The sequence below is a fragment of the Pseudophryne corroboree genome, chromosome 12 (genome assembly GCF_028390025.1).
Source record: "Pseudophryne corroboree isolate aPseCor3 chromosome 12, aPseCor3.hap2, whole genome shotgun sequence".
Classification (NCBI taxonomy): domain Eukaryota; kingdom Metazoa; phylum Chordata; class Amphibia; order Anura; family Myobatrachidae; genus Pseudophryne; species Pseudophryne corroboree.
In genome coordinates this window covers 150,012,008-150,156,186 of record NC_086455.1, presented here as the reverse complement: position 1 = coordinate 150,156,186, position 144,179 = coordinate 150,012,008, and the positions used below count along the sequence as shown (strand labels likewise).

At 41.8% G+C, this 144,179-nt stretch overlaps 3 protein-coding genes across 6 annotated transcripts; 1 reads left to right on the top strand and 2 right to left on the bottom strand.

Annotated features, from left to right (window-relative positions):
• Positions 1-22,468: 22,468 nt before the first annotated feature.
• LOC134981044 (embryonic protein UVS.2-like) lies at positions 22,469-35,310 on the bottom strand. The gene is made up of 11 exons (XM_063948173.1): positions 35,230-35,310; positions 34,023-34,082; positions 31,384-31,518; positions 31,174-31,291; positions 30,333-30,511; positions 30,146-30,227; positions 29,905-30,032; positions 27,760-27,875; positions 26,062-26,287; positions 23,344-23,462; positions 22,469-22,687 (listed from the first exon to the last, which is right to left on the bottom strand). The coding sequence occupies exons 3-11, from the start codon at positions 31,481-31,483 to the stop codon at positions 22,469-22,471; spliced, it is 1,287 nt and encodes a 428-aa protein (XP_063804243.1). The 5' UTR covers positions 31,484-31,518; positions 34,023-34,082; positions 35,230-35,310.
• Positions 35,311-70,490: 35,180 nt separating this feature from the next.
• LOC134981043 (embryonic protein UVS.2-like) lies at positions 70,491-82,799 on the bottom strand. 2 transcript variants are annotated; one of them, XM_063948172.1, is made up of 12 exons: positions 82,785-82,799; positions 82,317-82,364; positions 80,836-80,895; positions 77,952-78,086; positions 77,742-77,859; positions 77,325-77,503; positions 77,138-77,219; positions 76,897-77,024; positions 75,626-75,741; positions 73,616-73,841; positions 71,870-71,988; positions 71,435-71,653 (listed from the first exon to the last, which is right to left on the bottom strand). In XM_063948172.1, the coding sequence occupies exons 4-12, from the start codon at positions 78,049-78,051 to the stop codon at positions 71,435-71,437; spliced, it is 1,287 nt and encodes a 428-aa protein (XP_063804242.1). In that variant the 5' UTR covers positions 78,052-78,086; positions 80,836-80,895; positions 82,317-82,364; positions 82,785-82,799. The 2 variants fall into 2 exon arrangements, with proteins under 2 accessions (XP_063804241.1, XP_063804242.1); XM_063948171.1 differs by lacking the exons at positions 82,317-82,364; positions 82,785-82,799 and adding an exon at positions 70,491-70,820 and having other exon boundaries at positions 71,443-71,653; positions 80,836-80,889.
• LOC134981041 (embryonic protein UVS.2-like) lies at positions 75,988-132,135 on the top strand. 3 transcript variants are annotated; one of them, XM_063948169.1, is made up of 15 exons: positions 75,989-76,396; positions 114,504-114,531; positions 114,835-114,882; positions 120,948-120,995; positions 121,673-121,735; positions 125,424-125,558; positions 125,651-125,768; positions 126,005-126,183; positions 126,290-126,371; positions 126,485-126,612; positions 127,712-127,827; positions 129,261-129,486; positions 131,085-131,203; positions 131,423-131,633; positions 131,812-132,135. In XM_063948169.1, the coding sequence occupies exons 1-15, from the start codon at positions 76,367-76,369 to the stop codon at positions 131,814-131,816; spliced, it is 1,536 nt and encodes a 511-aa protein (XP_063804239.1). In that variant the 5' UTR covers positions 75,989-76,366; the 3' UTR covers positions 131,817-132,135. The 3 variants fall into 3 exon arrangements, with proteins under 3 accessions (XP_063804238.1, XP_063804239.1, XP_063804240.1); XM_063948168.1 differs by lacking the exon at positions 131,812-132,135 and having other exon boundaries at positions 75,988-76,396; positions 131,423-131,641; XM_063948170.1 differs by lacking the exons at positions 114,504-114,531; positions 114,835-114,882; positions 131,812-132,135 and having other exon boundaries at positions 75,990-76,396; positions 131,423-131,641.
• The last annotated feature ends 12,044 nt before the right edge of the window (positions 132,136-144,179 follow it).

Below are 144,179 nucleotides of genomic sequence, written 5' to 3'. Positions count from 1 at the left end.
TCATTTTAAAAGCCTACTGGTTTATACTGTAATAGTGGTTGTCAAAAACATTTACATTTTGTTTAAAAATTAATTTAAACAAAAACCACTGGATATATTCTGACCTGCAGTCCTAAACACCCCCCTCCCTGTAGAGTAGCAGAGTATAGCTGAATTATCCTTCATGGCTTCCACATACACATACACCCATACAGTACATACTGTCCTTGAGAGATTTGCAGTATCCACATCACACAATTATTTTTCACTTAGCGAATATTTGCATAGGCAAAGGTAAGCAAAGCACAATACTACTTTTCATGAATACCATCTTTTAACCTCCTGTGATGTGCGGACAATGGGTGTCTCCATTTTGGCCGTATCTGTAATCTCTTGCCAGATGCCCTCCTTCATCGCTGCACCCATGTTCTTGGGTCCATGGTGGACTTTGTCCATTGCTTGATGGACCAGAATGTCAAGCTCCCTCCTGCCAAATGGTGATTGTCTTTTCTTTTTCCCTTCTCCTGCATTGCCTGAGAATGGGATTCTTGAGACTTGGTACTGGGCCCTTATACCTTAGTTACCTGAGAATGGGATTCTTGATACTGGGTATTGGTACCTGATACCTCTCCATCTGCACGGCCAGGTGCTTGTTGGTGTTGTGCACTTTCTGCCTATTTCTCTGCGACTCTTCTCCTTTCTGCGTCTGCACGTATCCACACAGTCACTTTGGTTAGATTTCTTGCAATCAGATGCATGGTAAAAATGCATGCTGCAGACAGAACTGGGGAAATGATATATCAGAAAGCACCAATAATGCACAGGTGGTGTTTGCATAATTTAGTAACTACAACTAATTGGGTGCCTTATTTAAGGAGGTAGTTTGCATCTGTGTGTTGTGGGTTATCTTGATCAGGAAACCACAGGATGTGCCTTGGTTGTACTGCTTCAGTAAGTGTACTTCTTTGTTTTATTTGTGTGTTGATTCAGATTTATCAGCCATATGCATGTGGACTAATGTTTGAAATATTCTTTTACCTATAGGTTGGTTGTGACCTTTTGTAGACATTTGGTGGCCCCTATAAACTTCCTTTTCTTTTCTTTCTTTTTGGATTTGGCTTTATTTCTTTTGGAGTTTACTGTCCTTTTTGTCTTCGACGGTAAGTATGTGTTTGTTTGCAGTGGTGTGTTGTGATCACATTGTGAAAGGGTATTACTGTTGTAATACTGTTATTTTTGAAGGGTGCATTCTCTTTTCTTTCTTGCCGGATTTGTCTTTATTTCTTTTGGAGTTTACTGTCCTTTTTGTCTTCGCCGGTGATATAGACAAGTGAATACACAAAATGGAAGCTGGATGTCAGTTTGTCTATTGTTCAGAAAATAAACTGTTGCTTTAAAAGTGATTTTTATATGTTTGCAGAAACTGATTTTTAGTCAAAATAAAAAAGTCAAAGCCAGCTGCACAGTATGTCATGAAACTGTGATTAGCTAGTGTTCTGCAGAATAGGGAATTGTATCTTTGCAGAATAAAGAGAATGAAAATTAGGTGAGAGGTAAAATATATTTGGATATTAAACAGTCATAGGGGGTAATTCCAAGTTGATCGCAGCAGGATTTTTGTTAGCAATTGGGCAAAACCATGGGGGTCATTCCGAGTTGTTCGCTCGCAAGCGGATTTTAGCAGATTTGCTCATGCTAAGCCGCCGCCTACTGGGAGTGAATCTTAGCATCTTAAAATTGCGAACGATGTATTCGCAATATTGCGATTACACACCTCGTAGCAGTTTCTGAGTAGCTCCAGACTTACTCGGCATCTGCGATCATTTCACTGCTTGTCGTTCCTGGTTTGACGTCACAAACACACCCAGCGTTCGCCCAGACACTCCTCCATTTCTCCGGCCACTCCTGCGTTTTTTCCGGAAACGGTAGCGTTTTTTCCCACACGCCCATAAAACGGCCTGTTTCCGCCCAGTAACACCCATTTCCTGTCAATCACATTACGATCGCCAGAACGATGAAAAAGCCGTGAGTAAAATTCCTAACTGCATAGCAAATTTACTTGGCGCAGTCGCAGTGCGGACATTGCGCATGCGCATTAAGCGGAAAATCGCTGCGATGCGAAGATTTTTACAGAGCGAACAACTCGGAATGACCCCCCATGTGCACTGCAGGTGAGGCAGATATAACATGTACAGAGAGAGTTAGATTTGGGTGGGGTGTGTTCAATCTGCAATCTAATTTGCAGTGTAAAAATAAAGCAGCCAGTATTTACCCTGCACAGAAATAAAATAACCCACCCAAATCTAACTCTCTCTGCACACGGTATATCTGCCTCCCCTGCAGTGCACATGGTTTTGCTCAATTGCTATCAAAAATCCTGCTGCGATCAACTTGGAATTATCCCCATAATCACAAGGTATTGAGGTAATTAATAGGAAATCCCCCATAAGGGGAGTATATGAATTAAAGATATATTCTGATAAATTAATTATGATTGGTTTATGTATATGATTGGCCTGTTAATTTGATTGGACTATGCAATGCTGTAATGAAAGTATATAAGATGAAATCAATGTGTCAAAGTCCAGTTCATAATATTCTTTTATCGTGAGCCCATGTGTACTTCACCTGCAATAAATCTACCAAAGAGACTTCATTGTTCTTCAATTACTTTACACGGCACTATCAATTTGGAGGTTCCACTGTGATCAAACCAACATTGACACCCGAAGATGGAAGGTGGTCTGGAGCCAGGATACTTGGATCAACAGTGGCCACAGGTAAAAGCTGTTATATTACTTCTGCTCCATGTGTCCTTGCCTTGGTCTACTGCCTTTGTGTGGTATTGTTGGCTTGTATCTTCTTGTAGTCTTTTTGGAGATTGTGAGTATGGAACCAAATGGAATTTAACTGCATTTTGTTACCAGTTACAGTGTTTTGTTTAGAGTGTTAAGATTGTAATTGCTGTAATTATCATAGTTAAAGATTTGTGGGATCTTTTGTCTGCCATATCTTGCTAAATTGAGAGTGAAGTCTGTGAGTGATTGTGAGTGTGATTGGTTGAGGCTTCACGCTGGCAGAGTCTGGACAGGGCCCAGGTAGGAGAAAGGCTCTGGTTAAACTCTCCTATGCTGGATAGTATCAGGGATACTCACCCACTGTGAAAAGCACCTTGTACACTATAAGGCCAAGCTTAGCAGAGTGTGGAACACGTGTGTTTTTCCACAGCTGTGGCACATGACGAGGTGGTGAGGTTTCCCACAAGTGGAGTAATATATCTTTAAATAAGGGGAGCGTTCCTATTTATAATTGTATTGGACATTGAGGCTGGACTTAAAATAAAGATTAGCCATTACAATGGGTCAAAAGATGTCCACACCGAAGGGCTCTTCTATGATAGAGATCCCGCACGGCAGTCCAGCAAGTGTGATGCATCAGAGACATGAGAGTGTGGCTGTGAAATTTCTCAGGAGATGACATGCAAAATACCCTGAAATACCAGTGATAGGAACCGTTGATATGCAGAAGTGGAAAGACTTAAGGGGTAAAACAAGGAACAGGGGAGAGTGGAAAGCTTACACATTGTGGCTGGAGGCATCTAATGTTACCCCACCACCATCCTATGTTGCACGAATGTCCTGTCAGGTAGATGATGGAGGAACATTGCAATTACAACCCAAGCATGTTCCCCCACTGGTAACACAAACAGTGCCAGTTAAGACACTACAACAGGAAAGCCAGACCCATTAGAACACATACTCCCAGCAATAATGGTGCTGACCAGAGCCCCAAGTGCTCCTCCATCAGAACAGCAGAGATGGTAAAAGTTGCAAAAAGAGGGTACTAGTAAACCCCAAAACAAAGAAATATGGCACTTATCTTGTAGGAGATGATGGGATCTGGGTAGCACAGATGAGTGCGTACAGTGTGGATCTTGATTTTGATGGGATGTATGTTTGACACCTGCACTGACACATATAACACTCAGCATGTTAATGAAGATGGGGAAACTGTCACACACATATTTTGCAAAAGCAAACAAGGGAACTTAGTTCCCTATGTAGACAAGACACCGGTAATGAGAGTACATTCCACAGACATACACCCATTGAACATTGTTGCTTCTGGCACTCGTACCACAACCACCCAGGGCAAACCAGTTGAGACAATGTCATTGAGAGTGGTAACTAAAGATCAGGGTGCACAGTGGTTCATACATGTTCCTGGGTCAAAAGCTGAATTAAACCAAACTTGCACAGAGCTAGCAGATTATAAAAGGAAACCAGCAGAAATCAAACCGAAACTTCAACGTCTGAACAAAACACACCATACAACGCATAATGACATGGCACAATTATTTACTGCTTTTCTCACAACTGAAGAATACAAGAAACTCACAACATCAGCAGGGTGGGATGCAGAAATGTTTAAGCCAGTATTATACACTAATAGAGATGGATTGGATAAAGAATGGAAAGATTTAATGACAGCCTTCTCAGAGCAGTTTCCCTGCCAGCCTGACTGGGGAAAAATAATGCTGATTAAACAAGGTCACACTGAACCAGTTAGGAAATATTGGGGCAGATTCAAAATTGAGATTCAAAATTATGGAGGAATTGAAGATATTGTCTGGTGCCTTTGTGGAAGGTCTTAAACCCCAGGTGAAAACTCGCTTGACTATCAGTGATTCCTTATGGCGTAAGAAAGCCCCAGAGGATCAAGTTGCCCTAGCCATACATCATGAAGACTATTTGGTGGTCAAGAATCTGAATACAGAAACCAAGCTTATGAACCTACAGGTCAAAGCTGTCCAAGCCACCTGTGACCTAGCTAGCAGACCAAGTGACCACAACACTGGTGCCAGGCGACCATTTGACAAATCACAAATTACTTGTTACAATTTCTAGAGAAAATGCCACTTTGTAAGGGTCTGCAGGCACCCAAAGAAACCCAGACAGTCACAGGTAAAGAAGGGTTCACAGAAAATGATGAGGATTTACAATGACAGGATACTGCAGCTCCTGTGAAGGCAATGACTGTAATATGTTGTAATTCCCAAGAGCCAACCATTGATTTAAAAATTGGAGACTCTAAACACTCCTTTCTGATCGACATGGGTGCTGCACAATCCCTGATAGCTGACAAAGTCAATTTACCTACCACAAACAAGGTTGTACATGCAGTAGGTGTGGCAAACAAAGTAATACCCTTAAGGGAGACTTAACATGTAAAAGTAACAGTTGGACCCTTAACAAGTGACCGCTCCTTTTTATTGGCAGCCAATGCCACCACAAATTTATTGGGGAGGGATTTGTTGTGCAAATTGGGATGTACTGTGTTTTGCACTCCAGATGGGGTATACCTACAGGTACCAGATTCCAACAAGGACTTGGTCACTGATGCTCTGCTTCGTAACCCTCCTTATCCAGAAAAGGTGGAACTGAACCCCTTGAGTATACTCTCTCCTGAAGTGTCTGAAATGTTATCAGCAATTCCTGACCAGCTGTGAACCATGTGGTCCAATGATGTGGCGAAAATCCTAAATGCTCCACCAATAAGAGTTAAACTCAAAGCAGGAGCCTGAAGCCTGAAGCTGAAAATGGGGTGTTCCCAGTAATCCAAAAACTGCTACAGCAAGGGGTGTTGGTTAAAACCCAGAGCCTAGCGAACACAATCATCTTTCCCATGATGAACAGTAATGGGTGTGTTTATCACTTAATTCAAGACCTGAGGGCAATCAATGCATTTGTTAAACCCTTGCACCATGTGGCACCAAACCCTGCCACCATATTAATGCAGATCCCCACTGACAGCACTCACTTTTCAGTAGTTAACCTGCGTTTAGCATTTTTCTCCATACCAATAAAACCAGTCAGTACCTTTTTGCATTCACCTATATTGGTACCCAGTACACCTGGACAAGGATGGCTCAGGGGTATCTTAATAGTCTGATGATTTTTAACCAGTTCCTTGCTAAAAACCTGCAAGGACTCATCTCCAGGTGGATCTACATTGATTCAATATGTAGCTGATCTGTTACTTTGTTCTCCTGATTTTGAAACATCACTTAAAGACACAGCAGAGCTTTTAAAGTTCCTTGCTAAGAATGGACACAAAGTACCCAAAGACAAATGATAACTTTGCCAAACAAAGGTGTCCTATATAGGCCATTGCTTATCTGAAGGCCTCAGACACCTGTCCCAGATAGGATTGTAGCCATCCAAAACATAAGGTTGCCCATTAACAAAAGAAAGTTAAGGGGTTTCCTTGGAATGGTGGGTTACTGTAGCAACTGGATATGTAATTACTCACAGCTAACTGCACCCTTGTATGAGTTGACGAAACCCTCTGTACCACAGCCCCTCATACATACAGATCAAACAACATTGTCATTTCAACAACTGAAAGATGACCTGACAGCAGTCCCCGCTTTGGGACTACCTAACTAGAAACAGGTGTTTCCTCTGTTTTAAAATGAATACTTTGGCCATGCCACAGTTGTTCTCACTCAGTTACATGGAGAAAAGCAAAGACATATTGCCTACTACAATGCCCAATTGGACCCAGTGGTAAGAGGCCTACCTGTTTACCAGTGAGCCATAGCAGCAGTTGCATTACTGGAAGACAAGTCAGCAGATACAGAAATGTGTTGGGCTGTGATCTTAAAGTTTATGTTACCCATGGTGTAGCAGCCTTACTTACCTGCCAAAAGACAAGACAGGTCACTGCTGCATGCCTGTCAAAGTGGGAATTGGCCCTTATTATGCCAACAAACATCACCCTCATCAAGAGTAATGTTTTGAACCCTGCAACACTTCTACCAGTAAATGAAACTGATGAATTTCAGAGAGAGGAATGGGGAGTAGAACAAAACACCTCACATGATTGCTTAAAGCAGGTTGATGAGCAATTCACCACTAGGGTGGACCTGGAAGAAATACCACTCCAGAATCCTGATCTAGTTTACTACCCCTCAAGCTCACTGCCTAGGTGTCACCCTTGACTCTGAACTGTCCTTTGTTCCACACATTCAATCTATCTCTAAATCATGTTATATGCACCTTAAAAACATATCCAAAATACGCACACAAGACACTGCAAAAACTCTAATCCATGCACTCATCATCTCCCGCATTGATTATTGTAATAGCCTCCTTACTGGTCTTCCCAAACATAGGCTCTCACCACTTCAATCCATTTTAAATGCAGTTGCGAGGCTAATCTTCCTCGCCAGACCTTCTTCATCTGCTGATCCGCTCTGTCAGTCCCTCCATTGGTTACCGGTATTCTACCGTGTCAAATATAAAATACTTTTACTTACATACAAGGCTATTAACCAAACTGCACCATCATACATGTCCTCACTCATCTCAAAATATCTCCCTACCAGACCTGCACAAGATCTGCGTCTCTCATCCACATGTATTACCTGTTCCCACTCAAAATTACAGGACTTTACCCGGGCTTCACCCACTCTGTGGAATGCCCTCCCACGCACAATAAGACTCTCCTCTAGCCTCCAAACCTTTAAACATTCCCTGAAAACTCATCTCTTCAGACAAGCCTACCAAATTCCAGACCCACACACATAACCTTTAATGCTTCCCTATCCAGTTACATCCCCTCTGTACAGTTCACATAACCTCACATTTTGTCTTCCAACATTGCTGGGTGATCATATCATACAACCCATTAAGAACCTAGCAATCTGGGGAACCATTATATAACAGGTAGCATCTATCCTTGTGTATCAATGCCTATTTCCCTATAGATTGTAAGCTTGCGAGCAGGGCCTTCCTACCTCTATGTCTGTCTGTCATTGCCCAGTTTTGTTCTATAACTGTTGTTCTAATTGTAAAGCGCAACGGAATATGCTGCACTATATAAAAAACAGCTAATAAATAAATAAATAAATAAATATGTTGATGGTAGTTGTCATAGACAAACAGAAACTGGAGCTACCCAATCAGGATATGCTGCGGTAGATGATACACAAACTGTTTTTTTCTTCCCCACTACCATCACCACACTCAGCACAATTGGCAGAACTCAAAGCTTTAACCAAAGCATGTCAACTAGCTGAAGGGAAAACTGTAAATATATACACAGACAGCAAGTACATGTTTGGCATTACACACGATTTTTGTGATCTGTGGAAACACAGAGACTTCCTCACAGTAACAGGCAATCCAATTGAACATATAGAGGCAGTAAAAGACTTACTAGATGCTATACAACTGCCTTCACAAATATCAGTCATTAAATGTCAGGCTCACATGACTGGCCATGATGTTTGCAGTGGCCAGAAGCTTTGTCATTTGTGTTACATTCAATGACACCAAGTGGAGAGTTGAACATTTCCCCCTATGAAATACTGTTTGGAAAATTGGCCAATGTTGCTATTGTACCCACATATGAACTCAAATAAATTACTTAACTGTGAACTATCTTATTTCAGTTAGCATTCAGCTAAAGATGATTCAAGCTACTGTGACCAGCACACAACCAACTCCTGTGAAAGGTGCTTGTCATGATCTACAACCTGGTGATGAGGTAATGGTCAGAAATTTCCTGAGATCAGGCTCGCTGACAGACCAGTGGGAAGGACCTTTTCAAATATTGCAAGAGATAAGGTCTATCGCACCGTGTCACCCTATTTGGTTTGTCTGATGATGAGGTGGTGCGCTGCTATAGCCTTCCACCTCATGTCATCCTGGATACTCTCTCAATAATAGAGAATGATCTAGAAAGACAAACAAGCAATCCCACAGCAATTCCTCCACTGACACAGTTCTTACCTGTGTTACACTTTTGCGCTTCAGGATCCTTTCAACACGTTGTTGGGGTCTTGGGAGGCATCTCCCAGGACTCATTTAGTAGAATCCAGAAACACGTAATATCTGCTTTTCTTAAAAGGACAAAGCAGTTCATTTTAATGCCATTGGATGTGGAGTCCCTAGCTGTGGCCAAGCAGCAATTCTGTGCAATTTCTGGCTTCCCACATGTTATAGGGATGGTGGATGGCACACACATTCCATTTGTGGTTCCATCATATAATGAAATTATATTTAGGAATAGAAAAATGTTCCATTCTTTGAATGTGATGGTGGTTTGTGGCCCATCCCTCCAGATCCTTTCCCTGAATGCCCGGTACCCAGGAAGTGCCTATGATTCTTACATGGGCCCTCATTCCGAGTTGTTCGCTCGGTAAAAATCTTCGCATCGCAGCGATTTTCCGCTTAATGCGCATGCGCAATGTCCGCACTGCGACTGCGCCAAGTAAATTTGCTATGCACTTAGTAATTTTACTCACGGCTTTTTCCTCGTTCTGGCGATCGTAATGTGATTGACAGGAAATGGGTGTTACTGGGCGGAAACTGGCCGTTTTATGGGCGTGTGGGAAAAAACGCTACCGTTTCCGTAAAAAACGCAGGAGTGGCCGGAGAAACGGAGGAGTGTCTGGGCGAACGCTGGGAGTGTTTGTGACGTCAAACCAGGAACGACAAGCACTGAACTGATCGCAGATGCCGAGTAAGTCTGAAGCTACTCAGAAACTGCTACGAGGTGTGTAATCGCAATATTGCGATTACTTCGTTCGCAATTTTAAGATGCTAAGATTCACTCCCAGTAGGCGGCGGCTTAGCGTGAGCAACTCTGCTAAAATCGCCTTGCGAGCGAACAACTCGGAATGACCTCCATGATTCGGCAGTCAGAGATATGGCACAAATTAACAATGATGGAAGGTCGTGACGCATGGTTTTTCGGTGAGTGTTTCTGACATCATTTGTAAAAGATACTGTGTACATGTACATATTGAGCTGTCTTGAATACTTATTTTGTTTTCTAATTTATTTTTCTTACAGGAGATAGTGGATATCCTTGCACTACCCTTGCTCATTATAGCACACCTACACCAGGGCCATAATCAGATTATAACACCATGCTTTCCTCCATCAGACAGGTGGTGAAGCGCACCTTTGGCCTTTTAAATGGCTATTTTAGGGTGCTCCACAGCAGTCGTGGCAATCTCATGTATTCGCCAGAAATGGTTTGTCAGATAGCGGTCCTGTATGCAATACTGCACAATGGGGGTAATTCTGAGTTGATCGCAGCAGGATCTTTGTTAGCAGTTGGGCAAAACCATGTGCACTGCAGGGGAGGCAGATATAACATGTGCAGAGAGAGTTAGATTTGGCTGGGTTATTTTGTTTCTGTGCAGGGTAAATACTGGCTGCTTTATTTTGACACTGCAAATTAGATTGCAGATTGAACACACCACACCCAAATCTAACTCTCTCTGCACATGTTATATCTGCCTCCCCTGCAGTGCACATGGTTTTGCCCAACTGCTAACAAAATTCCTGCTGCGATCAACTCAGAATTACCCCCAATATTGCTATAAGGAGTCATGTTGCTTTGCCGTAAGGCTAAATTTTGCTGCCAGAGGATGAGGAGCCAGGGTTGGCCGTTTTCAGGGGCAAGAAAACAAGTGGGGACACCAAACTGGAGACAGGTTAGTAAGGCAATTTTTCAGGTATGTTTAAGAAAACCTTATAATATAGTTTTTTAAAGCATTATTTTTTTTGACAACTAACACATAATGTAAACTAAAATGGTTGTTGTGATTTATGCTGTTTATTGTATCCAATATTACATAATTTGTTTTAATTTGTTGCTTTTATTCTACATATACTGCATACTATGATATTAATAGTACCATTTCGATAATGGAGGCTTATAATAGTGTGCCCTTATGCACAAACTTATTTTGGTTCTAGAACCGCAAACACCAGTAATTGTGCCTTATTGTGCATTTTTAAATGTTCCTTGCATTTATTAAGGAACAACAATACTAGTGATTGTGAAGTGATGTGCAAACGCCATTGATGTTTTTAAAACATTGCTGTATTATTTAAGTAAAGTGTTATTTTGCCATTGATGTGGGATGAGATGGTTTGTGTACATGATTGGCACATTATTTGTACTTTTATAAAAATTCAGTTTTGGACACTGAATGTGGCAGGACACAGTTCATTGGTGCAGTTACTAAACTTTGACAGACAGGCTCAGATTGTATCATTGGCCACTTAGATTGTATCATTGGCCACTTAGTACCCTAAAATGGGTGACCATTGTGTATTTCAAACATCCATGGTAATCCACTGCATACTATTCTGACACTGGTGTTCACTTGCTAAAGAACCATTGAATCTGAAATCAACATCGATGTAGACCAGAAATATTGAGTCCATCTCTTGAATGTTGTCCATTTTTATGAGCTATTTCATCTAATTTGTTCAACAATGGTAACTGTGATGATGCCATGTGACATAAGCAGAACCACAATGGCTATAACCTTGTCAAAATATAATTTGCACTTTATTTACTAATACTTTCTATGTTTTCAATCCATAATGAACACCTGGAATGAAATGTACAGTTGAAAATAAGAGATGACGACATTAATCTTGGTGAGTAATTGCAAGTTTACGGATCATAGTTGCAAAAGTTTGCATTTGTGTTTTCATCCGCGTTCTCTTTCAGTATGTGAATTCCCAAGTGCATCAATAAAGTTTATTTTAATTTATTAGTATCACAGCTATTGACCGATCAATGGGGGTCATTCCGACCCATTCGCTCGCTGCGTTTTCATGCACCAGAGCGAACAGGTCCCTGCTGAGCATGCGCCGGCACCTTTGTGTGCCTGCGCATGTGGGACGGCCGACGGCCATGGCAGGACAGCGATCGCCTCTGCCTGATTGACAGGCAGAGGCGATCAATGGATGGGAGGGGGCGAAACGGCGGCATTTGGCCGCTGTTTCGTAGGTGCGGTCCGGCCAACACGGGCGTGGCCGGACCGAACGGGGATGGGCCACAGCGCCTGCGTGATGTCATACGCAGCCGCTGCGGGCCAGGGAGCGAGGAGAATCTCCTGGCCAGCTCGCTAAAGCTGCGCTGGCTGGGAGTTACTCCTGAAGTGCAAAGGCATCGCCGCTGTGTGATGCCTTTGCACTTCTGCGAGTGGGGCCGGACTGACATGTGGGGTGGACAAGCCCCGTGCTGGGCATCCTCCCGCATGAAAGGAAAGTTGATCGTAGCTGTGCAAAATTTTGCACAGCTACGATCAACTCAGAATGACCCCCAATAGCAGGCAGACTGTATAAATATTTGCAATTATGATTAATACACCATTGGCACCATGAAAGCTGCCACGTTTACCATGAGAGAGCTAATACTCCTCACTTATGTAATGGACCGCTGCGTGGGCAACACGGGCCCTTATGTGCCTAATGCTTGAAAGCATGCGGCTTACGCGGAGGTCCACAGAAAAATTGGACAGAGAATAGGTACAAGGCGGACCATTGTTCAATTAGAACGGTGGTGGTCTGACCTCCAACGCAAGAAGACGCAACTACTTGCGAGTCTCCATGAGCAAATCCGCACCCATAAGTAGATATATGCACATGTTTTGCATAATTTAGCATTACCATGTGTACGTGCTCATCCATGAGTGTGTTTATTTGGCATGTTGTATGGAAAGTAAAAGTGGCAGGTATTAGTGTGTGACTGTTTTGATGTGTCCAGAATATGTTACAGTTCATGGCTCCTAAATAACATTGTAATACTATGAGTTATCTGCTCTCTTCACATTTTTTTCTTAATAATATTACTGTATTTGCATTATTCTTTCTATTAATAATATTATTAATAGTATTAATAATAGTAGTATTATTAATAGTAGTATTATTTGTAGTAAATTTAAAACTTTCATTTAACTACACCAAGCATGTTTGGTCACTATTTTGATTGTTACCGTTTAGAGTGAGTGATCTTGTAAAAATGTAAAAACTCTAATTTGTAATACAGTTATAGTTAATTACATTTTTTTAGCTTAGGTAATGATAAAAAACATGTTTATGTAAAAAATGATTGTTACTGGATTATTAAAACCATGTTCCTCTCTCCTTAAGCACAACACAACGGAATCAAGAAGGCTAAGCTGCTGAACTACCACAACAACCCTCGCCTCCCACATCCCTACTCCAAAACCCCTCCCCTGCTCAATCTCAACTCCCATCCCCCCTCCAAAACCACTCTCCTCTCAATCTCAACCTCCATCTTCCCTCTATACCCCCTCCCAATCTCAATCTCAACCTACACCCCCTCTCCAATGCCCCTCCCTCTATCCATCTCAACTTCCATCCCCCTTTCAAAATCCCTCCCTCTCTCCATCTCAACCTCCATTCCCCTTTCAAAATCCCTACCCCATCCAACCTCCATCCCCCTTTCAAATCCCTTTTTCCATCCAACCTCCATCTATCTTTCAAAACCCTTCTCCGTCCAACCTCCACCAGGGTTTGAAGAGGAGGATAAGTTGGCAGCTATTGCTGAAAGTAAGCACAATAGTGTGTATTTGGATACATTTTTTCATCCTTTTACTGTTTCTGATATAGCGCAACATCTTCCATTGCGCTTTACATTTGGAAACAAACTGGGTAATAACAGACATACTGTAGAGGTAAGAAGGGCCTGCTCTCAAAATTAAAATCTATACGGTATTAGAAAGGATAAACAATGATAGGAACTATTTATAGCACTATCATAGTGGGCCCACCACATTGCAAAGACAGTTCTGGTGTAATGTAATGAGATATGAATACTTTTGAAGGTCATGTGGGTGGGTTAGGAATTTGATAGGTGTGCCTGAAGAGGTGACTTTTCCAGGAATGCTGGAAAATGTAAAGGCTAGAGGAGATTCTTATCATGTGTGGGAGGGCATTACATAGGGTGGAGGTGGCCAAAGAAAGTCCTACAATTGTGTTTGGGAATGAGTGAGCCATGCAGATGACAGATGCAGAGCGGAAAGGTTGACTTGGTGATGTTTTAAGATAAGCAAAGAGATATATGTTGATATATGATATATGATTTTTTATATTAAATTTTATATGTAAGTAGATGTTTTATAAAATGAATACAGTAGCACATGTGAAAACAATGGAGGGACTGACAGAGTGGATACGCAGACAATGAAGTCTTGTTTGGAGAATTTGCTTTGCAGTTGCATTCATAATGGATTGTAATGGTGAGAGTCTTTTCTTGGGAAGACCAATAAGGAGACTATTGCAATAATCAATGCAACAAATTATGCATGCATGGATTTTAGTGTTTGTCGTGTTTTCTGCAATTGCGATCGTATTTGGAATGTATTTTAGATGCATGTACAGATGTGTTGATTACATAAGTGGCTGAAATAACAGTTCAGAGTCAAGGATGACACATACCTGTATACAGTGAGCTTGTAACGTGTGTTTTTTACACTCCTTCAATATTGCATTGTGATTGTCATTTTTTTTTTTTTTTTTACCACCATTCATTACAGACACTGAAGTTGGAGATTGCAATAAAGCACAGGTTCTCAAACTCGGTCCTCAGGACCCCACACAGTGCATGTTTTCCAAGTCTCCTCACAGAATCGCAAGTGAAATAATTAGCTCCACCTGTGGACCTTTTAAAATGTGTCTGTGAGTAATTAATACACCTGTGCACCTGCTGGGTTACCTGCAAAACATGTACTGTGTGGAGTAATGAGGACCGAGATTGAGAACCTATCCAATAAAGTGATCCGACAGGAGTCTGGGGAGAATGGAGGCCCACACACGGGCCCTACTGGAGGACTTTATTTTATTAAAAAATATATTTAGATTTTTTTCCCATTTGTTAAATTTTATTTGAACAAAAATAACAAAGTAAACATTTCAATTTACCTACTGTGTGCGGTGTTTTTAAAAAAAACAAAACACTATAATATGTCGTTTTATCTGTATCTTTTTATTTTCTATGTCATCTATCCTCTTTGTTTTTTCTATAACCGTCTATTTTTTATTTTCTCAACTTCACTTAGGTGTATTTCTAAAAAAAAAAGACAACTCCAAAAACCTGCCTTTTTGCGATTGTTCGCTAACTTGCGATCGCTTCTCACATCAGCGACAGGATGCATAATCGCATCACTTCTGTGCAATGCAGGATAGTCACCTTCTCTTTTGTGCAATGTCACTTTTTGTGCAACCATGCATTCTAGGAATGTTTTTGTGTATGTTCGCACATGTGCGTGCATACTGATTGCACCGCATTTCAGATGGGCATGCGAACGCATACTGTTGCGATCAGGTCTGAATTAGGCACTTACTCAGCTTAGGATGCATTACTCCACAGGAGAGGCTGTCTACTAGTGAGTAAGCAAGGTGGCATTGTATACCTGTGAGATAATCACCTTACCACTATAATGTCCATGTGTGGTGTACTGATTACACTCATATATTGAACCACAGCGACACATTCTCATATTGAATTCTAGGATAACCTAAATTCAGTTCCTTTAGGATTTACACAATTATGTTTGGATTTAGACTTATATAAGAATATTACATACTGTACTGTATATGTATATCTAAGTTATTATAGCAGTGGCCAGAGGGCTAGTGCAACTGACATATGAATAATAAACTGAACCATTGTAGGCTCCATAATTGAATGAATGTTATGTGGTTTGGTTCTAATTATAAAAATTTTCAAGAATAAATATCTATGATATTTATGTTTCTCTATCGTCCTAGTGGATGCTGGGGTTCCTGAAAGGACCATGGGGGATAGCGGCTCCGCAGGAGACAGGGCACAAAAGTAAAGCTTTCCGATCAGGTGGTGTGCACTGGCTCCTCCCCCTATGACCCTCCTCCAAGCCAGTTAGATTTTTGTGCCCGGCCGAGAAGGGTGCAATCTAGGTGGCTCTCCTAAAGAGCTGCTTAGAAAAGTTTAGCTTAGGTTTTTTATTTTACAGTGAGTCCTGCTGGCAACAGGATCACTGCAACGAGGGACTTAGGGGAGAAGAAGTGAACTCACCTACGTGCAGGATGGATTGGCTTCTTGGCTACTGGACATCAGCTCCAGAGGGACGATCACAGGTACAGCCTGGATGGTCACCGGAGCCTTGCCGCCGGCCCCCTTGCAGATGCTGAAGTAAGAAGAGGTCCAGAATCGGCGGCAGAAGACTCCTCGGTCTTCTAAAGGTAGCGCACAGCACTGCAGCTGTGCGCCATTTTCCTCTCAGCACACTTCACACGGCAGTCACTGAGGGTGCAGGGCGCTGGGAGGGGGGCGCCCTGGGAGGCAAATGAAAACCTATTTTGGCTAAAAATACCTCACATATAGCCTCCGGAGGCTATATGGAGATATTTAACCCCTGCCAGAATCCGTTAAGAGCGGGAGACGAGGCCGCCGAAAAAGGGGCGGGGCCTATCTCCTCAGCACACAGCGCCATTTTCCCTCACAGAAAGGCTGGAGGGAAGGCTCCCAGGCTCTCCCCTGCACTGCACTACAGAAACAGGGTTAAAACAGAGAGGGGGGGCACTAAATTGGCGTTAGAAATATATAAAAAAGATGCTATAAGGGAAAACACTTATATAAGGTTGTCCCTATATAATTATAGCGTTTTTGGTGTGTGCTGGTAAACTCTCCCTCTGTCTCTCCAAAGGGCTAGTGGGTCCTGTCCTCTATCAGAGCATTCCCTGTGTGTGTGCTGTGTGTCGGTACGTGTGTGTCGACATGTATGAGGACGATGTTGGTGAGGAGGCGGAGCAATTGCCTGTAATGGTGATGTCACTCTCTAGGGAGTCGACACCGGAATGGATGGCTTATTTAGGAAATTACGTGATAATGTCAACACGCTGCAAGGTCGGTTGACGACATGAGACGGCCGACAAACAATTAGTACCGGTCCAGACGTCTCAAAAACACCGTCAGGGGTTTTAAAACGCCCGTTTACTTTAGTCGGTCGACACAGACACAGACAGGGACACTGAATCCAGTGTCGACGGTGAATAAACAAACGTATTCCTTATTAGGGCCACACGTTAAAGGCAATGAAGGAGGTGTTACATATTTCTGATACTACAAGTACCACAAAAGAGGGTATTATGTGGGATGTGAAAAAACTACCGTAGTTTTTCCTGAATCAGATAAATTAAATAAAGTGTGTGATGATGCGTGGGTTCCCCCCGATAGAAAATTATGGGCGGTATACCCTTTCCCGCCAGAAGTTAGGGCGCGTTGGGAAACACCCCTTAGGGTGGATAAGGCGCTCACACGCTTATCAAAACAAGTGGCGGTACCGTCTATAGATAGGGCCGTCCTCAAGGACCAGCTGACAGGAGGCTGGAAAATATCATAAAAAGTATATACACACATACTGGTGTTATACTGCGACCAGCGATCGCCTCAGCCTGGATGTGCAGAGCTGGGGTGGCTTGGTCGGATTCCCTGACTAAAAATATTGATACCCTTGACAGGGACAGTATTTTATTGACTATAGAGCATTTAAAGGATGCATTTCTATATATGCGAGATGCACAGAGGGATATTTGCACTCTGGCATCAAGAGTAAATGCGATGTCCATATCTGCCAGAAGATGTTATGGACACGACAGTGGTCAGGTGATGCAGATTCCAAACGGCACAAAGGTGTATTGCCGTATAAAGGAAGAGGAGTTATTTGGGGTCGGTCCATCGGACCTGGTGGCCACGGCAACTGCTGGAAAATCCGCCGTTTTTACCCTAAGTCACATCTCTGCAGAAAAAGACACCGTCTTTTCAGCCTCAGTCCTTTCGTCCCTATAAGATCATATCTGCCCAGGGATAGAGGAAAGGGAAGAAGACTGCAGCAGGCAGCCCATTCCCAGGAACAGAAGCGTTCCACCGCTTCTGACAAGTTCTCAGCATGGCGCTGAGACCGTACAGGACCCCTGGATCCTACAAGTAGTATCCCAGGGGTACAGATTGGAATGTCGAGACGTTTCCCCTTCGCAGGCTCCTGAAGTCTGCTTTACCAAGGTCTCCCTCCGACAAGGAGGCAGTATGGGAAAAAATTCACAAGCTGTATTCCCAGCAGGTGATAATTAAATTACCCCTCCTACTACAAGAAAAGGGGTATTATTCCACACTATATTGTGGTACTGAAGCCAGAAGGCTAGGTGAGACTTATTCTAAAAAAAAAAAAAAAAAAAAAAAAATTTTTGAACACTTACAAAGGTTCAAATCAAGATGGAGTCACTCAGAGCAGTGATAACGAACCAGGAAGAAGGGGACTATATAGTGTCCCGGGACATCAGGGATGCTTACCTCTATGTCCCAAATTTGCCCTTCTCACTAAGGGTACCTCAGGTTCGTGGTGCAGAACTGTCACTATCAGTTTCAGACGCTGCCGTTTGGATTGTCCACGGCACCCCGGGTCTTTACCAAGGTAATGGCCGAAATGATGATTCTTCTTCGAAGAAAAGGCGTCTTAATTATCCCTTACTTGGACGATCTCCTGATAAGGGCATAGTCCAGGGAACAGTTGGAGGTCGGAGTAGCACTATCTCGGATACTGCTACAACGGCACGGGTGGATTCTAAATATTCCAAAATCGCAGCTGATCCCGACGACACGTCTGCTGTGCCTAGGGATGATTCTGGATACAGTCCAGAAAAAGGTGTTTCTCCCGGAAGAGAAAGCCAGGGAGTTATCCGAGCTAGTCAGGAACCTCCTAAAAACAGTGCATCATTGCACAAGGGTCCTGGTAAAAATGGTGGCTTCCTACGAAGCAATTCCATTCGGCAGATTTCACGCAAGAACTTTTCAGTGGGATCTGCTGGACAAATGGTCCGGATCTCATCTTCAGATGCATCAGCGGATAACCCTATATCCAAGGACAAGGGTGTCTCTCCTGTGGTGGTTATAGAGTGCTCATCTTCTAGAGGGCCGCAGATTCGGCATTCAGGATTGGATGCTGGTGACCACGGAGCCCAGCCCGAGAGGCTGGGGAGCAGTCACACAAGGAAAAAATTTCCAGGGAGTGTGATCAAGTCTGGAGACTTTTCTCCACATAAATATACTGGAGCTAAGGGTAAATTTATAATGCTCTAAGCTTAGCAAGACCTCTGCTTCAAGGTCAGCCGGTATTGATCCAGTGGGAAAAACATCACGGCAGTCGCCCACGTAAACAGACAGGGCGACACAAGAAGCAGGAGGGCAATGGCAAAAACTGCAAGGACTTTTCGCTGGGCGGAAAATCATGTGATAGCACTGTCAGCAGTGTTTCATCCCGGGAATGGAAACTGGGAAGCAGACTTCCTCAGCAGGCACGACCTCCACCCGGGAGAGTGGAAACTTCATCGGGAAGTTTTTTCCACATGATTGTAAACCGTTGGGAAATACCAAAGGTGGACATGATGGCGTCCTGTCTGAACAAAAAACGGGACAGGTATTGCGCCAGGTCAAGAGACCCTCAGGCAATAGCTGTGGACGTTCTGGTAACACCGTGGGTGTACCAGTCGGTGTATGTGTTCCCTCCTCTGCTTCTCATACCTAAGGTGCTGAGAATTATAAGACGTAGAGGAGTAAGAACTATACTCATGGCTCCGGATTGGCCAAGAAGGACTTGGTACCCGGAACTTCAAGAGATGCTTACAGAGGTCTTATGGCCTCTGCCGCTAAGAAGGGACTTGCTTCAGCAAGTACCATGTCTGTTCCAAGACTTACCGCAGCTGCGTTTGTCGGCATGGCGGTGGAAAGCCGGATCCTAAGGGAAAAAGGCATTCCGGAAGAGGTCATTCCTACCCTGGTCAAAGCCAGAAAGGAGGTGACCGCACAACATTATCACCACATGTGGCGAAAATATGTTGCGTGGTGTGAGGCCAGGAAGGCCCCACAAAGAAATTTCAACTCGGTCGTTTCCTGCATTTCCTGCAAACAGGAGTGTCTATGGGCCTCAAATTGGGGTCCATTAAGGTTCAAATTTCGGCCCTGTCGATTTTCTTCCAGAAAGAATTGGCTTCAGTTCCTGAAGTCCAGAAGTTTGTCAAGGGAGTATTGCATATACAACCCCCTTTTGTGCCTCCAGTGGCACTGTGGGATCTCAACGTAGTTCTGGGATTCCTCAAATCACATTGGTTTAAAACCAGTCAAATCTGTGGATTTGAAGCATCTCACATGAAAAGTGACCATGCTCTTGGCCCTGGCCTGGACCAGGCGAGTGTCAAATTGGTGGTTTTTTTCTCAAAAAAGCCCATATCTGTTTGTCCATTCGGACAGGGCAGAGCTGCGGACTCGTCCCCAGTTCTCTCCCTAAGGTGGTGTCAGTGTTTCACCTGAACCAGCTTATTGTGGTGCCTTGCACCTACTAGGGACTTGGAGGACTCCAAGTTGCTAGATGTTGTCAGGGCCCTGAAAATATGTTCCAGGACGGCTGGAGTCAGGAAAACTGACTTGCTGTTATCCTGTATGCACCCAACAAACTGGGTGCTCTTGCTTCTAAGCAGACTATTGCTAGTTGGATGTGTAATACAATTCAGCTTGCACATTCTGTGGCAGGCCTGCCACAGCCAAAATATGTAAATGCCCATTCCACAAGGAAGGTGGGCTCATCTTGGGCGGCTGCCCGAGGGGTCTCGGCTTTACAACTTTGCCGAGCAGCTACTTGGTCAGGGGCAAACACGTTTGCTAAATTCTACAAATTTGATACCCTGGCTAAGGAGGACCTGGAGTTCTCTCATTCGGTGCTGCAGAGTCATCCGCACTCTCCCGCCCGTTTGGGAGCTTTGGTATAATCCCCATGGTCCTTTCAGGAACCCCAGCATCCACTAGGACGATAGAGAAAATAAGAATTTACTTACCGATAATTCTATTTCTCGGAGTCCGTAGTGGATGCTGGGCGCCCATCCCAAGTGCGGATTATCTGCAATACTTGTACATAGTTACAAAAATCGGGTTATTATTGTTGTGAGCCATCTTTTCAGAGGCTCCGCTGTTATCATACTGTTAACTGGGTTTAGATCACAAGTTGTACGGTGTGATTGGTGTGGCTGGTATGAGTCTTACCCGGGATTCAAAATTCCTCCCTTATTGTGTACGCTCGTCCGGGCACAGTACCTAACTGGCTTGGAGGAGGGTCATAGGGGGAGGAGCCAGTGCACACCACCTGATCGGAAAGCTTTACTTTTGTGCCCTGTCTCCTGCGGAGCCGCTATCCCCCATGGTCCTTTCAGGAACCCCAGCATCCACTACGGACTCCGAGAAATAGAATTATCGGTAAGTAAATTCTTATTTTTTTATTAGTTAATAAAATATATGTGTTGAATGTCTGTAACCTAGTGATGTCAGAGGGTGATAAACCTAATAATATATTGATGTGAGTTACATGGGCACAGGCATTAGAATCTACTACATATGTGTTATGAGACATAATGTAAAAAGTTTATGGGGTGCGGGATCACTATAATGTGTTGGGGAATAGCCAATTTAGTGGGCTCTTATGGAAACTTTAAAAGATAAATAAAATTCTGAGGATTCATGTGTGGAACTGCCTGACCTTCTCCTGGCAGCACTGTACCAGAACCCACCCTGGAGACCCACTCAGCCTCTTACTGAAGGCTGCAGATCCTGGAGTAAGGCATTCGGCGCAGTACCAACTGGTAGGGCTGTAACTGCAGAAGAGGTCCATGTGACTACTGCAGAGTCACCGGTCAGACCCACCCCAGACTTTAATAGAGCAGAATTTACATCTCAGGAACATAAGTATCTCCACATGGGACTTATCACTAACAAGTACTCAAACAAATGGGTACATAAACCACTGGAACTTTTACCTGGACACAGTCTTCAACTCCACCAGCCCATCCATGCACATCCCTCCTTCCCCCTGCCGTGTATGTTACATTTGTATTATTTATTGTGTATATGCTTTTGCTACATTATCATAATACTGATTATTTTTTTTAAATAAACATTTATTAGACAAACATCCTAGTTTCACGTTTTGTCACCACCACTGTAAAGAAATAAGCTCTACTTGATAATCAGTTATCCCATTCAATAATTTATATTTTCTCAAGTTCACTTACTAACAAGAGCCGCTGAATACCAAGCACAAGGTTATAAATAATGTCTCACACAGCTGTGCACTTCATAGATTTTATTAATTCTACATTCTACTGTCATTACTCTTCCTGTTACTCATAAATACAATGCAATCAAATTCATTGTAAGACAGAAATTCTAATAAAATGTACTATTTAATTACTAAACTCTATTTTGTATAGAAATTATAGTGTTGTTATTTATGGTACTCATTTGACATCGTTTTTCAAGAATGAGGCAGATTTGCTGAACCCCATATAGAAAGGTGATTATATTGTGGATGTTGTTCCTGTGATGTCAGACGATTTACACATTTAGGGATTCTTCTTGCTACAATATATAACCCCGGTGTGTAATATGTCTCAGTTATACTGTAAGGAAAGAGAAATAAATACATTATTATATGCAACAGTTAGTGAGTACGTGGTGTTAGCAAATAACATGATTTACTGATTTATAAGGTCACATATTCCAATGCTAAGACCTAAATGTAGCACAGTAGGCATATAGTATTGCTTGATAATGAATAAATAGGATTGTATTACTCACTGAAAGTGAATGTAGCCAGGAATCCTTTCATCTGATTGATCCTATCACTATGGAATACCACTGCCAGGGTATTCCCAGAGGAGGTTATGTGAGGAATAATGTCATCACCACAAAATGGACTGTACATAACAGATTGATCCAGGACCATCATATAGTCACATATGCAGTGCAGGGAATACTCAAGCAAAAAATCACTTACACTCAGTGATATCTGTAATACATATATGTATCAATTATCATTAGGTAAAAGACATACAGAAAATAAAGAAGACAAAAGATGGAAAATCAGCAACAACTGAACAGTACAAACTGTGAAACAGGATCTCTCTTTACTGTATGTATATGTGGTACATGGGAGGTGGTCGTTAGGTCGACAAGCATTAGGTCGACATACAATGGGTTAACCACTGAAGGTCGACACGCATTAGATTGACATGGTCACTAGGTCGACATGGCCATTAGGTCACCATGTACTAGGTCGACATGCAAAAAGGTCGACATGGGTTTTCATTTTTTTTCCATTTGTTCACCTTTTTCATACTTAACGATCCACCTGGACTACAATTGGGAACGATAACCTGCACTGAGCGCAGCAGCAGCGGAGCGAGGCACCTTGCCCGAAGCATGGCGAGTGAAGCGAGCCATACGAGTGGACACGGTGCACTAATTGAGGTTCCCCATCACTTTACGAAAAAAAAAAAAGATACCAAAAACAGTCAAAAAACTCATGTTGACCTTTTTCCATGTCACCCTTGTACATGTCGACCTAATGAACCACACCCATGGTACATTCCCCAAATAATAAAGCTTCCAGAACATTACTAACACCCCTGCACAAATTATCTTAGGCTGCAAAACCCTTCTTACCCGACGTCCAACAGGAGCTGTGATGTTGAAGGTACAATCCAAATTTGCACTATATGCAGTCGGGTATCCAGGAGATGTGAAGTTTCCTTCATGGCCAAAGAAATTTCCTCCACATTGTACTTTAGGAAGATATGGTATAAAGAAGAGAACAAACAGCATTTTAATCTAAAATCCAGTAATGGACCAGGCTGTGTAATGCTCTAACATATAAAGAATAAATGGCAAAGTTTCCATAAGAGTTTTATTTTAGTTCTATAAAAGCTTAGTGTTTATACTGCAGATTCAGTCCTGATTAGAGACAAGCCATTCATTAGCAATTCTGTTTGTACATACAGTATGTCTACTACTACATGCCTATGGTTTACTGATCATCATCATCATCATCATCATCATGTATTCATCACACCGCACAATTGTGGTCATTCCGAGTTGATCGCTAGCTTAATTTGTTCGTAGTGCTGCGATCAGGCTAAAAATCGGCAGTTCTGCGCATGCGTATGCAGCACAATGAACTATGTAGTTTTGCACAGGGTAGAGCAATGCATTTCAGTCGCACTGCTTGCCGCAGAGTGATTGACATGAAGTGGGCGTTTCTGGGTGGCAACTGACCATTTTCTGGGAGTGTGTGATAAAACGCAGGCGTGCCAGAGAATAATGCAGGCGTGGCTGGAGAAACACAGGCGTGGCTGGCCGAACGCTGGGCGGGTTTGTGACATCAAATCCGAAACTGAATAGTCTGAAGCGATCGCAAGTGCTGAGTAGGTTTTGAGCTACTCTGAAACGACACAATGTTTTTTGGAGCCACTCTGCAATACCACCATTTGCACTTCTGCTAAGCTAAAATACACTCCCAGTGGGCGGTGGCATAGCGTTTGCACGGCTGCTAAAAACTGCTAGCGAGCGATCAACTCGGAATGACCGAGTGCTTCCAGTGCCATAAAGCCATGGAAGCAAACAATGTAAATAAAATACAGAGGAATAATAGAAGTCTCACATTTACTGATGGAGTTTATACCTTGAGGTATGTTGAACTTGTTAGAAAATATTTAGTATGAGCTATGACTCGTTGCATGATGTGCATTCAGCTTATAGCTGTGGATGATGTTTATGGCCTCAGATATGACTAAATGTTATGTGCACCCTGACTGAGGCTTTTTTATTTACTGTTCCTTTTCTCCATGTGGTTTGGTTGCCTTTGTTTTCGTCGTTGCCCTGAAGTTGCATTTATGGAAATGGGGGAGCAGATCAGCATATTACTGGTGCACACATGTAGGACATATGGGATTTGCTGAATTCCCATACCTATGGGCATTTTCCAGCAAGAATGGTCATGCTATTCAGGCATTGTGTAAAACATATGATTTTACTGTTAGAGAGAGCACAAAAAATGGACAATGTTTTAATGGGTGGAAGCCAGGGAAAGATTTGACATATAAGGGAGAAAGGACCTTGCTCTAGAAGGGGGTGACAGAGGGAGACAGGAGGAGTTGGTAGGGCAAGAGTAGATAAGATTAGTGGTATTAGATGTTGCTGGTGGCAGGGACCAAGGCACCTGTGAAGAGATGGGTTTTGAGGGACCACTTGAGGATGTGAAGGTTGGGCAAGAGCATGGTCAAGTGGAATAGGGATATACACATGTGGTAAGTGTTGCAGGAGAAGTCCCCAATGCAGGACAGATATGTTCATTTGGTTACCAGGGGGAGGAAAGGTGTAGTTCTCAGGAATATTTGAGTGGGCAAGTGGGGGTATATTTTGTCTCAAAGTCAGATATATATGTACAGTAGGGGGAGAGCAGGTGGGAGCTTTGGGGGTGTATAAAGTCTGATTTGTTTTTGTTTCCTAGAAAACATCTACATGATTTATAGTTTAAGGATAGTTTTCCTTCTGTTTCTACTGCTTTAAAATAAAGTTAAAGCATAAAGTACAGTGGCAATCTCATCTATCTGATACTGAAGACATTTTAAAAAAGTTGATAGAGTAACTAGAGTAACACTGCAGACAAGCAGGTGTAGTATTGTGTCTGTAATGCTGGCCATGTGATTATTTAGATATTTTATCTTGGGACATATAGTAAATATATATATATATATATATATATATACACACACACACACACACACACATATATATATATATATATATATATATATATATATGTGTACATATATAAATATATACAGGTTGAGTATCCCTTATCCAAAATGATTGGGACCAGAGGTATTTTGGATATCGGATTTTTCCGTATTTTGGAATTATTGCATACCATAATGAGATATCATGGTGATGGGACCCTAAGTCTAAGCACACAATTCATTTATGTTTCATATACATCTTATACACACAGCCTGAAGGTCATTTAATACAATATTTTTTTAATAACTTTGTGTATTAAATAAAGTTTGTAAACATTGAGCCATCAGAAAACAAAGGTTTTACTATCTCACTCAAAAAATTCCGTATTTCGGAATATTCCGTATTTTGGAATATTTGAATATGGGATACTCAACCTGTATATATAAATTTAAAATAATATATATATATATATATATATATATATATCAAATTTATATGTAAAATACATTGTCTGGTTTGTTGATAAAAACAACGGTGCCATGGAAAACCAACCACAGCAAGAAACGTGGCTGCATTTGGATAATATTACAGTAAGTAGAATTAGATAACCAGAACATTGACATATGTTTAAACTGAGTACAGTACCTGAGCTATATGAAGCTTTGAAGCCAACCCCGGTAACACTGCTGTCACTGGTAAACTCTACCAGCATCTGGTTAGTGGAAGCAACGATTAGAGGGATCAGGCCAGTCCCACACGTTTTGTCCAGCAACACGGGAGATGTCGTACTGGGACCATCATAAATCCTGATGTAGTCAGATGTACAATCAGGTGAGGACTGGACATCAAAGCCACTAAAACTCAGGGTAGCCTGAATATAAGACATACAGTCTGTCAGCAATAACATATTTATTTAACTTAGAAAAAAAGATAATATGTGGTTTCAATTCTACATTGTTATGCCAGACTACAGAATGTAATCCCCTGGGGAATGTGATCCCCTGGAGCAAGGGATCATCTGGAGGACATAGACTCCTGGAGGATGTGATCCCTTGGAGGCTATAATCTCCTGAAGAATGCGATCTTCATCTCCAAGATTAATCCTTTGAGTATTGTCATAATCTAAAACTGAGCATTATTATACAATCCAATCCTACTGTATGTCATCATTTATATGATGCCCCCAATCCTTCTTTTCTCATGGATATGATACAATTCTCAGGGGGATAAACTGGAAGGAGGTCAGTCCCTTAGTTAAGTCATTGCATGTGGTGACAGAGCATCTTGGTAAGTGTCCCCATTATCAAACATCATATACTGCCTGGTATGTGTGTCCTCCCTATTTAAATAAACATGGTGGTAGGTCAACATACACATGTGCACCAACATGGATTATATCAGGGGTAAAAAAAATCTACCTTTGGTATACTGTTATGTATTCTTTTTTTTGCACACATTAGGTCTGAGCTGTGCAGGTACTGTACATCAATGTGAAACATAATGTTTATCAGCACTTGGTTTTATTATATAATATACAATTGTAAACTTAAACCATGCAGCAGGTGTAAGCAACTTCTGACTCTCCAGCTGCTGTCAAACTACATATCCCAGCATGCCCAGCTACCACATCCCAGCATGCCCAGCCACAGTTTTAGCTTGTCCTAACAGCAGGGAATACCGGGATGTCATTTACCACAGAAGCTGGTGTGCCACAGGAGGCCTGCTCCTGCCGCACAGGTTTCTCCCAGGTTTCTTATCACTTCTTACCATCTGTATCTTTTTTTTCTACATTTAGTACTTGTTGTATAGTGCTCACATATTACACACTGCTTTACAAAGATGATTTAATCATTCTCAACAGTCCCTGCTCCAGTGACTTTTACAAATGATATCCATACCACATACACAACATACACAAGGATTAATTTTGCTATAGGCTGGCAGGCTCCCAATGCTTCTGTGGGGGCCAAGAGAAAAAAGACTCAAACTCAAGGAGAACATACAGTATAAACTCCACACATATATACAGTAGTTCTTCATGACTGCTGAATTCTACACTAGAGATGGATGACATAAGTACATAAAAGGCACTTTTCATGTGGGGTTGTGTCGTGTCCCACAACACAAAAAATATATACATGTTTGTGTGTGTATCTTTTTCTCTAAATATATTGATATATATTATTTGGTTATGGAATCTTATGCAGCCCTTTCCTAAGGTGAGTACTACGTTGTTTTTTTTAGCATCAATGTGTATCATATGTAATGCTACAGTGTTATAGCATTCCTGTGTGTTACACCTTCCTTCTGCTTGTCACCTGTTACTCCCATTCATTACTGTACCTGTCCAGAGGGGGACCTGATCAACCAGACACAGTCTGCATTACTGGGATAGGCTGAGGGATAGTTGGCTGAGGTCAAGGTTCCATTCTGAGCATTAAGCAAATAAGCACAGACATCTAGGAGGTAGAAAGTGATATAATTAAATGTGTGTAGATGTGATAAGGTGTGATAAGTCATTATATCATTATGGTGACCTACACAATTGTGTCCTCCTCCTGTGTTGCTGCAGCATGTAGCGCTCCTCAGTGTACCCACAATGCCCATGCAACACTGCATACCGCGCTTGATCGCAGCAGCTGGTCTCCCGGATTAAGTGTCTGGATAGCGTGTGCATGTGTAGGCGCTCTCCTGTTATCCCGTGACTCACATGCATCACAGCCACAAATGAGGAGGACACATCTGTGACAGATTACTTCACTCAGTGTATAGTTCTCACTTTGTGTTAGGAAGAAATCTCCCTAAAAGCAGCGAGACTACACCTGGGCAAACCCTGCTGTGACACACAGATGCATAGCCTGTCCAGGAGACAAAATGCATTGACGTCACTTCCGCCACCCTGAGCAGCGTCCTGACTCCGGGGGTAATTCAGAACTGATTGCTGTTGTGCGTTTTCGCTCAGCGGGCGATCTGATCTGAACTGCGCATGCGTATGGGGCATGGGTCATTAAGCCGACAGCACTTTGGTCGACAGCCATTAGGTTGACCACTATTGGTCGACATGTACTAGGCCGACATGAAAAAAGCCCGACATGCATTTTTTGACTGTTTTTGGTGTTGATTTCTTCGTAAAGTGACGAGGAACCCCAATTAGTGCCCCATGTCCCCTCACATGGCTCACTTCTCTCGCCATGCTTCGGGCTCCACTCCCGCTGCGCTCGGCACAGGTTACCATTCCCAATTGTAGTCCACGTGGATCGTAAAGTAGGAAAAAGGTAAAAAAGTGAAAAACTCATGTTGACCTTTTTCCATGTCGATCTAGCACATGTCGACCTATTGACCATGTCGACCTATTGACCTAACGCATGTCGACCAATAGTGCTGTCGGCCTGATGGCCGTATCCCTGCGTATGCACCGCAATGCGCAGGTGCGACAGACGCCTGCAACGGAGATTGCCCGTCAGCGATGGAATTGTGTGAAGGATCCAGTCGCACGGGCGTTTGCATGGAGATTGACAGGAAGAGGCCATTTGTGGGTGGCAACTGACCATTTTCAGGAAGTGTCCAGAAAAACGCAGGCGGGATCAAGCATATTCAAGGAGGATATCTGACGTCAAATCCATTCCCGAACAGCCTGATGTGATTGCAGCGGCTGAGTAAGACCTGCGCTGCGCAGAGACTGTACAAAATCAGTTTGTGCAGCTCTGCTACACATGCGATCGCACACTTGCACTGGTAAAATACACTCCCCCTGTAGGCGGCGACTATCTGAACGCAGGACAGCAAAAATCGCTGCCTAGTGATCAGATCTGAATGACCCTCTCTGTCTCCAGTGATCAGTTATGTATTACAGGAAACCCTCTCCACCCATTTGTGCAGCTCACCCGGGACACCGTTACTCATATCCACACAGCCTCCGTAAGGTGGCTGCACATATAGACTGTCTGGTTCCAGGTCTGAGCGAGGGTCTTACATGGCAATTAACCCTTTGCATGCTTGCATCTGCTAACAGGATTCTCCAGGTACAGTTTTATGCATATATTTTCACTTTTACATAATTGCGTCTGATATTTGCTTTTTTTATTTACTATATTTAATTGATTTATTTTCTGCTTATAAAATATTTTTATTAATTACTTAAAGCCTTTTGTCATCACTTAATAAGAAGCAGTTACATTATTACCTTTTGATATTGACTATTGCTTATTGGGAACCATCCTAGTACAGTGACATATTGAGTATTAGATATAAATGCAAAGCACACAAATAAGTGGCAGCCAAATATTTATATTATGTTTTACAGTTGAAATAGGAAGCGTGGCACCACCCTGCCCTACCTGCTACTACGTGCAGTGTAATATGACTTAGCTAAGGTGGGAAATTGCACATATATTACCTGGATTTTCTACTAACTATAACTACAGTACTTTGTGTACTGAGAGGGAGAGAGAGAAAGAGAGAGAGAGAGAGAGAGAGAGATTTACTTACTGCACTGGTAGAGACGGTTGATTTTAGAAATGTCCAAGATACTCAGTCCAGCTCTCTGGCCAATGCGCACAGTTGGATCAGGCTTGGGTACAAGGGTTGGTTGGTTTGAAGTATTAGAGAAGTCGTAGCTGTCACATAGAGATATGGCAATATCAGTAGGGACTATTATAACATCAATGTGCACAAATCACATTCATCCACCATCAGCTATCATGTAATAACTCTGTGTACAGTAACTTACTTGCCATAATGCATCACTGAGCCATAATCATACTCCAGACCCAGGTTATTAGTGTTTGCCTTTTGAAAATTTCCTGCATCACCTGTAACAAGAAACCTCCAATTACTACAACTCACAGTCACATGGAAACAACACAAAACCTTAAATTATAAAGCAATAATTTATGAAATTGCCATGTATGTACTACCTGGTGAGATATACTGGAAATTGACGTTGATATAGTTATCGCGGTCACTTCTCATATGCTCATGATAAAATCCCAGGGCATGATCTAGCTCATGTTCAATAATCCCTCTAAACATGCAACCATCAGTAGATACTCCAACCATCTGACCTCCACCTAGTCGTCCGATAAATGATGCACAGCTGGAAGCAAAGATAAAGGTATTAGAGTATGTTCAATGGTTACTTATACTTGTTCACAAAAGGAAAGAAACAGTCATCGCTGGGCAAACAATTTAAAACTATTCCAGAATGATTTTTTTATGGAGAATTAGCATTGATTGTAAAGATCAAGTGTAAGAGAATCCTGCTTCTGTGACCAGAAACCACTTATACCCCTTTTACACCGGCAGCATATAACACGGGTTATTGCACATGAAGGTGCATAACCCGTGTTGCTGCTTGGTGTAAAAGGGCAGAGCTGGAATAATCCGGGTCGAGTGACCCAGTATTCCATCTCGGGTAGTTTGCGGGGTTGAACACGTGTTCAACCCGGCAAACTGTTCAGTGTAAATGGGAGCAAGATCGCGCGACCCGGCTTCCCGTTTACACTCTATGTGCAGGCGCGCCGGGTGGCGCTTGGAGATCATGTGATCTCCAAGTGCCGCCCCCATCACGTCACCGGCAACGTCACCAACCCGGCAATATGTCGGGCTGGTGACACCGGTCTAAAAGGGGGCTGACGCGGGTCGCAGTCGGGTAGCACCCATGTCAGGGCTCCCGGCTGCGACCCGCTATGTTGGTCTAAAAGCGGTATAAGTTACATTAGTTTTACTCTTTAACAAAGACAGAATGGAAGAACCTACCCACTTCCTGAGATAATGTTGATATAATCCTTCTCTGTTGTCCGAGGTACAAACCTCACACATGTCAGTGTCTCAATCTCCTCCATAGCATTTTTAAATAAGTTGACTTGATTGGCATCTGTAGGAAAAGGAAGATGAGCATATATTAATATATTAGTACAATAGTCGTCCATGACTACTTCAGGATACCATAAGGAAGAGTTATCTCACTATAAACAGAAGATAAGTTGTACGGAACAGGGACAGTCCCATCTGCAGATTTAGGCCACAGGCAATTTGTACAGTTGACGGCGCTGCGTCCAGTTTTCATAAGTATATCTCCGTCATGTACTGTTAAGTTGTAACCTACATTAACCAGCAAAATGGACATGAAGCATGTATAAGTTAGTACATTTTGCCCATCTATCTTTCCTTTCAATATGTGTTTCTTGGTACAATAACACAGCTCTCCTTACTTCGTAAAATAACTGTATATAAACCACACATAGGGGGAGATTCAAATGTTTGAAAAGTCAGTTGGGAGTCTGTTTTTCCTATCTAATAGACAGGAAAAAACAGGCACTCAACCGACTTTTCAAACATTTGAATTCCACCCATTATGTACATTACACAGTACTTAACCAACTGAAAATACTACTAAACATTACAATTTTTTTTACTAACTGACAGTTTAGTCAAACTGCTGATTTTAGGCACTTTGATTAGCAGTTTTATACAGTAACTATGAGATTTGAAACATGGGAAGTAAATAAACTGCTACATGGAGATAAGCATGCCAAATTGCACTGCAAACTACTGTTTAAAAGTAAAAAGAATCCAAAGTCGTGCTTTAGGAATACATCATCCCGTGATGTATGATTTATTTACTCTCCACTGATGTAACTTAAATTATTTGAAATAAAAACAAACCCTCTATTCCATTTTATTAAAGCACAGCTTACATACATTTTGTCCTGGTCATCAAGGGACTACCTAGCACAGTCACTAAATATAGATGTAATGCTCCTAACTCCACAAGTACTGACTGCTAATAATAATATTGACTGCAGGAATAGCAGTTTGATAACAAAAAATTATATTATCAGACAGCGCTCCATCAGTATTGTGGAAAAGGAAAAGAACAGATTAACTCTGTGATTATCCCTATTTTAATGAAAAGGCCATAACTAGGGTGGTGCAGCATATGTCACCATGCAGGGAATTACCAGGCAGCGGGTGCTGTTATGCAGCACCTGTTAATTTTCTATTTTAATCAATCTCATTTGTAACTTTCTCCTCTTTAATCATCAGCATCACCTGACCACCCTCATGTCCACCTCATGTCTCTGAGCACCTTCAGTCACACACTCCTTTATTTAAGGCATACATTTCAAAATACTCTCATACATCCCACACCGGAGAAAATAGCTCCATGAGTAAGGTGTCTGACTGCAATATGAAGGTCATGGGTGTGAATCCTGTCTACAAGACTATTTTGAAATGTGTGCTTTAAATAAAGGAGGATGTGATGTTGGAAGAGGCCTCATAGCAAGTTCTTTCAATGGGCACCAGGGCTTGCCTATTGTCTATGTTTATCTATGTTTGGAAAAAATAGGGGGGGTACTAATGTTTTTTGTGGCCCAGGCACCAAAATGTCTAGTTACTGCTTTGATTAATGCAGTTTTCTATTATTAGGTTGCCCTGTATTACAATTGGTAGTTTAGTTGTATACGTATGTATCAACATACCGTCTACTTTATGGAAGCAACAAAGCAGGGAATCCAGGCAGACAAGCCTACCTGTGACTGACTGAGCGCTACTTTGGAACACGCCCACTATCCATCAGTTGTTTTTTTTTTTTATTATTTCCCATTTGGATGATCATTTTTCAAAGTGGAACATAACATATTGCCACTTTAATAGAGAATATCTTTTTAGTTTAAAGTGGCAATAATATAATATTATCTAAAAGGGAGTGCTGATATTTATTTTATACAATTATGGAGGCATTAACATTTATTTGATTGTGGAATTAGTACCTTTTACATTAAATATTTCTTGAAGCACTGCTAATTTGTCACTTTATGCAAAACGTGTAATGTGTGCTGTTGAAGCAAAGCTAGTGTGCCCTGGAGCAATATATAGTATGAATGCTAAACATTATTATCCACCTGCTACAGGTACTAGGTGGGGCTCAGTGATACTCTGCATTGGGCTAGCAATCACCAGGGTGGGATCCCAGTTCACGGCCACAAGTCTAGTGGACTGGGAATGATTCTGACCTCATAGAAAACGGTATGGATAAACCATATGGGATGTAGGGTTTGTAAACTACAACACACCGAATGCTATTTTAGTTTTCTATCACAAAAAACTGCATCTGATTTGTAGTGATACTAAAGCACCCCTTAGTAAAGTTCACCTTTGGAACTCTTAGCCTAACTCCTTTATATTGTAGCATTTGCCCACAGCTTCATACACGTGGATGTCTGTTATTCATCAGTAGCACTAACATTACCTAGACAGTAGTGGCATCTAATATTGTGATGTCAATTTTATATTGTAGACACTGATCACAACATGTCTTTGCAGCTTTCCTTCAGGCATTAACACAAAAAGATGCTTGGGGTTACTAACTGGTGAGCAAGCCATGTAAAGTTGCCCATGGGAGAAGCAGCTAGTCCTGAGCACTGCGCCATATTATCCCTGTTGTCCATTGAGATAATACATACCACAGTTTCTTCCTAGGTGACTAAACTATACAGTAGTGAGAACGTAATCCAAATTTATCCTGTAGTTTTTGTGTACAGACACAACCAATACAACGTTATTATAAGTATAGGTTTTAGCATTTAGTAGTATATTTATACCTTTGTTGACTTCAATGATGTTGCTCAAGGTACTTTTCTGGTCTCTGGCATCTGTATTTACTGTAAAATAGAAATGTACATACAGTATAATAACCAGGAATATTACATTTATCTGGATAGTGTCCTGAGCATATAGTATGTTGTGGTTGAAGTTGTTGGAGTGCATTAAACAGCATCATACTAACTGCATTCCTGAAAGTTGTTTTTTTCAGTGATCCTTTAGATGTAACACATGGCCTTTCTTAAGACCGGATAAATGTGTTCTATGAATAGGTTCTCTTCACACCGTATTACCTGCTAAAACCTACAATTCCACGTGGCTAACAGTAAGTGCTAAGAATAGGTTACTTGCATTGCGTTATATTGAAATTCAGTAATAAGTATCATGGAGTTTGATCAGACTATGAATAAGACAACAGACTGGACAAATTCAGTTACAATCTTAAAACTTCCAAATGTTTTTTTAGCAAACTTTAAAAGTATCACCTAAAATATATTTACAAAGCAATTACTGTTATACTCTTGCTACATATTCTAAATTACGTTTTTGTTTTAAACAGTAGCATAAGATGTGTAACTAATATTGTAAGTAATTCTAGTGGGTTGGGAATGGAATCCTGGCGGCTGGGATCCCAGGTCAGTATACCGACACCGAGATCCCAGGCGTGAGAATGCCGGCAGTGGGGTGAGTGCTAGAAAGCCCCTTGCGGGCTCACTGCTCTAGCCATGCCATGGGCATGATGGCTCACTGCGCTAAACACAGGTTCTATTCCCGCTCTATGGGTGTTGTGGACACCTATAAGTGGGAGTATCCCTGGTGCAGCTGTCGACGTTTTTGGCGTTCGGATTCCCATCGTCGGTATTCTGACCATCGGGAGTCTGACCGCCAGGATAGTAACTACATCCCGTTCTAGTAACCAACCACAGAAAGTGCTGTCATCATGGCAGTGTCACTACAGTAACACATATAGAAAGTGTTGATAACTGCATCGCTTGTTACTACTGTGCGTTGTACTATAGTAAATTTCTCAACTATAGCTATATAATGTTTTAATAAGTCAAATTTATATAAAATATCCCGATGATAGTGGTGTGAAGGTGTAAATAGTCACTGCTCATTACGTAAGGGAAACATACTGTATATGTTGTCTTGATTTTGTATTTTTAAACTAATTAAATAATTTGTGCTTAATATTAAAAGTCTCACCTGAATGTGATTTTGATGTCTCGTTGACCGTGTTCAGTGTTTTTGGATCTGTTATAGACAAGGACAAAAATATTGGTGGTACAAAAATTAGACAGTAGAAGAAAGAGGAAGATTGCAAGAGTGTAAAAAAAAGAGAAAAAGAGAGTGTGAGAGAGAGAGAGAGAGAGAGAGAGAGAGAGAGAATAGTAAATGACCTATTGTGCTGAATATTGAGAGACCAGCCTTACAATTAGTGACTTAGTGATACTCTGATAGGATATTACATACAGATGTCACTTTATATCTCTGAGTCCCCTGATTTCTATAACAGATCACTTACTTACTATACCCAATGTATAGTGGTTTGCACCAGCCCTTACTACGTTTCAGCTTTACAACTCTCAGCCTCTTTTTGTTATATTTTTGCCTTTTATAGCATGCTAATACCTGTTTTGGCTTCATGAATCCTGCTCAAGTTACCTTCCCGTTCTCCGCCATCTGTATCTGCTGTAAATACAAAGTACATACAATGTGATAACAATATAACAATAATTACTACAATGATCTGCCTATTCTCCTGAGCAGGGTTGAATCATCATCTGACTCCACATTGCAGGGGCATCTACTTAGAAGGTAGCACATGGAGCCTGTGTAGCAGAGGCTCTTGCTTTGCTATTTTGAAATTAGTGTGTAAGCCTCTGTGGGGGGAAAGCTAGAAATGTTTGATCACCCTAATTTCGTTTTTTTTTAGTAACTGCACAACTTGTAGCTCCAACACAGCTCCTGAGGTCAGTCATGGTGGAGTAATAAACAGCATCATGATAAATGCATCCCTGAAAGTTACTTTATCATCTTTTAGTTGCAGCACGTCTGTACTTATCACCATACCAATATAATATATGAAGAAGCTCTCATGACAGATTTTTCAGATAAAAACCTATAGCTGCATGTGGATCAAAATAATGTCATAGGAATAGATTGCTATCACTGTTTTTTATCTTGAAGTTTACTAGTATTAGGGAGATGTCTCAGACTGCTGATAATACAACATTGTCTGCAAAACACACCTGCCTGACCTATCGGAAGATGCACCAAACCTAATGAGTGTAGGTAGAGAAATTGCCCATAGCAACCAATCAGTTTCCAGTTATCATTTTATAGACTGTAGTAGATACATGATAGCCAGAAGCTTATTGGTTTTTATAATTAATCTCTTCATTTGTCTACTTTAGAACGCTTGCTATATCTGCCCATTTGAATATTGAAAATGCCAAATTTTCTTTTGAATATATAAAATGTCACCTAATATATCATTGCAATGTAATCACTATCAAACCATCGCTACATATTTCTCTATTACTTTTTCTTTATCCAGTAGTATAAGATGTGTAACCAATACTGTAAGTTGTCATAGTAACCAAAGCACAGACGGTGCCCTCACCATGACCATGTCAGTACACACAGCCAGTGGTAATAACCGTATAACGTGACACCATATTGCAGTTACATTGTATCATAGTAGGTCTCTAAACCTTATTTACATCAGATAATATATTAATTATAAAATGCTTATAACATTTCCCAGTGATGGTCATGAAGGTGAAAATTACATTTTGCAGATTAATATAAATATATATTTTTTATTTCTCAGTATTGTATATTCAAACTATTGTAATATGGATTATTGTACCTATTCTTAATACTGTATATTTCTTACCTTTATGGAATTGTCCTATTGTTTTGATCACGGCCACTGTATTTGGATCTATCAAAGACAAGAAAAAAATTAGATGGTAGGCATAAGAGGAAAGAAAAATAAAAAAAGAGAGAAAAAGAGAGAAAGTGGAAGGAGATAGGGTGGTAGAGAGAGAGGGAGAGAGAGAGAATGATAGAAAGAGAGAGAGAGAGAGAAAGAGAGAGAGAGAGAGAGAGAGAGAGAGAGAGAGAGAGAGAGAGAGGGGGAATGCAGAAAAGGAGAATATCAAATGTCAATTATATAATTAAAATAAAGTCATGAGAAAGAAACAGGTAAATAGAATAAAAGAGAAGAAAGTGACTAGAAGTGGAAAAGTAAAGATGTGTAAATAAAAATGAAATAAAGCAACTTACCAAAACCATTCAATTCATGCTGGGAAATCTGAAAGGCAAATGCATTTTGGTTTAAGCTCACGTTGCCATTTGTGTTACTCACTGGTCTCACCTGGTGGTGTTTATTTTTTAAAAAACTTTACCCCAAGAGGCATAATTCTATATGCAGAAGATATGAAGTTCCCAGATCATGGCCACTGGACTCTTTATCATCCACTACCACTATGCAATCAGTCACTGCACTCCCAACCAGAAGTTATAATCGGAAGTGCACTGAGACATACAGTATGTCACTGAGAGCTTCCTGCTGCAGTCACTGGTTGCTGAACATTGTGACTGATAATTGTAAGGAAGAAAAGCAAAAGAGGAATGGTACATGATCTTTGTCTTCTATATCTCCTCTAATCCCACTGCCACTCTGCACACTTCTTGCATAGTGAATGTTTGAAGAAGTGACCACAAACACTAAATATTAGTACCATACATTCACCTATAATCCCACATGAGGTAACGTTTGTTATATATATATATATATATATATATATCTATCTATCCATACATTCACCTATAATTCCACATAAGGTAACATTTGTCTTATAAATATATTCACTCAGCATCTCACCTGTCTTGATGGGACCAAAGGTAGACTGGTCACTGAGTTCATAACACAGAGTAGAAGAAACAAGGAGAAGATTTCATCCATCTTCTTCATCTGTTGATCTCCTTGTTGTTCTGTTTGTCTCTGTATTGTATTATATAGAACCTCTCCAGCTGTATGGTAACTTCCTTCTCTGGAGCATCTTATATACTGGTCCAGGAGAACATCTATCCAATCACAAGGCAGAATGATGGATTTCAGAATGACGTGAATAGATGCCTGGGGTCAGTACATGGCTGTTATAGATATGTAATTATATTTACATGTGACTACATGGGAATTATCATGATGAGTTTCTGCTGATTATTTATAGTCACAGTCAAGTATAAATTCTCCACATTATAATATTATTAAGATATTGTACTGTACTTTCTGACTGAAATCTTAATGTGAAATCAGCATGGTGTAGGACTTTGCGTGTCTCTGTTTTTATCAATTCCTTCTAGAATTGTTCAACCCTATTCACCCTATACAATGGATGGGAGATTGACAACGATACAGTATGTCAGAGTATTTCAGGAAAAGATGTACCTTTCATAGGACAGCACCATCATCCAACTTCTGTATAATATAACAGGAGAATATAGCCACTTTCCTCCATAGATGAAAAGAGATATGTATATAAAATGCTTCATAGTGTATATGAATTCAGCTACATAGGCACCTAGTAAAATACTGATTTAGCCTAAATTTTCTATTCAATTTTCAATAACTCAGCAGCTGTAGCCACAGCATATAATGTGTAGATTATTTGACAGGATTCATTTTTACTGGCATCCCGTTTCACCAGATCTGTGGTATTTTCTAATCGTTAATTGTATGTTTCATCTGTGCTGTGAAGTGTTCTACTGTATTGATTTAAAATGTTCTTAACGAAAGGGGAGTTTTCCGCACTGACCTGTTAATTTCTATTCTAGTGAATATCATTTACCAACATTTTTGCCAAAATAGCGAATAACTCAGTTGGTGGTGCACCCAAGAGTCATGTGTTATAACATGGGTAAAAGGAATGAAAAGAAGACTCTTTTTGTTGGAGCACTCTTTTAAATCATAATTTTATTAAAACATTAAAGTTTATCGATATACATTAAAAACAGATATAACTTCCATACATAAGAGCAATGGTACTTGGTATAGGCATTTTTTGAAAATCCCAATGAATATATATATGGTGAGTGATAAGTAGAATAAAGCACAATAACATCAGTATATTAGTGCATAAGATTACATTGCAATTTCACAGTAGTAGAATAAGACACAGTTACAATGGGGATGATATAATAAATGTGAAAATATGGAGTGTGTATCAGCCAATGCTGTGGGTAATTTTCAATAGTGGGTTTGATTGGATTACACAGGAAAGGTATCCAAAATAACAAAATGATCTCTAAATGAGTAGATCTGGTTTTCCTTATGTGTGTGCACACTAAGCATTGTCCAGTTAGGTGGGCCTCATTACATTAGTGGGGCTCCCAAATAACTAAGTCAGTAAAATAGACTCAGTTGGCCCTTACTCTGCCTCTACTGCCCACTCATGAGTTGCTGAGAACAGTGAACAGGTAGGTGAGATTACAGAGAGTCGGGTCAGATATGAGTGAAATCAGGTGCAATATAGGAGATCTGCTTTTGCACATATGACCAGTCTTCCCCCCTTGTGATATTCCAACACAGGGGTTGTATCCAGGCCCACGTATAATGAAAGTCCCCCAGAAAATAAAGTACTGTATGTATGAGAGACTTAGATATCTCACTGTAAGATCATCTGATTTATTTCTAATATGAGGGATATATTACAGCAACTAGGGTATTTGAAGATGCTAACTTAATGGTGCTGAGTGGTTGTCACTGTAACAAAGCAGAGACAGACCGTAGTCAGTGGCAACACTAGCAGCTGCAATGTAATTAAGAGTGTGTTACACTCGGTGGCAGCTCCAGAGATGGGGCTGCAGTGCAGTGCAAAATTCAAATAGGGGAGACACACCAACTGCCAGTGAGTCAGTGACTGTGTAACCCAATCACTAATTGTATATCAATATCAATTACCACTTCCTTAATAATTATTGGATTTAAGCAATCAGAGCTTGTTTGTGCTGATTTGGATACCACATACTGCATGGTTTGTTTAGTATTATTGAGTAGAGTAATACTTTTTCAGATATCCTCAACAAGCCTCTTAATATTTATCTCCCTTATATGATGTACAGTATGCAGAGCCAGCCCTAACCAATATGATGCCCTAAGCAAGATTTTTGCCGGTGCCCCCTTGATCCGCAGCTAGTTCCACCTCTGACCCTGCACCCCTTTCCCAGCACCATCACCTCTCACCCATAGCAGTCTTCATTTTAGTGCTCCTTCCACCTATATTTGAAATAGGAACAGTGCGCACATTCGGTGCACAGCCCAAAAAGGGGTGTGTTCTTGCTGAGAAGAGACATGGCCACACAATAGTACCCCCAATTAAAATTACGCCACACAGTAGTGCAACTTTATTCACATTATATCATGTGATACTGTCCCTTATTCACATTACATCATACTGTAGTACCACTTTGCCTTATATATGTTACTCCTCACAGTAGTTCCCCTTATTCACATTACCTCACACTGAATTGCTCCTTATTCACATTACACCATACCACACCATATTGCTCTCCATTCACATTAGACAACACAGTAGTGCCCTTTCTATATGTTACGCACACAGTAAAGCACCTTATACACATAATGCCACACATTAGTAATGCCTTTATACACATAATACCACACAGTAATGCCCCTTACACATATGCTGCAGATTATTAATGCCCTTATACACATAATGACAAACATAATGCACCTTATACATACGCCACACATTATTAATGCCCTTATACACATAACGACACACATAGTGCCCTTACACATATGCCACACATTATTAATTCCCTTATACACATAATGATAGACATAGTGCCCTTACACATATGCCATACATTATTAATGCATTTATACACATGACACACATATTGCCCCCTGACACACAGTTGCACAACCAGCACACAGCACTCACATGGCCACTAACACTGTGACCTCTGCCTCTGCTTGGATACAGATGTGTCCTCATACATCTTGCCTCAATAAGCCATGTAGCAGGAGATGCCTGGTGTGAGTCAGCTGGCAGCTCTGCTAACTTCGGGCACCTTTCTTGATGAAAATGCTTCTTATTTGCATTGCTATGTGGCTAGGATGCATGATCATGATAAAATGATATATAGCAAGCTTATATTCTGTGTGTAATTGCGGCTATATCTGCATATGAAATGCTACGTTACAGTGATTTCCAGGAATACACTGTAACACAGCATTTCATATGCAGATACAGCCACAGTTACACACAGAATATAGGCATGCCGCATATCATTTTAATCAGCAGATGCTGCTTATGTCCCTAGGCATTTGCCTAGGTTGCCTATGCCTAGGGCTGGCTCTGACAGTGTGTCAATTTGTCTGCTTCACTAAATGTTTATTGCACATGACCACTAAATACAGCCATGCAAAGAGAGTGATTAACACCCACTATTGAAAATTACCCACAGCATTGGCTGATACACACTCTATATTTTTCACATTTGTTATATCATCACCACAAGACACATAACTGTGTCTTATGCTATTACTGTGAAATTACAATGTAATCTTATATATCTGGTGTTATTGTGCATCATTCTGCTTATCACTCACAACATAATGTGTATTCATTGGGATTTTTCTAAAAATGCCTATACCAAGTACCATTGTTCTGATTTATGGAAGCTATATCTGTTTATGATGAATATCGATAAACTTAAATGTTTTAATAAAATTATGATTTAAAAGAGTTCCCCAACAAAAAATACACTTGATTTAAAATGTTACAAGGTTGTTACTTAATATATCTGCTAAAAATAACTGCCATCACTTGTGGTCTCTTTTGCACTCAGGAATTTTCTTTTTACACTCCTTGGTAAAAACTTTGCACGGCTTCCTTCCTGACCATTTATGCTGATCAGCCCAGCAATCATTTCTAATATCTAACTGGAAAATGTATCCAGGGCTAAAGCATTTAACATATTGACATGAAATATCTGGGAGTGGTAAGAATCATAGTTGTCAATTGGTACTAAACCATTACTTCAGCAGGCGCATTATAATATGAACAGTTTAACACAAAATACAAGTTGAACCTGATGGGCATTTTGCCTCTTTCAACTTCACTAACTATGTAAGTATATAAGAATCCTAGTCAGACATTCTATCAGTGGTCATGTCATTTTATTTATGCAAGTTGGGTAAATGGCGCTCGTGTGTACGGATATTTCGTATGGGCAGCAACTTGTTAATGAAGTACCTCCAGATGACTTCGCATAAACAATACTAGTAATGGGTTTTACAAGTGCGCCTGAAAGAATTGCGTATTTGTCTCTTCCTAATTGTTTGTACACTAAATGTGATGACACTGCTAATCGATATTAGCTGTAATATAATCACTGACAATAAACAATAATGCTGAAATAGAATTGTGTTTTTATTTTGTGTTAGTACACTGAAACCTCTGCTAACTGCAGGGTAGGGGGGGTAGATGGGGGAGTCCTCCCTGATGAAAGCCAACACTGGCCGATACGCGTTGGAGAACACAAGCACAAACGAGCATATCCACAATAGACTTTAAACATTGAATATCAGAGCGATCTATTTAAGAACCAGAGGAGGAAGGACGAGAGAGGAAAGAGACGGCACCCATTGAGATTTCAACTCGGTCACGTGATCGGACCAACCCGGAAGTGCGGGAGGACGCCGGCCGCAGCAGCGACAACGGAGCAGACCGCTGGCGGAGGGACAGGAGACGGAGCAGAAGCTAGAAGGTAAGGGACTCTGTAGGAGAGGAGAAGGCACAGCGGACAGCCCGAGCAGGGCTAGAAGCAGTCCCCGTCTCCCTCTCCAAGACAAGTGATCGATCCCCTTTGTCCGGGATACCGCGCTGCGCCCATCAGAGCGACATCGGGGTAGTTCAGGACATAGAGGGATACGGTCTGTCCGGACTCCTCACTACTAAGAGCACGAGCCCTGCACTGACCCCACACCGCCAGCAGCTACTCAGGGGTACCCCATGCTCTTTTCCCGGATCCCACCTATGTAAAAGACATTTCACAGATTACCTATTAGCTCTGGACACTATCCATTCAAGACATTATCCACTGCAGAGGTGGGATGCCACCTTTCTGAAGTGGAATATCAGCATACTTATTCCAATTGTGCTCATTTATGAACATTACTACTGCTTCATCCATAGCAGTGGAACCTTCCCCCGTTTTTTCCCCATCTACCCCCCCTACCCTGCAGTTAGCAGAGGTTTCAGTGTACTAACACTAAATAAAAACACAATTCTATTTCAGCATTATTGTTTATTGTCAGTGATTATATTACATCTAATATCGATTAGCAGTGTCATCACATTTAGTGTACAAACAATTAGGAAGAGACAAATACGCAATTCTTTCAGGCGCACTTGTAAAACCCATTACTAGTATTGTTTATGCAAAGTCTTCTGGAGGTACTTCATTAACAAGTTGCTGCCCATACGAAATATCCGTACACACGAGCGCCATTTACCCAACTTGCATAAATAAAATGACATGACCACTGATAGAATGTCAGACTAGGATTCTCACATACTTACATAGTTAGTGAAGTTGAAAAGAGGCAAAATGCCCATCAGGTTCAAATACGCAATTCTTTCAGGCGCACTTGTAAAACCCATTACTAGTAATGTCATTTTATTTACTTAAAGGGAAAGCAGCAAAAATAGATGAGCTCTTTGATGCTCTGAAGATGCTGAATACTTTGGGCTGGATTCAGAGTCAGCAGAATCTATGCCAGTGATGGGGAACCATTGGCCCGCCAGCTGTTTTTGAACTACACATACCAGCATGCCTTGCTACAGTTTTGCTATTTGGATATTCTAAAGCTGTTGCAGGGCATGCTGGGAAATGTAGTTAACAACTGCTGGATGGCCAAAGGGCCCCCATCGCTGATCTATGCGATGTCACTGCAAAAATCCATATGCTGGTGGAGTGAGGCAATCACGAGACCGGCAGTCGGGAACCCGGCAGTCCCAATCAGTGGCACAGATAGAGGGGACCTGGGTCAGATGGAGGGGACCAGTAGGGCCCAGGTCACCTCCTCTGCCCTTAAACTTGGTGGAAGCAACTGAAGCTCTTCTCCCCAGCCCAGCAAACGCTGCTGCATGCTGGGCTGCAGTGTGGCCAGGGAGGCGCTTAAAATACATTTGGTTTCTGTTTTTTTTTTCTACAGGTGCATGGCGATGCCTCCTGTGATGATGCCACACACCTGAAAAGTACCTGGGCCAGCCAGGCTCTCTACTGCCCTTGTCACAATACCGATCCCAGAATCCCAACAGGTCGTGAATACCGGCGCCACACCGGCTTTTCTCCTTTTTGGGCACCCACGACACCAATAGAGGGAGAATATAACCAGCGTGGTGAGTGCAGCAAGCCCACAAGGGTCTTTCTAGCATTCGCCCCACTCCCTACAGTTGGCCAAGATCCCAGCTGCTGGTAACATGTATTTATTTCCTAGAGGAGGGGGTTTAGTATGATTTACAGGTGGCCAGATTGCCATCCGTCAATACACTGACCACAGCATACCAGCCACCAGTATGCCGGCTGCGGGCGAGCGCAAAGAGGCCCCTTGCATGATCGCTGTGCTCGCCATGCTATGTGCTCAGTGGCTCACTGCACTCCCCATGGGTTCTATTCCCGCTCTATGGGTGTTGTGGATACCAACGAGTGTCCACAACACCCATAGTCCTGGTGTACTGATATTCCAGCTGCTGGCATTGCCAGCTGTGGGATTCCAGCATCGGTATACTGTACAGTTGGCAAAATAATACCGGTGGAGGAAGCCATGTTTACACCTGCCCTGTACTTGGTACAAGAGATCCAATTGAAGTTGGATGGAGCACTGCATGAGCTCACCTATGAACAGCATAAAATTGTGTCAAATCACCAAGACATGCCTCGGGCAGACTCATCCTGCGTGCTCTATGTACAAAAATTCCCAGGAAATAACCTCCCTAAACTGATTTCACAAGTTGACATTTTGCAGCTATTACTGAGTCATGGTCTAACGGTAACCATGACTGGAACATCATTGTACCTGCTTAAACACTGCTTACCAAAGACAGAGAGGCAAATAGGGAGGAGGGATATACAGAGCGCTCTGGACCTCATGCTGGGCAACGGTTCATCTTTCAGCAGGACAACGACCCTAAGCACACATTCAAGATAGCAAAGGAGTGGCTTCAGGATAACTCTGTGAATGTCCTTGAGTTGCCCAGCCAGAGCCCAGACTTGAATCCGATGGAACATCTTAGTAGAGATCTGAAAATGGCTTTGCACCAATGCTTCTCATCCAACCTGATGGAGCTTGAGAGGTGCTGCAAAGAGGAATTTATTAGTGAACCAACCAGCATAGAGATCTAAGCTTATGTTTAGTTCTCACACACAGAGACCAGGGCCTAATTTGGAAGCACAGTAACACGAGTATATACATGTTACACACAAGAATCATATAACATTTTTGCTTGTCATCATCATAATTAGCGCATACGGGTTGGGTTTGTGTGAAGGTCACCATACCGATGCTGGGATCCCGGTAGTTAGGTGGCTGGCAGGGGCGTGGGGCGAGCGCAACAAATCCCCTTGCTGTCTCTCTGCGCTTGCTACACAGTGGGCTCGGTGGCTCACTGCGTTCGCCACAGGTTCTATTCCCACTCTATGGGTGTTGTAGACACCCATGAGTGGGAATAGTCCCTGTTAGTCGGCATGCCGACTGGCGGGATAATGAGGTAATGAGGGTTCGGAATCGCAGTGTCAGTCACAATACCGATGCCGGGATTCCAAACCATCATTATCCTGCCGTCGGCATGCCAGCAATATCGCACGAGCCAGCATGCCGGTCGCCCAAAGGTACCTTCATCATCACCCCCCTGTACAGCACACACAGCCACTTCATGCCCGCATTGGCCACACAGCCTTCCAGTACCAGTTCCCTGGAGAACTATCAGCGCCTTTGGACAGAAGTCTGATATGAGTGACCCGCACCATGCCTTGCACACTGCAAAATAATGCTTAATCTGTGATTTAATACCTATTCATTTGCAATAAAAAACTAATCATAAGTACCTTGCACACTGTAAGTGAATTTGTATGTGCCTATTATGTGACTAAGCTGCAAAGGTAAGGAAAAAGTATGAATGTACTGGAATTGCTACCCAAGGCAGAGCATATAGGTGGCCCCAGCTGTTTTGGACCGTATAGTGCAGGAGATAGGTATATCAGCAAACATCTGTACTTTGGACTTATTAGCATAATTTGCAGTCCTTTTGATCACATGCTGGGGGCTGCCCATCCAAGGGCAAGGCCGCCCAACATGCTACCCGCTCCCTCCTCCCTGCGACCACACTGAACTTGCAATTGCACTGCAATTTCAGTGTGATCGCAGAATTTGTTGATGCCTCCTGCCGGCGTATCATGTCTGCGACCTCAGAAGTCCCACTGCCATCCTTGTGATCACAGTGGCTGTGTGTGACGTCCCACAGCCACCCCAATCAAGCCCATGTTCATCTTCTACCGCCTCAGTTTCACAGATGACGCCCCCTCAATGCTCCATCTCCGCCTAGGAAATGGAGCGCTGCCGTCCAACTCCCACATGCGCCCGCATTGTCTTTGTCATTTTTGTGGTTGGATCGCGTTTTGTGATCCAACCTGAATGACGGCCTTTCGGTGGTATATTTGCTAAATGGTGGATTTACAGAATTGGTGGGATTTTTTAGTGTTACCGCTGGGATTGAATCCCACAGATTTACTAAACCAATACTTCTGGAATATGACGCAACTGAGAAGTCATACTTTAGAAAACATTAGAAAATAGAAGCATCATAAATGTTTTTACAATTACAAGTATAGAACCCCATATTTATTAAGTGGCATCATTTGAAATAGTTGTAAACCTACATAAGAAACATCTCAATTAAATAACTAACTTCTGTCATTCAAATACATTCAAATGGTCAAGGCTTCATCATATTGCCTAAAAAAAGAGACATAAGTACAAATGTAGCCACACTCATCGTGGCTACATCTGCAGTAAATGTGGACTCTCGGTACTGATAGGCGCGCCTGTGCCTAGCCAATCTGAGCTGCAGCATTTGCAGCTCCCATTCATGTGAATGGGGCACGTGTGCCTCTACGACACACACGAACCCTAGAGATGCACGCAGTCATGCCTAACAAGGCGTAATCGCGCTGAGATGTAGCCATGATGAACGTGGCTACATCTGTATGTGCAATACTGCGGCTCTAGGCAATATACTCACCTCCTACATTTCCTTTGATGTGCATTACTCCATCACCTGACTAGGAGGAGCTAGGAGACAGAACACGAAGAACACCAACAGCTGCAGAAGGTTATGTGAGATTTTTTAGTTTGTGACTGTACCTCAATGCAGTGCTTACTGGCAAGGTCATACAGATGTTCATGCTTAATTGTATCATCTTCATGACTCAATGGGGTCATTCCGAGTTGATCGCTAGCTGCATTTGTTCGCAGCCCAGCGATCAGGCTAAAAAATGGCAGTTCTGTGCATGCGTATGTATGCAGCGCGACGTACAGGCACAATGAATGGTGCAGTTTTGCACAGGGTCTAGCGATGCATTTCAGTCACACTGGTTGCCACAGAGATTGACATGAAGTGGGCGTTTCTGTGTGGCAACTGACCATTTTCAGGGAGTGTGCGGAAAAATGCAGGCGTGGCTGGGTGAACGCTGGGCGGGTTTGTGACGTCAAATCTGAAACTGAATAGTCTGAAGTGATCGCAAGCGCTGAGTAGGTTTTGAGCTACTCTGAAACTACACAAAAAATGTTTGTAGCCGCTCTGCGATACAACCGTTCGCACTTCTGCTAAGCTAAAATACACTCCTAGTGGGAGGTGGCATAGCGTTTGCACAGCTGCTAAAAACTGCTAGCGAGCGATCAACTCGGAATGACCCCCAATATGATATTGCCAAAGAACATCCTGAACAATGGCATATCTAGAGAGGAGGGGACCCGTGTGCAGTCTCTGTGTGTGGACCCCCTCTTCTCCCGCAGCTCCGCTGTTAGTGCTCTGAGCACTAGAGACTCTGGCACAGTGCCAGAGTCTGCAGGGCATGCGCAGGTCTCTGGAAATGGTGTGGCGGATATTTTTTTGGAGACCTGGGCATGTGCTGTATTCTCTGGCACTGTGCCAGGGTCTCTAGTGCTCAGAGCGGTAACAGCGGTGCTGCTGGCTGCGGGAGAGGTGTACCGCACACAGACACCAGACAGAAAAGTATAGAAGAAATGGGTGCAGTGTGTGCGGTGTGGGCCCCCTCTGGACCCAGGGGCCCATGTGAACCGCACACACTGCACCAATTATAGATAGTTATGCCACTGATCCTGAGCCAGACACAGCAAGATTCATGTCAGTGCTAGGCCTGCACAAGATGCTTCGTGTTCTTGTGTTTGTTTTGACACTGATTCTGTCTAGATATGTGTGCTGGACCAATTTTGCTGGCTTTGGTTTTAGTTCTAATTCGTCATCTGGTTTTGGTTATGGATTCGGTTTTGGATTTTGTCCGTGACTGGTTTTGGGTTTGTATTTTATCTAAAAATATACAAAAAAAGCTAAAGTTACATCATTTGGGACTTTTTTGTTACTAGAGTATTATTAACCTCAATAACATTAATTTCTTCTCATTTACAATAAATATTTACAATAAATATTGTTTTCATCCACTTTAGGCCAAAGGCTGCAGCAAGATGTCTGGTTTCTAATAGAGATGAGCAAGTTTGTTTTGTAGAAAACCGATCTCACTTGAACTTAACAAGAACGAGCAGATACGAGCTAGTACTCGGAGCCCTGCACCACTTCTGGATTCCAAAATGAGGCAAAACGTCCTCCTCCCAGCATCAGATTGTCAGTTTTGGCACTGTGACCAGGAAGGCCAGGTTCGCAATCTCTGTTCCAGTTCATCCCAAAGATGCTTGATGGAGTTGAGGTCTGGGGTGTGTGCTGGGCCAGTCATGTTCTTCCACACCAAACTCAAATCATGTCTTTATAGTCCTCGCTTTGTGCACTGGGACAACATCATGTTGAAATAGAAAGGGCCTTACTCAAACTGTTCCACAAATTTGGAAGCATAGCATTTTCCAACATGTCTTAGTTGAAAGCAGAGCATTTTCCAACATGTCTTGCTATGCTGAAGCATTAAGATTGCCCTTCACTGGAGATAAGGGGCCTAGTCCAAACCCTGAAAAACAGCCCCATTCTATTATCCCTCCTCCACCAAACTTCACAGCTGGCATAATGCAGTCAGGCAGGTAGCATTCAACCAGCATCCGTCACACCCAACACTCACCCACTGCTCCACAGTCCAGTGTCAGTTTGCTTAACACCATTCCATCCGATGCTTGGCATTGTACTTAGAGTTGTGAGGCTTGCGTGCGGCTGCTCAGCCATGGAAACTTCCCGATAATGAGCAGACCCGAGCCAGGCCTTGGATCTCCGTGCCTTTTTTGGATTCCAAAACATCATCCTCTGGCATTGGATACTCACGGGTTTAGGCAGTAATGGTCGGGACTAGGTGCCTTTTCAGTCTCCCGCATGCTGCTGTATGCTGGTCTGTACTCTGCTGTAGATTAGTTGTGATGAGAGTCCAGAATACAGTTCTCCTCTGCAGGGGCTGCTCCAGAGGTAGGGATGCAGCTCAGCTCAAAATTCAAATAGAGGAGGCACAACAACTGCAGGTGAGTCAGTGTGACATGGCAGTTGGTGACAGATGATGTGGCTCCCCTATTTTAAGTTAAAACTGACATCCAGCCCAACCACTTTGAGTCCTCTGTGTCAATGATGTATATAGGGGCACACTGCTGTAAGCTGCACTGTACTCTGTTGTAAATTGGCTGTGCTGAGACTCCAGACTCCAGTGCTCTGCATAGTCAGTGATGTATAGGGGTACGCTGCTATATGTTTTGCTGTACTATGTTGTAAATTGTCTGTGCTGAGACTTAAAACTCCAGTGCTCTCTATAGTCAGTGATGTATAGTTGCATGCTGCTGTCTGCTGTGCTATACTCTGCTGGGTAAATTGGCTGTGGTGTGTACATCTAAAGTGACCAGGTCCACAATCAGCACTACAGTGTGTACTGTATTTTCATTGTGAAAAAAATACAAAAAATATAAAAAAGTTAAAAAGTTAAAAAATATTTAATTTGCACTGTTTGATGTGCTTTTCCCTATTGCACTTTGTTCAAAGCCCTGTCACTCCGTACAGTTTGAAGTATCCTTCAGTGCTAGACCTACTACTACTGCTGCTGCTGAAGGTGTAATTTCATCCCAGAGGGGGACCAAGATAACTACTAGTAGTTTCAAACAACAACTTGCTGTAAAACAATCCTTTTTGAGAGGATGTACGTATGACAGCTGTCCCCAGTCGCACAGTGGATCACTAACGCTATGATGGTTATGATCAGTGGCGGAACTACCGCCAGTGCAAGCAGTGCCTTGCACTGGGGCCTGCCACTGTCCAGGGGCCCAAAGCATGTAATGAGTCAAACTGACTCATTGCATGCCGCTGTGTGCTGCGGGAAACCGCTGCCCGCAGCACAAAGCCGCCCGCCGACGAGAGGAGCGCAGTGGCCACGGGAAGCGCATCCCAGTATTCACAGTGGCGGAGAACAGCCTATGGTGAAGGACAGGGACAGCAGCAGCAGCGCCTCCACCAATTACAGCGCGCTGCTGCGGCTCCCTCCTCCACCTCCCTCCTCCTCCTTCTCCCCTGCCCGGGATCTCTGCTAGAAGCTGCACCGAGAAGCCTGAGCCAGCGGAGACAATAAGTATAATTCTTTCTTTCTTTCTTTCTTTCTTTCTTTCTTTCTTTCTTTCTTTCTTTCTTTCTTTCTTTCTTTCTTTCTTTCTTTCTTTCTTTCTTTCTTTCTTGTCTGCCTTAATGTGTAAAAAGGGGGACGCTGTCTACCGTAATGTGAAAAAGGGGGACGCTGTCTGCCATAATGTGTAAAAAAAAAAGGGCACGCTGTCTGCCGTAATGTGTAAAAAGGAGATGCTGTCTGCCTTAATGTATAAAAAGGGGGACACTGTCTGCCGTAATGTGTAAAAAGGGGGACGCTGTCTGCTGTAATGTGTAAAAAGGGGACGCTGTCTACCGTTATGTGTAAAAAGGGTACGCTGTCTGCCGTAATGTGTAAAAAGGGGAATCTGTCCACCATAATGGGTAAAAGGGGCTCTACATAGTGTAGTGGTGCTACTGTGCGGTGTAATTTGAATAATGGAGACTACTGTGCAAAGTTATATGAATTGGTATTATTTTGTGGCCACATCCCTTCCCCACGAAGCCACGCCCCTATAATTCTGTGCTGCCCCTGTTTTGCATGGAGGGGTGGGGCTCCTATGCCGTTTCTTGCACACAGTGTTAAAATGTCTAGTTACGGCACTGTTGCTAGGTATCCATTTCTCTGGCCCTGAGCAGGTCCCCCTCACCAGATCCTCTCCAGGGGGGTGGACTTGGATGGGATGAGGGGGGGGAGGGCCAAACATTTTGTCGCACCTGGGCCCAATGCTCGCTAGTTCCGCCACTGGTTGTGATGATATTAGTTCTGCGTCCAATATCCAAATTTACCAGGATGTTAAAAAAAACCCTCATTATTGGCATACAAAATGCCATTGTATATGTGGACAAGCATTACTGGGCAAATAAAGATTATATGACTGTGACAGTCCATTGGGTGAGGGAATTACCTTTGGCAGCAGAGACAGCAGCAGCATCTAACAAATAACTCTCTTTGTCACTGGCTTCACTAAGAGGAATACCACTGACAACCTGTTAGAAAAACTAAGGGATGTCATCTTGGACTTTCTTCAGGATTTCTGATTTCGGATAATGCCACAAACATTGTGAAATAATTACAGCTGGGTGAATTCCAACATGTCCCATGTTTTGCTCACACTATTAACTTTGTGATACAGAGTTTTTTTTAAGAAATGACAGGGGCATGCATGAGATGCTGTCTGTGGGCCAAATGCTGGTGGAGGAAGTCATGATCATCATTGTCATGTTTTTGCACCTGCCCTTTACTTGGGAGGTGCAAAAACATTCAACTGAAGTTGGATGGAGCAAGGCATGAGCTCACCTCTGAGCAGCATAAAATGCTATTAACCACTTGCCTGGCATGGTCGCATCAGATGTGACCATGCCTGCAAGTGCTCTATCTGACCTGGTCGCACGGGATGCGACCAGTCAGATAGAGAGTGTTAGCAGCGTCAGGGAAGAGAAACTTCCCTCCGCTGCTCTTGTCAGAGGGACCGGAAGGTCCCTCTGCCTCCCTGCACTCTCCCCGTGTCTGCCGTGCTGCTGATCACTGCTGATCGGTCAGCACGGCAGGATCTGTCCCCTCCAGCGGCTGCAGACAATGGCTGCCGCTGGGGAGTGTAAATAAACCCTCCCTAGCTGCCCCAGACCCCCCCTGCATACCTCGAGGCTGTCTCGGCTTTCAAAATGAAAGCCGCGATGTTCCCGATGTTCCGATGGTCGCAATGTTCCTGATAGATGTTTCGATGTTTGGGGGAAAATATTTTTTTTAAAAATGCAAAAAAAAATATTTTTTTTCCTTTTTTTTAACTAAAATCATTTCGGATAGGGTTAAATTCATGTTCTTCACCTAATTCACTCATAAAAAAAAAAAGACAATTTCGGAGCGTTTTTTTGCGAAATAAATCGTCAGTTAAGTGGTTAAAAACACCATGACATGCCTCGGGCAGAATCATCCTACTTGCTCTATGTACAAACATTCCTAGGAAATAACCTCCCTGAATTGATCTCACAAGTTGTCATTTTACAGCTATTACTGAGTCATGGTCTAACGGTAACCATGACTGGAACATAATTGCACCTGCTTAAACACTGCTGACCAGAGACAGAGAAGCAAATAGTGAGGAGGGGTATATGTAATAAATGGGATATATAAACTTTAATATGGAGCACCACAGATAGCACTGATAGTAATTGTTTCAATATATTCTCGAGATTAAGATATGTTTTCTTATAAGAACAATCTATAGATCACCAAAACAAGATTAAAGATTTAATTTTTATTACTATAGGATATTACTAAAATTCAGTAGTTGAAAGGTAAATAAATGATTATGGGAGATTTCAATATGACTAATTTATACTGGTACCTGAAAATTGGTAAATAAGTCATTAGTAGGGAGATTCTGGATTGCTTCTGGGGGGGGGGGGGGGGCATCAATCAAGCACTATTAGTAAGCCAACAAGGTTTAATTCTCACATACAGAGACATAGGAGCTAAGGGCCTAATTCAGATCTGTTCGCTCACTAGTGTTTTTCGCTGCGCAGCGATCAGGTAACTACTGCGCATGCGTATGCACCACAATGCGCAGGCGCGCCGTACGGCTACAAAGCGGATCGTTGTTGTGCACTGGTTCTAGCGAAGAAACCATTCGCACAGCGGTTAGCAAGGAGATTGACAGGAAAAGGGCGTTTGTGGGTGTCAACTGACCGTTTTCTGGGATTGGTTGGAAAAATGCAGGCGTGTCCAGGCGTTTGCAGGGCGGGTGTCTGACATCACTTCCGGGCTCGAATAGGCAGAAATGAGTAAGGTCAGAGCTACTCAGAAACTGCACAAGCTGTTTTTGTACAGGGCGGCTGCACAAGCGTTCGCACACTTGCAAAGCTAAAATACACTCCCCTATAGGCGGCGTCTATCTGTTCGCAGCGCTGCAAAAAATAGCTAGCGAGCGAACAGATCTGAATTAGGCCCTAAGTTAGAAAGTACAGTACCACGGGCATATATTACATACAAGAAGCATTTAAAAAACAATAGGCCTGCACATTTGCAGGGATTGGTCTCGAGATTGATAACATATGCAGCTGGTCTTCTGCTAGCCATCATCATGGTTAGTGCTTACTAGATTCAAAATGTATGCCCCTTAAAAATAATAATGAAAAATTATATATATATATATATATATATAAAAAAACAAATATAGGTATAGGCACCAAAGGTGGATTTAGACCTCATGGGGCCCTAAGCGAAATACCGATTTGGGGACCCCTACCTCAAACAATCCATAGCACTATATTTTTGTTCTGACTTATGCCCCCTTACATTACAGATGGAGTTCCGTCTGTGCCTGGGCCTATCAACGCGTCTGGGGCGCGCACGTGTCCGTGACACACACGCACCCCATTCACTGGAATGAGAGCGTCTGTGTGCACTCCCGGCGGGGCTAAGCGGCGACCAATCAGACAGAGAGTGCCCCATAGAGGTACTGTGCCCCACGGCGCGCCCGCGCCCCAAAAAATGGGTGTGGCCAATTAAATGGGACGTGAAACACAGACATATGCCCCCAATAGTGCAGTGCCAGATCCAAATTGCCCCCACAGTGCCAGATCCACAATTGACCCCACAGTGCCAGTAATACAAATGCCCCCACAGTGCCAGATCCACAAATGCCCCCACAGTGCCAGGTATACAAATGCCCCCACAGTGCCAGATCCACAAATGCCCCCACAGTGCCAGATCCACAAATGCCCCCACAGTGCCAGGTATACAAATGCCCCCACAGTGCCAGATCCACAAATGCCCCCACAGTGCCAGATCCACAAATGCCCCCACAGTGCCAGGTATACAAATGCACCCACAGTGCCAGATCCACAATTGCCCCCACAGTGTCAGATCCACAATTGCCCCCACAGTGTCAGGTAATACCTGACACTGTGGGGGCAATTGTGGATCTGACACTGTGGGGGCAATTGTATACCTGACAGGTATACAAATGCCCCCACAGTGCCTGGTAAACAATTGGCCCCACAGTGCCAGGTATACAAATGCCCCACAGTGCCAGCCAATTGCCCCCACAGTGCCAGGTATACAATTGCCCCCACAGCAGCCAGTGCTGCAGCTGCTTACCGCTGCTGCACTGCAGCTGCTCCTTCGGGCTCCGGCTGTGAGGGACGGGTGAGTCAGGAGAGGAGAGCGCCCGCCAGCGCGGCTGTGTCTGGCGCGGCGGCGTATAGCGGACTTCGTTCAAACCAGCCGCCGGTTCGTGAGCCAATCAGAGCTCGCGGAACGGCGGCTTCTGATTGGCTGCCGGTCCGAGAGCTCTGATTGGCTCACGAACCGGCGGCTGGTTTCAAGTCCGCTATACGCCGCCGCGCCAGACACAGCCGCGCTGGCGCGCGCTCTCCTCTCCTGACAGCTGAGACATGCTGCCGCTGCCGCTTGCCCTAGGCAACCATTTAGGTTGCCTAGCGGCAAATCCGCCACTGATAGGCACTCACCACAATGTCGACATTAAAGTTTTACTGTAACTCACAGCTATTTCATCATATAGGTAACATCTCGTGGAGTTGTCAACGTTTTGGTCCTTGTTGGACCTTTGTCAAGACCAACAATAAACATTTAGACCGTCATCCTGGAGCCCACAATACAGGTCTGCACCAAGCTGCCTATTATACCTGCTCAGCCCAAATATACACACCCACAGGAAGTTCTAGCCGACTGATAATAAATCCAATCAAAAGTAGCAATTTTACAACAATATATACCAACAACCTTCTCTAATAGATACCTACACCTTAAGGAACACCAGGACCTAATGCACTAAACATGTTATATAATTTAACAGATATATAAGTGCCCGGCCATGCCGGACCGGAGTAACATGCGTTCCACAACCCTTGGAACGCACGCCGGGTGTCAATGATGGAAGTGACATAATTCGTTAGTTACCAAAGCGACTATACACTAGACAGCTCTCTGGAACGCAGGAAGTAGAATACCCTGCATTCCACTGCTGCACTAGCTGTAAATATAAATTACACAACACGTGGGTATAGTATATCAGGCGCTGGGGGTAGTCATGGGCAAAGTGATTCACTGAACTGAGTTGAGACAAATGACTCAGTTCAGTGAAGTAACTCGGGTCAGTGTCTCGGCACATGAGTCATGACTCATTTGTAGTGGAATGTGTTGCAGAGACTGCAGATGAATCAGTGAGTTGCCAGTGCTGGCAGATCAGTGCTGGACTCATGGAGGGAGTTATTCAGCTGCAGTGATTGTGCAGTGCATCTGGGGGAGGCAGCTGCTTATGCACTGATTGTTAATAATATATTAACATAGATTCACTGTTATGTTGATATATTATTAATAACCACTTATTGCATACTAGTTACAGAATATGCACATTACTTCTGGTTGAGAGAAAGCTTAACAGCCATGAAACACATCATTCAGTCTGTAACTAAACCAAAAAAAAACTTTTTTTTTTTTACTTTGCATACTTTCCTACTTGGATGATTTTAGGTGGGCTTTTTTTTAGGTGGGCTTGGATTTATTATATTATCCACTATCTAGCCTCCAGGGAGTTTGCCACCCACAATCACATTGAGCAGGAACAGTGAGTTGAGAACACTGTACCACAGGGGCTCCACCTCCTGCAGGCTTATGCTGCATGAATCAGATCCATTCACTGAGTCACTGAGTCTACACAGTGTACAACTGTCTCAACTCACTGGCAGACTCAGGATGAATCATGATTCATGACATGGATCAGGCACAGCAGCACAGCACTCACTGACTGGTAAGTCATGACTGCTCCCTCCCCCCTCCCACTGGGTGTCACCTGGTATAGCTTCTGGCCAATCACAGCTAAAGACACTCAGCAGAAGACACTGACTGAAGGACACACTGAGTCTCCTCCCTCTGGCTGAGAGAGGCTGCTGCTGCTGCAGCTGTCTCGACTCATTAAACAGTGAGTGTCTCGAATCATTCATACTTCCTGATGATTCGAGTCACTGTGTTGAGACAGTGAGTCAGTAGCCATCTCTAGCTGGGGGAGCTAACAACTACCAGCTAATAATATTAGCCTCATACTTTTGAATCATGGATCGCAGGATATAATTCTTACAGTGTCCAAGGTAATCTATAATAGGCGATCCATGTGGGCAGAGCAAGTACACCGGAAGCAAAGGACAGTAAACACCAACATAAACACACAAGACAAACACACATATCCTATAAAAAATTGTACCAAAAAACTTATATCAAAAGATATCAAAACTTATAAAAAATTATTAACTCTGTCAAGCACCCTTCGCAGCCCTAACGCAAAAAAATGCTATATGGATTGAATTCGTTGAGACCGCATGGTACAATCTTATCCAGTTCATAAATCCATTTAACCTCATGTTGTCTCAACAGCTTCTCACGGTACCTTCCTCATAATGGTTTAGGCACATGGTCTATTATCATACACCTCAGACTTGATATAGCATGCCCCTTTGTGGCAAAGTGTTTCACCACAGGTTTGTCTGAAGTTTTTGTGGACAATGCCACTCTTATCGATGTTCGATGATTCGCCATGTGGTCTCGGAAGTTGCAAGTCGTCATACCGACATAATAATATCTGCATGGACAGATAATGAAGTAAATGACATGGTCCATTCTACAATGTAACCTATGTCTAATTTTAATCTTCACTCCACTGTGTGGATGTGTGAAACTATCACCAGCCATCATCGACCTACAGGTGGTACAGTCAGGACACCTATAACAACCTGTCCTCATCTTAGGCATCCAGGATTCGGTGGAATTACAGGCCTGTAGAGTAGGTCTTATAAGTAGTTGTCAGATATTTTTGCCTCAGTGATAGGCACACATAGGAGGGCCCTGACCCAATCCTTTGAAGGCTGGGTCTGTTGCAATGATAGGCCAATTGTTATGTATGATTTGCTGGGAACGTATGGAGGAAACATTGTAAGCTGCAGTAAATATCATGCGATTCATGTTGGTCTTAGTCTTTTGTTGACTATTATTGTGAGAGTGCCTATACCGTGCTTTGATGAGACATCTATCAATTGTACGTGTCGAATACCCACGCTCCAAAAACTGCACCTTCATCTGTTGAATCTGATCTTCCGCTGTCTCCACCAAGGTATTATTATGTGACATAAATTGCGATATCGGGAGGCTTTCTTTAAGGTGAGATGGATGGTGGCTAAATGCATGCAACAATGTGTTACGATCAGTCTCCTTTTTATACAGCATGGTGGCTAGGGACCCATTATGACGAAAGACCGTACCGTCCAAAAATTCACTTGATCTTTGTTAATGTGATAAGTGAAGTGGATAGGGCTGTTCAAGGTGTTGAGAAAACCCACCATCTTGTGGAACTCTGCATCTGTGCTCGTCCAAACAACAAAAATATCATCGATATATCTACCTAAATAGATCATTTTAGATCCAAACATGGGTAATATAGATTCACATTCATATTTGTGCATGAACAGATTGGCATATGAGGGCACAAAATTTGAACCCATTGTGGTTTCTTTCCGCTGTATATAATACTCAGAGCCGTGACAGAAATGATTCTTCTGCAACACAACCTCTGCCAATTCCAAAAGAAATTCTATCGGGGGTCCCTCATATGCTCTACTGCTCAATGCATCTCTCATGGCCAAAAGGCCCAAATTGTGTGGTATCACAGTATACAATGATTGAATGTACATAGTAGCTAATAGCGCTAAATCAGGAATTACTCCTAATGATCTGATTTTATCCGAAAAAATCTGCGGTGTCCCTGATATAGCTAGACATGGTCTTCACAAAAGGTTGTAGAAAAGTATCAATGAAAATAGCCAATGGCTGTAACACTGAACCCATAGCTGATCTGATTGGTCGTCCCAGAGGGTCGACCAATGTCTTGTGGATCTTTGGCAAAGTGTAGATGATTGGACAAATGGGGTGCTCGACCTTAAGAATGCCAACAACCCGTTAATCCAACCATCCACTTGACATAGCAAAGTCAATTAACCCATCAACCTGTCTCTTGATGTTAAATATGGGATTGCTGGTAAGTCTAACATAAGTATCGGTATCAGAAAGTTGTCTGTGTATCTCTGAATCATACATCGACCAATCCTGCACAATCACGGCCCCACCCTTGTCTGCCTGGCATATGACAATCTGGTCATTACCAACCAGGGATTTAAGGGTAGACCTTTGTACAGAGGAAAGATTATCATATCTTGGTTTATCTTTATGGGACTCAAATTGTGACTGTGTTATCCTAAGAAAAGTTTTTATACTAGGATTGGAGGATGATGGATCAAAACTGCTAGGTCTAGATAATACAGAACTAACCTCCAGCTCATCTTTATGACTGGAAAAATATTCTCTTAGCTGCAGTTTCCTGCCAAATTTGTGTTGATTCACCGTCCATCCAAACCTATTATCTCTAACCGTAGGCACAAATGAAAGTCCTGGGCTGAGCAGGTATATAAGGCAGCTTGGTGCAGACCTGTACTGTGGACTCCAGGATGACTGTCTAAATGTTTATTGTTGGTCTTGACAAAGGTCCAACAAGGACCGAAACGTTGACAACTCCACGAGATGTTACCTATATGATGAAGTACCTGTGAGTTACAATAAAACTTTAATGTCGACATTGTGGTGAGTGCCTATACCTATATTTGTTTATTGATTGGCTTTGTTAGCCTTTATGGAGCACCGCCGTATATGACTAGGAAACAGTGAGTGTGGACTTTACAACATATCTCCTATATATTTGCCTTAATCTGTGACTCTGTGCTCGTAACGCTGGGCGGAGTCACAGAGCTGGGCGGAGTCAACTGCATCTGCTGCAGGGAGCTACCCCATACCCAGCGCCAGCAGCAGTCAGGTGCAAGACCCTACCTTACAGTATAGGAGGTGAGGATGGCCACTAGCTGCCGGCTGCTGTGCCTGTCCTCCCCCCCCAATCACCTGTGACAGCGGGCTGTGTGCTGTGCAGAGCGGGTCCCGAAAGGGGGGCGGGGCTACGGCGACGCGAGGGGCGGAGCTACACGGGATAGAGGGGCGGAGCTACACGGGACCAGACAGCTGAACAGTGGTGGAATCAGCATTGCAGTGACGGCCAGCCAGACTTGGTAAGTGGAGGGTGAGAGAGAAATGTGTGTGTGTGTGTGTATATAGTGTGTGTGTGTGTGTGTGTCTATAGTGGGTGTGTGTGTGTATATATATAGTGTGTGTGTGTATATAGTGTGAGTGTGTGTGTGTATATAGTGGGTGTGTGTGTGTGTATATAGTGTGTGTGTGTGTGTGTGTGTGTATATATGGTGGGGTGTGTGTGTTTGTATATATGTGTGAATTGTGTGTGTGTGAGGTATGTCTGTGTGTGCGCACTTTATGGACGCCACTGCTGGGGGGGCCATTACATGCAAGGACGCTACTAATATAGGGGGGGCATTACGTATAAGGACGCTACTACTATAGTGGGGCATTACGTATAAGGACGCTACTACTATAGGGGGGGCATTACGTATAAGGACGCTACTACTATGGGGGGGCATTACGTATAAGGACGCTACTACTATGGGGGGGCATTACGTGTAAGGACGCTACTACTATAGGGGGGCATTACGTATAAGGACGCTACTACTATGGGGGGGCATTACGTATAAGGACGCTACTACTATAGGGGAGGGCATTACGTATAAGGACGCTACTACTATGGGGGGGCATTACGTATAAGGACGCTACTACTATAGGGGGACATTACGTATAAGGAGGCTACTAATACTGGGGGGCATTACATATAAGGACGCTACTACTGGGGGGGGCATTATGTATAAGGACTCTATTACTTCTGGGGGGCATTATGTATAAGGACGGTGCTACTACTACTGGGAGGGCATTACATGTAAGGATGCTACTACTACTGGGGGGGCATTATGTATAAGGACGGTACTACTACTGGGGGCACATTATGTATAAGGATGCTACTACTACAGGGGTGGCATTACATATAAGGACGCTACTATTACTGTTGGGGGGCATTACATATAACTGCTACTACTACTGGGGGGGCATTACGTATAAGGATGCTACTATTATTGTTGTGGAGCATTACATATAACTGCTACTACTACTGGGGGGGCATTATGTATAAGGACACTACTACTATTGGGGGGGCATTATGTATTAGGACGCTACTACTACTGGGGGGGCATTATGTATAAGGATGCTACTACTACTGGGGGGGCATTATGTATAAGGATGCTACTACTACTGGGGGGGCATTATGTATAAGGACGCTACTATTACTGTTGGGGAGCATTACATATAACTGCTACTACTACTGGGGGGGCATTATGTATAAGGACACTACTACTATTGGGGGGGCATTACGTATATGGACGCTACTACTACGGGTGGGGCATTACGTATAAGGACGCTACTACTACGGGTGGGGCATTACGTATAAGATGAATAAGATTGTGCTACATTGTGGCGTAATTTTAAATGGGGGTACTATTGTGTGGCCATGCCCCTTAGTTGTGAGACCACACCCCTTTTCCCGATGCACAACAAAGGAATATGGGAGGGCGCAAAATTCATAGTTTGCAGGGGGGCGCCGAACACCCTAGCACCGGCCCTGGCCACCAGTAGCAAAAGTACACCACGGCCACTGACACTATCTGCAGGGAGGGGAACAGCGCTGATATGGAGGGTACTTGCAGGCAGCGAGTCGCCGCCCGCAGCTCCTCTCCCACCTACACACCATACCTGCCGCCTGACACCCACACCCCAGGGAGAGGGCGCTAGCTCAGGCACCGCTAGATCAGCATCTGCAGCATACAGACAAGGGCTGCCATGCTCAGCGGCAAGCGGTGCGGAGCATGTGCAGCGGGACAGCGCCAGGACGGGACACGCACTAATCAACATTGCTGCTGGGCCGGAGCTCCCTCCGTCTGCAGCCTAAGGACGCGCGCCGCACCTCTCCAGGGAAACACCATGCCTGCCCGCCCACAGGGCTCCGGACGCTTACCTATGCTCCGCGATCACAGCAGCTGACGCTGCCATGCAGGATGGAGGAATGACGCCCGTCAGACGGGGCGGACAGTGTGCGGCGGAACGGGGCCAGGAAGGAATGCTGACCACGACCCATTGTTGCTGGGTCTGAGCTCCCTCCCTCTGCAGTCACCATCTCACAGCAGCAGCCTGGAGGTTAGTGGCCACCACGACCCGCACATCCTTACCTCACACATACCTCACACATACCTCACATATACCTCACATACCTCACACATGAGAGCAAAGGTACACACAGTGTGATATCACACCTGTAGCCCACCCCTATATCTGCTAAGTACTCCCCGTCACTATGCCCTGTCACCCTCATCCTGCTCTCTAACTGCCTGTCTGTGTACTGGCCTTCACCCCTCTCACACCATCACCAACCCTCACTAACTACCACAGAGACTATGTGCACTGATATCTGCCCCTCCACCACCTGCAGCGCCCCTGGACCCCTCCCCATCCCCCGCAAACCCCCGCACCTGCCCCTCCACCACCCGTGGCACCCCCACCCACTGCGCCTTCGGACCCCCTACCCCACCCGCAGTGTCTTCCAAACCCCTCCCCCATCTGCAGCAGCCCCTCCCCCATCCGCCACACCCCGCATCTGGCTCTCCCCCGCCCGCTGCACCTTTGGATCCCCTACCCCACCCACGCAGCAGGCCCTTCCCAATCTGCATCGCCTACACCATTCGCAACAGCACCGCACCCGCCACTCCCCCACCCACGTTACCCCCGCATCCACCCCTCCCCCACCCACCGCGCCCCCTGGACACCTCCCCCATCCACTGCACACCCGTACCCACCCCTTCCCCATCTGCAGCGCCTTCTGAACCCCTCCTCCATCCGCAACAGCCCTGCAGCTGCCATCCCCCACCTGCGACACCCCTGCTCCTACCCCACCCACAGCGCCTTCATACCCCCTCCCCCATCCGCGGTCCCCACTCCCCAAACCCCCTCCTGTTGCAAGGGACTACGCCCCCTTCACCATCGGACGCCCTATCATTGTGCAATATTCAAACACTAACAAAACTAGGAATGCAGGTAATACTCCATATATTGAACCCCAGAAATGCGTGCAGGGGTTAAGGGGGCGTAGCCCCTTCCGACGGTGTGAAGAGCGCCCGTAGGGCGCGATGAAGCACCTAGTATATATATATATATATATATATATATATACATACACTAACACACACACTATATGAACAAAAGTATACGAATGCCTGACCATTGCACCAACAGGGACTGTAATGACATTGTTTTCAAATACATATACTTTAAAATAGAGTTGGTCCCTTTTTTGCTGCTAAACAATTCCACTACTCTTTCTGGAAGGCTTTCCATAATATTTTGAAGTGTTTTTGTTGGAATTTGTTCCCATTCTATCTGTAAAGCATTTATGAGGTCAGACGAGATGGCCTGGCTCACAATCTCCTTTTCAGTTCATCAAAGTTGGGCCAGTCAAGTTCTTCTACAACGAAATCATCAAACCATGTCTTTATAGTACTTGCACTGGGGCACAGTCATGTTGGAATAGAAAAGAGCCTTTCCCAAACTGTTGCCACAAAGGTAGAAGCATAGCATTGTCCAAAATGTCTTGGTATGCTGAAGCATTAAGATTGCTCTTCACTGGAGATAAGGAGCCTAACCCAAACCCTGAAAAACAGCCCCATACCAATATCCCTCCTCCACCAAAGTTCACAGTTGGCATAATGCAGTTTGGAAGGTAACATTCTACTGGCATCTGCCAAACCCAGACTCTCCCATTTATCTATCAAAAAGAGAAGCATGATTTGTGACTCCACAGAACACGTTTCCACTGCTCCACAGTCCAGTGTCATGCTTTACACCATTCCATCCGACGCTTGGCTTTGGTCCTAGTGATGGGAGGCTTGCATGCAGCTGCTCGGCCATGGAAACCCATCCCATTAAGCTCTTGCTGCACAGTTTTTGTGCTTACTTTAATGCCAGTGCAAGTTCGGAACTCTTCAGCTATGGAACCAGCAGAGCCGTGGTGAATTTTACACACCATGCACCTTAGCAGTCATTGGCTCCGCTCTATGATGTTACGTGGTCTTCCACTTAATGACTGAGTTGTTAATAAATTCTTCCACTTTCTAATAATATAATTTACAGTTGACCATGGAATATCCATCAGGGATGAAATTTCACAAACTGTCTTATTGCAAAGGAGGCATCATAACACAGTACCACACTTGAAGTAACTGAGCTCTTCTGCATGACCCATTTTGTTTCACAAAATAAACAAAATAAGATTTCTCATGAAGAGAGCAATATTCAATAAGAGCGTATTAAATCAGTGAGAGATAAATATCCCATTGACACACCAGTCTATAGATGCTGCAGTGAGCAGCAATATGACGTGACAACCAGTATAATATAAATTGGATAGCCTCTGTTAAAGATTCCTACTCAGTAGTCATCATTTCAGTATTAACAAGATATTAAGATATCAATAATAAGTCGAATACCATTGACTTCACACACACCATGTACTATATTTATCAGTATGTAGTATCTGTTTTACTCTATCTCCAATGAAATATTGAGGAGTATCAAATGGAGCAAAACATATTAAACCAACTCATTAATTATATCTAGATAAACAGCAATATGCTCATATAACAATAACTGAGAGAAGTATGGAAGTTGGTTATTGGCACAAATTCAGCTTGAGTTGTAGTTTTGCAAAAAGATCACAAAAATATAACTATAACTTGCTTCTCTAACTTGCGGGGGGCCGCCCAGCACAGGGCAAGGCCGCACCGCATGCCGGGTCCTGCCAGCCCCCTGGTAACATGCGAGCAAATCAATATACATCGATGCACTCACATGACTAGGGTAGCCCCCTAGCTATGCAGCCTAGCTAGATAGGCAGTCGGAGGGCCGCCATCTTTTGGGTCACATAGGCTGTGACATCATGCAGCCGCCGTAGCCCACCCCAGAAACGGTCTGGACATGCATGCATTGTCTGGACTGCATCCCTTAAATGGAGCATTGATGCCCCAAAAAAACACGGCATCGACACCCTGTTCCCACCCCCTCCAGGTCTTATACTGTGATCGCCTGTTATCACAATTTAGATCATGCACATGTGCGCAATGGTGTGCGCACATGCATAGAAGTGCTTAAATCGCCAAATAGTGATTTCAGCACTTTTGCAGGCCATACTGAATAAGGCCCATTGTTGTGTCACGATCAGTTGCAAAAGCACATACATGATACAGTAGGAGTAAAGATCAGCTTTTAGTCATCTGCTAGTGGCATCGAATGGGTTAGTGAGAGTCTCTAGATCCAGTGTATGTGTTTAAAAGATTGTTCTGCATCTGCTGTCAGCCCAAAGAATTCAGGCTGATGAGTGTGATAAACAGCAAAATATTTGTGTGTTTTATTCAACATAAGTAAAATAGGAATAATAAACTCTTTTTATTTGTTTTGACTCATTTGTTGGGTGAATATTTTTTACATCATATAGTACATCGGCTGTGTGGCAAATGTCTCATAAACATAGACAGCAAACCAAATCAAATCAGAACATCTCCCATTATGGCACTGAAAGCTCCATATGTAATTGTGAGCTTTAGAAGAGTTGCCAAACTGGAATAGATTGTTGAAGAGAGAAACTGGGACAGGCTCTAATTCCTATTTGACACTGCAGCTGTTCCTGCGCATTTGTCTACAGACAGTGAATCCTAACAGCGGTGTGAAATACTGAGAGGCAAAAGGGGTATGGGGGATTGATTTCCTAGGTGAGTTTAACCCTCACTACCTAGGATGGTGTATTTTGGAAATTAAAAGTGTCAGTATTACTTTATTCCAGAAGTATGAGAGAACATAGGTGTTGTCTGTAAGTGGGGACCTTGTGTGCGCACAGCCAGTGTCCCACAAAATTTACACGCGTTTCACCCTTAGTGCTTGGTCACTATCCATTGTTATTTATTATAACTCCATGTTATTTGTAAAGTTTATTATATCTGTATTGACTGTAAGTGTTATTAATACTTCAGTCACATAAGAGTAAGATTTTGAAAGATATCACTCAGAATGGCCAATCTGAGCGAGATATTTCACAATCTTGTCCAGTGTATATACTCAATGCCGTTAACGATGCACGCTCCCGCGCATCATTAACGACCCTCTCCCTCATCTGAACATGTACAGACAAGGGAGGACCTCGTTAACAAATGCAGCATGACCATCATTCCCCCCACTGCCCACCTTCCCCACCATCGCTGCCTGTCCCGGCCTCTTCAGCAAGTGTGAATGCACTTGCCAATGCCGCCACCCCCCTGAGATCGATGTTTACCATGGTACAAACTGGTTCCAAACTTGTGCAATGAACTGGTATCCACTGTGACACTCTATTGGCTGGAACCTCATGCAGTCTGTAAATATGTCAAACAAACAGAGAAGTCACAACTCTTTGGCTATGATGTGTCCTGGCAAATTAACAACATATGCCATATTCCAAATTCTATCTGCAATTATCCACATGTTATTTAGTTTCATAAATGGTGGGGGCAATGCAATTCTACAGTGAAATCCATTGAGATGTGAGACCAAAGCTTAATAGGAATAGACAACAATCAGACACCCAAATAACTGACCTCTTCAACTATTCCTGTGTGTATGCTTTGATTAATTGTTTTAACACCCAATCAAAGGTATAACCACCAGACAGTATAGAAAATAATCTTAACAAGGCCTACTAATTGCTTGGTGACCTGAAGCTTTGCACTTACTGTATGTGCTTCCATTAAAATAGGAAAGAAATAGATACCCACTGGTGTCTGTGTAACACATACATTTCTAGTGGGGCCTTACATAGATATATACTGTACATCTATAATGATGGAATTATGGATGTACAATTAGTTGGATCAGAATGTTGATTATTAATGACCTGCACTACCCTCATCGCACAAGAAAATAATAGACTGGAAAAACCTAGCTCAACTGCATCCACACAAATATGAAATAAAGCCCAACAGGAGGATACTTGAGGCAAGTCCCTCATCCCAGCAATAATAACATACATTTTATCCCATAAATCAGAGCATGTCTTCCCCTGACCTCCCCCCTTTGGTCTTCTGCTGTGTCTTCTACTGCATTTCAGCGGTGTCCTCTTTTATGACTCAATACTTTCTCATCTTTCCCACTGCCAGGGTATTATTTTTCCCATCTTCTTTATTCATAGACTATCTCTCGCCATTGTCTGCAACTTCACTGCCTAGGTGTCAGACTCGATACTGCTCCCTCTTCCTCCTCCCACATTCAGACCAATTTATATTCCTGCCTTTTCTACCTCCACATTTCTGGGATCAGGCCCTTCCTTACACTAGAGACCATAAAACCCCCATCATACTCCCTCTCATTATATATTGCCTGGATTACGGCAATCTATCACTGCAATGTATTTCAATCTCTTGTCCAGCTCTCCTAACTCTCCCTTCTTCAGTGTACAGCAACTTCAGTGCTGCTGTCCACATCATTTTCTTCTCTCTCATTAACTCTTCTGCCCCCTCTGCTATTCACCCCAATGGCAGTTAATCTGCCTCAAAATAAAATTTAAACTTCTCTTACTCACCTATGAAGCTCATAACCTCTACTTCTCCATAAAATACATCTACAGAATCATGTCTACTCATACTGTACTACCTCCCACTCACTTTGCTCTGGAGGTGCTGAATAACCACCTCCAATTAACCTATCTGATCACCTTTCTCACTCTCACCTTTATCATTTCTCTCACATCTTCTGGAATGTCCTCCAATGTCCAATTAAACTTACCTCCAACCTCTCATCCTATAATTGTTCCCTGAAAGTCTCGCTACCTTGTTAAAGCCTACCACTTCTCTTCATATGTGTCCAGCCCTTGCATTCCACCATCTTTTATACCCTCTACTTACTTGTGTCTAAGCATTTCCCAGAGTAAGGTATAGCACTCAGGTCCCTCTCTCCTCTGTGTTCTCCTTAATAAGTACTGTAAGTAATTTCAGTATAGTAATTTTATAATTAAGTATATGTAAAGTCAACTATTGTATATTCCCCTATGTACTATTCTGTACTGTTCAAATTGTTATTTGCAACCCCTATGTACAGTGTTGTGGAACATTTGTGGCACCATATACTGTAAATAAAAGATAATAATAATAATAATAATAATAATAATAATAATAATAATGATACTACTACTACTACTACTACTACTAATAATAATAATAATAATAATAATATTTCTAGTGATATTTGTATAATGTAGAGTGATATTAAAAATAACTAATTAAATAGCTGAGGAGGGTCTCTTTTGATTGGATAAGATCAGTTTAAATATTGCCAATGATGATAAGTAACTTACTCTGATGAAACCTCTGCATCATAATATGCAGAGAAACGCACCACACTCACTGAGCTCACTGCAGCCCACCACTGTTGTAATGGAGAGGGTGTGGTTCATCAAATTGACAGTATCTAGGTCGACAACATTTAGGTCAACCACTATAGGTTGACAGTCACTAGGTCGACATGGATGGAAGGTCGACAGGGGTTCTAGGTCAACATGTGCTAGGTCGACAGGCCTAAAGGTTGACATGGGGATTATTTTTTTGGTGTCGTTTTCTTTGTAGAGTGACCGGGATCCCAAATTAGTGCACCGCATCCCCTCACATGGCTCGCTTCGCTCGCCATGCTTCGGGCATGGTGCCTTTGCTCCGCTACCGCTTCGCTCGGCACAGATTACTGTTCCAATCGTAGTCCACGTGGATCGTTAAAAAAATTCAAAAAAAAGAAAAAAAATGTGAAAAACTCATGTCGACCTTTAGACCTGTCGACCTAGGACATGTTCACCTAGAAACCCCGTTGACCTTCCATCCATGTCGACCTAGTGGCTGTCAACCTATAGTGGTCGACCTAAACATTGTCGACCTAGACAGTGTCGATCTTCAGACCGGATCCCAATGGAGATTCTAGTTATTGCCCTAGAAAGACCAGCATTCATCAGGTAGAAGTTAAAGACTGGCAATCTGCGATATTGTTACCCCAGATGAGGCATTTACTCAGTTTAGGATACATTACTCCACATTAGAGGTTGTCTGCTAGAAAGTACTGTAAGTAAAGTGACTTTGGATACCTGTGAGATAATGACCTTGCCGCTATAATGTCCTTATGTGGTGTGCTAATTACACTCATATATTGAACCACAGCGACACATTCTCACATTGAATTCTATGATAACCTAAATTCAACTGCATTTGGATTTGGACACAATTTTGTAGGAATTTGGATTTATACATGTATAGTAATATTACATACTGTACTGTATATGTTTAGCTAAGTTATTGTAGCAGTGGCCAGAGGGCTAGTGCAACTGACATATGGAATAAACTGATCCATTGTAGGCTTCATAAGTGAATGAATGTTATGTATTTTGGGCCTAATTAGAAAATGTTTCAATATTTTGGTTATATCTTTGATATTTATCCTTTTTATTAGTTAATATTTATATGTTTTTTATTAGTTAATATTTGTGTTGAATGCCTGCAGAGTTATCATCACTTTTTGTGTGTTGTATTTTGTAGTGTTTTTTTTTTAGGGTACTAGTGACCCAGTTGAAAAAAGCATCCAAAGTACAGTTACAACACATTAATACATATTATTAGTAATACATACATACTGGTGATGTCAGAGGATGACAAACCTAATAATATATTGATGTGAGGTACATGGGCACAGGCATTAGAATCTACTACATATGTGTATTATGAGACATAATATAAAAGGTTTTGGGGCATGGGATTACTATGATGTGCTGAGGAATAGCCAATTTAGTGGGCTCACCCTCCCCACTGGAAACTATAAAAGGTAAATAGAATTTTGCTGATTCCCGCGTGTACCTGTCGGACCTTCCCCCAGCAGCACTGTGCCAGAACCCACCCTGGAGACCCACTCAGCCTCTTACTGAAGGCTGCAGATCCTGGAGTAAGGCATTCGGCACAGCACCAACTGGTAGGGCTGTAACTGCAGAAGAGGTCCATGTGACTACTGCAGAGTCACCGGTCAGACCCACCCCAGACTTTAATAGAGCAGAATTGACATCTCAGGAACTAAAGTATCTCCACATGGGACTTATCACGAACAAGTACTCAAACAAATGGGTACATAACCCACTGGAAGTTTTACCTGGACACCGGACCATAAGACTTCAACTCCACCAGCCCATCCGTGCACATCCCTCCTTCCCCCTGCCGTGTATGTTACATTTGTATTATTTATTGTGTATATGCTTTTGCTATATTATCATAATACTGATTATTATTTTATACTAAACATTTATTAGACAAACACCCTAGTTTCACGTTTTATCACCACCGCTGTAAAGAAATAAGCTCTACTTGATAATCAGTTATCCCATTCAATAATTTATATTTTATCAAGTTCATTTACTAACAAGAGCCGCTGAATACCAAGCACAAGGTTATAAATAATGTCTCACACAGCTGTGCACTTCATAGATTTTATTAATTGTACATTCTACTGTCATTACTCTTCCTGTTACTCATAAATACAATGCAATCAAATTCATTGTAAGACAGAAATTCTAATAAAATTTACTATTTAATGACTAAACTCTATTTTGTATAGAAATTATATTGTTGTTATTTATGGTTCTCATTTGACATCGTTTTTCAAGAATGAGGCAGATTTGCTGAATCCCATACAGAAGGTGATTATACTGTGGATGTTGTTCCTGTGATGTCATATGATTTACACATTTAGGGATTCTTCTTGCTACAATATATAACCCCGGTGTGTAATATGTCTCAGTTATACTGTAAGGAAAGAGAAATAAATACATTATTATATGCAACAGTTACTGAGTACGTGGTGTTAGCACATAACATGATTTACAGGTTGAGTATCCCATATCCAAATATTCCGAAATACGGAATATTCCGAAATACAGACTTTTTTGAGTGAGAGTGAGATAGTGAAACCTTTGTTTTTTGATGGCTCAATGTACACAAACTTTGTTTAATACACAAAGTTATTAAAAATATTGTATTAAATGACCTTCAGGCTGTGTGTATAAGGTGTATATGAAACATAAATGAATTGTGTGAATGTAGACACACTTTGTTTAATGCACAAAGTTATAAAAAATATTGGCTAAAATTACCTTCCGGCTGTGTGTATAAGGTGTATATGTAACATAAATACATTCTGTGCTTAGATTTAGGTCCCATCACCATGATATCTCATTATGGTATGCAATTATTCCAAAATACGGAAAAATCCCATATCCAAAATACCTCTGGTCCCAAGCATTTTGGATAAGGGAGACTCAACCTGTACTGATTTATAAGGTCACATATTCCAATGCTAAGACCTAAATGTAGCACAGTAGGCATATAGTATTGCTCTATAATGAATAAATAGGATTGTATTACTCACTGAAAGTGAATGTAGCCAGGAATCCTTTCATCTGATTGATCCTATCACTATGGAATACCACTGCCAGGGTATTCCCAGAGGAGGTTATGTAAGGAATCATTTTAGTACCACAGAATGGACTGTACATAACAGATTGATCCAGGACCATCATATAGTCACATATGCAGTGCAGGGAATACTCAAGCGAAAAATCACTTACAATCAGTGATATCTGTAAAACACGAGTATCAGTTATCATTAGTTAAAAGACATGCAGAAAGTAGAGACGGCAAAAGACGGAAAGTTAGCAACAACTTAACAGTACAGAGTATGAAACATGATCTCTCTTAACTGTATGTATATGTAGTGCATTCCCCAAATAATAAAGCTTCCAGAACATTACTAACACCCCTGTACAAATTATCTTAGGCTGCAAAACCCTTCTTACCCGACGTCCAACAGGAGCTGTGATGTTGAAGGTACAATCCAAATTTGCACTATATGCAGTCGGGTATCCAGGAGATGTGAAGTTTCCTTCATGGCCAAAGAAATTTCCTCCACATTGTACTTTAGGAAGATATGGTATAAAGAAGAGAACAAACAGCATTTTAATCTAAAATCCAGTAATGGACCAGGCTGTGTAATGCTCTAACATATAAAGAATAAATGGCAAAGTTTCCATAAGAGTTTTATTTTAGTTCTATAAAAGCTTAGTGTTTATACTGCAGATTCAGTACTGATTAGAGACAAGCCATTCATTAGCAGTTCTGTTTGTAAATACAGTATGTCTACTACTACATACCTATGGTTTACTGATCATCATCATCATCATCATCATCATCATCATCATCATCATTATAATAATGTATTCATAACAATATCCAAAGTGCCAGATAGGCATGGACGCAAACAATGTAAATCAAATACAGAGGAATAATAGAAGTCTCACTTTTACTGATGGAGTTTATACCTTGAGGTTTATTGAACTTGTTAGAAAATATTTAGTATGAGCTATGACTTGTTGCATGGTGTGCATTCAGCTTATAGCTGTGGGAGATGTTTAGGGCCTCAGAAATTAATAAATGTTATGTGCACCCTGACTGAGGCTTTTTTACTTAATTTTCCCTTTCTCCATGTGGTTTGGTTGCCTTAGTTTTGGTCGTTGCCCTGAATTTGCATTTATGGGAATTGGGGAGCAGATCAGCATATTACTGGTGCACACATAAAGGACATATGGGATTTGCTGAATTCCCGTACCTATGGGCATTTTCCAGCAGGAATGGTCATGCTATTCAGGCATTGTGTATAACATATAATGATTTTACTGTTAGAGAGAGCACAAAGAATGGACAATGTGTTAATGGGTGGAAGCCAGGAAAAGATTTGACACATAGGGGAGAAAGGGCCTTGCTCTAGAGGGGGGTGACAGAGGGAGACAGAAGACAATGGTAGGGCAGGAGTAGATAAGATTAGTGGTATGAGATATTGCTGGTGGCAGGGACCAAGACTTCTGTGAAGAGATGGGGTTTTGGGGACCACTTGAGGATGTGAAGGTTGGACAAGAGCATGGTCAAGTGGAATAGGGATTTCCACATGTGATAAGTGCTGTGGAAGAAGTCTGCTATGCAGGAAAGAGATGTTCATTTGGTTACCAGGGGGAGGAAAGGTGTAGGTCTCAGGAAAATTTGAGTGGGCAAGTGGGGGTATATTTTGTGACAAGGTTATATATACAGTATATGTACAGTAAAGGGAGAGCAGGTGGGAGCTTTGGGGGTGTATAAAGTCTGATTTGATTTTGTTTCCTAGAAAACATCTATAAGATTTAAGGATAGTTTTCCTTCTGTTTCTACTGCTTTGAAAAAAGTTACAGCATACAGTACAGTGGCAGTCTCATCTATCTGATACTGAAGAAATCTTACAAAAGTTGATAGAGTAACTAGAGTAACACTGCAGACAAGCAGGTGTAGTATTGTGTCTGTAATGCTGGCCGTGTGATTATCTAGATATTTTATTTTATCTTGGGACATATAGTTAATAAATTTATCTGTAAAATACATTTTCTGGTTTATTGTTAAAAACAACGGTGCCATGGAAAACAAACCACAGCAAGAAACGTGGCTGCATTTGGATAATATTACAGTAAGTAGAATTAGATAACCAGAACATTGACATATGTTTAAACTGAGTACAGTACCTGAGCTATATGAAGCTTTGAAGCCAACCCCGGTAACACTGCTGTCACTGGTAAACTCTACCAGCATCTGATTAGTGGAAGCAACAATTAGAGGGATCAGGCCAGTCCCACAAGTTTTGTCCAGCAACACGGGAGATGCCGTACTGGGACCATCATAAATCCTGATGTAGTCAGATGCACAATCAGGTGAGGACTGGACATCAAAGCCACTAAAACTCAGGGTAGCCTGAATATAAGACATACAGTCTGTCAGCAATAACATATTTATTTAGTCATTTAAATTAGTAAAAAAGATATTATGTGTTTTAAATTACATATTTTTATGCCAGACTGGAGAATGTGATCCCCTGGAGAATTGATCCCCTGGATGATGAGATCATCTGGAGGACATAGCCTCCTGGAGGATGTGATCCCTTGTGGGGTGTAATCTCATGAAGAATGCAATCTTCTTCTCTAAGATTAATCATTTGAGTATTGTCATAATCTAAAACTGATCATTATCATACAATCCAATCCTACTGTATGTCACCATTTATATGATGCCCCCAATCCTTCTTTTCTCTTGGATATGATACAATACTCAGGAGATTAAACTGTAAGGAGGTCAGTCCCTTAGTTAAGTAATTGCATGTGGTGACAGATTTCGTACAATGAGACGAAAAGGTTTCATCACAGTAAGGACAATACGTGCTTGGAACTCCCTGCCTGAGAGAGTAGTAATGGTGGACTCTGTTAACACTTTTAAGATTGGGATAGATAAATTCTTAATGGATAAGGATATACATGGTTATGGTGGGTGGATCGCGCACTATATTTAAAATAAATAATAAAATAACGTCCGTCTTCTTCATCATTTTCAATATATAAAATTAGTGCTAACAAAATAATACAGTATAGGAGACCACAAATAGGTTGAACTCGATTGACAAATTGTCTTTTTTCAACCTCAGAAACTATGTTACTATGTAGAGCTTCTCGGTAAGTGTCCCCATTATCAAACATCATGTGCTACCTGGTATGTGTGTCCTCCCTATTTAAATAAATATGGTGGTAGGTCAACATGCACATGTGCACCAACATAGATTGTATCAGGGGTAAAATAAAAAATGTACTTTTGGTATACTGTTTGGTTATTAATTCTTGTTGTGCACACATTAGGTCTGATCTGTGCAGGTGCTGTACATCAATGTGAAACATAATGTTTATCAGCACTTGGTTTTGTTATATGAAATCTATATAATTGTAAACTTAAACCATACAGCAGGTGTAAGCAACCTGCGACACTCCAGCTGCTGTCATACTACACATCCCAGCATGCCCAGCCACAGTGTTATCATGTCCTAATAGCAGGGAATGCCAGGATGTCATTTACCACAGAAGCTGGTGTCCCTCCTCCTGCCGTACAGCTTTCTCCCAGGTTTCTTATCACTTGTTACGATCTGTATCTTTTTTCTACATTTAGTACTTGTTGTATAGTGCTCACATATTACACACTGCTTTACAAAGATGATTTAATCATTCTCAACAGTCCCTGCTCCAGTGACTTTTACAAATGATATCCATACCACATACACAACATACACAAGGATTCATTTTGCTACAGGCTGTGCAGCCTCCCAATGTTTCTATGGGGGCCAAGAGAAAAAAGACTCAAACTCAAGGAGAACATACAGTATAAACTCCACACATATATACAGTAGTTCTACATGACTGCTGAATTCTACACTAGAGATGGATGCACATGAGTACATAAAAGGCACTTTTCATTTGGGGTTGTGTCGAGTACCACAACACACAAAATATATACATGTTTGTGTGTGTATCTTGTTCTCTAAATATAGTGATATCTATTATCTGGTTATTGAATCTTATGCAGCCCTTTCCTAAGGTGAGTACTACGTTGTTTTTTATCATCAATGTGTATCATATGTAATGCTACAGTGTTATAGCATTCCTGTGTGTTACACCTTCCTTCTGCTTGTCACCTGTTACTCCCATTCATTACTGTACCTGTCCAGATGGGGACCTGATCAACCAGACACAGTCGGCATTACTGGGATAGGCTGAGGGATAGTTGGCTGAGGTCAAGGTTCCATTCTGAGCATTAAGCAAATAAGCACAGACATCTAGGAGGTAGAAAGTGATATAATTAAATGTGTGTAGATGTGATAAGGTGTGATAAGTCATTATATCATTAAGGTGACCTACACAATTGTGTCCTCCTCCTGTGTTGCTGCAGCATGTAGCGCTCCTCAGTGTACCCACGATGCACACACAACACTGCATACCGCGCTAGATCGCAGCAGCTGGTCTCCCGGATAAAGTGTCTGGATAGGGTGTGCACGTGTAGGCGCTCTCCTGTTATCCCGTGACTCACATGCATCACAGCCACAAATGAGGAGGACACATCTGTGACAGATTACTTCACCCAGTGTATAGTTCTCACTTTGTGTTAGGAAGAAATCTCCCTAAAAGCAGCGAGACTACACCTGGGCAAACCCTGCTGTGACACACAGATGCATAGCCTGTCCAGGAGACAAAATGCATTGACGTCACTTCCGCCACCCTGAGCAGCGTCCTGACTCTGTCTCCAGCGATCAGTTATGTATTACAGGGAACCCTCTCCACTCATTTGGCAGCACTGCCGGGACATCGTTACTCATATCCACGCAGCCTCCTAAGGTGACTGCACATATAGACTGTCTGGTTCCAGGTCTGAGCGAGGGTCTTACATGGAAATTAACCCTTTGCATGCTTACATCTGCTAACAGGATTCACCAGGTACAGTTTTATGCATATAATATTTTCACTTTTATGTAATTGCGTCTGATATTTACTTTTTTATTTATTATATTTAAATTATTTATTTTCTGCTTATAAAATATTTTTATTAATTACTTAAAGCCTTGTGTCATCACTTAATAAGAAGCAGTTACATTATTACCTTTTGATATTGACTATTGCTTATTGGGAACCATCCTAGTACAGTGACATATTGAATATTAGATTTAAATGCAAAGCACACAAATAAGTGGCAGCCATATATTTATATTGAGTTTTAGAGTTGAATTAGGAAGCGCGGCACCGCCCTGCCCTACCTGCTACTTCCTGCAGTGTAACATGGCTTAGCTAAGGTGGGAAATTGAACATATATTACCCGGATTTACTACTAACTAAAACTTCAGTACTTTGTGTACTGAGAGAGAGAGAGAGAGATAGAGATAGAGAGAGAGAGAGAGAGAGAGAGAGAGAGAGAGAGAGAGAGCGAGCGCTTTACTTACTGCACTGGTAGAGACGGTTTATTTTAGAAATGTCCAAGATACTCAGTCCAGCTTTCTGGCCAATGTGCACAGTTGGATCAGGCTTGGGTACAAGGGTCGGTTGGTTTGTAGTATTAGAGAAGTCGTAGCTGTCACATAGAGATATGGCAATATCAGTAGGGACTACTATAACATCAATGTGCACAAATCACATTCACCCATCATCATCTATCATGTAATAACTCTGCGTACAGTAACTTACCTGCCATAATGCATCACTGAGCCATAATCATACTCCAGACCCAGGTTATTAGTTTTTGCCTTTTGAAAATTTCCTGCATCACCTGTAACAAGAAACCTCCAATTACTGCAACTCACAGTCACACGGAAAAAACACAAAACCTTAAATAACAAAGCAATAGTTTATGAAATTGCGATGTATGTACTACCTGGTGAGATATACTGGAAATTGACGTTGATATAGTTATCGCGGTCACTTCTCATATGCTCATGGTAAAATCCCAGGGCATGATCTAGCTCATGTTCAATAATCCCTCTAAACATGCAACCATCAGTAGATACTCCAACCATCTGACCTCCACCTAGTCGTCCGATAAATGATGTACAGCTGGAAGCAAAGATGAAAGTATTAGAGTATGTTCAATGGTTACTTATACTTGTTCACAAAAGGAAAGAAACAGTCATCGCTGGACAAACAATTTAAAACTATTTGAGAATTACTTTTTTTTATGGAGAATTAGCATTGATTGTAAAGATCAAGTGTAAGAGAATTCTGCTTCTATGACCAGAAACCATTAAGTTACATTAGTTTTCCTCTTTAACAAAGACAGAATGGAAGAACCTACCCACTTCCTGAGATAATGTTGATATAATCCTTCTCTGTTGTCCGAGGTACAAACCTCACACATGTCAGTGTCTCAATCTCAGCCATAGCATTTTTAAATAAGTTGACTTGATTGGCATCTGTAGGAAAAGGAAGATGAGCATATATTAATATATTAGTACAATAGTCGTCCATGACTACTTCAGGATACCATAAGGAAGAGTTATCTCACTATAAACAGAAGATAAGTTGTACGGAATAGGGACAGTCCCATCTGCAGATTTAGGCCACAGGCAATTTGTACAGTTGATGGCGCTGCGTCCAGTTTTCATAAGTATATCTCCGTCATGTACTGTTAAGTTGTGACCTACATTAACCAGTAAAATGGACATGAAGCATGTATAAGTTAGTACATTTTGCCCATCTATCTTTCCTTTCAATATGTGTTTCTTGGTACAATAACACAGTTCTCCTTACTTCGTAAAATAACTGTATAGAATTAGAAACCACATATAATGTACATTACACAGTACTTATCCAACTGAAAATACTACTAAACATTAAAACAATTTTTACTAACTGACAGTTTAGTCAAACTGCTGATTTTATGCACTTTGATGAGCACTTTTATACAGTAACTGTGATATTTAAAACATGGGAAGTAAACAACCTGCTACATAGAGATTAATATGCCAAATTGCAATGCAAACTACTGTTTAAAAGTAAAAAGAATCCAAAGCCGTGCTATAGGAATACACCATCACGTGCTGTATGATTTATTACTCTCCACTGTAAATTAAATTATTTAAAAGAAAAACAAACCCTCTATTCCATTTCATTAAAGCTCAGCTTACTTACCTATTGGTCTGGTCATCAAGGGACTACCTAGCACAGTCACTAAATATAGATGTAATGCTCCTACTCTACAAGTACTGACGGCTAATAATATTGACTGAAGTATAGCAGTTGGGTAACAAACAATTGTATTATCATACAGCGCTCCGTCGGTAATGGGGAAAAAGAAAAGAGCAGATTAAATCTATTATTATTCCTATTTTTAATGCAAGGGCCATAACTAGCATGGTGAAACATGTGCCACCACACAGGGCATTACCAAGCAGAGGGTGCTGTTCCGCAGCACCTGCCAATTTTCTATTTTAATCAATCTCACTTGCAACTTTTTCCCTTTTTAATCCTCAGCATCACCTGACCACCCTCATGTCCACCTCATGTCTCTGAGCACCTTCAGTCATACACTCCTTTATTTAAGGCATACATTTTAAAATACTCCCATACTTCCCACACAGGAGAAAATAGCTCCATGAGTAAGGTGTCTGACTGCAATATGGAAGATCATGGGTGCGAATCCTGGCTACGAGACTATTTTGTAATGTATGCTTTAAATAAAGGATGATGTAATGTGGGAAGAGGAATCATAGCAAGTGCTTTCAATGGGGACCAGGACTTTCCTTTTGTCTATGTTTGGGAAAAAATAGGGGGGTACCAATAGTTTTGTGGCCCGGGGCACCAAAATGTCTAGTTACTGCTTTTCTTAATGCAGTTTACTATTATTAGGTTGCTTTGTGTTACAATAGGTAGTTCAGTTGCATACACATGTACCAACATACTGTATACTTTATGGATGCAACAAAGCCGGGAATCCAGACAGACAAGCCTACCTGTGACTGACTGAGCGCTACTTTGGAACACCCTCCCTATCCATAAGTTTTTTTTTTTTACTATTTCCCATATGGAGGATCATTTTTCAAAGGGGAATATAACATTATATTGCCACTTTAATAGAGAATATTTTTTTAATTTAAAGTGGCAATAATATATTATCTAAAAGGGAGTGTTAATATTTATTCTGTGCAATTGTGGAGGCATTAACAGTTATTTGATTGTGGAATTACTACCTTTTACTTAATATTTCTTGAAGCACTACTAATTTGTCACTTTATGCAAAGCTTATAATGTATGCTGTTGAAGCAATGCTAGTGTGCCCTGGAGGCTGGAGCACATACAGTATGAATGCTAAACATTATTATCCACCTGCTACAGGTACTAGGTGGGGCTCAGTTATACTCTGCATTGGGCTAGCAATCTCCAGGGTGGGATTCCAATTCACGGCCACAAGTCTAGAGGACTGGGAATGATTCTGACCTCATAGAAAATGGTATGGATAAACCATATGGGATGTAGGGTTTGTAAACATCGGATGCTGTTTTAGGTTTCTATCACCAAACCAAAGATTAATACATTTTGCTATTTGAAACTGAAAAAATGTATCTGATTTGTAGTGATACAATACCACCCCTTAGTAAATTTCACTTTTGTAACTTCTAGCCTAACATAATCTAGCACTTGCCCACAGCTTTGTACATGTGGATGTCTGTTATTGATCAGCAGGACTAATATTACATAGACAGTAGTGGCATCTAATATTGTGATGTCCATTTTATATTGTAGACACTGATCACAACATGTCTTTGTAAACCATATTTGCCGTTTAAAAGATGCTTGGGGCTATTAACTGGTGAGCAAGACATGTAAAGTTGCCCATGGGAGAAGCAGCTGGTCCTGAGCACTGCGCCTGCAGCCTTGAGTGTTTATCCCTGCGACAGTATACTGATGAGCAATAATCCTAAATTTTCTATTTTTTCATGTAAACCACAAAATCCAATTCAAGGGGCCATTAATCTTACTGTCTAGTCTTAGTTCACTTTAGGCAAACAAATATTATCTTGTAGATCCCAAATCTATTGCTATTTAATCTACAGTAACACTGATAGGTTGCAAGTAAAATGGCCAGTGACACTATGATAAGTAATATTTGTCTTGGTGCCTCATCTAATGGATTGACATATATACTGCAACTTCAGGAGTAAAGATAAGCTGCCTGATTAGTGATTAATATGTAGTTGTATTTTCCTGCATAATAGATCTTGAGATATATTGCATGCATACATATAAAACTGTTTGTAATATATATACTGTACTAAACTATACAATAGTGAGAACGCAATCCAAATTCATCCTGTAGTTTTTGTGTACAGACACAACCAATACAACGTTATTATAAGTATAGATTTTAGCATTTAGTAGTATATTGATACCTTTGTTGACTTCAATGATGTTGCCCAAGGTACTTTTCTGGTCTCTGGCATCTGTATCTCCTGTAAAATAGGAATGTACATACAATATAATAACCAGGAATATTACATTTATCTAGATAGTGTACTGAGCATACATTATGTTGTGGTTGAAGTTGTTGGAGTGCAGTAAACAGCATCATACTAACTGCTTTCCTGAAAGTTGTTGTTTTCAGTGATCCTTTAGATGTAACACATGGCCTTTCTTCAGACCAGATAAATGTGTTCTATGAATAGGTTCTCTTCACACCGTATTACCTGCTAAAACCTATAATTCCATGTGACTAATAGTAAGTGTTAAGAATAGGTTACTTGCACTGCGTTATATTGAAATTCAGTAATAAGTATCATGGAGTTTGATCAGACTATAAATAAGACAACAGACTGGACAAATTCAGTTACAATCTTAAAACTTCCAAATTATTTTTAAGCAAATTTAAAAATTATCACCTAAAGTATATTTACAAAGCAATTTCTGTTATACTCTTGCTACATACTCTAAATTACTTTTTAGTTTTAGCCAGTAGCATAAGATGTGTAACTAATATTGTAAGTTGTTCTAGTGGGTGTAGTATGGTATGCCGGCGGCCGGGCTCCCGGCGACCAGCATACCAGTGCCGGGAGCCCGACTGCCGGCATACCGACAGCGCGGCGAGTGCAAATGAGCCCATTGCGGGCTCGCTGCACTTGCCACGCTGCGGGCACGGTGGCGCGCTATGCGCACCACGTTATTTATTCTCCCTCCAGAGGGGGCGTGGACCCCCACGAGGGAGAATATGAGTCGGTATGCCAGGTGACGGGATTCCGGCGCCGGTATACTGAGCGTGGGATCCCGACATTCGGCAACCAGAAGACCACCCGTTCTAGTGGGTTGGGGATGGAATCCCGGTGGCTGGGTTCCCAGAAGGTCAGTATACCGACAAAGAAATCCCAGGCGTGAGAATGCCGGCAGTGGGGTGAGCACTAGAAGGCCTCTTGCGGGGTCACTGTGCTCGCCATGCCGCTGGCTTAATGGATCACTGCACTCGCCACAGGTTCTATTCCCACTCTATGGTGCAGTTGTCAGCATTCTCGGCGCTCGGGATCCCGGCGTTGGTATTCTGACTGTCGGGAGCCCAACCGCTGGGATATCAACTACATTCCGCTCTAGTAACCAACCACAGAAAGTGCTGTCATCATGGCAGTGTCACTACAGTAACACATATATAGCAAGTGTTAATAACTGCATCACTTGTTACTATTGTGCGTTGTACTAAAGTAAATTTCTAAACTACAGCTACATCAAATAATGGTTTAGTTTGTCAAATTTATATAAAATATCCCGGTGATAGTGGTGTGAAGGTGGAAATAGGCACTGCTCATTATTTGAGGGAAACATATATGTTGTCTTGATTTTGTATTTTTAAACTAATTAAATAATTTGTGCTTAATATCAAAAGTCTCACCTGAATGGGATTTTGCTGTCTCATCGACCGTGTTCAGTGTTTTTGGATCTGTTATAGACAAGGACAAAAATATTGGTGGTACAAAAATTAGACAGTAGAAGAAAGAGGAAGATTGTATGAGTGTAAAAAAAGAGAAAAAGAGAGTTTGTGTGTGTGTGTGAGAGAGAGAGAGAGAGAGAGAGAGAGAGAGAGAGAGAGAGAGAATAGTAAATGACCTATTGTGCTGAAAAAGAGACCAGCCTTACAATTAGTGACTTAGTGATACACTGATAGAATATTACTTACAGATGTCACTTTATATCTCTGAGTCCCCTGATTACTATAACAGATCACTTACTTACTACACCCAATGTATAATGGTTTGCACCAGCCCTTACTACGTTTCACCTTTACATCTCTTAGCCTCTTTTTATTATATTTTAGCCATGTTGTTATGTGTTTTAGCTTCATGAATCCTGATGTAGTTACCTTCCCGTACTCCGCCATCTGTATCTGCTGTAAATACAAAGTACATACAATGTGATAACAATAATTACTACAATGATCTGCCTCTTCTCCTGAGCAGGGTTGAAACGTCATCTGACTCCACATTGCAGAGGTATCTACTTAGAAGGTAGCACATGGAGCCTGTGTAGAAGAGGCTTTTGCTTTGCTGTTTTGAAATTAGTATGGAAGCCTCTGTGGGGGGATAGCCAGAAATGTTTGATCACCCTAATTTCGAGGTTTTTAGTAACTGCACAACTTGTAGCTCCAACACAGCTCCTGAGGTCAGTCATGGTGGAGTAATAAACAGCATCATGATAAATGCATCCCTGAAAGTTACTTTATCATCCTTAGGTTGCAGCACGTCTGTACTTATCACCATACCAATATAATATATGAAGAAGCTCTCATGACAGATTTTTCAGATGAAAACCTATAGCTGCATGTGGATCAAAATAATGTCATAGGAATAGATTGCTATCAATGTTTTTATCTTGAAATTTACTAGTATGAGGGAGATGTCTCAGACTGCTGATAATGATAATACAACATTATCTGCAAAACACACCTGCCTGACCTATGGGAAGATGCACCAAACCTTGTGTAGGTAGAGAAATTGCTCATAGCAACCAATCAGTTTCCAGTTATCATTTTATAGACTGTAATAGATACATGATAGCCAGAAGCTTATTGGTTTTTATAATTAATATCTTCACTTGTCTTATTTAGAACATTTCATGCATCTCCCCATTTGAATATTAAAAATGCCAAATTTTTTTTTGAATATATAAAAAATGTCACCTAATATATAATTGCAATGTAAACAATGTCATACCATCGCTACATATTTCTCAATTACTTTTTCTTTATCCAGTAGTATCAGATGTGTAACCAATACTGTAAGTTGTCATAGTAACCAAAGCACAGAAGGTGCCCTCACCATGACCATGTCAGTACACACAGCCAGTGGCAATAACCATATAACATGCCACCATATTGCAGTTACATTGAATCATAGTAGGTCTCTAAACTGTATTTACATCAGATAATATTTTAATTTTAAAATGCTTATAACATTTCCCAGTGAAGGTCAGTATGAAGGTGTAAGTTACGTTTTGCAGATTAATATAAATATATATTTTTGTTTTCTCAGTATTGTATATTTAAACTATTGTAAAATGGATTTTTGTGCCTATTCTTAATATTCTTACCTTTATGGAACTTTCCTATTGTCTTGATCATGGCCAGTGAATTTGGATCTGTAAAATACAATAAAAAAATTAGATGGTAGGTATAAGAGGAGGATTCTTACAGGAAAGAAAAATAAGAAAAAGAGAGAGAAAGAGAGAAAGTGGAAGGAGATAGGGAGGTAGAGAGAGGGAGAGAGAGAGAATGCAGCAAAGGAGAATGTGAGATGTAAATAATATAATTACAATAAAGTCATGAGTAAGAAATAGGCGAAAAGAATAAAAGAGAAGAAAGTGACTAGAAATGGAAAAGTAAATATATGTAAATGAAAATGAAATAAAGAAACTTACCAAAATCATTTATTTCATCCCAGGAAATCTAAAAGGAAATACATTTTGGTTTAAGCTCACGTTGCCATTTGTGTTACTCACTGGTCTCACCTGGTGGTGTTAAATTTTTAAAAAACTTCATCCCAAGTGGCATAATTCTATAGTCAAAAGATATGAAGTTCCCAGATCATGGCCACTGGACTCTTTATCTTTCACTCTCACTATGCAATCAGTCACTGCACTCCCCAAGGAGACGTTAGAATTGGAAGTGCACTGAGATATACAGTATATCACTGTGATCTTCCTCCTGCAGTCACTGGTTGCTGAACATTGTGACTGATAGTTGTAAGGGAGAAAAACAAAAGAGGAATGTTGTATGATCTTTGTCTTCTATATCTCCTCTAGTCCCACCGCCACTCTGCACACTTCTTACAAAGTGAATGTATGAAGAAGTGACCACAAACAATGAATATTAGTACCATACATTCACCTATAATCCCACATAAGGTAACGTTTGTTTTATAAATATATATATCCATACATTCACCTATAATCCCACATAAGGTAACGTTTGTTTTATAAATATATATATCCATACATTCACCTATAATCCCACATAAGGTACCATTGTATTATATATATTCACTCAGTATCTCACCTGTCTTGATAGGTCCAAAGGTAGACTGGTCACTGAGTTCATGATACAGAGTAAAAGAAACAAGGAGAAGATTTTATCCATCTTGTTCATCTGTTGATCTCCTTGTTGTTCTGTTTGTCTCTGTATTGTATTATATAGAACCTCTCTGGCTGTATGGTAACCTCCTTCTCTGGAGCATCTTATATATTGGTCCAGGAGAACATCTAACCAACCATGAGGCAGAATGATGGATTACAGAATGACGTGAAGAGATGCCTGGGGTCAGTACATGGCTGTTCTAGATATGTAATTATCTTTACATGTGACTACATGGGAATTATCATAATGAGTTTCTGCTGATTATTTATAGTCACAGTCAAGTATAAATTCTCCACATTAAAATGTTAATAAAATATTGTACTGTATTTTCTGACTGAAATCATAATCTGCATTCAGCAGGCTTTAAGACTTGGTGTGTCTCTGTTTCCTTCTAGAATTGTTCAGCCCTATTCACCCTATACAATGGATGGGAAATTGACAACAATAGAGTATTTCAGAATATTTCAGGAAATGATGTACCTTCCATAAGACAGCACCATTATCCAACTTCTGTATAATATAAAAGAAGAACCGAAACCTACCGGACTTCACTACCCAAGCCCGGATCGGAGCCCGGCTCTGGCTTTCCCGCCTGACTCAGAAACCAGAACGAGGCAAAATGTCATCATCCCGCTGTCGGATTCTCACAAGTTTTGGATTCCATATAAAGAGCCACGCGTCGCCGCCATTTTCACTCCGGCATTGGAGAGTGTAGCGAGAGGACGTGTCTCCGTCCTCAGTGTCTGTGTGGGAGGGAAAGTGGGGGGGGCAATTCCAGTGCTGTCTTGTGCTGCTCAGTCCAGTGTAGTGTCTTATGCTGCATCAATCCATGCACAGTGGTGGTATCCTCTGCTGCCATATGTCCAGTGTAGCTGTATAAGTCCAGTCCAGTGGTGATGTGTTGCCCATCATCAGTACAGTGGTAGTGTCTTGTGCTGCATCAGTCCGGTCACAGTGGTGGTGTCCTCTGCTGCCATATCTCCAGTGCTGCTGTATAAATCCAGTCCAGTGGTGCTGTGTTGTGCTGCATCAGTCCAGTGGTGGTGTCTTGTGCTGCATCAGTCCAGTCACAGTGGTGGTGTCCTCTGCTGCCATATTTCCAGTGCTGCTGTATAAGTCCAGTCCAGTGCTGTGGTGTCCCTGTGCTGCTGTATAAGTCCAGTGGTCCTGCAATATATGTCCAGGGATACTGCCGTACATGTCCAGTGATAATGCCGTATACAGTATGTCCAGCGGTACTGCTGTATAAATCCAGTGATACTGCCGTATATGTCCATTGGTACTGCCATATAATACCAGTGATACTGAATTATGGCCCTCATTCCGAGTTGTTCGCTCGCAAGCTGCTTTTAGCAGCATTGCACACGCTAAGCCGCCGCCTACTGGGAGTGAATCTTAGCTTAGCAAAATTGGGAACGAAAGATTCTCAAAATTGCGAATAGACAGTTCTTAGCAGTTTCTGAGTAGCTCGAGACTTACTCTGCCACTGCGATCAGTTCAGTCAGTTTAGTTCCTGGTTTGACGTCACAAACACACCCAGCGTTCGCCCAGACACTCCCCCGTTTCTTCAGCCACTCCCGCGTTTTTCCCAGAAACTGCAGCGTTTTTTCGCACACACCCATAAAACGGGCAGTTTCCGCTCAGAAACACCCACTTCCTGTCAATCACACTACGATCACCAGAACGAAGAAAAAACCTTGTAATGTCGTGAGTAAAATACCTAACTTAATAGCAAATTTACTTGGCGCAGTCGCACTGCGGACATTGCGCATGCGCATTTAGCGACTAATCGCTCCGTTGCGAAAAAAAAATAAAAATAACGAGCAATCAACTCGGAATGACCACCTATATGTCCAGTGGAACTGCCGTATAAATCCAGTGGTACTGCCGTATAAATCTAGTCCAGTGATACTGCCATATATGTCCAGTGGTAATGCCGTATGATTCCAGTGGTACTGCCGTATAATTCCAGTAATACTGCCGTATAATTCCAGTGATACTGCCGTATAAATCCAGTGGTACTGGAGTATATGTCCAGTGATAATGCTGTATAAATACAGTCCAGTAGTACTGCCATATAATTCCAATGATACTGCCGTATTTGTCCAGTTGTAATGTTGTATAAATGCCGTATAAATCCAGTGGTACTGGCGTATAAATCCAGTCCAGTGAACCTGCCATATAAGTACAGTGGTATTGCCATGTAAATCCAGTGATCTTGCCACATATGTCCAGTGATACTGACGTATATGTCCAGCGGTACTACCGTATAAATTCAGTGATACTGCTGTATGTGTCCAGTGGTACTGCCATATTATTCCTGCGATACTGCCATATACGTCCAGTGGTACTACTGTATAAGTCCAGTGGTACTGCCGTATGATTCCAGTGGTACTGCCGTATAATTCCAGTGATAATGCTGTATAAGTCCAGTGGTACTGCTGTATAACTCTAGTGATACTGCCGTATAATTCCAGTGATACTGCCGTATATGTCCAGTGGTTCTGCCGTATAAATCCAGTGGAATTGGCATATAAATCCAGTCCAGTGATACTGTCGTATAAGTCCAGTGGTGGTGTCTTGTGCTGCATCAGTCCAGTCACAGTGGTGGTGTCCTCTGCTGCCATAAGTCCAGTGCTGCTGTATAAATCCAGTCCATTGCAGTGGTTCTGTGTTGTCCTGCATCAGTCCAGTGGTGGTGTCCATGTGCTGCTGTATAAGTACAGTGGTACTGCCGTATATGTCCAGTGATACTACCACATATGTCCAGTAGTACTGCCGTACATATGTCCAGCGGTACTGCCGTATAAATCCAGTGATACTGCTGTATATGTTAAGTGGTACTGCCATATAATTCCAGTTATACTGCCATATATATCCAGTGGTACTGCTGAATAAATCCAGTGGTACTGGTGTTTAAATCCAGTCCAGTGATACTGCCGTATATGTCCAGTGGTACTGCCGTATAAGTCCAGTGGTACTGACATATAATTCCAGTGGTACTGCCATATAATTCCAGTGATACTGCCAAAAAATGCCAGTGGTACTGGGGTATAAATCCAGTGGTACTGCTGTATAAGTCCAGTGGTACTGCCATATAAATCCAGTGGTACTAGCGTATAAATCCAGTCCAGTGATACTGCCATATAAGTCCAGTGGTACTGCCGTGTAAGTCCAGTGATACTGCCGTATATGTCCAGTGATAATGATGTACATGTCCAGCGGTACTACCATATATATCCAGTGATACTGCTGTACATGTCCAGTGGTACTGCCATATTATTTCTGTGATACTGCCATATATGTCCAGTGATTCTGCTGTATAAATCCAGTGGCACTGCCGTATAATTCCAGTGATACTGCCGTATATGTCCAGTGATACCGCCATACAAATACAGTCCAGTGGTACTTCCATAGAAGTCCAGTTTTTCTTCCATATAATTCCAGCGGTACTGCCATATAAATCCAGTGATACTGCCGTATATATCCGGTGGTACTGCCATATTATTCCTGTGACACTGCCATATACGTCCAGTGGTACTGCCATATAATTCCAGTAATACTGCCGCATAATTCCAGTGATACTGACATATAAGTCCAGTGGTACTGGAGTATATGTCCAGTGATAATGCTGTATAAATACAGTCCAGTGGTACTGCCATATAATTCCAATGATACTGCCGTGTTTGTCAAGTTGTACTGTTGTATAAGTCCAGTGGTACTGGCGTATAAATCCAGTGGTACTGGCGTATAAATCCAGTACAGTGATACTGCCATATAAGTACAGTGGTATTGCCATGTAAATCCAGTGATACTGCCACATATGTCCAGTGATACTAACGTATATGTCCAGCGGTGCTACCATATAAATTCAGTGATACAGCTGTATATGTCCAGTGGTACTGCCATATTATTCCTGTGATACTGCTATATACGTCCAGTGGTACTACTGTATAAGTCCAGTGGTACTGCCGTATGATTCCAGTGGTACTGCCATATAATTCCAGTGATACTGCTGTATAAGTCCAGTGGAACTGCCGTATAATTCCAGTGGTACTGCCGTGTAACTCTAGTGATACTGCCATATAATTCCAGTGATACTGCTGTATATGTCCAGTGGTACTGCTGTATAAATCCAGTGGAATTGGCGTATAAATCCAGTCCAATGATACTGTCGTATAAGTCCAGTGGTGGTGTCTTGTGCTGCATCAGTCCAGTCACAGTGGTGGTGTCCTCTGCTGCCATAAGTCCAGTGCTGCTGTATAAATTCAGTCCATTGCAGTGGTGCTGTGTTGTCCTGCATCAGTCCAGTGGTGGTGTCCATGTGCTGCTGTATAAGTGCAGTGGTAAAGCTGTATATGTCCAGTGATACTATCACATATGTCCAGTATTACTGCTGTACATTTGTCCAGCGGTACTGCTGTATAAATCCAGTGATACTGCCGTATATGTCGAGTGGTACTGCCATATAATTCCAGTTATACTGCCATATATATCCAGTGGTACTGCTGAATAAATCCAGTGGTACTGGTGTTTAAATCCAGTCCAGTGATACTGCCGTATATGTCCAGTGGTACTGCCGTATAAATCCAGTGGTACTGACATATAATTCCAGTGGTACTGCCGTATAATTCCAGTGATACTGCCATATAATGCCAGTGGTACTGGCGTATAAATCCAGTGGTGCTGCTGTATAAGTCCAGTGGTACTGCCATATAACTCCAGTGGTACTAGCGTATAAATCCAGTCCAGTGATACTGCCATATAAGTCCAGTGATACTGCCGTGTAAGTCCAGTGATACTGCCGTATATGTCCAGTGATAATGATGTATATGTCCAGCGGTACTGCCATATATATCCAGTGATACTGCTGTATATGTCCAGTGGTACTGCCATATTATTTCTGTGATACTGCCATATATGTCCAGTGATTCTGCTGTATAAGTCCAGTGGTACTGCCGTATAATTCCAGTGATACTGCCGTATATGTCCAGTGATACCGCCGTATAAATACAGTCCAGTGGTACTGCCATAGAAGTCCAGTTTTTCAGCCATATAATTCCAGCGGTACTGCCGTATAAATCCAGTGATACTGCCGTATATGTCCGGTGGTACTGCCATGTAATTCCAGTGATACTGAATTATATGTCCAGTGGAGCTTCTGTATAAATCCAGTGGTACTGCCATATAAATCTAGTAATACTGCCGTATAAGTCCAGTGGTACTGGAGTATGAGTCCAGTAATACTGCTGTATAAATACAGTCCAGTGGTACTGCCATATAATTCCAGTGATACTGCCATATTTGTTCAGTGGTACTGCCGTATACGTCCATTTGTACTGCCGTATAAATCCAGTGGTACTGGCATGTAAATACAGTCCAGTGATACTGCCATATAAATCCAGTGTTTTGCCATGTAAATCTAGTGATACTGCAGTATATGTCCAGTGATACTACTATATATGTCCAGTGGTACTGCCATATTATTCCTGTGATACTGCCATATATGTCCAGTGATACTGCTGTATATGTCCAGTGGTACTGCCATATTATTCCTGTGATACTGCCATATATGTCCAGTGGTACTACTGTATAAATCCAGTGGTCCTGCCATATGATTCCAGTGGTACTGCCGTAAAATTCCTGTGATACTGCTGTATATGTCCAGTGGTACTGCCGTATAAGTCCATTGGTACTGCCATATAACTCCTGTGATACTGCTATATAATTCTAGTGACAATGCTGTATATGCACAGTGGTACTGCCGTATAAGTCCAGTGGTACTGCCGTATAAATCCAGTGGTATTGGTGTATAAATCCAGTCCAGTGATACTGCCGTATAAGTCCAGTGGTAGTGTCTTGTGCTGCATCAGTCCAGTCACAGTAGTGGTGTCCTCTGCTGCCATAAGTCCAGTACATTGCAGTGATGCTGTGTTATCCTGCATCACTATATTGGTGGTGTCCATTTGCTGCTGTATAATCGAGTGGTACTGTGGTATACGTCTAGTGATAATACCGTATATGTCCAGTGATACTGCCGTATAATTCCAGTGGTACTGCTGTATAATTCCAGTGGTACTGCCGTATAATTCCAGTAATACTGCCATATAATTCCAGTGGTACTGGCGTATAAATCCAGAGATACTGCCGTATAAATACAGTCCAGTGGTACTGCCATATAAATACAGTGGTACTGCCATATAATTCCAATGATACTGCCATATAATTCCAGAGATACTGCCGGGTTTGTCCATTGGTGCTGCTGTATAAATCCGGTGGTACTGCAATATAAATCCAGTGGTACTGGTGTATAAATCCAGTCCAGTGATACTGCCATATAAGTCCAGTGGTACTGCCATGTAAGTCCATTGATACTGCTGTATACAGTATGTCTAGGGATACTGACGTATATGTCCAGCGGTACTGCCATATAAATCCAGTGATACTGCTGTATATGTTCAGTGGTACTGCCATATTATTTCTGTGATACTGCCATATATGTCCAGTGGTACTGCTGTATAAGTCCAGTGGTAGTGCCATATGATTCCAGTGGTACTGCTGTATAATTCCAGTGATACTGCCGTGTACTTCCAGTGGTACTGGCATATATGTCCAGAGATACTGCCATAAAAATACAGTCCAGTGGTACTGCAGTATAAATCCAGTGGTACTTCCATATAATGCAAGGGATACTGCCATATAATTCCAGTGATACTGCCATATATGTCCAGTGGTACTGCCGTATAAGTTCAGTGGTACTGCCGTATAAGTTCAGTGGTACTGCCGTATAAGTTCAGTGGTACTGCCGTATAAATCTAGTAGTACTGGCATATAAATCCAGTCCAGTGATACTGTCGTATAAATCCAGTGGTACTGCCATATAATTTCAGTGATACTGCCGTATATATGTCCAGTGGTACTGCCGTATTAGTCCAATGGTACTGACGTATAAATACAGTGATACTGGCATATAAATCCTGTCCAGGTATGCTGCCATATAAGTTCAGTGGTGCTGTCCTGTGCTGTATAATATTTACTCCAAATAAAGGGGTTATTAATATTTAATCCAAACAATTTTTACAGGTTTGCCCTTTGTAGTGTAGAGGTACCCTCTCCTTTGCTGCATTTTATTATATAACTCAAGAAAAATAATGGAGAAGAAAAATTTGGAGGATAAAATAGGGAAAGATCATGAACCACTTCCTCCTACTGCTGTTGTTGCTGCTGCTGGGAGTCAATCGTCATCCCAGAGGGAAAGTCGGAAGACCACTTCTACTACTTCAAGGAAGCAAATGACTGCCCAACAGTCCTTTGTGAGGAAGATGAAATATGACAGCAGTCATCCTTTTGCAAAGTGGATAACTGAGGCCTTGACAGCTATATTGGTGTTAGATGTGCATCTGGTATCCGCCATTAGTGCAATGGGACTGCAGTGCCAACCCCAAATGGACCAGGTGTTTGTTCTGCACACATGTGTCGCTTAGCTTAGTAATACAGCTACCTAATTGCACCTCTTTTACTTCTTTCCATGATGTGCTGCATGGGGATTATTTTTTTTAAGTGCCTGTCTGCCACTGCAGTGCCACTCCTGGATGGGCCAGGTGTTTGTGCCGAACACTTGTGTCGCTTAGCCAAGTCATATAACTACCTCATTGCATCTGTTTTACTTCTTTGCATGATGTGCTGTTTGGGGACTCATTTTTTTAAGTGCTATCATGTCTGCCACTGCAGTGCCACTCCTAGATGGACCAGGTGTTTGTGCCGCACACTTGTGTCACTTAGCTTAGTCATACAACTGCCTCATTGCACCTCTTTTACTTCTTTGCATGATGTGCTGTTTGGGGATTATTTTTATTTAAGTGCCATTCTGTCTGCCACTGCAATGCTACTCCTAGATGGGCTAGGTGTTTGTGCCGCACACTTGAGATGCATAGCTTAGTCACACAGCTACCTCATTGCTCCTCTTTTACTTCTTTGCAATATGTACTGTTTGGGAACTATTTTTTTTAAGTGCCATCCTGTCTGCCACTGCAGTGCCACTCCTAGATGGGCCAGATGCTTGTGCCGCCCACTTGTGTCGCTTAGCTTATTCATACAGCCACCTCGGTGCAACCTTTTGGCCTTAGAACAATATTGTGAGGTGTTCAGAATAGACTGGAAATGAGTAAAAATTAATGTCATTGAGTTTAATAATACTGTAAGATGAACATTACCCCCAGATTTTGTGATTTTAGCTGTTTTTATCAAAAATCATCCAGATCCAAAACCAAAACCAAAACTCGAAAGGGCGGTTTTGGCAAAACCAATCCAGATCCAAAACACAAGCATGGAACCAGAACCAAAACCAAAACATGAAAAGCGCCTGCAGCACATCTCTAATATAAAATGCTTCAAAATGTTTATGAATTCAGCACCTAGTAAAATACTGATTTACCCTAAATTATCTATTCAGTTTTTAATAATGCAGCAGCTGTAGCCACAGCATATAATGTGTAGAATCTTTGTCAGGATTCTTCTTAACTGGTATCCCGTCATACCAGATCTGTGGTATTTTCTATTCATTAATTGCATGTTTCACCTGTGCTGAGAAGTGTTCTACTGTATTGATTTAAAATGTTCTTAATGAAAGCAGAGTGTTCCGCACTGCCCTGTTAATTTCTATTCTAGTGAATATCACATACCAATATTTCTGGCCAATTTGTGCTTTAAAAAATATAATTTTTCAGGAGCCGTTATTACTAGGAACACTGTGTTGTTTGCGTTTTAGGCACTGTCCTTTAAAAAATATAACAATATTTTACGGTACCATTAAAGTGAACCATTACCTTTTTTATCCCTAGACTATATATAATTTCAGCACACTATGCAATATTGTTTATTACTTGTCACAAAATAGTATACTCATTACTCTACTGTGTTAGAGGATGCTGCACCCCAAAAAGCCCACTTTGTTTGATTAATTCCAGTTATATAAAAAAATAGCAAAAGAAAATTACTTTTTTTTCCTGTTGTCTAAATCAAAACAAAACTGTATTTTGTCATTGCATTTTAAAATTATAATGTGTATTTATTTATTGGGTATTCAGACGAGTGATGCAGTGTATATTACTTTTCTTTGTGCAGTGGCGTTGTCCATCATCTACACCCCAAAACAACTCTCAAGAGTAAAAACTAATTTCTAAGCTGGTGTCAAAAATAAAACCAGTAATGGATCAGTCGATAGAAGAGCAGGAGCAGCAACACAGTACTAGTGCTGTGACTGCAGACCTTTTCCAAGTGACCAACTGGTGGTGAAGTCAACTCAGCACACTACAGTGAAACAACATTAATTTGACATCTGGTCAAGCCTAAAAGAATTTCCCAAAATGATTGACACCTCTAACATGACAATCTGATACAATAACCATCAATAGAATGGTGAAGGATTATTTTAATGACAATGTACAAATTAGCATGTCAGAAAGTCCCTTTAAATATTTACAGGATAAAATATCAATTTGGAGCCATTTGTGCAGTAGCTTTGCTTTACTTAAGTTGCCCACCCTCCATTGTGTTCTATTGTCCCCTATACTCAGACTCTCTGGTGCACCTCATAAATGTAGTGATCTTATATGGCTTAAATGTTATCATTGTTCTTGATTTCCAAACACCCGGAATCAAGTCCCATGTTGTGTATTTGTATTTTTTTATGACACAATAACATTATTCTTAAACTGGTAAAATCTATTCTAATTTTACATACAACAGACATGTGTTAGTACAGAAGACCAAAGTAAAGAAAAATCTTTTGCAAATGACTAGGTTTGAGAATTAGACTTACAATACCTATGGAAACTCCCTGTAATGGTTTGCTGATGATTTTAATGTGCACATGGCAAGTGAAACCCCCAAAACATTGACACATGTCACGTGAAGCACAATACCTTCCACCTTCCAAAGTCAAGATTATGGTCACTTAAGTCAGATAATGTAATACTCAACAACAATAGTTCAGGAGTTGTGGTTAGTACGCCATCGGTGATGATATTATTGAACAAGTTTGAGGTAGATGATTCCATAAAGTAAACTGAGGTTAGCGTTGACAGAATAGAGCCTATGGATTTTAAAGGTATCCCTATATTTTTGCCATTGACTCCTGAAAGGAGATTTGAGTGATGATTGTGGTCCACAGATCACTATCCTTGGTGTAACAAGCTGGTGGCTACTGGATTTGGAGTCAGTACAGAGAGGAAAGGACATCTTACATTGAGATAACAATCCAAAACTGAAGAGAAGTCAGAGCAAAAGAGTATTAGAAATCAGAAATTGTAGCTGAGGAAAATGGAACAGAATCAGGATCCAGATAGGAGAATCAAAGCACAACAATGTTTAAAACCAGAAGTAATCAATTGCAGGGATTAATAGTAACCAAAATGTAGGTTCAGAAATGTTAGACATACTTGATGTTTAAAGTAGAGATGTGTGCTGACCCCAGTGTTTTGGTTGTGGATTTAGGGTGTAATTTATTCCTGATCTCAGGGCTGCATTTTTTGCTGCCCTTCGATCAGATAGTCACCACCTACAGGAGGAGGGGAAAATGTTGTGCAGTGTGAGTTTGCTTCATGAGCAGAGCTGCACAAATATCAGTTTGTGCAGTCTCTGCTCAGCCCAGGACTTACTCAGCCGCTGCGATGTGATAGTGCTGATCGGGCCAGAGCTGACGTCAGACACCCTCCTTCAAAATGCCAGATCCCACCTGCGTTTTTCAGTACACTCCTGTAAAACGGTCAGTTGCCATGCACAAATGGCCTCTTCCTGTCAATCACCTTGTGATCGCCTGTGCAATTGCTTTTTTCGCACCATCCCATCGTTAGCCACCAATGCCCGTTGCAGTCGTCCGACACGCCAGCGCATTGCAGTGCATATGTATGCACAGTTCGGATCTGATTGCCCGCTGTGCGAAAATGGACAGCAGCAATCAGGTCTGAATTCTAATTCATCATCGTGGTTTTTTTGTTGTTGTTGTTTTGGATCTGGATTTAAAAAAATAAAGATAAAATCAGCTAAAATCATGTAATCTGGGCTGGTTTTTGTCCCTACAGTGTTAATAACTTCAATATCTTCCAGTCACTTCCAGTGAATTTTGACCACCTCACAAGTTTGTTCACCAATATTGGCCAAAAGGCTGACCAGCTAAACTAAGCAACAGAGCAGCAGCACAAACACACAGCAGTTTAAAAGAATATACTGTAGCACGTACACAGTATAAAACATTGTGGCACAGCAATGGCAGACAGGATGCCAATTTAATAAACGATACGGGGTATACTTACTAAAGGTCGATTTTGATCGATTTCAGATCGATTAAAATCATTCTTGATCGAACTTGGGCTTCTAGGGTTAAAACACACATTTACAGTACTAACAGATTATTGTTTATATTAATTTCTAAATGTAGTAAATGTGCGTTGTATCCAATTAAGCCCAACTTCAATCAAGATCAACATTAACTGATCTGAAATCGATCAAAATTCACTTTTAGTACATACAGCCATATAATACCATAGAAAGAATGCCTTCTTTAATCAAGAAGAGGCCCAAAGGCAGTAAAGGGAAATGGAAGTGGAGAATATAGTGGAAGGCAGGTAAAGTATTTATTTATTTATTGATTGATTGATTGATTGATTGGCTAACTGATTGATTAAAAAATTTTTTTTTTATGATGTTGCCTTGCGAAAGTCAGAAGACTCATTTTGCTGCAACTGAGAAAAGACCATAAAAGATTACAACATTAGTCCCCACTTCTAACATTGGGGGTAATTCTGAGTTGATCGCAGCAGGAATTTTGTTAGCAGTTGGGCAAAACCATGTGCACTGCAGGGGAGGCAGATTTAACATGTGCAGAGAGAGTTAGATTTGGGTGTGGTGTGTTCAATCTGAAATCTAATTTGCAGTGTAAAAATAAAGCAGCCAGTATTTACCCAGCACAGAAACAAAATAACCCACCCAAATCTAACTCTTTCTGCACGTTATATCTGCAGTGCACATGGTTTTGCCCAACTGCTAACAAAATTCCTGCTGCGATCAACTTGGAATTACCCCCATAGTATTAGGATTTTTGTTAGTAGATTATTGTATATGTGGTTGTCCCAGACCTGCTGCTGTTAAATTGCGCGTTTTTGTATTTTGTACGTTTTTATATTGTTTTTTTCAGTATTTATCCTCAATTGTCTACAGTATGTGACAAATGTGTTTATCTATTGTTTATTATACACTGATGTCTTCTCATTCTCCAGTGTTTGTAATTTGGGTGGAAATTCAAAAATCCAAAAATAAGCACGATTTTAAAAAAGAATGACACAATGACACACACCTGTAAGCGCCTTCCTGACTAGGATGATACTTCTTGGTCCCATCAGTAGCTGTGTGTAGCTGCGTCTATGCCTTTCTCTTAATATAGTGGTACTTGGAGTAAATGTCATCATAGTGAATATCAGGTGTCTACTGCCATTGTACATAGGCACAGTAATTTATTATTTATTTTTACTATTTGTTAATATTTTCTTTTATTTTCCATTTGTCTTAATGGTATTTCTTATTGAGAAAGGTCATTTTGTGAGAGAATATTGTTATGATTTCTGAAGCTTAGCCTAGAACAGATTTTCTTTTTGCAAAAATTGAAGTCTATAAAAAAAAATCAACTGTGGTAAAAGTTTAGGCGTATCTTTATCTCGGAATATGTACAGTCACATCAACAGCCATTATTTTAGATATAGCAATTTAAGTATATAAGTAATTCTTTCACACTGCATTTTACCATGGTAGAAACCTTTAGCAAAATTGCAGTGTAACATTTGTAATCAGTAATTTTGTTGCACCTGTTATTATTATTTGAAGATGATGTGTAGAGACTGTAATAACACTGTGCTAATTGGTTTCAAGCTCTTTACAAATTAGTTGTGCTTCATAAATAACTGACATTGTGTGAAACTATAAAATCAATTTTTTAACAAAAGAATGTTAAGACATTTTTATGTTTTAAAAACCAAGTCCGTTCCTACACAATGTTAACTGGATTAATTAAAGAATGCATTGAGGACACCATTAATCCTGACCAAGTCCCCAACTTCATTTGCTGAAATGCTGCCCCAACCTTGTAATGAACCTCCACAATGTTTCACTGTTGCCTGCAGACACTCATTATTGTACCGCTCTCCAGCCCTTTGGAAAACAAAATGCCTTCTGTTACAGACAAAAATTTAAAGTTTTAACTCATCAGTCCACGGTACCTGCTGCCATTTTTATGCACACCAGTTCCTATGTTTTCTTGCATAGTTGAGTCACTTGGAATTTTTTTTCCATGTCAAAGGTATGGCTTTTGGCAACATTTCTTTCATGAAGACCACTTCTGGCCAGACTTCACCAAACAGTACATGGGTGTATCTGGGTCCCACTGTTTCTGCCAGAGGTATGTATGTTCCCCCCTCTCCATAAACCTAACCCTCCATTCTGCAGCCTAACCATAACCTCCCCCTTAGTGCCTAAACCCCCCTCCTCCCTGTGGTGGCTAAACCTAACCCCCCCTTCCCCACAAACTAGCACTAACCCGTACCCATAAGTGCCTAAACCCAACCCCCCAGGTTGTGTCTAAATCTAACCATCCCCTCAGCCCTAACCCACCCACTATACTTACAGTCAGAATGCCCACTCCTTACCATGATAGGATTAAAGCATGTCATTTAGATGATTGCCAGGATTCCGGTGTTGGTATTCCGACTGCTTAACCACATTATATATATATATATATATATATATACATATATATATATACATATGTATATCTATATATATACAAACAGAGAACCCAGCACTCACCAAATTAAACTCACTTATCCTCAACAATTCAATAAATAAATGATGGGGGTTTAGTTGGTGGATTGGCCAATGCACGGAAGCCTGTATACCGATTCAAGGTACCCCACCTTCATACAGGTCCTACACTATCACAGAGTCTTAATATATGTATATCTATATATATATATATATATAATAATTAATATAATTATACACATATACACACATATATATTAGAGATGAGCACAAACCGAACGTCATCATCCCGCTGTCTGATTCTCACGGGGTTTGGATTACATAAAAACAGACGTGCGTCACTGCCCCTTTCACTCTGGACATGGAGAGTGAGGGAGACAGACCTCTGTCTCTCTCTGTGGGTGGTGGTGTTGGGTGGGGTCAGTGTGTCCTCTGTAGGGGTGCTGCTCTTGTTACTGTGGTGTCCCTGTGCTGCTAGAGGTGCTGTCCTGGCTGTCACTGGTGTCTCATGTGCTGTTAGGGATGCTGCAGCTGTACATGGGTGTTGCTGTCCTGGCTGTTACTGTGTTGTACAGGAGGCAAGGGCACTGTCCTCCTATATGAAATTAACATAAAGGGGAGCTTGCCCTGTCTTGTAAGCTGTAAACATTCTGGGGTGCTGTTGTCAAAATAAATGTACACTGGCCCTGTCTTGTATGCTGCAAATTTTCAGGAGTGCAGTAAAATAAATGTACACTGGCCCTGTCTTGTGTGCTGCAAAAAAATTCTGGGGTGCAGTAAAATAAATGTATACTGGCCCTGTCTTTTATGCTGCAAAAATTCAGGGGTGCAGTAAAATAAATGTACACTGGCCCTGTTTTCTATTCTGAAAAAAATTCAGGGGTGCAGTAAAATAAATGTACACTGGCCCTGTTGTGTATGCTGCTAAAATTCTGGGGTGCTGTGAAATAAATGTGCACTGGCCCTGTCTTGTATGCTGTAATAATTCTCGGGTGCAGTGAAAATAAATGTACACTTACCTTGTCTTGTATGCTGAAAAATTATGGGGTGCTATGGTTAATATAAACATACACTGGCCCTGTATTGTATGCTGTAAAAATTCTGGGTTGCAGTGAAATACATGTACACTGGCCCTGTCTTGTGTGCAGCAAAAATTCTGGGGTGCAGTAAAATAAATGTACACTGGCCCTGTCTTGGATGCAGTAAAAATTCTGGGCTGCATTAAAACAAATGTACACTGGCCCTGTTTTGTATGCAGTACAAATTCTGGGGTGCAATGAAACAAATGTTCACTTGCCCTGTCTTGTATGCTTAAACATTTCTGGGGTACAGTGAAATAAATGTACACTGGCCCTGTCTTGTATGCTGTAATAATACTGGGGTGCAGTAAAATAAATGTTCACAGGTCCTGTCTTGTATGATGCAAAAATTCTGTGTTGCAATGAAATAAATGTACACTAGCCCTGTCTTGTATGCTGTAATAATTCTAGGGTGCAGTGAAAATCAGTGTACACTGGCCCTGTCTTGTATGCTGTTAAAATTCTCTGGTGATGTTGTTAAAATAAAAGTACCCTTGCCCTGTCTTGTATGCAGTAAACATTCTGGTGTGCAGTGAAATAAATGTACATTTGCCCTTTCTTGTATGCTGAAAAATTTATGGGGTGCAGTGAAATAAATGTAAACTGTCCCTGTCTTGTATGCTCAAATAAATCTGGGGTGCAGTAAAATAAATGTGCACTGGCCCTGTCTTATATTCTGCAAAAATTCTGGGGGCTTTGACATAAATGTACACTGGCCCTGTATTTTATGCTGTAAAAATGGGTGCAGTGAAATAAATTTACATTTGCCAAGTCTTTTATGCTGAAAAATGTATGGGGTGCAGTGAAATAAATGTAAACTGGTCCTGTATGCTGTAAAAATACAGGGGTGCTGCTGTTAAAATAAAAGTACATGGGTCCTGTATGCTGTATAAATACATGGGTGCTGTTGTTAAAATAAAAGAACACTGATCCTGTATGCTGTTAAAATAAAGGGGTGCTGTTGTTAAAATAAAAGTACACTGGTCCTGTATGCTGTAAAAATACAGCGGTGTTGTTAAAATAAAAGTACACTGGTCCTGTATGCTGTAAAAATACAGGGGTGCTGTTGTTAAAATAAAAGTACACTGGTCCTGTATGCTGTAAAAATACAGTGGTGCAGTGAAATAAATGTACACTGGCCGTGTCTTGTATGCTGTAAAATTAGAGGGGTATTATGAAAATACAGGGGTGCTTACACTGTTCACAGTTGCGATGTCTAGGCCTGACCTTCACAACATTGTATGGAAAGAGGAGGTTCCTACCACCATTTGCAAGCCCTCAGCAAGTGCTTGCCTGGGCAAAATACCAAAAAAGCCACCTCTTCGGTGTGGAATTATTTCTCCACAAATCCGGTCAACAGGTGTTAAGCCATCTGTTGCCTTTGACAATCCATAATAAGTAGGGGTAAGACTGTTAACCACCTAGGAACATCCTCCCTTACACGTCACCAGCAGCGCATTCATCATGTCATTGTCAAGTTCAGAAACTTTGGGTAATAGCGTAAGCAGTCCACTGACACCTAAATGATGTGGTTTTGTTTGAATATTATTTCTCTGTGAAAATAAGGATGTAAACACTGAAGTGGATGGGAATCTGAGGATGAGGACGACATCTTGCCATTGTAGAGCCAGTTTGTGCAAGGAGAGATTAATTGCTTCTTTTTTGGTGGGGGCCCAAACAAACCGATCATTTCAGCCACAATCATGTGGCAGACCCTGTCACTGAAATTATTGGTTTGTTAAAGTGTACATGTCCTGTTTATACAACATAAGAGTACGTGGGAGGGCCAAAGGACAATTCCATCTTGCACGTCTTTTCTTTGCCACATCATTCCAGGGGTGCTGCCCTATATGGGGTGCTGCCCCTCTACCCTATAAGTCCAGGGGTACTGCCCCACTGCTGGATTCATTCCAGGGGTGCTGTTGCCTGTCTGCTTTGCTGTGTAATTCTCCAGGGGTGCTGTCTATGTTGTATAAGCCCTGGGGTGCTGACGTATAATTCCAGGGGTGCTGCTGTCTTTGATCCTATGTTTAAATGAAAGCCTAGAGCAGATATGAAACAAGCTTCAACATCACAAACAGATTTGTGAAAACATAGCCCAAGGTGAAAATGGAAATTGCTATATTGACGTGTTTTTAAATAAAGTGGCCAAAGTCAGTGTGACTCAGAAGAGACTGAATCATAATCCAGCGCAACTGCCAGAGAGGTAAAAGTGATATTTTCTGCCGGAGCATTAGAGAGAGGTTCTTCTCAATTATTGCATATTAGGAGCTCACTCAAAGTAATGGCTCCAATTAGTCAATCTTAATTTTTATTTATTATTGATGTTCCACATTTTGGGATTATTTATTTAGAAGTTTCGCATTTGTTGTACAGGGATCTTCTGTTCCTAAGGGCTGCGTAGGGTTATCGCAATGGCTGCATAGGGTTATCGCGGTGTTAGAAGAATAGAGTTTCAGTGATCAGCTTTCCATTGCACTGCAGCACTAGATGGGCCAGGAGTTCCTGTGAGGTACAAACAGTTACTGAATAAGGCCCAGTATGGAGCCTCATGGTGGCTTACAGCCAGGAAGATGTTTGGCTTGCCATGATGATGCATGTTGTGGGCACAGAGGTTAGCACTGCTTCCTTCCACAGTCCTACTTATAGTATGAAATGAGTTTTGACTGTAGAATGGTAAATTCCACTAAGGCAGGGGTTCAATAACAAAATAATTCACTGCACAGACGTGCTTAGTACTTTACCTAACCCCCCCCCCCCCCCCAACTCAACTTGCCCCATCCAGGGCTGCTGTGGGGGCTCAGGAGAGTCTGCTAAACCATCTAAGGGGTCGCTTTATTTAAAAATAAAATATGAGGGGAAAAAAAAAGACACAGGTATGCTTACATGCGTGTAACTGGGACACACAGATATGCTCGTGTGTGTAACTGGGAGCTACAAAAATAAGGCACCTGCCACAAAATATGTAAATAAAAATGCAATAAAAAATGGAAAAAATGAAACCCATGAGATTTTCACAAAATAAGTCTCCAGACTCTGTGGAGAGAAAAATATCCAATCTTGATCCTGTGGTATACACCAGATTATTTGCATACCAGCATTAAATCCGAGATTATTTTAATCCCTGAATTTGAAGAAGGGGGTACAATATTGGAGGCTTTTGCCCCTAGTTTTTCAGTTTGTCCAGTACAGTAATGTGGTATTTAATAATGATATATTTGCTTGGTTAAAGTCTTTTCTGTTCCACACCAATATAGGAGCGGAAGTGAAAGCCTGTGTGTTGTTCCTGATTGCGTATGCCTCTCTAATTTTTAATCACCTTCTTGACACTGTCCTCTTCCTCTTCTCATAATGTGAAAAGTCATCAAATATGGAGGTGGTATGTTTGTAGCTAGCTATGATTCGGATAACTTTTACCAGGGGGACCACCTGGTGTGGCTAGCCCCAACAGAGGTTTGGCTAACCATTAGAGAGTTCATAGTCTGTGCCCCTTAATAAATATATAGTAAATACTGCTAGTACATGCATAATAATGTACAAGATTAATAATAGCAATGCACTGTAGAAAATATACCATAGTCCAGTGCATTATAAGGTAACATGTATATTGTATAATTCAAGTGCACAGTCTGGAACCTGATCCTTAAAGGGGGAGGTGGGCCCCCAGGCACTGGGTCCAACTGTGCCCTTGTGGGCCAGTCCAACCCTGGGGCCAGGTGTTTGTGCCGCCCACTTGTGTCACTTAGCTTAGTCATCCAGCTATAACAGTGCAAAGTTTTGGCCTAAAAACAATATTGTGAGGTGTGAGGTGTTTAGAATAGACTGGGATTGAGTGGAAATGAATGTTATTGAGGGTAATAATACTGTAGGATCAAAATTGCCCGCAAATTCTGTGATTTTAGCTGTTTTTATATTTTTTTTCTAAAAATCATCACAGTGGGGCAAAAAAGTATTTGGACAGCCACCAATTGTGCAAGTTGACCCACTTAAAAAGATGAGAGAGGTCTGTAATTTCCATCATAGGTACACTTCAACTGTGAGAGACAGAATCTGTAAAATAAAAAAAAAACAGGATTTCACATTGTATGATTTCTAAATAATTTTCTTGTATATTCTTGTGGAAAATAAATATTTGGACACCTATCAAGCAGCAAGATTTCTGGCTCTCACAGACCTGTTACTTCTTTAAGAAGCTCTTCTATCCTCCACTTGTTACCTGTATTAATGGCACCTGTTTGAACTGGTTATCTGTATAAAAGACACCTGTCCCCACCCTCAAACAGTCAGACTGCTACCTCTCCACCATGGCCAAGACCAGAGAGCTGTCTAAGGACACCAGGGACAACATTGTAGAGCTGCACAAGTCTGGGGTGAGCTACTCGACAATAGGCAAGCAGCCAACTGTTGGCGCAATTATTAAAACATTTTAGAAATAGAAGATCACTGACAATCTCCCTCGACCTGGGGCTCCATGCAAGATCTCATCTCGTGGGGTATCAATGATCTTGAGAATGGTGAGGAATCAGCCCAGTACTACACAGGGGGACCTGGTCAATGACCTCAAGAGAGATGGGACCACAGTCACAAAGGTTACCATTAGTAACACACTACGTTGTCATGGATTGAAATCCTGCAGCACCTGAAAGGTCCCCCTGCTTAAGCCAGCACATCTACAGGTCCGTCTAAAGTTTGCCAGTGACCATCTGGATGACCCGGAGGAGGATTGGGAGAATGTAATGTGGTCAGATGAGAGCAAAATCAAACTTTTTGGTAAAAACCTCCTTCCCTCAGTAAGAGCATTGAAGATGGAACATGGCTGGGTTTTCCAGCATGACAATGACCCCAAACACAGCGCCCAGGCAACTAAGGAGTGGCTCCGTAAGAAGCATTTCAAGGACCTGGAGTGGCCTAGCCAGTCTCCAGACCTCAACCCAATAGAAAATCTGTGGAGGGAGTTAAAAGTCCGTGTTGCCCGGTGACAGCCCCAAAACATGACAGATCTAGAGAAGATCTGCATGGAAGAGTGGGCCAAAATACCTGCTACAGTGTGGGCAAACCTGGTCAAGAACTTCAGGAAATGTTTGACCTCTGTAATTGCCACACGAGGTTATATTACAAAGTATTGAGTTAAACTTTTTGATTGTCCAAATATTTATTTTCCGCAAGAATATACAAGTAAATTGTTTAAAAATCATGCAATGTGATTTCCTGTTTTTTCCCCCTCAGATTCTGTCTCTCACAGTTGAAGTGTACCTATGATGGAAATTACAGACCGCTCTCATCTTTTTAAGTGGGTCAACTTGCACAATCGGTGGCTGTCCAAATACTTTTTTGCCCCACTGTAGCAGCCAAAGTCCTGCACATCCAGTGAGCCTTGTAGAACCTGCGCCGGTGCCCTCACTGGTAATAGTAAATAAAGATTCCAGAGGTGCGGCACTCAAGCTTATTTTAGAAGAAACGCAGTGAAGTAGTCCTAAGCTTTCAACGTTTCAATTTATCAGTCAAATTGTCATCAGGAAATAAAATATAACAAAATCACATACCTTTATATACAAACAGCATTAAGAAACCTGAAGATGCCGATCGGGAAAGCCGCCCGCACCAGAATGCGTGACCGGTACTGACGTCATTCACGGCCGACCTAGGTTGGCCGTAATGACTACAGCAGAAAGCCATCACCATAGTAGCCATAACACGTAATGAAAAGCATTGTATAGTGATGTGCACATATAATAATCATCATATTAATGATTAGGAGGGAGGGTTAAGGGATCATTTGGGGAAGGTAAGTGTACCTACTTTCCCCTGTCAGGATTCTGATCATCGGGATGCCGCAGTCTGTATTCCAACTGCTGGCATTCCAACCGCCAGCATTCTCTAACCAATCCAGTAAACATTGTGTAGGAACGGACTTGGCTTTTAAAATATAAAAATGTCTTAACATTCTTTTGTTCAAAAATTGATTTTATAGTTTCACACAATGGGGGTCATTCCGAGTTGTTCACTCGCAAGCGGATTTTAGCAGATTTGCTCATGCTAAGCCGCCGCCTACTGGGAGTGAATCTTAGCATCTTAAAATTGTGAACGATGTATTCGCAATATTGCGATTACACACCTCGTAGCAGTTTCTGAGTAGCTTCAGACTTACTCGGCATCTGCGATCAGTTCAGTGCTTGTCGTTCCTGGTTTGACGTCACAAACACACCCAGCGTTCGCCCAGACACTCCTCCGTTTCTCCGGCCACTCCTGCGTTTTTTCCGGAAACGGTAGCGTTTTTTCCCACACGCCCATAAAACGGCCTGTTTCCGCCCAGTAACACCCATTTCCTGTCAATCACATTACGATCGCCAGAACGATGAAAAAGCTGTGAGTAAAATTCCTAAGTGCATAGCAAATTTACTTGGCGCAGTCGCAGTGCGAACATTGCGCATGCGCATTAAGCAGAAAATCGCTGCGATGCGAAGATTTTTACCGAGCGAACAACTCGGAATGAGGGCCAATGTCAGTTATTTATGAAGCACACCTAATTTGTAAAGAGCTTGAAACCAATTAGCACAGTGTTATTACAGTCTCTACACATCATCTTCAAATAATGATAACAGGTGTAACAAAAATACTGATTACAAATGTTACACTGCAATTTTGCTAAAGGTTTCTACCATGGTAAAATGCAGTGTGAAAGAATGACTTATATATTTAAATTGCTATATCTAAAATAATGGATGTGGATGTGACTGTCTCTTGCAATCAACTGTAAAATCATTAATTACTTTGATTTAGTTTAAATGTGTAATACATAATATTCATATATCTGTAATGTATATATAACACAAGGCACTGCATACAGTATATGTATAAATCCCTAAGTAAGACTCAGTATATATTTAGAGATAAAGATACGTCTAAACTTTTACTACAGTTGATTTTATTTTATAGACCTCAATTTTCGCAAAAAGAAAATCTGTTCTAGGCTAAAATTCAGAAATCATAATAAAATGATCCCATAAAATGACCTTTCCCAATAATAAATACCATTAAGACAAATGGAAAATAAAATAAAATTTTAACAAATAGTGAAAATAAGTAGTAAATGACTGTGCCTATGTACAATGGCAGTAGACATCTGATATTAACTATGATGACATTTAATCCAAGCACCACTATATTAAGAGAAAACAGGCATAGACGCAGCTACACACAGCTACTGATGGGACCAAGAAGTATCATCCTAGTCAGGAAGGCGCTAGAGGTGTGTGTCTTTGTGTTATTCTTTTTTAAAATCATACTTATTTTTGGATTTTTGGATTTCCAACTAAATTACAAAACACTGGAGAATGAGAAAACATGATCAGTATATAATAAACAATAGATAAACACATTTGTCACATGCTGTAGACAATTGATGATAAATGCAGAAAAAAATAATATAACAACATACAAAATACAGAAACGCGCAATTTACTGTAACAGCAGCAGGTCTGGAACAACCACATATACAGTAATCTACCTACAAAAACACTAATAATATTTTAGAACTAGTGACCCAATGACACCATTCAGGCCTGCACAGCACTATGGGGGACATTCCGAGTTGATCGTAGCTGTGCTAAATTTATCACAGCTACGATCTTCTTCCCTGACATGCGGGGGGGAAGGGGGGACGCCCAGCAGAGGGCTAGTCTGCCCCACATGTCAGTCCAGCCCCCCCTCGCAGAAGTGCAAAGGCATCACACAGCGGCGATGCCTTTGCATTTCAAGAGTAGCTCCCGGACAGCGCAGCTTTAGCGTGCTGGCCGGGAGCTACTCATCGCTCCCCATCCCGCAGTGGCTGCATGTGACATCATGCAGCCGCTGCTGCCCGCCCCCCGTTTGGTCCGGCCACGCCTTCGTTGTCCGAACCAAACCCACGAAACGGCGGCCAAACCCCGCTGTTCCGCCCCCTCCCGCCCAGCGATCGCCTCTGCCTGTCAATCAGGCAGAGGCGATCCCATCCCTGCTGCAGCCTTCAGCCGTCTGGCATGCGCCGGTGCACTACGGTGCCGGCGCATGCGCAGCAGGGACCCTTTCACTCTGCTGCATTAAAATGCAGCGAGCAAACGGGTCAGGCATTTTTAGAAAAATGCCAATGAATATATCTGGTGAGCAGGGTCGGACTGGCCCACAGGGGTACCAGGGAAACCACCGGTAGGCCCCACTGCTTGAAGGTCCACTCCTTCCTCTAGGGATCATTCTCCAGACTGTGCACTTGTATTATACATGGTAGATATGTTGCATTACACTGCACTAGACTATTGTGTATTTCAAGCCTCTGTGGAGGCTGGCCACACCCCCTTTGTAGGCTGGCCACACCCTTAAGTATGGGCCCCTATCACTGCATCCCCCCGGTGGGCCCTTCATGCCCCAGTCCAACACTGGTGGTGAGTGATAAGCAGAACGATGCACAATAGCACCAGGTTTATTAGTGCATAAGATTACAAATTGAAATAGGGGAGACACACCAACTGCCAGTGAGTCGGGGATTGTGTAACCCAATCACTGCTATTGAATATCAATTGCCACTCCTTTAATAGTTATTGGATTTAAGCAATCAGAGCTTGTTTGTGCTGATTTGGATACCACATACTGCACGTGTCATTTGTTTACTATTATTGAGTGTTAATTTTTCAGGTCTCCTCAACAAGCCTCTTAATATTTTTCTACCTTACAAGATTTATGTAAATTTGTCTGCTTCAATAAATGTTTATTGCATGACCACTAAATACAGCCATGCAGAGCCGTAACTAGGTGTGTGCGGAAGGGGCACGGACGTCATGTGTTTTGGATAGCCAATAAGAAACATCCGGATAAAACCGAACTGGCGTTAATTCTGGCGTTACATTCAAACCCGCTCATCTCTAGTTATAACACATGACTCTTGGGTGCACCACCAACTGAGTTATTCGATATTATCAGTATTATATTGGCCAAAACTGTTGGTATGTGATATCCACTAGAATAGAAATTAACAGGTCAGTGCAGAACACTCCATTTTCATTAAGAACATTTTAAATCAGTACAGTAGAACACTTCACAGCACAGATGAAACATACAATTAACCATTAGAAAATACCACATATCTGTTGAGGCGGGATGCCAGTTAAACTGAATCCTGCCAAAGAATCTACACATTATATGCTGTGGCTATAGCTGCTGCGTTATTAGCAATATTTTGAAAATTTTATAGAAAATTTAGGCTACAGTAAATCAGTATTACTAGGTGCCTATGTAGCTGAATTAATAAATACTTTGAAGCATAATATATACGTATCTCTTTTCATCTATGGAGGAAAGTGGCTATATTTTCCTGTTATAGTATACAGAAATCGGATGATGGTGCTGTCCTATGGAAGGTACATCTTTTCCTGAAATATTCTGACATAGGTGGTCATTCCAAGTTGATCGCTCGCTGCCGATTTTCGCAGTGCAGCGATCAAGTGAAAAAATGGCAAAAATGCGCATGCGCATGGTACGCAACGCGCATGCGCTAAGTACTTTCACACAAAACTTTGTAGATTTACACAAGCTTGAGCAACGTTTTTTCATCGCTCGAGTGATCGTAGTGTGATTGACAGGAAGTGGGTGTTCTGGGCGGAAACTGGCCATTTTCAGGGAGTGTGATAAAAAAATGCAGGGCGTGCAAGGTAAAAACGCAGGAGTGGCTGGAGAAATGGGGGAGTGGCTGGAGAAATGGGGGAGTGGCTGGCCGAACGCAGGGCGTGTTTGTGACGTCAAACCAGGAACAAAACTGACTGAGGTGATCTCAGTCTAGGAGTAGGTCTGGAGCTACTCAGAAACTGCAGGGAATTATTTAGTAGCAGTTCTGCTAATCTTTCATTCGCTATTCTGCTAAGCTAAGATACACTCCCAGAGGGCAGCGGCCTAGCGTGTGCAATGCTGCTAAAAGCAGCTAGCGAGCGAACAACTCGGAATGAGGGCCATACTGTATTGTCTTTAATTTCCCATCAATTGTATAGGGTTTATTGGTTTGAACAATTCTAAAAGGAACTGCTAAAAAAAGAGACTCACAAAGTCCTACAGCCTGCTGACTGTTCAATAATATTTCAGTGAGAATATACAGTACAATATTTAATAACATTATAATGTGGAGAATTTATACTTGACTGTGACCATAAATAATCAGCAGAAACTCATCATGATAATTCCCATGTAGTCACATGTAAAGATAATTACATATCTATAACAGCCATGTACTGACCCCAGGCATCTCTTCAAGTCATTCTGAAATCCATCATTCTGCCTCATGGTTGGTTAGATGTTCTCCTGGACCAGTATATAAGATGCTCCAGAGAAGGAGGTTACCATACAGCTAGAGAGAGATATACAGTATAATACAATACAGAGACAAACAGAACAACAAAGAGAGCAATAGATGAAGAAGATGGATGAAATGTTCTCCTTGTTTCTTCTACTCTGTGTTATGAACTCAGTGACCAGTCTACCTTTGGACCTATCAAAACAGGTGAGATACTGAGTGAATATATATATACTAGGTGCTTCATCGCGCCCTACGGGCGCTCTTCAAACCGTCGGAAGGGGCTACGCCCCCTTAACCCCTGCACGCCTTTCTGGGGTTCAATATATGGAGTATTACCTGCATTCCTAATTTTGTTAGTGTTTGAATATTGCACAATGATAGGGCGTCCGATGGTGAAGGGGGCGTAGTCCCTTGCAACAGGAAGGGGTTTGGGGAGTGGGGACCGCGGATGGGGGAGGGGGTATGAAGGCGCTGTGGGTGGGGTAGGAGCAGGGGTGTCGCAGGTGGGGGATGGCAGCTGCAGGGCTGTTGCGGATGGAGGAGGGGTTCCGAAGGCGCTGCAGATGGGGAAGGGGTGGGTGCGGGTGTGCAGTGGATGGGGGAGGTGTCCAGGGGGCGCGGTGGGTGGGGGAGGGGTGGATGCGGGGGTAACGTGGGTGGGGGAGTGGCGGGTGCAGTGCTGTTGCGAATGGTGTAGGCGATGCGGATTGGGAAGTGCCTGCTGCGTGGGTGGGGTAGGGGATCCAAAGGTGCAGCGGGCGGGGGAGAGCCAGATGCGGGGTGTGGCGGATGGGGGAGGGGCTGTTGCATATGGGGGAGGGGTTTGGAAGACACTGCGGGTGGGGTAGGGGGTCCGAAGGCGCAGTGGGTGCGGGTGCCACGGGTGGTGGAGGGGCAGGTGCGGGGGTTTGCGGGGGTTTGCGGGGGATGGGGAGGGGTCCAGGGGCGCTGCAGGTGGTGGAGGGGCAGATATCAGTGCACATAGTCTCTATGGTAGTTAGTGAGGGTTGGTGATGGTGTGAGAGGGGTGAAGGCCAGTACACAGACAGGCAGTTAGAGAGCAGGATGATGGTGACAGGGCATAGTGACGGGGAGTACTTAGCAGATATAGGGGTGGGCTACAGGTGTGATGTCACAGTGTGTGTACCTTTGCTCTCATGTGTGAGGTATGTGAGGTATATGTGAGGTATATGTGAGGTATATGTGAGGTATGTGTGAGGTATGGGTGAGGTATGTGTGAGGTAAGGATGTGCGGGTCGTGGTGGCCACTAACCTCCAGGCTGCTGCTGTGAGATGGTGACTGCAGAGGGAGGGAGCTCAGACCCAGCAGCAATAGGTCGTGGTCAGCATTCCTTCCTGGCCCCGTTCCGCCGCACACTGTCCGCCCCGTCTGACGGGCGTCATTCCTCCATCCTGCATGGCAGCATCAGCTGCTGTGATCGCGGAGCATAGGTAAGCGTCCGGAGCCCTGTGGGCGGGCAGGCATGGTGTTTCCCTGGAGAGGTGCGGCGCGCGTCCTTAGGCTGCAGACGGAGGGAGCTCCGGCCCAGCAGCAATGTTGATTAGTGCGTGTCCCGTCCTGGCGCTGTCCCGCTGCACATGCTCCGCACCGCTTGCCGCTGAGCATGGCAGCCCTTGTCTGTATGCTGCAGATGCTGATCTAGCGGTGCCTGAGCTAGCGCCCTCTCCCTGGGGTGTGGGTGTCAGGCGGCAGGAATGGTGTGTAGGTGGGAGAGGAGTTGCGGGCGGCGACTCGCTGCCTGCAAGTACCCTCCATATCAGCGCTGTTCCCCTCCCTGCAGATAGTGTCAGTGGCCGTGGTGTACTTTTGCTACTGGTGGCCAGGGCCGGTGCTAGGGTGTTCGGCGCCCCCCTGCAAACTATGAATTTTGCGCCCTCCCATATTCCTTTGTTGTGCATCTGGAAAAGTGGTGTGGTCTCACAACTAAGGGGCATGGCCACACAATAGTACCCCCATTTAAAATTACGCCACAATGTAGCACAATCTTATTCATCTTATACGTAATGCCCCACCCGTAGTAGTAGCGTCCTTATACGTAATGCCCCACCCGTAGTAGTAGCGTCCATATACGTAATGCCCCCCCAATAGTAGTAGTGTCCTTATACATAATGCCCCCCCAGTAGTAGTAGCAGTTATATGTAATGCTCCCCAACAGTAATAGTAGCGTCCTTATACATAATGCCCCCCCAGTAGTAGTAGCATCCTTATACATAATGCCCCCCCAGTAGTAGTAGCATCCTTATACATAATGCCCCCCCAGTAGTAGTAGCGTCCTAATACATAATGCCCCCCCAATAGTAGTAGTGTCCTTATACATAATGCCCCCCCAGTAGTAGTAGCAGTTATATGTAATGCCCCACAACAATAATAGTAGCATCCTTATACGTAATGCCCCACCCGTAGTAGTAGTGTCCTTATACATAATGCCCCCCCAGTAGTAGTAGCAGTTATATGTAATGCTCCCCAACAGTAATAGTAGCGTCCTTATACATAATGCCCCCCCAGTAGTAGTAGCATCCTTACATGTAATGCCCTCCCAGTAGTAGTAGCACCGTCCTTATACATAATGCCCCCCAGAAGTAATAGAGTCCTTATATATAATGCCCCCCCCAGTAGTAGCGTCCTTATATGTAATGCCCCCCAGTATTAGTAGCCTCCTTATACGTAATGTCCCCCTATAGTAGTAGCGTCCTTATACGTAATGCCCCCCCATAGTAGTAGCGTCCTTATACGTAATGCCTCCCCTATAGTAGTAGCGTCCTTATACGTAATGCCCCCCCATAGTAGTAGCGTCCTTATACGTAATGCCCCCCCTATAGTAGTAGTGTCCTTATACGTAATGCCCCCCCATAATAGTAGCGTCCTTATACGTAATGCCCCCCTATAGTAGTAGCGTCTTTATACGTAATGCCCCCCCCTATAGTAGTAGCGTCCTTATACGTAATGCCCCCCCCTATATTAGTAGCGTCCTTGCATGTAATGGCCCCCCCAGCAGTGGCGTCCATAAAGTGCGCACACACAGACATACCTCACACACACACAATTCACACATATATACAAACACACACACCCCACCATATACACACACACACACACACACACACACACACACACACACACACACACACACACACACACACACACACACACACACACACACCCCATCCCCACTATATACACACACACACACACACACACACACACACAAACACACACACCCCACCATACACACACACACACACACACACACACACACACACACACACACACACACACACCCCACTACACACACACACACACACACACACACACACACACACACTATATACACACACGCACACACATTTCTCTCTCACCCTCCACTTACCAAGTCTGGCTGGCCGTCACTGCAATGCTGATTCCACCACTGTTCAGCTGTCTGGTCCCGTGTAGCTCCGCCCCTCTATTCCGTGTAGCTCCTCCCCCTCATGACGCCATAGCTTCGCCCCCTTTCGGGACCCGCACTGCACAGCACACAGCCCGCTGTCACAGGTGATTGGGGGGGGGGGAGGACAGGCACAGCAGCTAGTGGCCATCCTCACCTCCTATACTGTAAGGTAGGGTCTTGCACCTGACTGCTGCTGGCGCTGGGTATGGGGTAGCTCCCTGCAGCAGATGCAGTCGACTCCGCCCAGCTCTGTGACTCCGCCCAGCGTTACGGGCACAGAGTCACAGATTAAGGCAAATATATAGGAGATATATATAAATATAAAACACAATGGTACCTTATGTGGGATTTTAAGTGAATGTATGGTACTAATATTCAGTGTTTGTGTTCACTTCTTCATACATTCACTATGTAAGAAGTGCGCAGAGTGGCGGTGGGATTAGAGGAGATATGGAAGAGCAAGTTCATGTAAGGTTCCTCTTTTGTCTTTCTCCCTTACAATTATCAGTCACAATGTTCAGCAACCAGTAACTGCAGGAGGAAGATCTCAGTGACATACTGTATGTCTCAGTGCACTTCCAATTCTAACTTCTGATTGGGAGTGCAGTTACTGATTGCATAGGGATAGTGGATGATAAAGAGTCCAGTGGCCATGATCTGGGAAGAACTACATATCTTCTGCCTATAGAATTATGCCACTTGGGGTGATGTTTTAAAAAAAATGTAACACCACCAGGTGAGACCAGTGAGTTATACAAATGGCAACGTGAGCTTAAACTAAAATGCTTTTGCCTTTCAGATTTCTCAGCATGAAATAAATGATTTTGGTAAGTTTCTTTATTGTCATTTACATATCTTTACTTTTCCACTTCTAGTCACTTTCTTCTCTTTTATTCTATTTACCTGTTTCTTTCTCATGATTTTAATTACATTATTGACTTTCCATATTCTCCTTTGCTGCATTCTCTTCTCTCTCTCTCTCTCTCTCTCTCTCTCTCTCTCTCTCTCTCTACCTCCCTTTCTACTTCCACTTTCTCTCTTACTTTCTTTCTCTCTCTTTCTAATTTTATCTTTCCTGCAAGAATCTTGCTTTTATGCCTACCATATAATTATTTTCTTGTTTTTGACAGATCCAAATACACCGGACATGATCAAGACAATAGGAAAATTCCATAAAGGTAAGAATTTTAAGAATAGGTACAATAATCCATATTACAATAGTTCAAATATACAATACTGAGAAAACAAAAATATATATTTACAGTATATTAATCTGCAATACGTAACTTACACCTTCATAATGACCATCACTGGGAACTGTTATAAGCATTTTATAATTAAAATATACTCTGAAGTACAGGTAAATACGGTTTAGAGACCTACTATGATAGAATACAACTGCAATATGGTGTCATATCATACGGTTATTACCACTGGCCGTGTGTGTACTGACATGGTCATGGTGAGGGCACCTTCTGTGCTTTGGTTACTATGACAACTTACAGTATCTGATACTACTGGATAAATAAAAAGAAATTGAGAAATATGTAGCACTGTTATGACAGTGATTACATTGCAATTATATATTAGGTGGCATTTTTGAGATATTCAAAATAAAATTTGGCATTTTCAATATTCAAATGGAGCAATGCATCAAACGTTCTAAAGAAGACAAGTGAAGAGATTAATTATACAAACCAATCAGCTTCTAGCTATCATGGATCTATTACAGTCTATAAAATGATACCTGGAGACTGATTGGTTGCTATGGGCAATTTTTCTACCTACACTCATTAGAAGGTTTGGTACATCTTCCCATAGGTCAGGAAGGTGTGTTTTGCAGACAATGTTGTTTTATCAGTAGAGATGAGCAGGTTTAGTTCTCTGAGAACCGAACCCTACCGAACAACATGTCCCGAGCCTGGATCCGAGTTCCGGCTTGGGACTTCCTGCCAGACTCGGAAACCAGAACGAGGCAAAGCGTCATCATCCAGCTGTCGGATTCTTGTGGGTTTTGGATTCCATATAAGGAGCCATGCGTCGTTGCCATTTTCAGTCCAGTCCTGGAGAGTGTAGCAAGAGGACGTGTCTCCTCAGTGTCTGTGCGGGAAAGTGGTGTGGCGCGTGGGGTGGCAACCTGCTCTTATGTGTCATTCCAGTGCTGTTTTGTGCTGCATCAGTCCAGTGGTGGTGTCTTGTGCTGCATCAGTCCAGTCCCACCATGGTGGTGTTCTGTGCTGCCATAAGTCCAGTGCTGCTGCTGTATAAGTCTAGCACAGTAGTGCTGTATTGTGCTGCATCAGTCCAGTGGTGGTGTACTGTGCTGCCATAAGACCAGTGGTGGTGTCCTGTGCTGCCATAACTCCAGTGCTGCTGCCATATAAGTCCAAGAATACTGCTGTATAAGTCCAGGGGTACTGCAGTTTAAGTCCAGTGGTACTGCCGTATAAGTCCAGTCCAGTGGTGTAGCCATATAAGTACAGGGGTACTGCCATATAAGTCCAGTCCAGTGGTGCTGTCTTGTGCTGCCATAAGTCCAGTGGTGATGTCCTGTGCTGTATATTATTTACTCCAAATAAAAGGGTTATATACTTATATTATTATCCAAATAATTTTTACAGGGTTTGCCCAGTGTTTGTAGTTTAGGGGCACGCTCGCCTGTGCTGCATAATAACTCCAAATAAAAGGGTTATTATTATCCAAATAAATTTTTACAGGCTCTGTCGTGTGTGTTGTAGGGGTATACCCGCCTGTGCTGCATATTATTATAATACTCCAAACAAAAGGGTTATAATTATCCAAATTATTGCTACAGGCTTTGCCGTGTGTTTGGTTTAGGGGTACGCTCTCTTGTACCAATATTGTGCATGTATTACATCTGGGCAAATTCCAGCTCGTCCCATGTTTTGCACATACAATTAATTTGGTGGTGCAAATTTTTTTGAGAAATGACAGGGGCGTGCTGGAGATGCTCTCAGTGGGCCAAAAAATTGCGGCCCGCTTTTGACATTCAGCCACTGCGTGCCACTCCTAGATGGGCCAGGTGTTTGTGCCGCACACTTGTGTCGCTTAGCTTAGTCATACAGCTACCTCATTGCACCTCTTTTCCTTCTTTGCATGATGAGCTGTTTAGGGCCTAGTTTTTGAAAAGTGCCATCCTGTCTAAAACTGCAGTGCCACTCCTAGATAGGCCAGGTGGTTGTGCCGCACATTTGTGTTGCTTAGCAAAGTCATCCAGCTACCTTGGTGCAACCTTTTGGCCTAAAAACAATATTGTGAGGTATGAGGTGTTCAGAATAGACTGGAAATGTGTGGAAAGGAATGTTATTGAGGTTAATAATACCATAGATTCAAAAGTGACCCCAAATTCTGTGATTTCAGTTTTTGTTTTTGTTTTCAAAAATCCTCCAGATCCAAAACCAAAACCAAAAAACGAAAGGGTAGTTTTGGCAAAACCAATCCAGATCCAAAACATGAGCGAGGATCCAGATCCAAAACACAAAACACGAAAAGTGCCTTCCGCACACCTCAAATTATCAGCAGTCTGATCCATTTCCTCATACTAGTAAATTTCAAGCCACAAAACAGTGAAACAGTTTACTGCTATGACATTATTTTGATCCACATGCAACTATAGTTTTTTTTCTGAAAAATCTGTCATGAGAGCTTATTCATATATGATATTTGTCTGGTTATAAGTACAGACATTTGCTGACACTAACAGATTATAAAGTAGCTTTCAGGGATGCATTTAACATAATGCTGTTTATTACCACACCATAACTAACATATACTGCTGTTCTTTGTGTGTGTGAGGGCTTGATAGTAAAAAAGGGCTTGAAAGTAAAAAAAATAAAAAAAATAAAAAAATGGCAGAGCCACTGGAGTGTGAGTATGCAACTATCACATCTCTTAAACTTTTTTTCTCCTCTTTTTTCCCCCTTGATTGTATTATCAATTACTGCCTGTTGTTGAATATTGTCTCTTTTCACAGCTAGGCTATAGTACCTTATATTTTGTCCTTATATATAGATTGTCCCCCTCTTTTTGACTTTTTGATTTTCTGAAGGTAACAAGGAGTTAGCGCTAATTAAAAATGGTTGGGGTCGAGATTGAGAATCTCACTCAGTGCATATCATGCATAATGTATGTGCACATGGAACCACAGTCCGAGTGTTGGTACATCTATACGAGATGTGAGCGAATGCCCACCCTGGAAACCCAGGTAACTGATCTAGAGCAGACCGTTATGCGACTGAGGAGTATTCACAATCTCAAGCAAAGTTTAGATAGATCGGTGGAGGAGTTGCAGTGGGGAACACTGGTAGACGAGGATGATCAGGTAGATAGCTGGGTCACAGTTAAAAGGAAGAAGAAGAGGGGTATTCAGGACATCTCCGATCTGCCAAACCTCAACAAATTTGCCTGACTGGATGAATATTCTGAGGATAGCAGTGAGGAAATGACGGGACCGGAGGAGACTGTTCCCTCTAGCAACCAGAGGAGCAGTCCCCTTGGTACAGTTAGTCAGGTACATAGTCAGATTGTGGTGGTATTCTATTATCAGGAGGACAGACAGGGCAATCTACTACCGGGACCGTGATTGCCGTACAGTCTTTTTGTCTTCCTGGTTCTCAGGTACAGCACATTGTGGACCGGGTAGATAGATTGTTGAGATGGGCTGGTAAAGACCTGGGCGGTCTTGGTGCATGTCGGCACCAATGACAAAGTTAGTGGTAGGTGGGGTGTCCTTAAGAAAGACTATAGGGAATTAGGCATGAAACTTAAGGCAAGGACATCTAGGGTAATATTCTCTGAAATATTACCAGTGCCACGCACTAGCCCAGGGAGGCAGAGGGAGATTATGGAGGTAAATGTGTGGCTTAGAGACTGGTGTAGGAAGGACTTCTCAGTCAGGCGCCATATTTTTTGTCATGATGGACTGCACCTGCATGAGGAGGGGGCTGTGGTGCTGGGGGCAGTTTGATTAGAAGGTTGGTGGAGCTTTTAAACTAGGAGCCTGGGAGGAGGGTTTAGCTTGAAGCTACGGGTCAAGCAATGAGAACAGTAAGGATTTGGGTAGTGTACAATTTGGGGGTGGAGAAGGGGGAAGCGAAAGAACAGCCGGCAAGGGTATTTGCATGGGTATTGGCACCGGAAATATGGACACAGGCATTGCCCAAGATAATTCCAATTTATTTCCTAATGACGAATATGGCTCAACAATACTTTATATAGAAAATGATGTCCATAGCATAAAGGAAGATACTAACATCAGAGGGGGAGGTTTAGAAAGTCTTAATAGGTCAAATAGAGATTGTGGTGAGGAAGACTGTATTAAGTATGATGGGGTGTAAAGGGAAGGAAGAGTAGAATACAAGTTGTTAAGGGTAATTCTAGAAAGTCACTTGTAAATATAGATAAGATACCATTAAAACAAACGTGCAAGGGAGAGGCTAAGCTAAAATGTATACTTACGAATGCAAGAAGCCTATCAGGTAAAATGGGGGAATTGGAATGGCTTGTATAAAAGTCCCAAAATGATATTATAGGTATTCCAGAAACATGGTGGGACAACTTTCATGACTGGGTTGCTAATTTGAAGGGATATTCTCTTTTCAGGAGGAATAGGGCTACTAAAAGGGGAGGAGGGGTATGTCTCTTTGTTAAACTATCTCTAAAACCATACTTATAAGATGGTATTTATGAGGGGACTGGAGATAACATGGAGTCGCTATGGGTTGAGATCACAAGTGGGGGCACAGAAGAAAATAATCTAGTCATTGGTATGTGCTACAGCAACCGGATATTAGGCGAGGAACAACTCTTGCAGCAAATTGAAAAAGCTGCAGGAATGGGGGACATCATAGTGTCAGGGTATTTTAACTATCCAGATATAAACTGAAGTAGCGATTCATGTGTAAAAACTAGGAGCAGCAGGTTCTTAAATACATTAAAGGATCATTACTTGACTCATTAGTCGAGGACCCAGCTAGGGGTAAAACTATTCTGGACCTAGTTATTACTAATAATGTGGACATCAAACACTAAAGTTGGGGAGACCTTGGGAAACAGTGACCACTATATGGTCACATTTGACATCAGTTTCAAGAAACATAGCTATAAAGGAGAAACTAAAACATTTAACTTTAGAAAAACTAACTTCAATAAGCTGAGACAGGCCTCAGAGGAGACAGATATTAAAGATACTAGAGGAGCCTCCTCTAGTAACTTTATTAACTGTCTCCTCTGAGGTGGCGGCCATTTTTGGAGGGACGTTTACAATAGAAGCTTGTAGCGTCCTCTCCCCCTCCTTTGATAGTGCCAGAACTCAGTAATGAAAAGTGGGCGGAGCATAACAGCGGCAGACGGCGGCATGAGCGGCCCGGGTCCTCTCCTCTCTGTCAGAGAGGCCAGGCCCGGGACATCTGTGCCCGCAGCACCTCCCTGATGTCGGGCCTGAGTGCAGTTGTCGCAGATATAGCATTTGCAGAGAGAGTTAGATTTGGGTGGGTTCTTTTTTGTCTGAGCAGGGTAAATACTGGCTGCTTTATTTATACACTGCAATTTAAATTTCAGTTTGAAAACACCACACCCAAATCTAACTCTCTCTGCACATGTTATATCTGCCCCTCCTGCAGTGCACATGGTTTTGCCCAACTGCTAACAAATTTGCTGCTGCGATCAACTCTGAATGAGGCCCTTTGTTATCACATTGTATGTAATTTGTATTTACAGCTGATACAGATGGCAGAGTACGGGAAGGTAACTTCAGCAGGATTCACAAAGCCAAATCACATATCAGCATGCTACCAAATGCTAACATATAATAAAAAGAGGCTAAGAGAAGTAAAGGTGAAACATATTAAGGGCTGGTGCAAACCACTAAACATTGGGTGTAGTAAGTCAGTGACCTGTTATAGAAATCAGGGGACTCAGAGATATAAAGTGACATCTGTAAGTAATATCCTATTAGTATATCACTAGTTGTAAAGGCTGGCCTCACAATTTTCAGCACAATAGGCTATTTACTCTCTCTCTTTTACTCACTCTTTTACATTTACTCTCTCTCTTTTACTCACTCTATTACATTTACTTTCTCTCTTTTACTCACTCTTTTACATTTACTCTCTCTCTCTTTTACTCACTCTCTTTTTCTCTTTTTTTGCACTCATGCAATCTTCCTTTTTCTTCTACTGTCTAATTTTTGTACCACCAATATTTTTATCCTTGTCTATAACAGATCCAAAAACACTGAACATGATCGATGAGACAGCAAAATCCCATTCAGGTAAGACTTTTGAAATTAAGAACAAATTAATTAGTTTAAAAATACACTATCAAGAATACATATATGTATCCTTTAAATAATGAGCAGTGCTTATTTATACCTTCAAACCACTATCACCGAGATATTTAATATAAATTTGACTAATTGAAGCAGTATTTCATGTAGATAAAGATTAGAAATTTACTATAGTACAATGCACAATAGTAACAAGCGATGTTGGGGGTCATTCTGAGTTGATCGCTAGCTGCAGTTGTTCAGAGATCAGGCTAAAAATCTGCATTTCTGCGCATGCGTATGCCCCGCAATGCGCACATGCTTCATCCAGAAATTTCCCATGCTGGTTTTCTATCCCAATCCACCACTGCTTATTACTGAATTTCAATAAAGCAATACAAGTAACCTATTCTTAGCACTTACTGTTATCCACAAGGAATTGTAGGTTTTAGCAGGTAAAACGGTGTCATGAGAACCTATTCAAAGAACATATTTATCTGGTCTTAGTAAAGTCCATGTGCTGCATCTAAATGGTCACTGAAAACAACAACTTTCAGAAATGCAGTTAGTTTTATACTGTTTACTGCACTCCAACAGCTTCAACAAATACTCAATATACTGTACTATCCAGATAAATGTAATGTTCCTGGTTATTATACTGTATGTACATTCCTATTTTACAGGAGATACAGATGCCAGACACCAGAAAAGAAGTACCTTGAGCAACATTATTGAAGTAAACAAAGGTATAAATATACTACTAAATGCTAAAATAACTAATGCTAACGTTGTATCTGTACACAGAATTTTTTGGGGAGAATTGTACTCCTTGGTACTAGTGTATGAATTACAGAGACAGAAAGAATATTTTTAAGATTTTTTTTTGTCTGTTTGTTCATTCCGGCAGCGCACGAAAACGATGAATTTGTAATGCGTTCTCACTATTGTATAGTTTAGTCTAGAAAGACACTGAGGTATGTATTAGCTCAATGTGACAACAGGGACAATATAGTAAAAACAAGATTCTTGACACTTGGCGTGTGCAGACTCCTCAAGCCAAAAATGACTATATGTATAGAAATATCATTTTTGAGGGACAAATATACTTGTAGGAACTGTTAATGAATTATGGAGAAAAATAATTTTATATTTGAATTTGCACAGGTTCCTCAAGTCCAAAATGACTAATATATATATATATATATATATATATATATATATATATATATATATATATATACATACAGTACATGCTACACACCCAGAATACAAACAGTTTTATATGTACAGTATGCATACAATATACAGTATCTCAAGATCTATTATGCATGAAAATACGACTATATATTAATCACTAATCAGGCAGCTTATCTTTATTCAGGAAGTTGCAGTATATATGTTAATCCTGTAGGTGGTGCACCAAGACAAATATTATATATCATAGTGTCACTTGTTACTTGCAACCTATCAGTGTTACTGTAGGTTAAATAGCAATAGATATGGGATCTACGAGATAAAATTTGTTTGCCTAAAGGGAACTAAGACTAGACAGTAAGATTGATTGCCCCTTGAATTGGATTTTGTGGTTTACATGAACAAATTAAAAACTGGGAATTATTGCATATCAGTATACTGTTGCAGGGACAAACACTCAAGGCTGCAGGCGCAGTGTTTAGGACTAGCTGCTGCTACCATGGGCAACTTTACATGTCTTGCTCCCCAGTTGGTAGCCCCAAGCATCTTTTTGTGTTAATCCCCGAAGGAAAACTGCAAATACTGTTTACAAAGACATGTTGTGATCAGTGTCTACAATATAAAATTTACATCACAATATTAGATGCCACTACTGTAATATTAGTCCCACTGATCAATAACAGACATCCGCATGAGCGAAGCTGTGAGCAAATGTTAAAATATAAAGGAGTTACTGTAGGCTAAGAGTTCCACAGGTAAACTTTACTAAGGGGTGGTTTAGGATCACTACAAATCAGATGCAGTTTTAGCTTTTAAATAGCTAAATGCTTGCTTTGGTTTGGTGATTGAAAACTAAAACAGCATCCGGTGTTTACAAACCCTACATCCCATATGGTTTATCCATACCATTTTCTATGATCTCAGAATCATGCCTAGTCCTCTAGACTTGTGGCTGTGAATTGGAATCCCACCCTGGAGATTGCTAGCCCAATGCAGAGTATAACTGAGCACCACCTAGTACCTGTAGCAGGTGGATAATAATGTTTAGCATTCATACTGTATGTGCTCCAGGGCACACTAGCATTGCTTCAACAGCATACATTATAAGCTTTGCATAAAGTGACAACTTAGTAGTGCTTCAAGAAATATTTCATGTAAAAGGTACTAATTCTACAATCAAATAAATGTTAATGCCTCCACAATTGTATAAAATAAATATTAACACTCCCTTTTAGATATTATATTATTATGGATACTTTAAATAAAAAAAAAATATTCTCTATTAAAGTGGCAATAAAATGTTATGTTCCCCTTTGAAAAATGATCATCCATATGGGAAATAATAAAAAAACAAAACTTATGGATAGGGAAGGTATTCCAAAGTAGCGCTCAGTCTATCACAGGTAGGCTTGTCTGCCTGGATTCCCGGCTTTGTTGCTTCCATAAAGTATACAGCATGTTGGTACATGTGTATGCAACTGAACTACCAATTGTAATACAAAGCAACCTAATAATAGTAAACTGCATTAAGAAAAGCAGTAACTAGACATTTTGGTGCCCCGGACCACAAAAAACATCCTATTTTTTCCAAACATAGATAAAAGGAAAGCCCTGGTGCCCATTGAAAGCACTTGCTATGAGGCATCTTCCCACATCACATCCTCCTTTATTTAAAGCACACATTTCAAAATAGTATCATAGCCAGGATTCACACCCATGACCTTCCATATTGCAGTCAGACACCTTACTCGTGGAGCTTATTTTCTCCTGTGTGGGATGTATGAGAGTATTTTGAAATGTGTGGAAGCAATGAAGGGGGTTTAACCAAGGTTAAATCATGCGCAAGGTGGGCTACTGTGCTAATTTGAGCAGCTACTAGAATAACATGTCTAGTCAGTCCTGTACACCTGGAAACAACATGCAATAAACAAAATAGCAGCGCTTTACAATCAATAAATTGAACACAAATGAATTAAAACAGTGAAATAGATTGAAACACATGGAGATGAGTGGACTGAGGGTGGGAAAAAATGGATTCATTTAATGATAAAAAATACAGACAATATATTGAATCAAAAGGGTTAATTCAAAAATTAATAAAATTGCACAACAACCGGAATCACCAAGGGGCTACTGGAATATTGTGTCCGTTCCTTAATTCATGTGGACTACAGATGAGTATGGTAGAAAAAGAAGGTAGGGCTGATGGCACAGTCCTGATGGTGATAATTACCACAATGGTTACCGCTGGAGGAAAGGAGTCCTCTGGATAGCATCCCTTTATAAGGGTGGAATCTCTGGGATCCTAAGTCCTCACCAAGTTGCAGAATCCTCAATGCTGAGTGGAGAAACCAAATGTCACCAGTGGGCGGATGCTGTTTGCCCAATCATCTGTGGATTTTTTACCAAGGTCCACTAAAGGTCCGGATGTAGCCCGTGCAGCTTTCAGTTGGCAATGGTGATCTGGAATATAACTGACGCATTTCGCTGCAGAACCTGCAGCTTTTTCAAAGGTGAAGTGCTCATCAAAGTGCCTAAAATCAGCAATTTGACTAAACTGTCAGTTAGTAAATCTTTTTTTTTTAATGTTTAGTAGTATTTTCAGTTGATTAAATACTATGTACTGTACACAGGGCATAGCTACCATAGGTGCAGGGAGTGCATCTCCTATGGGGCCCAGAGCTGAGAGGGGCCCATCTAACCTGTCAAAGTTACATGTGCTATATACAATTTTCACCATGGCGTAGTACATATGGGCCCTTACAAACTTGCATTAGTGCCTGAAAGATATCTAAGTTTCCTCCTGGACCGGCTAATGTGGTATAAAATTAACTGGAGGGCAATTTAATATTGCATAATATGCACTGGGGCACTGTAATGTGGCACAATATGAAGTGGGGGAACAATGAACTATGCATGACGTGTACTGGCAGCCCTACAATGCAACATAACATAACCATGGGCACTACTATGGTTCAGAAAATAAAGGTGGGCACTACTGTGGGATAGGTGTCTCTATAATAGCATTCGGACAGGGACACCTTCAATGCGCTGCTATGGGGCCCATAAAGTTCTTGTTACGCCCCTGATGGTACATGCATGTGTGGTATACATACAGTTATTTTACGAAGTAAGGAGAGCTGTGTTTTTGTATCAAGAAACACATATTGAAAGGAAAGATAGATGGGCAAAATGTACTAACTTCTACATGCTTTATGTCCATTTTGCTGTTTAATGTAGGTTACAACTTAACAGTACATGACGGAGATATACTTATGAAAACTGGACGCAGCGCCACCAACTGTACAAATTGCCTGTGGCCTAAATCTGCAGATGGGACTGTCCCTGTTCCGTACAACTTATCTTCTGTTTATAGTGAGATAACCCTTCCTTATGGTATCCTGAAGTAGTCATGGACGACTATTGTACTAATATATTAATATATGCTCATCTTCCTTTTCCTACAGATGCCAATCAAGTCAACTTATTTAAAACTGCTATGGAGGAGATTGAGACACTGACATGTGTGAGGTTTGTACCTCGGACAACAGAGAAGGATTATATCAACATTATCTCAGGAAATGGGTAGGTTCTTCCATTCTGTCTTTGTTAAAGAGTAAAAATAATGCAGTTTAGTGATTTCTGGTCACAGAAGCAGAATTCTCTTACACTTGATCTTTACAATCAATGCTAATTCTCCATAAAAAAATCATTCTGGAATAGTTTTAAATTGTTTGCCCAGCGATGACTGTTTCTTTCCTTTTGTGAACAAGTATAAGTAACCATTAAACATACTCTAATACCATTATCTGTGCTTCCAGCTGTGCATCATTTGTCGGACGACTAGGTGGAGGTCAGATGGTTGGGTTATCCACTGCTGGCTGCATGTATAGAGGGATTATTGAACATGAGCTAGATCATGCCCTGGGATTTTACCATGAGCATATGAGAAGTGACCGCGATAACTATATCAACGTCAATTTCCAGTATATCTCACCAGGTAGTACATACATCGCAATTTCAGAAAATTATTGTTTTGTTATTTAAGGTTTTGTGTTGTTTCCGTTTGACTGTGAGTTGCAGTAATTGGAGGTTTCTTGTTACAGGTGAAGTAGGAAATTTTCAAAAGGCAAAAACTAATAACCTGGGTCTGGAGTATGATTATGGCTCAGTGATGCATTATGGCAAGTAAGTTACTGTACACAGAGTTATTACATGATAGCTGAGGGTGGGTGAATGTGATTTGTGCACATTGATGTTATAATAGTCCCTACTGATATTGCCATATCTCTATGTGACAGCTATGACTTCTCTAATACTTCAAACCAACCGACCCTTGTACCCAAGCCTGATCCAACTGTGCCCATCGGCCAGAGAGCTGGACTGAGTATCTTGGACATTTCTAAAATAAACCGTCTCTACCAGTGCAGTAAGTAAATCTCTCTCTCTCCCTCTCAGTACACAAAGTACTGTAGTTATAGTTAGTAGTAAATCCAGGTAATATATGTGCAATTTCCCACCTTAGCTAAGCCATGTTACACTGCACGTAGTAGCAGGTAGGGCAGGGTGGTGCCGCGCTTCCTATTTAAACTCTAAAACTCAATATAAATATATGGCTGCCACTTATTTGTGTGCTTTGCATTTATATCTAATACTCAATATGTCACTGTACTAGGATGGTTCCCAATAAGCAATAGTCAATATCAAAAGGTAATAATGTAACTGCTTCTTATTAAGTGATGACACAAGGCTCAGGAGTAATTAATAAAAATATTTTATAAGCAGAAAATAAATAATTTATATATAGTAAATAAAAATAGTAAATATCAGACGTAATTACATAAAAGTGAAAATATATGCACAAAACTGTACCTGGTGAATCCTGTTAGCAGATGCAAGCATGCAAAGGGTTAATTTCCATGTAAGACCCTCGCTCAGACCCGGAACCAGACAGTCTATATGTGCAGTCATCTTAGGAGGCTGCGTGGATATGAGTAACGGTGTCCCGGGTGAGCTGCACAAATGAGTGGAGAGGGTTCCCTGTAATACATAACTGATCGCTGGAGATAGAGTCATAACGCTGCTCAGGGTGGCGGAAGTGACGTCAATGCATTTTTTCTCCTGGACAGGCTATGCATCTGTGTGTCACAGCAGGGTTTGCCCAGGTGTAGTCTCGCTGCTTTTAGGGAGATTTCTTCCTAACACAAAGTGAGAACTATACACTGGGTGAAGTAATCTGTCACAGATGTGTCCTCCTCATTTGTTGCCATGATGCATGTGAGTCACGGGATAACAGGAGAGCGCCTACACATGCACACCCTACCCAGACACTTTATCCGGGAGACCAGCTGCTGCGATCTAGCGCGGTATGCAGTGTTGCGTGTGCATTGTGGGTACACTGAGGAGCGCTACATGCTGCAGCAACACAGGAGGAGGACACAATTGTGTAGGTCACCTTAATGATATAATGACTTATCACACCTTATCACATCTACACACATTTAATTATATCACTTTCTACCTCCTAGATGTCTGTGCTTATTTGCTTAATGCTCAGAATGGAACCATGACCTCAGCCAACTATCCCTCAGCCTATCCCAGTAATGCCGACTGTGTCTGGTTGATCAGGTCCCCATCTGGACAGGTACAGTAATGAATGGGAGTAACAGGTGACAAGCAGAAGGAAGGTGTAACACACAGGAATGCTATAACACTGTAGCATTACATATCATACACATTGATGATAAAAAACAACGTAGTACTCACCTTAGGAAAGGGCTGCATAAGATTCAATAACCAGATAATAGATATCAATATATTTTGAGAACAAGATACACACACAAACATGTATATATTTTTTGTGTTGTGAGACACGACACAACCCCAAATGAAAAGTGCCTTTTATGTACTTATGTGCATCCATCTCTAGTGTAGAATTCAGCAGTCATGTAGAACTACTGTATATATGTGTGGAGTTTATACTGTATGTTCTCCTTGAGTTTGAGTCTTTTTTCTCTTGGCCCCCATAGAAACATTGGGAGGCTGCACAGCCTGTAGCAAAATGAATCCTTGTGTATGTTGTGTATGTGGTATGGATATAATTTGTAAAAGTCACTGGAGCAGGGACTGTTGAGAATGATTAAATAAATTTGTAAAGCAGTGTGTAATATGTGAGCACTATACAACAAGTACTAAATGTAGAAAGGAGATACAGATGATAAGTGATAAGAAACCTGGGAGAAACCTGTGCGGCAGGAGGAGGGACACCAGCTTTTGTGGTAAATGACATCCCGGCATTCCCTGCTGTTAGGACATAATAACACTGTGGTTGGGCATGCTGGGATGTGTAGTTTGACAGCAGCTGGAGTGTCACAAGTTGCTTACACCTGCTGTATGGTTTAAGTTTACAGTTGTGTAGATTTTATGTAATAAAACCAAGTGCTGATAAACATTATGTTTCACATTGATGTACAGTACCTGCACAGGTCAGACCTAATGTGTGCAAAAAAAGAATAAATAACCAAAACAGTATACCAAACATAGCATTTTTAAACCACTGATATAATCTATGTTGGTGCACATGTGCATGTTGACCTACCACCATGTTTATTTAAATAGGGTGGGCACACGTACCAGGCAGCATATGATGTTTGATAATGGGGACACTTACCAAGAAGCTCTGTCACCACATGCAATGACTTAACTAAGGGACTGACCTCCTTCCAGTTTTACCTACTGAGAATTGTATCATATCCATGAGAAAAGAAGGATTGGGGGCATCATATAAATGGTGACATACAGTAGGATTGGATTGTATAATAATGCTCAATTTTAGATTATGACAATACTCAAATTATTAAACTTGGAGAAGAAGATCACATTATTCAGGTGATTAAATCATTCAAGGGATCACATCCTCCAGGAGGCTATGTCCTCCAGATGATCTCATCATCCAGGGGATCACATTCTCCAGTCTGGCATAAAAATGTGTAATTTAAACAACATATTATCTCTTTTTCTAAGTTAAATGACTAAATAAATATGTTATTGCTGACAGACTGTATGTCTTATATTCAGGCTACCCTGAGTTTTAGTGCCTTTGATGTCCAGTCCTCACCTGATTGTACATCTGACTACATCAGGATTTATGATGGTCCCAGTACGACATCTCCCGTGTTGCTGGACAAAACGTGTGGGACTGGCCTGATCCCTCTAATCGTTGCTTCCACTAACCAGATGCTGGTAGAGTTTACCAGTGACAGCAGTGTTACCGGGGTTGGCTTCAAAGCTTCATATAGCTCAGGTACTGTACTCAGTTTAAACATATGTCAATGTTATGGTTATCTAATTCTACTTTCTGTAATATTATCCAAATGCAGCCACGTTTCTTGCTGTGGTTGGTTTTCCATGGCACCGTTGTTTTTAATGATAAACTAGAAAATGTAGTTCACAGATAAATGTATTAACTATATGTCCCAAGATAAAATAAAATATCAAGATAATCACACGGCCAGCATTACAGACACAATACTACACCTGCTTGTCTGTAGTGTTACTCTATCAACTTTTTTAAGATTTCTTCAGTATCAGATAGATGAGACTGCCACTGTACATTATGCTGTAACTCTTTCTCAAAGCAGTAGAAACAGAAGGAAAACTATCTTTAAACTATAAATCATGTAGATGCTTTTTAGGAAACAAAATCAAATCAGACTTTATATACACCCAAAGTTCCCACCTACTCTCTCCCTAATGTACATATATATCTGACCTTGTCACAAAATATACCCCTTCTTTCCTTCCCATATTTTCCTGAGACCTACACTTTTCCTACCCTTGGTAACCAAATGAACATCTCTTTCCTGCTCTGGAGACTTCTCCTGCAGCATTTACCACATGTGGAAATACCTATTCAACTTGACCATGCTCTTGCCCAACCTTCACGTCTTCAAGTGGTCCCTCAAAACCCATCTCTTCACAGGTGCCTTGGTCCCTGCCACCAGCAATATCTATTACCACTAATCTTATGTACTCCTGCCCTGTCTCCCTCTGCCACCCCCCTCTAGAGCAAGGCCCCTTCTCTCTTATCTGTCAAATCTTTCCCTGGCTTCCACCCATTAACACATTGTACATTCTTTGTGCTCTCTCTAACAGTAAAATCATTATATGTTTTACACAATGCCTGAATAGCATGACCATTCCTGATGGAAAATGCCCATAGGTATGGGAATTCAGCAAATCCCATATGTCCTATATGTGTGCACCACTAATATGCTGATCTGCTCCCCAATTCCCATAAAAGCAACTTCAGGGCAAAGACCAAAACAAAGGCAACCAAACCACATGGAGAAATGGAAAAGTAAATAAAAAAGCCTCAGTCAGGGTGCACATAACATTTATTAATTTCTGAGGCCATAAACATCTCCCACAGCTATAAGCTGAATGCACAGCATGCAACAAGTCATAGCTCATACTAAATATTTTCTAACAAGTTCAATAAACCTCAAGGTATAAACTCCATCAGTAAAAGTGAGACTTTTATTATTCCTCTGTATTTGATTTACATTGTTTGCTTCCATGGCTTTCTGGCACTGTGGATATTGTGCGGTGTTATGAATACATGATGAAGATGATAATGATGATGATGATGATCAGTAAACCATAGGCATGTAGTAGTAGACATACTGTATTTACAAAAAGAATTGCTAATGAATGGCTTTTCTCTAATCAGTACTGAATCTGCAGTATAAACACTAAGCTTTTATAGAACTAAAATAAAACTCTTATGGAAGCTTTGACATTTATTCTCTCATATGTTAGAACATTACACAGCCTGGTCCATTACTGGATTTTAGATTACAATGCTGTTTGTTCTCTTCTTTACACTATATCTTCCTAAAGTACAATGTGGAGGAAATTTCTTTGGCGTTGAAGGAAACTTCACATCTCCTGGATACCCGACTGCATATAATCCAAATATGGATTGTACCTTCAACATCACAGCTCCTGTTGGATATCGGGTAAGAATGGTTTTGCAGTCTAAGATAATTTGTGCAGTGGTGTCAGTAATGTTCTGGAATCTTTATTATTTGGGGAATGTAACACATATACATACAGTTAAGAGAGATCATGTTTCATACTTTGTACTGTTAAGTTGTTGCTGACTTTCCGTCTTTTGCCGTCTCTACTTTCTGCATGTCTTTTTAACTAATGGTAATTGATACATATATGTATTACAGATATCACTGAGTGTAAGTGATTTTCAGCTTGAGTATTCCCAGTACTGCTTGTGTGACTATATGGAGGTCTTGGATCACTCTGATGTGTACGGTCCATTCTGTGGTACTAAAAATATTCCTTACATAACCTCCTCTGGGAATACCCTGGCAGTGGTATTCCATAGTGATAGGATGAATCAGATGAAAGGATTCCTGGCTTCATTCAATTTCAGTGAGTAATACAATCCTATTTATTCATTATAGAGCAATACTATATGCCTACTGTGCTACATTTAGGTCTTAGCATTGGAATATGTGACCTTATAAATCAGTAAATCATGTTATTTGTTGACATCATGTACTCGGTTACTGTTGCATATAATAATGTATTTATTTCTCTTTCCTTACAGTATAACTGAGACATATTACACACTGGGGTTATATATTGTAGCAAGAAGAATCCCTAAATGTGGAAATCATATGACATCACAGGAACAACATCCACAGTATAATCACATTTCTATATGGGGTTCAGCAAATCTGCCTTATTCTTGAAAACCAATGTCAAATGAGAACCATAAATAACAACACTATAATTTCTATACAAAATAGAGTTTAGTCATTAAATAGGAAATTTTCTTAGAATTTCTGTCTTACAATGAATTTGATTGCATTGTATTTATGAGTAACAGGAAGAGTAATGACAGTAGAATGTAGAATTAATAAAATCTATGAAGTGCACAGCTGTGTGAGACATTATTTATAATCTTGTGCTTGGTATTCAGCGGCTCTTGTTAGTAAGTGAACTTGATAAAATTTAGATTATTGAATGGGATAACTGATTATCAAGTAGAGTTTATTTCTTTACAGTGGTGGTGACAAAACATGAAACTAGGATATTTGTCTAATAAATGTTTATTGAAAAAAAATCAGTATTATGATAATGTAGCAAAAGCATATACACAATAAATAATACAAATGTAACATACAAGCAGGGGGAAGGAGGGATGTGCACGAATGGGCTGGAGGAGTTGAAGACTTATGCTCCGGGATCCAGGTAAAACTTCCAGTGGGTTATGTACCCATTTATTTGAGTACTTGTTAGTGATAAGTCCCATTTGGAGATACTGATGTTCCTGAGATGTCAATTTTGCTCCACTAAAGTCTGGGGTGGGTCTGACCGGTGACTCTGCAGTAGTCACCGGAACCTCTACTGCAGTTACAGCCCTACCAGAAGGTACGGCATCGAATGCCTTACTCCAGGATCTGCAGCCTTCAGTAAGAGATTGATTGGATCTCCAGGGTGGGTTCTGGCAAAGTGCTGCCTGGGGAAGGTCAGGCAGGTACACACGGGAATCAGCAGATTTACCTATTATAGTTTCCATATTGTGGGAGGATGAGAATACTAAAATGGCTATTCCTCAGCACATCTTAGTGATCCCACACCCCAAAACCTTTAATATTATGTCTCATAACACATATGTAGCAGATTCTAATGCCTGTGCCCATGTAACTCACATCAATATATTATTAGGTTTGTCATCCTCTGACATCACTAGCATGCATGTATTACTATTAATATGTATTAAAGTGTTGTAACTATACTTTTGATGCATTTTCAATTGGGTCAATAGTACCCTATAAAATAAAATAAAAATAAGAAATATAACATAGAAAAAGTGATGACAAGTCTACAGACATTCAACACAAATATTAACTAATAAAAATCATAAATATCTTAGACGTAACCAAATTCTTGAAGTGTTTTCTAATTAGGACCAAACTAGAGATGTGCGGCAGGCACTTTTCGTGTTTTGTGTTTTGGTTTTGGTTCTAAATCCACTTTCGTGTTTTGGTTTTGGCTTGGTTTTGCCAAAACCACCCTTTAGTGTTTTGGTTGTGGATCTGGATGATTTTGAAAAACAACATAAAAACAGCTAAAATCACATAATTTGGGGGTAATTTTGCTCCTACGGTATTATTAACCTCAATAACCTTCATTTCCACTAATATCCAGTCTATTTTGAACACCTCACACCTCACAATATTGTTTTTAGGCCTAAAAGTTACACGAGGTGGCTGTATGACTAAGCTAAGCGACACAAGTGTGTGGCACAAACACCTGGCCCATCTAGGAGTGGCACTGCAGTTGCAGACAATATGGCACTATTCAAAAACTAGTCCCCAAACAGCACATGGTGCAATTAGGTAGCTGGATGGCCATGCTAAGCGACACAAGTGTGTGGCACAAACATCTGGCCCACCTAGGATTGGTACTGCAGTGTCAGACAGGATGGCACTATTCAAAAACTAGGCCCCAAACAATACCTAATGCAAAGATGTAGAAGAGGTATAATGAGGTAGCTGTATGACTAAGCCAAGCAACACAAACAATTCCCACTGGAATTATACGTACAAATCATTGGAATTATTTGTCCAAATAACTGGAATTAAATGGCAAAATCACTGGAATTATAAACCAAATCACTGGAATTATACGGCAAAATCACTGTAATTATTCGTCCAAATCACTGGAATTATATGTCCAAATCACTGGAATTAAATGGCAAAATCACTGGAATTATTTGTCAAAATAACTGGAATTATACGGCCAAATCATTGGAATTATACGGCCAAATCAATGGACTTAAATGGCAAAATCACTGGAATTATACTGCAAAATCACTGGAATTATACGTCCAAATCACTAGAATTAAACGGCAGTACCACTGGACATATACGGAAGTGTCAGACAGGATGTCACTTTATAAAAATAGTCCCCAAACAGTAAAAGATGCCAAGAAGTAAAAGATGGCAATGAGTTAGCTGTATGACTAAGATAAGCGATACAAGTGTGAGGCACAAACACCTGGCCCATCTAGGATTGGCACTGCAGTCCCACTGAACTAATGGTGGATACCAGATGCACGTCTAACACCAGCATAGTTGTTATGGCCTCAGTAATCGGCTTTGCAATAGGTTATATAGATATATGGCAGTATCACTGGACTGGACTCATATGCCAGTACCACTGTAATTATACAGCAGGATCACTTGACTTATACAGCAGAAGCACTGGATTTATACAACAGGATCACTGTAATTATACGCCAGTACAAAGTAATTATACGGCAGGATCACTGGAATTAAATGACAAAAATCACTGGAATTATACGTCCAAATCACTGGAATTAAATGGCAAAATTGCTGGAATTATACGTCCAAATCACTGGAATTAAATGGCAAAATCTCAGTATCGCCTGCCTAGTGAAGTGGAATCTAGATGGGATTTGGTACCAGGGACACAATACCTCCATCAATTGTCTAAATCCCACTGAACTAATGGCGGATACCGGATGCACGTCTACCACCAACATAAGTGTCAAGGCAACAGTTATGAGGGCTTCCATCATCATGTGAAGTTGAACCGCTAGTCATGAACATAGGCCAGGGCCTCAGCTGTCCCTTGCCACTCCATGTCGTAAATGGCATATTGGCAAGTTTACATTTCTCCTCAGACCATTTAAATTTTTTTGGGGGTCTTTTTACTGAACTTTGGCTTTTTGGATTTTACATGCTCTCTACTGTCACATTGGGCATCAGCCTTGGCAGACGACGTTGATGGCATTTCATCGTCTATGTCATGGCTAGTGGCAGCAGCTACAGCACTAGGAAGAAGTGGTTCTTGATCTTTCCCTATTTCAAATTTTTATTCTCCATTATTTTTTGGAAGTTATATAACACAATATGTGGCACAGGAATGACTGATGACTGATGGCCAGGACACTACTACTGGTCTGATGCAGCACAACACAGCAACACTGAAAGGGACTTGTTGTTGTTGTTGTTGTTGTTATTATTATTATAATACGGCAGCAGTGGACATATAGCAGCAGCGTATACCACTGTGACTGCCTGGTCACTGGAATGACTGAAGGCCATGACACTACCACTGGTCTGATGCAGCACAACACAGCAACACTGAAAGGGACTTGTTGTTGTTGTTGTTATTATTATTATTATAATACGGCAGCAGTGGACATATAGCAGCAGCGTATACCACTGTGACTGCCTGGTCACTGGAATGACTGATGGCCAGGACACTACCACTGGTCTGATGCAGCACAACACAGCAAGACTGTAAGGGACTTGTTGTTGTTGTTGTTGTTATTATTATTATAATACGGCAGCAGTGGACATATAGCAGCAGCGTATACCACTGTGACTGCCTGGTCACTGGAATGACTGATGGCCAGGACACTACCACTGGTCTGATGCAGCACAACACAGCAAGACTGTAAGGGACTTGTTGTTGTTGTTGTTGTTATTATTATTATAATACGGCAGCAGTGGACATATAGCAGCAGCGTATACCACTGTGACTGCCTGGTCACTGGAATGACTGAAGGCCATGACACTACCACTGGTCTGATGCAGCACAACACAGCAACACTGTAAGGGACTTATTATACAGCAGCACTGGACATATGGCAGCAGAGGACACCACCACTGTGACTGATGCAGCACAACACACCACCACTGAACTGATGCAGCACAACACAGCACCACTGGACAGCACTGGACATATGGCAGTAGAGGACACAAGCACTGTGACTGGACATATTCAGCACAAGACACGGACACTGAGAGAATGGAGACACATCCTCTCTCTACACTCTCCAATGCTGGAGTGAAAATGGCGGAGACGCGCGGCTTCTTATATGGAATCCAAACCCCGCGAGAATCCGACAGCGGGATGATGAACTTTTGCCTTGTTCTGGTTTCCGAGTCAGGCGGGAAAACCTGAGCCTGGCTCGGAACAGGACTTGAATGGTGAAGTTCGGTACGGTTCGGTTCTCTGAGAACCGAACCCTTTCATCCCTAATTTTAATGCATTTCTATTTATGAATGCAGTTCTCCAATAAAATATTGCTAAAACAAACCAAAACATTGTGCGATTATTTGCAAGCTAGCGAATGCAACGCACATGTACGACAAGCTCCATGTTGCAAGTGATGCGAATAGCAACCTTGCAAACGCATCGCTCCCTTGCAAAGCACAATGGTAAACACCTCTTTTGTGCACTGCTCTACATTTAGTGCACTCGTGTGTGGTGGTCATGATTTTCAGTCTGATCGCACTCTTGCATTGCATTCGCACACTTGTGAATGCTGCTTGCGTGCGCATTGAACAGCGATCAGTTAGGCCCTTAGTACTAACTAATAATGTGGAGATAATATTAAATACTAAAGTAGAGGAGACCTTGGAAAATACCGATCATAATATGATCACATTCGATATCAGCTTCCAAAAACAACATTATAAGGGTCTAACTAGGACTTTTAACTTTAGGAAAGCTAATTTCAACTTGCTGAAACAAGCAATGAAGGACACCAATTGGGACATTGTATTTCATGGTAACAACACGGCTGAAAAAACAGGAGTAGTAAATTCAAACCGATGTGGCTTAATAAGATGGTCCAAGAACAAATGGATAAAAAGAGGCATGCTTTTAAAGCATTTATATTGGACAAGAAGGTGGAATCATTCCAGTACTACAAGTAATGTAACAAAAAATGCAAAAAAGAAATCAGAGCAGCTAAAATAGAAAACAAAAACAAATCGCCAAGGAGAGTAAAACAAACCCAAAAAAGTTCTTTAAGTATATAAACGGAAAAGGTTAAAAAGGAGAATATTGGACCATTAAAGGGCGAGCTGTATGTCTTGATTAATGATGATAGGAAAAAAGCAGAATTATTGAATAAATTATTTTCAACAGTATTCACAAGAGATAGGACTGGTTGACAGGAGTAGTGCACAACATAAGCTATGACAGCGACCCGTTGCTAAGTGCTTGCTTAAATGAGGAAGTAGTCTGGGAGAGACTAAGTAAAATTAAGATAAATAAATCTCCTGGGCCATATGGACTTCACCCCAGGGTTCTTATGGAACTTAACTCAGAGCTATCGAGGTCCTTATATTTGATTTTCAGTGAGTCAATTACATCAGGAATGATACCGAAGGACTGACGTATAGCAGAGGTAGTCCCAATATTTAAAAAGGGAATTAAAATGCATCCCGGTAACTATAGACCGGTAAGTTTAACTTCTATGGTGGAGAAAATACTGGAAGGTATAATAAGGGATAACATACAGGAGTACTTGGATACCTCCAAAGTTATTAATAGGAATCAGCATGGTTTTGTGAAGCACAGGTCATGTCAAACTAACTTAATAAGCTTCTACAAGAAAGTGAGCGATAATATTGATCAGGATAAAGCAGTGGATGTGGTCTTTTTGGTCGTTGCTAAGGCTTTTGACAAAGTCCCTCATAAGAGACTAATTTCCAAATTAAGAGAGCTTGGGATAGGAAACACTATTTGTACTTGTTGATTAATTGGCTGTACAACAGGGAACAGCGATTGGTGATTAATGGGATGTTCTCTGAATGAGCCTCTGTGCTTAGTGGAATACCACAGGGTCCAGTACTCAGGCCATTGCTGTTTAACATATTCATTAATGACCTAGGAGTGGGTCTAGAAAGCACAGTGTCAATTTTCACAGACGATACTAAACTGTGTAGAGTAATTAATTCAGACAAGGATGTTGAGTCTCTACAGAATTACTTATCTAGACTGGAGGTCTGGGCAGACAAATGAAGAATGAGGTTCAATATAGAAAAATGTAAAGTTATGCACTTTGGGACTAAGAACAATCAGGCAGCCTATAAATTAAATAGGGAAAATGTAGGTATAACGGAAGGTAAAAAAGATTTGGGTGTGCTCATCGATAATAGACTTGTGGGGGTATGCTATTAGCTCAGTTTTTTCACCTAGGTGAAAAAACTGAGCTTTTTCGCTATTTTTAGTGCAAATGGAGATTCGCCCTATTCAATAGCAGGGCCAGATTTTCACCTAGGTGAAAAATGCCGGCACTGGCGAAAAACACGTGGATCGGCGAATTCACTCCCGATTTACATGTTTTGGCAAATCTGCAAGTGGATTTTGACAATTTTTGGGGTCATTATTGCCAATGCTGATTCACCTACAAAACAAAAGTGAAACAGCATGGATGAAAATGTATTTAAAAATGGGCAAAATCTCCCACAAATGAATACGGTGGGTCGAATTAGTTCCATTTTTTTCATCTAGGTGAAAAAACTGAGCTAATTGCATACCACCCATAGTAGCAGTACACAGTGTCAAAATACCACTGTATAAATTATTGGTATGGCCACACCTGTAATACTGTGTACAGTTCTGGGCACCTATAAAAAGATATTTTGGAACTCGAAAGGGTTCATAGGCGAGCCACCAAACTGGTTAAGGGGTTAGAGGCACTGAATTATGAGGAAAGACTTACAAGGTTAGATATATTTACACTGAAAAAGAGGTTGCTGAGAGGGGACATTATTAATATTTATAAATACATAAAGGGACAGTACAAGAATTTATCAGATGATCTGTTTATTAAAAAGACGGTACACAGAACATGTGGACACCCCCTGAGGTTAGAAAAGAAAAAAATTTCATGCACAATGGAGGAAAGGGTTCTTCACAGTAAGAGCAGTAAGGATATGGAATTCTCTGCCAGACAAGGTAGTAATGGTGGACTCAGTTGATAAGATTAAAAATGGATTAGATAAATTCCTAACTGAAAGAAATATCCAAGGATATAGCATTTAAATGAAACTAAATTTTATAATACAGGTTGAACTTGATGAACTTTTTTGCCTCTTTTCAACCTCATCAACTATGTTCCTATCGCATGGGTGTATCAAGGGGTCCGAGTGCCCCTGGCAAAGTAAGGAGCTGTCACCCCCCCCCCCCCACCTCCCCACACACACACATTTGGAATAAGGTGTGAGTATTGGAAATGGGGAAGGGACTTGTGGGGAAGGGCGTGGACACAATAGTACTTCCAATTCAAATGATGACACACAGTAGTGTCCCTAATTCACATTACACCGCACAGTAGTGTCTCGTATTCACGTTACACCATCCCTCCCCCTAACCCACCTTTCCCACAGCCTGACCTTAACCCGCCCCCCCCAAAAAGCCTCTTCAGTGGTGCTTAACCCTAACTCACCCTTCCTAATCTCCCTGCCTGCAGCCTAACCCTAGCCCTCCCGCCCTCGCAGCCTAACCCTAACCCTCCCACGTGGCTTGCCAGTGAAGACTTTGGCACCAACTCGATCCGGATTTTGGATTCTGCATCGCTATCTATGTTGGGATGCCAGCATCAGCATTCCGAGCAGTTTTGGGATGCTGGCATCAGCTTTCCGACCGCCGGGATGCCAAACGCCGGCATCTTGACTGCATCCCGAATAAATGCTGATGAGCTGCTGTGAGATGAGCCTCAATAGGACCCAGCCATTAACCAAACACCATTAGTTTGGTGGAAGAAGTGCTTCCTATTAAAAAAAAAATCAGGGTGCCATCACTTCCAAGATAAAATGATCAATTATACAATTAACTAATATACATTTCCTTGAACATGGCCTTGAAATTGGTTAAGATATGTATTTTCTTTATTACACTCAACAAGTTAAAGTTTTCGCTTACTACTTACTTACATCTAACATGCATGAAAATCGTGTAGTTTTCCAGGTAATACAGTCCCTTCTCCCAAACACTGCCACTTTTCTATTATCTTCAACAACAAATAGATCTATAGCACTGTGCTATATAACTATTGCTGTGTATCTGGTGATAGTCTGTTACTGCCGGCGCGGCGCCAGTGTCCGTCAGCACCGCACTGCACTAGTGATCAGACTAGTGTCCGGCAGCACCGCACTTGTAATCAGACTCATAATAAACTACAATTCCCAGCAGCCCTTGCTGCCGGGAGCTCCCAGCAACAAAGGCTGCTGGGAGCTGTAGTTTATTTTGAGTCTGATTACAAGTACGGTGCTGCCGGACACCAGCACCGCTCCAGCAGTAACAGACTCTCACCAGGTACAGTCTGACAGTACTGCTTTTCTATCCTTTGGCTGCGGGTGGCACAGCCAGGCGGCGCCCCCTCCTTGCCTGGCACCCCTGGCAAGTGCCATCCTGGCCAATAGGTAGATACACCCCTATTCCTATGTTCCTATGTTCCTTTATTTTTACAGTACTTCTATTTTTTTACAGCATACAGGACAGGGCCACAACGTTCCTTTATTTTTACAGCACCCCTTTATTTTTACAGCACACAGGACAGTGCCCCTAACAGCACAGGACAGCACTCCTGAACAGAACCCCAAACAGCACAGCATACCACAGGACAGCACCCCTATACAGCACAGGACAGCAACACCCCTGTACACCACCCCAAACAGCACACAGTACAGCACCCCTAAAGAGCACACACTGAAACCACCTGATACCACCACCAACAGAGAGACAGAGGTTTGTCTCCCTCACTCTCCAGGTCTGGAGTGAAAATGGTGGCGACACGCGGCTCCTTATATGGAATCCAAAACCTGCGAAAATCTGACATCGGGATGAAGAAGTTTTGCCTCGTTCTGGGATCCGAGTCTGGTGGGAAGTCCCTAGCCAGACTTGGATCCGGGCTCGGATCCTGAAGTCCAGGGTGGTTCGTATCTCAGAAATCCGAACCCGCTTATCCATATTTTAGACCAAACTTTAATAGGAATAGATAACAATCACACGCCCAAATAACTGACCTCTGCAACTCTTCCTAGAGTATTTGTATGCTTTGATTACATTTTAACAGACAATCAAGGGTATGAGCACCAGACAGTAGAGAATAAAATCTTAACATGTCTTAATAATTGCTGAAGTTTGCACATATATACTTTCATTAGAACAGGAAATAAATAAATAAATACCCATTGGTGTATGTGTAACAGATACATTTCTAGTAGAGATGTGCGCCGGCCCAAATCTCGGGTTTGAGTTTTTGATTTGGATCTGTATATCCTTCATGTTTTGGATCTGTATTTGTTTTGCCTCTAACTCCCGTGCGAGTTTTGGATCTGTATTTTTTTTTGGATCTGTTTTTAAAAACAGCTAAAATTACAGAATTTGGGGGTGTTTTTGATCCTACAGTATTATTAACCTCAATAACATTCATTTTCAGTCATTTCCAGTCAATTTTGACCACCTCACATATCACAATATTGTTTTCATCCAGTTTAACCCAAAAGGTTGCACTAAGGTAGCTGGATGACTAAGATAAGCGACAGCAGTGGGCGGCAGAGACATGTGGCACTTACTGTAACTTACAACATGGTACATCTAGGAAACAGAATGGCACTGCAGAGGCAGACAGTGTGGCAATTTAATAAACTATACAAATGTTTGTTGTCACAGTCGCAATGCTCCAAACGGCACATAATGCAAAGAAAAGAGGTGCAAAATGGAATGTCCTTGGGCCTTTCCACCCTCCCTTGTGTTGTATATATTAAACAGGACATGCCCAGTGTAACAAACCAATCATTTCAGTGACAGGGGCTGAAGTGATTGGTTTGTTTGGGCCGCCACAAAACAATGTTTTAGACAGACTATCTCCGATGAGTAATGAGGATGTTGATGATGAGGGTGTTAATTACATTATAATGTAAAATAAATTTAATGTCTTTGCCGCAAATTACGTAACATGGAGGAGGTGCCTAGATGGCTAAAGTTCCTACCTCTACTAACTTTGACTTCACACATGGAACAGATTCTTTCACCCACAAACAATGGAAATGTACTGTAAGTATGTCACACTGCGCTTACCATCTAGCTATAAAACATAAAATATTTTGAACCTAAATTGGGAACTATCATATAAGTACTATATTTCCACTTTGTTAGACTTTAGACACTTTGTGAATATGAAAAATATATTTATCAAAATATGTAATAAAAATAAAACATTGTATACTACAAAAAGTACACAACAAGACAATACAAACACAGAACACTGATGGACAATGTATTAAGGGGTAGGTACACAAATTTGCGATTTACTCATCCCCATACATTTATTCAAATCTTAATGTAAGGCAAGAGTGTGGGAGTATAGCACAAGTCTCCCAATTCCTCATATACGTCTTATGAGAACACCGTGATGTGCTGTATCCTCACAGCGATATCCAGAACAATAGAGTGTGGTATAAATTCACCAAGAGTGTCACACAATACGTGTATGAGTGGGAATTAAAAATATATTACTGTGGTACCACCTTCACCAACAGTGTTGCACAATACGTGTATGAATATGAAATAAAGTATGTTACTGTAGTACCAACTTCACCCACAGTTTCACACAATATGTGTATGAGTCAGAAATAGTAATTGAACACTGCGGTTGACCTTCACCAACAGTGGGGTAAATTTACTAAGATGGGAGTTCTATTTAAGATGGGATGTTGCCCATAGCAACCAATCAGATTCTACTTCTCATTTATTTAGCACCTTCTAGAAGATAAAACCTGGAATCTGATTGGTTGCTATAGGCAACATCCCATGTTAAATAGAACTCCCATCTTAGTAAATTTACCCCAGTGTCACACAATACGTACACGGGCGGTGTTAAATTCTTTTCACCCTCTTCCACACCCGTTCTAATTTTTTTTAGGCTTTTTGTTTTTAGCTTTTATTATTTTAATTTTACACTGGGTCAGAGCCCCTGGATGGACAGACAGATCACCCCTTTCAGATACAGCAGAGAGAGCACTGCTGGACTGACACTGCAGAAAGAGAACTCCTGGACTGATACTGTAGACCAGGGGTGGGGAACCTCCGGCCCGTGGGCCGTATAAGGCCCGCGAAGCCGTTTGGTCCGGCCCACCCGCTCCTCTCAGTGAGACACGCCGCCGCACAGTCCGGCGGCAGCGTGTCTCAGCTGTCACCACACGGAGGAGAGCGCGGCTATTGTTGGGCGGCGGTGGAGTGTAGGACTTGAAATCAGCCGCCGTTCGTGAGCCAATCAGAGCTTGCGGACCGGCAGCCAATCAGGATCCCGACATTCAAAATCCCGACGTTCAAAATCCCGACACCAATTGACCGATGGTCAAAATCCAGACAAGGTCAAAATCCCGACATGGACAAAATACCGACATTTAAAATACAGACAAGGTCAAAATACCGCCATGTAAAATGCCGACAGGCCAAAATAACGACATGAGTTTTTCATGATTTTTTTCATTGAAACCGACTTGTTCATACTTTACCATCCCAGTGGACCTGGGGGGGAATATAATAGTGTGCCGAGCGTAGCGAGGCACTGTGCCCGAAGCATGGCGAGCGCAGCGAGCCATGCGAGGGGATGCGGTACACTTTATATGGTGTCCATGTTGACTTATGTCGACATACACACACAAAACAACAAGAAAACGTGTGTCGGTATTTTGACCTGTCAGCATTTTACATGTCGCTATGTTGACCTTGTCGGTATTTTAAATGTCTGTATTTTGTCCATGTCGGGATTTTGACCTTGTCGGGATTTTGACCATCGGTCAATTGGTGTCGGGATTTTGAACGTCTGGATTTTGATTGGAGGTATTTCATACCGATCCCGGTTGCATAGGCATTTAATTAAGTATACTACAAAGTGGCTATCACACGTCAAATGGTGTCGAATATGATGGATCATATCCATTGCAGGATAAGGTTTCACCAATACAGAGATATTTGCAATTCACGCATACGTGATATTTATAAGATCCATTTTTAGGCTGTAACCAGTTTTTGGTCCTGATTGGACCTATATCAGATATTACTATGATATCCTTTAGATTGTTACAGGTTGAGTATCCCTTATCCAAAATGCTTGGGACCAGAGGTATT

Bases quoted from the DNA above. Each gene is read 5' to 3' on its own strand.
- LOC134981044 (XM_063948173.1), bottom strand. From the start codon at position 31,483: ATGAAAACTGGACGCAGCGCCGTCAACTGTACAAATTGCCTGTGGCCT. The intron at 30,033-30,145 runs GTAAGTTACTGT...TCTATGTGACAG, and splicing joins TCAGTGATGCATTATGGCAA to CTACGACTTCTCTAATACTT. The intron at 27,876-29,904 runs GTAAGTAAATCT...TCTACCTCCTAG, and splicing joins CAACCGTCTCTACCAGTGCA to ATGTCTGTGCTTATTTGCTT.
- LOC134981041 (XM_063948168.1), top strand. From the start codon at position 76,367: ATGCTTACATCTGCTAACAGGATTCACCAG. The intron at 126,184-126,289 runs GTAGTACATACA...TTCTTGTTACAG, and splicing joins TTTCCAGTATATCTCACCAG to GTGAAGTAGGAAATTTTCAA. The intron at 126,613-127,711 runs GTAAGTAAATCT...TCTACCTCCTAG, and splicing joins AAACCGTCTCTACCAGTGCA to ATGTCTGTGCTTATTTGCTT.
- LOC134981043 (XM_063948172.1), bottom strand. From the start codon at position 78,051: ATGAAAACTGGACGCAGCGCCATCAACTGTACAAATTGCCTGTGGCCT. The intron at 77,220-77,324 runs GTAGTACATACA...TTCTTGTTACAG, and splicing joins TTTCCAGTATATCTCACCAG to GTGATGCAGGAAATTTTCAA. The intron at 73,842-75,625 runs GTACAGTAATGA...TCTTATATTCAG, and splicing joins TCAGGTCCCCATCTGGACAG to GCTACCCTGAGTTTTAGTGG.